At 38.3% G+C, this 144179-nt stretch overlaps 1 protein-coding gene across 1 annotated transcript; it reads left to right on the top strand.

Moving 5' to 3' along the window:
* The first annotated feature begins 73108 nt into the window (after positions 1 to 73108).
* Positions 73109 to 139992, top strand: RSPO3 (R-spondin 3). Its single transcript, XM_070952741.1, has 5 exons — positions 73109 to 73379; positions 107107 to 107298; positions 109505 to 109651; positions 110649 to 110846; positions 138545 to 139992. The coding sequence occupies exons 1-5, from the start codon at positions 73280 to 73282 to the stop codon at positions 138727 to 138729; spliced, it is 822 nt and encodes a 273-aa protein (XP_070808842.1). The 5' UTR covers positions 73109 to 73279; the 3' UTR covers positions 138730 to 139992.
* Positions 139993 to 144179: the final 4187 nt, after the last annotated feature.

Raw genomic sequence — 144179 nt, 5'->3', positions numbered from 1 at the left:
CTTGGTTTTATCAGAATTTAAACAGATGAGGAAGAAGGGTTTTCTTAGTGGGGGACACCCTTGCAATCAGAATTTCTTCCCATCTGTGGCTTAAAAAAAAAAAAAAAGTACTGCCCCTCTCATCTTTTATATCTGCAACAAGAGGGATATAATTTTAGTTATGACAGCTTATCATAATATTCTGCTGCAGTGGTCTTCGGCGCTGTTTAGAGGTTAAGACTTGGATCCAAAGAATTCCTCATTCATAAGAAAAAAGATTCTTTTCTGAGATGTCCTCTTTATTTGTAGTTGCTGTATGACACACAATACGTTTCTCAAGGGAATCCTCTTTGTAGGATTGGTTTCTATTCTTTTCAAGCAGATTTTGGAAGCTAACTCTAAATGTGAAAGGTTTTGGTTCTGTTATAGTGGTGTGTTTTTGTTTTTGTTTTTTAAATTGCCAGTAGGCTTCATGGAAGATATTATTGTTTCTAGAGTTTGTCTCACTTGTGGGGGTTGCTTGTGGAGTTTGTTGTAGTTCTTATCTTGAAGTTATCAGTGCATGATACAGTAAGTTTTATTTTTCAGCCAGCTTGTTGCAAAGCCTGACACTGATTAGGGCTGAGAGGAAACAACTTGCTCAAGGTTGCCCAGCTGGCTTCTATTGCATAAGGGAGGATGAGAATTTGGCCTTGCCTCCTCCTAGTCCAGCACCATAAGCATTACACCATACTGATTCTTGACACATCGAACAGACATCAAAAATAACAAAACTTGAAGTGGGAAAAGGAACAAGAACACTTCCAGCCACACGTTCCGTTCATATTATAGTTTTTCCTTTCGCTGCTGTAAAGAAATGTCAATTTGTGACCTCGTCCTGTAAAAAATGCTCTTTCCTCCCTTTTTAATAGGAAGCCCCTATCCCTGCAAATTGCCTTCATTATTGGCCATAGGCCATGCAAGGGATGGGAGAGTATGATTCACAAGGTCACATAGCCAAATGTGCTGCTGAATCTGGCAGACAGCACAATCCACCACAGGTGACCAGAGGAGAAAGGACCACCTCTGCACCAGTGGTGGGTTTCACTTACCTTTGCTACTGGCTCGTGCACATGCACAGAGTGTATTTGATGACGTCCGGGCAGATGGGCAGAGTTTCCCACCACTTCTACTACCAGTTTTCCCGAACCAGGGTGAACCGGTAGCAACCCACCACTGATCTGCCTTGTCATCAGCTCTGTTGCCATCAAAGTACTGTACTACAAAGTCATGCATATAGGAAGGATTGTCAGGGAAAAAGATGGAAAACACAAAATCCATAGAAGATCTGAAAAACTCATATCAACTGACCTCAGCAATGGTCTGGGAATGAGAGAAAGATGTCAACATTTAGAGGTGATCTTCAAGAAAGATTAGTCCATCATGTTATCATGTTAGAGGGATATATTGATATGATTTATTTCTAGATAGCAATAGCACTTAGACTTACATGCTGCTCCATGGTGCTTTATAGCTCTCTCTAAGCAGTTTACAGAGTCAGCATACTGCCCCCAACAATCTGGGTCCCCATTTTACCGAACTCAGAAGGATGGAAAGCTGAGTCAACCTTGAGCCAGTGAGACTTGAACTGCCAAACTGCAACCAACTGGCAGTCAGCAGAAGTAGCCTGCAGTACTGCATTCCAACCACTGCGTCACCATGGCTCTTAGATGCTGTTGCAACATGACTGCTGATTAATGATGCTGATATTTGAAGAGGGGGAAATATATTTATTAGAATGTTAATTATAACCAGATGAGATTTATTTATGTAATCTTGAGAGACATAAATTGCTAGTTTTATTTTCAGATGGGCAAAATCTCTTGTTTCCTAGTCATGAGAGGATATGAACTGGAGCAAAACAGAAAATCAAATGTTGAACGCTGCTTTTTAAGATATCCATCTTCATCACCAGAAAGAGTTAAATGTTATTTACAGAGGTCTTTCTACCAAGGCTGGTGATAAATTGAAAGAAAAGATTAAAAGATTTTTCGATGATAGCTCATAACTTCCTATAGCAGATTGTAAACTGGGATGCCTATATTATTTGTCATGGCATTTCATAATGAGCTAACTGCATCGTCCAGTGCATAAAAATAAAACAAAAGACCCATCCAGTACTAATAAGGAGACAAAAATCCAATATAAAAATGGAATGTAAGCTTTCTGAGGAGTGTGCTAGCATAAATATCTTTGAAGTGTTTTCTTAATGTGCTCAAAATAGACACTTGATTTCTGCACAGCAATTTTGCATTCACAATGTCTAACTAACCTGCAACAGCTAGCTAAACAGGGTGTAAAGACCATGTTGGATGGGATCCAGTGGTGGGTTGCTCCTGGTTCAGACTGGTTCTATAGAACTGGTAGTAAAACCAGTGGGAGGCTCCAACCACCGACCCTGACATCATCAGGAAGCTTCTGTTCATGCTTGCTTCTCTTGCGTGCACGCGCAACCCCATTGCAAACTGGTAGTAAAGGTAAGTAGAACCCACCCCTGATGAGATCCTACTCTTCTAGTGTGGTTGCATCTTCATGGGCATTATCAGATGTTCCAGACGAACAGCTCCCTGGTTTCCAGCACCAGTCCTCAACAGATCACTTTTGCTTTTTAGGAAAACTTGGATGTAAAATACAGAACTGACAAACACAAGACTCTGAATATATAATAGGGATTGGAAAAAATAAATTAGAATATCAGCTATGGTTTTTAAGGTAATCACCAAAACAGTAAGGTACAAGCAAAGAAATCCTTAGTTTGCATATCATCTCTTCAGTTTATTGGATAATATGGACAAGATTTTTTTTCTCTAATCCTTAATTCCGTAACAGTAATACGGAATCTATCTATCTATCTATCTATCTATCTATCTATCTATCTATCTATCTATCTATCCATCCATCCATCCATCCATCCATCCATCCATCCATCCATCCATCCATCCATCCATCCATCCATCTATCTATCTATCTATCTATCTATCTATCTATCTATCTATCTATCTATCTATCTATCTGATTTCTACTGTTCCAAAGTGGTCAGAACAGTTTACAAATAATTCCATTTAACATAAAACCATCAATAATAAAACCAACAATCCTAAACGATGATAAAAATACATACGTTAAAGCAAGCCTCATTTAAAACCAAACATACTAATGTGGTCTGATCTTAGGAAAAATTTCTCTTTCACATTTTCTGTATCTCTTTGCTGCCATTTAGTGGTTCTCCAGATTTTTTGCAACCAAAAGATCATAGCCCAGAAAAGAAGCTTGTTTCTGTCCATGGACTACAAGTAGTCTTTGATGTGCAATGACAATTGAGCCCAAAATTTCTGTTGCTAGAAATTTGCAAGTAAGACAGTTGTTAAGTTGAGTTTTGCCCTATTTTATGACTTTTCTTGTCAACGTTGTTAAGCGAATCACTGCAGTTGTTAAGTTAGTAACGTGGTTGTTAAGTAAATCTGATTTTGCTTGTCAGAAGGTTACAAAAGGTGATCACATGACCCGCGGACGCTGCAAATGTCATAAATACATGCTAGTTGCCAAGCATCCAAATTTTGATTACAGGGATGCTGCAAATGTTGTAAGTGTTTAAAAACGGTCATGTCACTTTTTTCAGTACCATTGTAACTTCAAATGGTCATTAAACTAATGGTTGTAAGTCAAGGATTACCTGCAATTCTCATGTCCCCCAAATCATGAATACCATTTGGTAACTATTATTGTCATATTTTCATGATGTTGCATTTGTCTCATACAACTGAGAGCTGATTGAGTTTTAATATAGTATCTTCTTTCCCAACACTGCTTTGGCTGTGGTTAAGATTTAGGATGCTTCACCAACAACATGGCTCCTGGCACAGTCAACAGTGGGATCTGTCACCCAAGTTCTACTGCCCACTTTACACTCATCTGTTCATGACCTCTTCATGGTTCCCCCAATTGGGAAGTAGCTTCCATGGCTATTTTAGCCTGCCTTCCACAGAGATATCTGTCTGCCAAATGCATTTACTGACACTGTTCAAAGCACCTTACATATACTCTTTATAAATACGGATTTAACACACTCGTTTGAAAGAGTTCTAGACTGTACTTTAAGAAGCTGGATTGGGGGTTTCTTGGGAAAAGAAAGTTGGTCTATTTTTATTTATTTTATTTATTTTATTTATTTTATTTTGAATTTGTATACTGCCCTTCTCCCTGAGGAGTCAGGGCGGTGAACAGCCAAGTAAAAACATCAAGTACAAATATTAAAATACAATTAAAAAGATATATATAAATTTGGCCCCATTAATTAAAAACGATAAACAAAACAATTAAAAACACTTAAAAAATTAGGCTAAATTAGTCTAAACCAGGAAATAAAATTAGTTCTGCCAATTCTGTCATCACTGGGTGCATCATTGCATTTTCTGTTGCTTCAGCCAATGAGGTGTTTGCATGGCGGTACTTTTAACCATTGTACCATAACCATAATAATTATAATAATATAACCATAATAATGACAACATGGACTGAAAATCACTCCATCCCATGTCAGGAAGAGTAACAGACAAAGTTTAAAAGGGTGATGGTGGAGGAAAACGAGGCTGAGAAAAATCAACCGTTCCTTTCCTTAATTTGTGTCACATTAAAACAATCCCTCTCATTAACATAGGCCACAGTGAGTAAGTGAAGATAGAATGTACAGCAGCTTCATTACTTTGGCAGTACAGGGCTCTGCAATTAGAGCAGTATGCTTTATGCCAGCATACTTTTTTGGCTGATTTAGGGACTGTGCCCACTCAGCAGGTCTTTTTGGTGATCTAACTTTTTTCCTTCCTTCAGTCTCCTCCCTAGGCAACCGATCCTCTTGTTCATTGTTTCCATGACTTCGACAGGAGGATATAGGAGAAAAATTACATTCTCAGCAGACTTTCCAATATACTCCTGAATGAGTTGTTGCCTTTTCCAATCAAGATGCTCCCCAAGATTTGCAGCTAATGGAAGCTTAAAGGCGCTGAGCATTTTCTTCAAGAAGATAATCCTCTTTTATGTATTCTAATCTAAAGATGAAATCTCAGGGTCTTAGACTGAAACATGCCTCTTTTAAAATTTTTTTTTTTTAAAAAAGTGTGTCTTGACCCTCAGACGTGTTGAAAGCATTCGCCTAAATAACTGCCACTGACTATTATTAACTGTATTCAGCAGGGTTGTCTGCAGGGTGTGACCAAAAAGATGGTGGTCACGCACATAAAAAACAGAGCTTTGATTGTAGCATTCTGGTCACCATTTTGTTTTTCGTTTACCATACCTTGTGGACACTTACAATTAATTCATTGAATTAATTTTTGGAAGTAAGTATCACATTCCCAGTCACATTAGAACTATTCTTGTTAACCTTCTTTCTGTTATTGGAAGTTGGGGGGGAAAAAAACCCTATATAGATGAAGATCTAGATACTATGTCTATAGATGAAAAGGTCCAGAAGTAACCCATCAACATTCGGCATAGGGAGTAAGGCAAATCATACTGTACCTGTGCAAACCATAGTTCTTATGCATTGTTTCTAAATTTGTACTATTCCTAGCAATTTTATAAAATACATGTCTATATGGCTTTTGTCTTTTTTTTAAGTGGGATTAAATACTTATAGATGTCAGCGTCTCAGCGCTGACATAGAAAAGGGAGATAAAGCCTGAAATTTTGCCTGCTAAATCCCTTTGAAGCTCGGTCTCCTTGGAAATGAAGAGGGGGGAAACATTCCTGTGAACTGACAAGAAAAGGAGTCAGGAGAGTGACTTGGAAGATAGCCAATGAGAAGCAGAGAATTGGGGATCGGAAAGGGAGGGATTGGGGGGTAAAGGTCAGTCCTGACCGCACGAGCCATGATCCGGTTGCTGTACTCGAATAAAGAGAAAATTTCCTTAAATATTGGCAGTTTGGAAATTCATTTATTTTGAGATAGCATCGAAGTCTGACAATAATATCATCTTAACTATTGCACCACGCTACAGTAGATTTTTAAAGCTTTTTTTACTGGGCAGTGCAGGTGAAGGCTGCGACCAGCTCTGCCTTTGTTCGTGGCCCATCTGAAGCGGACATGCCAAATGCCTCTTCTTATCAGTGCCATACTGCGCTATTATGATAAATACCTTAATTACACCTAATCTAATTATCCCAGGGTTGTGTTTGAGGCTACATTTGAAATACTTTGAGAAATTTCAATAGGTCCAGATCAAGGTAGTAAGAAGGTTGGCAATGGATTCTTGCACTGGCAAAACTAGTTATCTGTTGGTTTCTACGTAGGTTCAATTTTACAGAGTTGGTGATGATCTTTAAGGCAATGTCCAGGATATCATAGGGATTTCTCACATTTTACCTCCTCATTTTTAAAGATCTAAAGTTGAAGCTGAATTTCAAACCAGGTGGGGCTTTCTTCATCTACAGTGATTACTAATTATATATAGCCACCATTTCCATCTCAAAACCAATTGTGGCAGCAAGGAGAAACCTGAGTATTGCAAAGCATCCCTCTTCACAGTTACCTGTGAAGACCTGGGGGGGGGAGAGGAGAAGGAGGAACCAAAGTACAAGGTAAGAGTGTCTACCAATGGGAAATTTTACTTTGTGGACTACTGTATTTTTATGAGCACCCAAGTAGTTGCCGGCTGCCTGCAATTACTGCAAGTTCAAATCTCACCAGGCTCAAGGTTGACTCAGCCTTCCATCCTTCCGAGGTAGGTAAAATGAGGACCCGGATTGTGTGGGCAATAAGCTGACTTTGTATAAAAAAAGAACACCGCTTGGGGGGGGGTGAAAGCCCACTAAGCAGGTATATACAAAAGTATGAAGGCTATTGCTTAATGCATTGTAAGCCTCCCTGAGTCTCTGGAGAAGGGCGGCATATAAATTGAACTAATAAATAAATTAATAATTATGCAATTGCTAGGAATAGATGGGAAGATGACCTGCTTGTTTCCTCTAGGACATTGATTACTGTGATTATCAGATCTAAAGTAGCATCCAAGAAAATAAAACCATGCCAAACAATTGATAAATGCATTTTTATTCATCATCTGGAAAGGTCCTTGGAAAGAAAAACTTTGAAAGAAGATAAAGAAGTCTTCTGAATTTTTAAGACGTAGTAATAAGAAAGAAAGAAAGAAAGAAAGAAAGAAAGAAAGAGAAAGAAAGACAGAGAAGAAAGGAAGAAAGACAGACAGAAAGAAAGAAAATGAGAGAGGGAGAGGGAGAGGGAGAAAGAGAAAGAGAGGGGTAAAAGACAAAGGAGAAAGAAAGAATGAATGAAAAAGAAAGAGACAAAGAAAAAAGAAAAAGAAAAGAAAGAAAGAAAGAAAGAAAGAAAGGGAAAGAAAGACAGAGAAGAAAGAAAGAAAGAAAGACAGACAGACAGAAAGAAAGAAAATGAGAGAGGGAGAGGGAGAAAGAGAAAGAGAGGAGGAAAAGACAAAGAAAGGAGAAAAAAGAAAGAATGAAAAAGAAAGAAAGAAAGAAAGAAAGAAAGAAAGAAAGAAAGAAAGAAAGAAAGAAAGAAAGAAAGAAGGAAGGAAGGAAGGAAGGAAGGAAAGAAAGAGAAATCCTGTCTGATGAAACTTTAATGTCTTGGGAATAAATTGAACTTTGCAACCAAATGCCAAAGTGGTGTGCAAAGAATTTTCCCCAAGGTTCCCTGTCCCTTTCCTCCCAACTCTTATTCATTTTACTGTGCATAGCTGAGTGCAAGCAATCTGTGCTTGGCAAGCATAAGATTCTGGCAGCATGTAAATCACCTCTTCAGCCTAAACCTTCCCCTGCACACATACACACACCCCTTCCACTCCAGTTCCACATTATATAGAGGTTAGTTAATCCAACCTTTCCACTTTAGGAATACAAAGTAAGTGAAACCAAACAGCATGAATGCAAGGTCAGCTAGTTTTGAGCCTTTACTTTGAAAAAGGGGCAGGAGGAGGGGGATTAAATATACAGTGACTGCTCTAACTCTAAAGCCTTTCTTCCTTTTCTTTTCTGGACTATATAGAAATGATTGAAATTGTCTCCGCAGAATGCAAACCTGTATCCACTGAACCTTTGCCAAATTTTAGCTCGAGTGAAATGAATCACGCCCAGTGGCGGAAATATAGCACCTGAAATGCATCCCAGCCTCTTTGTTTGTAGGCAGAGTTGGGCAATGACAGGTCAGATCACTCGTGCACAGTACATAGAAGATCAGCATATACTTCAAAAATTTGGCAGAAGTGCTTTGGCTCTGTTGTGAGCCTGAGCACAACCTTTTTTTCATTTGTGCTTATTTCTTTCCCAGTAAAGGTAAAGGTTCCCCTTGCACATGCATGCTAGTCGTTCCCGACTCTAGGGGGCGATGCTCATCTCTGTTTCAAAGCCAAAGAGCCAGCACTGTCCGAAGACGTCTCCATGATCATGTGGCCGGCATGACTAAATGCCAAAGGTGCATGGAACGCTGTTACCTTCCCACCAAAGGTGGTCCTTATTTTTCTACTTGCATTTTTTATGTGCTTTCAAACTGCTAGGTTGGCAGAAGTCTTTCCCAGTAGAATTCCATAAATCCTTTGAAACTAGAAGAGAGGAAGCACGCAACTAGCAGATGTACAAGGGCACTTGGAAACAAATTTTCCTTAACCATAGTTTGTTGAATAAGCCATAATTGGCCAAGTTTGCGCAACAAACCCTAAATTATAAGCAGTGTGAATTGTAAACCACAACAGTTGGGTCACACAATAGCTTAAACCAAAACCAAACTTGATCACGTTATAACTTATATAGCCTAGTACATAAACTGGGCCATATAATAGGATAAGCCCTTCCTTGTGAAAAAGGCTCATTTGGTGTAATATCTGCATCATTAAGGTAATATGAGCATAGGTAGTTTCCTTTCAATGTGGATAAGAAAAAACAGCATTTTGTAAAAGGTGAGAAAAGCTAGGGCTTTATCCTCTTGCATCTTTCTGAAAAGTGGATCTCCCAAAACTTGTTTCATCTCTCTTCTAGTGTGAAATACACCCTCTTCAATGGTGGAATTCAAATTTTTTTACTACCGGTTCTGTGGGCATGGTTTGGTGGACATGGTGTGGCGTGGTGGGTGTGGTGTGGCTTGGTGGGCATGGCAGGGGAAGGATACTGAATTTTCATCAGGTTCGCCTGATTCGCCAGTTGCGTCACTTTCTGGATTGGGACTCCTTACGCACAGTCACTCATGCCCTCGTCACTTCCCGCCTGGACTACTGTAACGCTCTCTACATGGGGCTCCCCTTGAGGAGCACCCGGAAGCTCCAACTGGCGCAGAGTGTAGCCATGCGGGTGGTTATGGGAGCGACATGGCGTTCCCATGTAACACCTCTCATGCGCGAGATGCACTGGCTCCGGGTGGTCTTCCGTGTGCGCTTCAAGGTTTTGGTTACCACCTTTAGAGCGCTCCATGGCTTAGGACCTGGTTATCTATGGGACCACCTGCTGTCACCAGTAGCCTCCCACCGGCCGGTACGCTCTCATAGAGAGGGGCTCCTCTGGGTGCCGTCGGCCAAACAATGTCGACTGGCATCCCCCAGGGGGAGAGCCTTCTCTGTGGGGGCACCTACTATCTGGAATGAGCTCCCCCCGGAGATACAGAGGATCCCAGATCTGCACACCTTCCGCCGCGCTCTCAAGACCTTTTTATTACATCAGGCTGGCCTGGCCTAACTTTCCCTTTTTCCCTTTTAAAATGTAAATTTTAAATCTGTTCTTAATTATTGGGGTGTTTTAAATCTGTCTTGGGCCAAATTGTTTAATTCAGTTTTATTTTGCTTTTAAATTTTGTATTTATGTATTTTATCTTGTGGCTGTTCACTGCCCTGAGTCCTTCGGGAGTAGGGTGGTATATAAATCAAATAAAACCTTAAAAAAAAAAAAAACTACTGCAAAATCTCCATTCCCACCCCACTCTGGGGCCAGCCAGAGGTGGTATTTGCCGGTTCTCCGAACTACTCAAAATTTCCGCTGCCGGTTCTCCAGAACCTGTCAGAACCTACTGCATAACACCCCTGACCCTCTTGATTTTATCTCATAGAATGGCAATGAAAAGGTCACCATTCTGTTTGCTAAAGGACAACCTTTGTATGCATGCTACCTTTCCAAGTCTGGCTTTCAACACAATGGAAATAGTGTCCAACCAATCAAGAAAGTGTAGTTGGGCTTACGAGGAGACAATAAGCATGTCTACACTAGTCGTTGACACCCTCATCTAGCCATCGTTAATAAGAACAGATTTATTTCACTTTGACAAGAACTGAGTGATGCTATAAATCACTGACCGTGGAAATCTTCCTAGTCCCCTATAAAACGGCTAAGGCTAGCAGCAGGCAGTTTTAAAGTGCTTCATCCCCATGGTTGAATACATCAGTCACTGGGGCAATTTCCCCCAATGTGGGTAGACATAAATCAGCCCAGTACTGTTACCTAATGTGTAGATTCTGCCTCAAGTCCCCACTGCCATACTTTTGCTCCAGGAGCAAGCGGCCCACCCATCTAGTTCTGTGGTTCACCATTTGGGGATTTGCTTCCTGTCCCAGCAGTGGCATGAATCTCTGCTCTTCAAGACATTTTCTTTCTGACCTTATGCCTATAAACATTTGTGGCTAAAGTAGGCCACAGAGGATGCATCTTTACTTTTTTTTAAAAAAAAGCTGAAGTCCACTGGATTCTCTGAAGTTGTCTCTTTGGAATACACACAGTTCCCATAGAACACTTTGAAATCCTACACTAACTAAAAATGGCAGAGCGGTTTGAATGTATTCTTGGCCTAACCTTGGCATGTGCTTCCTCTCATTTGGTACAAGGCTTGTGAAAGTTCTCCATGCCAAAAACTAAACAAATCAGGTAGTTCTCTGTCACTCAGACATTTGACTCTGGTTTTGGCTTAGAAAGTGCTGGTGCTGCACCCTACAACCATGTGGCTTGCATTCTTCTGTAATATTTCAGGGAGTGGGCAAGTTGTTAATTATAATGTCATGAAGTCTCAGTGAAGCAAGGATTAGGCTGGAATTGTGAAGAACTACAGAGAAAAGGCCCAATCCTGGGTTATGATAGATTAAATACATATAATGCTATCGGAGAAATAACATATATTACAGATGATCTTTTGCTCCTGGGAAGAGCTTTTTCATTATGAAGAATGCTGTTCGAGCTTTCTCTATCCTTGTCTTTACTTCAGTGGTCATGTCCCTGGTACCTGCCTGCTACCAATTCTGGAATGTGAAGAATTAACATGCTTGCTAAGATCTTGGCTTGGGCAGGGAGGACATTCATAGAGAGACCATCCTGAAATTCCCATGGCATTCTTCTACCAATAAGATGACAAGTGAATAATGATTTAACATCAATAATGTTTTGTAAATGTTATTTATACATTACTCTTTCCATTCAATTTATTTCTGTCAGGCATAGCCATGTGTTTGGAAGTTCAAGCAGCTTTGTGGGCCACCTATATTTTATTTATTTATTCAATTTATATAGCCACCCATTTCACATAAGTGACTGAACAGTTTGCAAAATATGATAAAACCACAAAATATGAGAAACATGATATACATAAATAAACCATAAAACCGGATTATAACCACTCCCACCCCAAAAAACATAGTTAACAGCATTTACAATCCTTACATCATAATCAGTACAACTACCTAGTACACAACCAGATTCCCAAGCATATAGCAAAATTACTATATGGCAAAATTACTATGACAAAATTACTATAAATGTAACTGGGAAGAGGCATAGCCTCCACTAGCCCAGCTATTCTATCTATGCTGTAGTAATATCTTCTTGGGCTTCCTACAATGTATGGTATGAATTCAGAAACTGTGATGCTGTGTTATTAATTGGAAGCTTTCTGTATGCTTCAAAATTTATTTGGAAGAAGTTCTTTGGAACAGGTTAGAATGGGAGCAAGTTACTACTTTAAGTAACTGTATGTTTTCAGGTTTTCACTCTCTTTTCAAGGTCACACCAAAGACTGGAAAAAACAAACAAAGGTATTCTAGAGAGCTATTGAGCAAATGCTCCCATATATTCCAAATTATGCCTTCTGAATACCTTTTGACACATCTACAGCCATATTACCTGAGGCTGGATAGTAAAGACTTCATATCATGCTAATTTCAAAACAGTAAACATGGATCTTTATTTGTTACTAAGCCTACTACAGAGTATTGGTGTTGAATCTAACAAGGCTGAAGCACAATGCTCCTTATATTATTCAACTAGCAAATAAAACCATTCCTAGTTTTTTTATGAGGCTCCCTGAATTAAAAAATAAAGAAGGTGCTAATCAGGATCAACTTTCTAGTACTTGTTAGAAATTGTGAATACAATTTTGTGTTTGGTTTTTCTGAAATAAGTAAAAAGCAGCTAGGGATTAGGACCAGAGAGGAAGTGGATACTTAAACATCTTGGTTCAATTTATATGCACCTATACCTGCATCTCTCCATCTCTATTTCTATGTTCATCTCCATTTCTGTGTCTATCTCCATCTCTCCTTCTGTTTTGGATGATCTTCTAAAAACATCCCATACAGGATAGTTTTCTTAACACTAATAGAATGCATTTTTTGCCTTTTTATTCTGTTTGATGAGACTTATGTTTTGTTTTGTGGTGATTATATTTCCATTTGTTAGCTTCTCTGAGAGATTTTACCCCGAGAGCAAAATTTTTAAAAATATACTAGGTGAAATAACACTTTACTACCAGAACAAGCATTGGAAGCAAAGTGCTGCCATTTCTATTTTATAACTGTAAGACTGAGGTTGGAAAATGCTCATCTGTTATGAAATGCAAAACTCTTTGGGAAATTTTCAAAGGAAACATATTATTTAGTCAATGTATATCTTGCCTTTCTGCCCAGTTACATATTAATGCCAATTTTCCCCCCTGAAAATGAGTAGTCTAGTCACTTCTTCCAGGTAGTATTCAAATATTATAGGTATAATTATATTTTTAAATGCACTAAAGAAAGGAAGTCAGTATACATTCCTTCACATTCTAACAAGATGACAATTTTTTTTAAAAAAAAATAAAACTAGAGAAGGACCCAGCCCAGATGTATGTAACCAAAAGCAAGACAGACTTCTTTTATTCTTGCCTTGTAAAGAAATGGAACACATGGTAGATGGGTTTTTCTCTTACATGTCTTGTTTTGTTTTAGCCAGAAGGTTGCCTTTCTGTTTGGTTAGCCCTTCCCTTATTTTGAAAGACAAAACTCAGATGGCTTTTGCTGTGCAAATACAATTAGAATTCCAGCAAGCCCAGTCTACATTCTTCTAGCTACCCTCAAAATTCCTACAGAGGTCTTGGTTTTGCCAATAGGGAAAATAATAATTAAAAAAAAGAATTCTAATCATTTTTAAGTTAGATGGGTCAGAATGAATGCTGGTAAATCAAAAAGAGGAAATTTTCATCTATGATGAAAAAGAAACCCAAAGGAGGATCCACTCAACTCAACTTCATAAAGGAAAATTTTTAAAAAATCAGTTGCATACTATTAAGAAAAAATTGGCAACTAAAATGCCAGTGATGTAACGCCTATGCCACTACTGTATAAGCTAAATTTGGAATACTGCTGATAGTCCCATAATAAAGCTATAAGATGAGTGCATGGAAGAGAACCCAACACTATGAGAAATTTGGCACACCTCTGCCATTTTTTCTTTTGGTCTAGGAAAAAGATGGTCAAGAAGAAATATCAAAGACGTTGGTATGGAGAAATATCCTTCCCTCAGTCATAATATTGAGTCTAAGGATCATTCACTCTAAAAAAGGTGAAGTTGTTCCCGACTAGCTCATCTCCGTTTCAAAGCTAAAAAGCCAGTGCTGTCCAAAGACGTCTCTATGGTCATGTGGCCGGTATGACTAAACACCAAAGGCGCACGGAAGGTAACGGAAAGCTGAAACCTTCCAACCAAAGGTGATCCCTATTTTTCTATTTGCATTTTTTACGTGGTTTCGAACTGCTAGGTTGGCAGAAGCTGGGACAAGTAACGGGCGCTCACCCTGTTACACAGCACTAGGGATTCGAACTGCTGAACTGCCGATCTTTTGATCGACAAGTTCAGAGTCTTAGCCACTGAGCCACCGCATCATCAAATATTCACTATACTTGATGGATAACACAAAGAAGTCAGATGAACATTGCTGGGAGCATTGTTAGCTTTGTATTCTCAGAAGGGAAGAACTTATCATAGACACCCATGGCAAAAAAAAATCCTCTTTGTGAGCAGGAAGAATTTACCCACTTTTTAATTTCACCATAACATTCTCCCTTGCAAGCTGCTAACCATATTTCCTTTGCAAGCTGCTAACCACTCACTGGCTTATAGCACCTTCTCTGTAGCCAAGGGTGTCTGGCAACAGCTTCATCCTTCCTATGTTCAAGTTTATTACCACTAAGCAATGTTTTATACAAATCTAAAATTATAATGTACCAAGGAAATTAAATACCAAAGGAAAAGGTAAAATATATGTGTGTAAAAAGAGCTTAAGTGCAGTCCTTAACTTACTAAAAAAAAATAAAAATAACATTAAAAAAATAAGATGTTAACATTAGCTTATTAATAAAATGTAATTATTTGAGTACTAAGAACCAAATTCTCCATCTATTAGCATGTTAAGAAAGCTTTATAAGCTATAACATCCAGAAAATTAGAGGCGATAGGGAGCTTCCATAAAATCAAAAGAAATCAGTCAAGGTTGATCAAGGGTAATAGGGAACCATATAATCACATACTGTAGTGTGATAGTTTCTATAGCTTTTTTTTTTACTGTATGGACAGGTTCTCATACAAAGGGAGACTCCACTAAAAGCAGGGATGCAGCATGCAATAAGCAAAAAAATCATGCTTTTCCAGACCTCCTTCTGCACAGAGCCTTAGGCACTCCCAGAGACATTATTGTACTGTAAGAGCCACAATGTCTTTATAGGTGGCATATATGTTGTTCACCCTGATGGAAGTTCTTGACTACAGCTTATGAAATCATCCTTGAAAATCCCTATATTAATAACTGCCTGCAAATAGAAAAGAGCCTTGATAGTACAGAGGTTTAGTGCACCCTGTTATTAACACAGCTGCCTGCAATTTCTGCTGGTTCGAATCTCTCCAAGGCTCAAGGTTGACTCAGCCTTCCATCCTTTCTAAGGTAGGTGAAATGAGGACCCAGTTTGTGGGGGCAATAAGCTGACTTTGTATAAAATATACAAAAGAATGAAGGCTATTGCTTAAAGCATTGTAAGCCGCCCTGAGTCTCCGGAGAAGGGCGGCATATAAATCAAATTAAAAAAAATAAAATAAAATTAAAAAAAAAAAAAGTGCAACAGCTTGTACAAAATGGTTGGAATTCCCTGCCGCCACCACCGTCTAGTTTTTAAGTTTTTATGTTTGCAGGTATTACTTAAAAATTGCTTTAAAATAGAATTTCTCACCAATGTATTCAGTGATACAATCATTGCTACTATCAAATTCATCTGCCAAATAGATCAGGCTTCTAAAAGACAGGAAACTAGAATAAGAGTCAGCCTCACAGCAAGCAATAGATTTTGGAGGTTGATTCCAGTGATCAGGGTCCAAAATATTTCCCATTTTTCCTGTTATCCCTTGTAGACTCCTATGCAGCTCTGTGAACTCATTGATCAAAGACTTTTCCATTTCCTTACTTTTCATTTGTTTCCATAAAAAGATTCTCAATACTGCCCTCAAAATATGATCTGCAAATTAAAAACATATCTCCACATATTTATGTTCATCATTTGAAAGCCAGATAGGGAAAGCTTAGTTTGGAACCAATTTTGCCTGCTTTGTTTTGTTTCTCTCTTATTCATCTTGTCTTTAAGTCCTGAACATTTGTTGAGGCTTCTGTACTTCACAATATACAGTATGCCAGTCACCGGTCCAGATTCCTCAGCTGGGACTCTGCTCAACTTATTTTGAAATCTTACTTTCTTGACTATTGTCACACTGCTTTCTAGCGCCTGATGGCATTTATATGCATGCAGGAGCACCAGTTCTTAAACTCTCTTTTTTAAATCCACAACTCTAGAGGTATATGTACATAGCAACCAAAACATTGTAAGCATTCTGGAGCGGACAAAAATCTTCCCCATATTTATGGGTCTGCAAGTGGCTAATTGAGTTGTTGAGTTTTGTGGATTATGGAAGGCAGGCTCTTTGCTAGTTCATTAATTTTGGGACATATTGGGTCTGATGTAGGTCCCTTTTGAAGACAATAGGCATCTTTCATGGACTTTCAGTGGGGTTTGGATCATTCAGGGCACTGAAGAAATCTGCTTAGGAAGCAGCTGTGGTCAAATTAACCAAAAGTGTGTGCAATACATTTGGAAATGACTGAAAAGCCTCAAGGACACCCACATAATGTTAGCTAATTGCATGGTTGAGCAGCATACAAGAATTGGAAGAGTCCAATGGAAGAACAGCATTCTGTGTTTTTTGTCCAGGAGTTTTCAGACTTGCGTAGAGGTTCCATGTTTGCCTGGCACCTTTCTCTTTCATTTCAGGAAACATATGGAAGATCTAGGGACAAAACCCTCCCTAAACTTTAGGTGGTTCCATTTACTAGGCCTGTTTATCAGGTAAAACACTGAGCTGCTTGTTGGATAGAATGGTTTGCCCCAAGTTGGTGTGACAGTAAGGTTAAATATTTATTTCCTCCCCAAGTGATAAGAAGTCCAAAGGCTAGACCAGAAGATTTAGGTTCTTTGGTATGCATAATACTTGAGATGGATAATATATCCATAATATTTAGTGTCTTATGAAAAGCATGGTGTGAAAATTAAATACCTAAGACACCTGTTAATCTTACATCAAGCATCATCAACAACTTCAACTTTTCCTTTTTAACAGCAGGAGAACAATAGAGGTTCATGTTCAAATGCATAACAAGAAATGAAAATAATTGCCCTGGCCTAAATTCCTATACCTCATATGTTCCATAAAAAATGGGGTGGGTGGTGGGTGGGATGTACTAAAGCCTAGGAAGCCTGGTACTTTCCACAGACTTACTCCCTGTTGTAGAAAAAGAGGGAGTTGACAGAAGCTTGTCAATTTCATCTTTATTTGCTTTTTTGGATCCTATTACTTCAATTTAACTTAAAGTTGGACCCTCCTTTTGGAAGACTAATGTTTTCCTGTATTTGTTTCCATAGTCACTCTTTACATACATTTTTATAATAGTGCTTACTTATTTCTTATTTCTTCTGAGAACTTTCTGATTTTTTTAGTAAGTTCCTTACTGAGATGTTGCCTTTTTTTTTTCTTGGCAATTTCAACAATCTGTTCTGACACCCAGTTTGTTTGTCTGCTCATTATTTGTTAGTTTTTGGTCCTTGGCAGTCTTTTTTCACATTCATCCTTATCAATTGTATGAATAAATCTACAAACAGTTAAGACCATCTACACATGATCATGTTTATCTATTGGTGACTATAGACATGGAGAAAATTGCCAGCCAATTACAACTTCCCCTTTTTGACCAAGAAATGAAAAAGACAACTGGTTGCAAATAAACCAATAAGTGAGTATTTGATTCCATCTGATCTGTGCCAAGAAAAAAAACATAAACTTGCAAAAAAAAAAAAGCCAGCTTCTCCCCTCTTCTATACTTCATATCAATGATGGGTTGCTCCCGGTTTGGACCGGTTCGCAAAAACCGGTAGTAAAACTGGTGGGAGGCTCCGCCCACCGCCCCGGATGTCATCATAGGCGATCTGCGCATGCGCAGAAGCTTGGCGCGATCCTGTTGCAAACCGGTAGTAAAGGTAAGTAGAATCCAACCCTGCTTCATATGCTTCTGCACTTTAGTTGTGAACACTGACCACTGTTTGGGGATAAAAGTCAAAGACAGTGAGACACAAACCAAAATGAAGAATGACCATTGGTTATCAAAATAGAGCCAAATAAAACAAGGATCTGCAAAAGCTTTTTATTTACCATGGTGGTAAAGTCTCCTTGCCTTTCCTATAATACTGGCACAAAGGTAGTTCTGCTTTCTGATTACAGGTAGTTCTTTTTTTTTTTTTTAATTTGATTTATATGCCGCCCTTTTCCGGAGACTCAGGGCGGCTTACAATGCGTTAAGCAATAGCCTTCATACTTTTGTATATTTATACAAAGTCAGCTTATTGCCCCCACAAACTGGGTCCTCATTTCACCTACCTTAGAAAGGATGGAAGGCTGAGTCAACCTTGAGCCTTGGAGAGATTCGAACCAGCAGTAAATTGCAGGCAGCTGTGTTAATAACAGGGTGCGTAGACCACTGTACTATCAAGGCTCCTTCTTGAGTTACAAACTGTAATTAAGCCCGGAATTACAGTTGTAAGTTGTAATAATCATTAAGCAGGTCATCACATGACACAAAATTATATGACTCTTTGTGGTGGGTATTAAATGAATCCATTATCAGTTGTGGAAGCTGTGGTCATTAATTAAGCGAATCTATAGTTCCCAATGGGTAGTTTTTGCTGAAACCTGGAAGTAAATGCTAGTTTCTCGCAAAAACCTTCAGGATGCTGCAAACAATTGTAAATGTGGGTCAGTTACCAAGTGCCCAAAATGCAATCTCGTGATCTCAGGGGTGATGGCACCCATCAGAACTTTGAATCCGGGTCTACTTGGGGGGGGGGTGTCCATTGCAACTTTGAATGTTCTTTAAGCAACCCGTTTTAAGCCAAGAACTATCTGTTCTATTTATTTACATCATCTGGTAATTACAATGGAAGCCCAGAAACCTGGAAGGTGAGAAAGTGGGAACACATTGCAACTTCCGAAACAGCATCCTTCTGTGAGCTCTGGTGAAAGAATCAGGAGCAGAAGACATTAGTTATAACACTGGGTAATTGCAGAGCTGGTCATGTAACCCCTGTGTCAGGAATATTCCCTCATGTGGAAGGGTGCAAAAGTTGCTGGCTGCTGCAAAAAGAAACAGAGGATGAAACAGAAAGATGCACCTCATCCTCCAAAAGAACCCTAATCAATAAGTCTTTACCAAGCTGTTCATATAACAAATGGGTGTCCTGGCACTCCAGGGAAGTTGGCTGTAGAAGTTATGAATGCCCCCCCTCCCTCAGCCCTTCCCCTTGCTTCTGCCCATAAATAATGTGGGAATGTCATGTGAGACCAAATGGCACGCTCTGGGCTTACAAATGCAAAGAAATGAGAGATACCATTGGATCTCACTGACAGCACCACAGGCAGCTATTAAGGCCTAATCCAGGGTCAGTTTTCAACCTCCCCCTGGCAGGCCACCAGCCCAATTTGCTTAACTTCTTCCTCGCTGTGCTGCTCTTTTGTTTCAAGCTATGCCGAGGCTTATCTGAATTACGGGTTAAGTCCCAGTCAGATGTCTTCCATTCGAGGCCACCATGGGAGAATGGCAGGATATTCTCTTTCCAACAGAAAGCGAACGGCAAGCAGAGGCAAGGCGGTATCCATTTCACCCAAATGCTGGTTTATGTTACAGCTCTTTCGCAAACTTCTAATTGCTCTGTAGGACTGACATTTATAGACATCCCCCTGTTTTAAATGAAAACACAATACTGAGGTCAGGAGGAGGTTTGGGGACAGCACAGATCCCAGGTGAGGGCAAAGGAGGAAATTGCTTTAAGACTCCTAAATGCCAAGTATGTTTTCAAGGGGGAGATGGGGGAGAGAGAGAAAATCACAGGGAGTGTGGAAAGACATTAATCATAGCCCCAAAGGCATGGAGGAATATTAATGACCTTCTCTATCCTGAATATTCATCGCTTAGAGCAAAAAAAAAAAAATGTCTTTCATGATTTTCATATTATTTATTCATCTGGTCCTGGAAAGAGACAGGCCGAGCTCCAGAGGGGATACATAACATCCATTGGTGTGCTATATTTTTCCAATTGTTTTTCTTCTCGGGACCTGCTGCCAAAGAACCCTCAAATTGCATCTCAAAGTCATCTGAGTTGAAAAGGCAATTTAGGGATTTGGCACTGTGGCCGATTTTTGAAGGGAAATATGAAGTTTTCTTTTTTAAAAAAAAACACTCCCATAAATCTCTGTTTGGGTAGTTTTCCTTTGAATGTCTTGGGTGCTAAATTCCCCAAACTGGTGTTTTCTGATGTTGTTTTGAAACTTTGAAAGCAGCTCAGAAGTTGTACCTGGTTGAAGAGGCTAATCCACTGAATTGCATATATTGCAATCGCATGGTAACCAAATGTCTTGCTGAAATTCCCTCTTTCTTATAACTAAAAAATGAACAGGAACTCAGACAGGTTGTTGATGCTTTCTGAGTTGGGTGTTTTCTTGCAGACATGTAATTATCCATACTAGGTAACATCATCAGTGCTAGTAAGGAGTGAAGTTTGCTCTCAGTTTATATTCTAGTGGCTTGCCCTGCAAGTGCTGGTGGGAGTAGTTCTTTGGTTGAACTACTTACTGTTAGCTTGTTCGACAGTTCCTTGATTGGAGTCTTGTTTACTATTTAATTTATTAGTTACCATGTGGTAAATTAGGTGGCAAATAAGAGTAAAAAAACAAAACAAAACAAAACAAAACAAAACCTGTGGAACAGTTCATGGGCCTAAATTATTCTAATCATAATATTCATTATAGAAGTTTACTACCAGTGGCCTCATATAATTGGTGGAAGTTTATCTTTTCCTCAAGTTTAGAATTCTTTTTCATGAATGAAATGTCTACCTCTTCTTCTATAATAGATTGCAGACTGTACTTCTGTTGAGAATTTTATACTGAAGCATCCATTCTGGAAGGAAGTCGGGGAAGAAATAGAAACTGCAAAGATGGGGGTAGGAATGGTGTTTTGTATTGTTGGCACCTCACCTCTGGATGTTTGAAACTCACCCAAATACGACCTGTCCAGTTGAATCTCTCTTTCCAATTCTGTACTGTGACCAAAAAAATTAACAAAGTGGACAGTTCTTCAGTTATGTTCTGATAAAGATTATTTTATATATGCCTTGTTAGCATGAAAAATCTGATATAATGTTGATTATCTAATCATGTTAATCAGCTGGTGAATCAACTTTTGGAAGGTAGAACCATCTTCCCTGTATAAATGTTGAAGACAGCTATTCTCCTCCCAAACCAAGGTTAATATAAATACATATCCAGAAAAGCATTACCTATACCTCTCCATTAAATTTAGAAGTTAATCAGCTCAGTTCTGTTTTTTGGCCTCTCTGAATGCCATTTTTCCCATGCCATACACATTACTCTTTTTATCACCACAGAAAGCAACTTTAATAAAAGAAAAGCAAGGAAGATTGTGCTGTGCCATTTTAGTGCTTCCCAACTGGCCAGCTGGAAGAAGTATGAAGAAGTAGCTCAGGGTGAAAAAGTGAGAATGCCACAAAAGGTTGCACATTAGTACAAATCCATCAACTTTCTAACTATTCCCTTCTCTGCTTTGTCCAGGGTAGATATGGAAGCAGATATAGTGACCATATTCACAAGTTTCCACCACCTCTCCCAAAAAAAATCTGATTTTTTTTTCTTACTTGGTTCCTTCCCCAAAAGTGATTAAACAAGCCATCCGTGTATTGTTCAAATCAGAATTCATAGTTTGCATATAGTACTAAACACATTACAAGAATTTTGGACAACATTTATATTTTCACATGACTCTACAAGCAGTACATTCTGTTCACAAAGAGCAGTATCTTTTGAAACATTTCTAGCTTATATTTTCAGTATTTTCAGATTCCATGTTTACAATAGAAAAACCTGAGAGGCAGCAAGGATTTTCTGCTTATATTTTATTGCCTTTTCAGCACCAGTTTCCTTGTGTATAATTGCTTGAATTATATGTGTGTTGTATATTTGTATATGTTAAATAATTTTGACAAAGATTTTCTTGGGTGGTATTTTAGTTTTAATTTTATTCCTTCTGAAATTGCCTTCAATTAGTGTTCTTTTTAATGGCAGGGTTACAAAATAAATACTTCCAATAAAAGCAAAGCTAGACAACAGCTAATTCCAGATGAAATATGTCTTTGAGTCTTTTTGAGGAAAAGCATCTTTGGAAAAATTTAATACAGTAATAGCTCCAATGTTCTGTTTATGGGACACGTGTGCCTCTAAGAGTTTATGACCTGCTGAATTACAAACTGGTGGGAGAACCACAAAGTCAAAAGAGCCCAATCAGCTATACCACATATTATAAACAGAAGAGAAATTAAATACCTATAGTATTTGTGCAATCAATTTGGAATGATTAGATTTGGTTTCAAAATAAGACTTCCAGAATGCAAGAACCACAAATCTGAACACAACCTCAATTCCCTTTGTGTACCAATCATTTTTTATCAATTTAGGAAAAATGCAATGAAAGGAATCTGAAATGCCACTATACATTTGTGTCTTCTTCTCATAAACATGCAATAGAAGTCTGCACAATTCTAAAAAAGCTTTTATATCCCTCAGAATATAATAAGGGCAATAGGCCAATGCTGTTGAAAATACATTTCCATAATAGTATTTGGCTCATTTCTACAACATTAAAAGTTTCAGAGGTGATCAAAAATTGAGATATCAGGATTTGTAATCTGATATATCTGATGAAAAACATATTTATTAACAAGAGAGATACATCAAATCTAGGGAATATTTTTTTCTTGCTATCTTGGGGAAACAATTTTTTTTACGTCAAGATATTATTGTCATCAAGCTAGCTAGTGTATTTCAAGCGCCATATTATTACCATTCCTCATCTCTCTTATGTGCTGCTGATGCATTTTTTTCATTGGTTCATTTTCCCATTGCTACTATCCCTGGCTTAGGTTGTAATCATTCCTTTCTCAGTATTTGCAGTATGGAAGTATCATGTTCACTGTTTAAACTTTCTATGAGCAAATAGAAAGTGTTCTATCATGATAGTTTTTACTATACACTTGTAAATCTTTTAAAGGTTCTGGTTGCTTTAATTTTTGAGGGTGATGGGTGGTCCAGAAATACAAAATATAAATAAAAATAAATATTTTGAAGATGAGGCTTTGTGCTTTACAAAAATCCTAGTGTACAGGAATGACAGACACATGGATACATAATCTACATACTGTATTTTTTGGTGTATAAGACACACCAGAGTATAAGACGCACCTTAATTTTGGGGGAGGAAAACAAGGAAAAAAGTATTTTATCTCTGCCTACCAGCATTTAAGGTGGCGCTGCCCTCCTCTTCCTCCTGCAAGCGAGAGGTGCAGGGACTACTCGCTTTCCCCCAAAGAGACCCCTAGCATGCTCTGGGGGGAGGGACAGAGCACAGCCTGAGGAACAACCCTCCCTCTTTGGGACAGTGTGTGTGTGGGGGGGGGGAATCTGCCCAGCAGCTTTGGGGAACAAGGCGGGTGCCACAATTTGCGGCTGGTCACCCCTCTGGCCGCGCTGACTTCACTCCCCAGCAATGTGAGGAGCTGCCGCCGCCGCTGCCTAACCCTCTCTGTGCCCAGGAGCCAAGCCGAGCTGAATGGGAGCCCCTAAAGGGAAACATTCCTCCTTTCCAGCCATCGCTGCCCGGATTCCAAAATGCAAACCTCAAGAGTTGCGCTTCAGCTGGCAGCCAGTTCCCCTGCAATGTGCAGCGGGGAACTGGGAAGTGCTTTGGATTCGGGGAGGAGATTGTAGCGCTGCCCCCTGAAAGTGTTTTTCTGCAAATTGCAGAGCCACGCCCCCCTGTCCTCCTTCTCAGCAGACTCTTCTCTTTCCTCCTGGCCAGATCCGCCGCCTGAAACATGGTACACTTTTTTTTTGTCTCTGCACACACCCCATGTTTGGAATCGGGAAGGGAATCACGGGTCTGTCGCCCGAACCCGCAATCCCCTTCCTGATTCCAAACATGCCACACGTTTTGAATTTCGTCTGGAAGGGCTGGCCGGAAGTGAATGTGGACATGGAATTTCAACCATTTAAATCCAGACAAACCGAATTGTCAGGACTCAAAGGGTGCATTTTGTGGGGGGACAGAGTCATAATTCCCAGGGTGCTGAGGCAGGACATTCTAAACTTATTACATGAGGGGCACCCGGGAATAGTGAAGATGAAGGCATTGGCAAGAAGCTATGTATGGTGGCTGGAATGGATAAAGAGATAGAGGTCTGGGTAGCAACATGCACACCCTGCCAAGAATCATGACCGGCATCACACACTGCACCCACACACAATTGGGAGAACCCGGGGACACTCTGGGTGAGGATACACATAGACTTTGCGGGGCCATACCAGGGCAACATGTTCCTAATCGTAGTGGACACATTTTCAAAATGGTTAGAAGTATTCCTGAAGTATTCAATCCTGAGGGACTTCAGGATTGGTTATACTAACTAGAGGGGAGGGGTGTTGAGTATTGAATGGCAGATTTGAATGGACCAATCAGGGACAAGAGCGGGAAATTCATAGGACCGTCAGTGGCTGAAGCTGCGGTCAGCTCCTAGCTATAATGGCTAAGATTGCCATTGCGATTTACGGAGCTAATAAAAGTGTTAGATTCTACTGCGTGTCCTGTCCTTTCTTGAGCCACGACTTAACAAATAGATTATCTTGGAGAACATCTATGTGGTCACTAGGAGATAAAAACTACTTGATGGCACATAATCAATCAGTATACTTTTATCAAGATTTGCCCTTTTAAATTTTTATCCTTCTCTGGGTTTCTGTACCATAACTATATACAGAAGAGAGACTATATACACACACATACACACACACACACACACACACACACAGCCCACTGAGCTCTTGCCATCATCTCTGTTCAGCAACTTCTACTATAGCACAACAGCTCTGAAGCCAGTTTTTTTGTCTGAAAATACTGGAGCTCTCAAGAGCTCAAAAGTAGCTGCTTCCCCTCAGGAGGGTATGCTTGCCTCAGCCTTCCTCCTGATTTCTGAATTTCAACTGCAGTGCAAGGTCTTGTAAGGAGTATGCTGGTTTGACACATTTGAATTTCCCTTTCAACAGCTCAGGTGAGGTAAACAGAGATAAAATTGACAGAACTCCATCAAGTTCCCCCTTCTCTTTGGCAGATGAGGAAGAGGAAGCAAGGCAAGCCTGGATCAATTATTTCTTTTCTTTCTTTCCCTTTTGAAGGGTTGTTGTTTGGTGAAATTCTCAGTCAACCAAGTCATAGTAGTCTCAAAGTTGCTTTTTCAAGAGGCAACTGGACTGGTTTTTTTTCCTTGAGGAAGAAGAAGAAGACATTTTGCTTCTCATCCAAGAAGCTTCATCAGTTCTGGCAGGCTTTATTTATTTTTTATTTATTTATTTATTTATTTATTTCATCAAGCATGTATTAGATAACAGATATAAGTATAAACATGATTATGAATACATGAAATGGATATGAACAAAAGGAAACATTAGGACAGGGATGGTAGGCACCTTAAAGATCTCTTAGGAATGGGGTGAGGTCGATAGCAGACAGTCTAAGGTTAAAGTTTTGGGGGTTTGGGGAAGAAACCACAGAGTCAGGTAGTGCATTCCAGGCATTAACAACTCTGTTACTGAAGTCATATTTTCTGCTATCGAGTTTGGCGCAGTTTACCATAAGTTTGTATCTATTATGTGCTCATGTATTGTTGTGGTTGAAGCTGAAGTATTCATTGACAGGTAGGACATTGTAGCAGATAATGTTATGTACTTAGGTTGGACCGAAGATGGCAAATTTCTAAGTTGTCTAAGCCCAAAATTTCAAGTCTGTTGGCATAAGGTACTCTCTTGCGAGCAGAGGAGTGGAGGACTCTTCTCGTGAAATATCTCTGGACTAGTTCGATTGTATTAATGTCCAATATGCAGTGCAGGTTCCCCACAGATGAGCTGTATTCAAGAATTGGTCTAGCAAAAGTTTTGTATGCCCTAGTTTGCTGTTCAATATTACCAGAGAAGAAGCTACGCAAGATTAGGTTAACAACTCTTAATGCCTTTTTGGCAATGTTGTTACAGTGGGCTTGGGGACTTAGATCATTTGAGATTGATGGGTTGTGTTGTCAGGAGGCATATTGCAGCCTGTGGTAGATGGTAATTTTCACAGTTGACTTCACATTGTTTTGAGGGAATGAAGAGTAGAAATGGTAATGGTATGGAGGCACCCTTATAGTTGGCCAGATGATGTTAGACAAGGCCTGTTAAATATTATCACCTAGTGCCAGCATTTTCCTATAGAGAAAGAATTCTTTTGAAAGAATGCACTACTGCATAAATTGGGCATCTTATTCACTTCAGTACAGTTTAGGCACAAATGGTTGTAAGCAGTGCTATGCATAAAATCCTTCTGCATTTTTTCCCCTATTAGTAGTTCAATTCAATGGAAAGGAATGCATTTTAAAAAATACTTTGAAGAGGAAATGATTGGCAGTGAAATATTCATGGAAGGAATGTCTGTTTGCCCTTACTTAGAAATGAGGGGGCCAGCGAGTACGTGTGGATGCTTGGCCTTCATTATATAAGTGTCTTTCTTTCTGCACATCAGTTTGTTCCCAAGTAGAAATATCATGAAGGAATTCCTCCTATTGAGATTTCCACTATTTTTTACAGTGATGGAAAAGTATGTGGCAGAAAGCAATAATCGACTGTCATATCCTTCATCACTTCTAAATTCAGCCTAAAACCACCATGAAGAAGTAAGACGAAATCTAATGTGTGTTAAGAATAAGGGAGAAAAACAGCTTTATCTTGTAAATGTTCAAGAAACTGCAATGCAGAGTTTGGCACAGTACTGGATACAAATAAATACAAGTGATTGGAGGAACCTCTCACATAAGGAGTTTAGAACAGATATGGGACTCAGATACCAAGCACTGTGTTATTGGTAGTCATATATAACCCAGTGAATAGTTTTATCTTAGTGTGAAATATGAACCCACCCACTCTGACTTAATTAAGGCCCCTGTGCCTCGTTTAACTATCTATTGTTAACAAAAGTTTTAGCTTAGCACTCTGGATAATGTACTTACTGTGTACTTGCAAATGTGCACTATCAAAGCTGACACCAGCCAGAGCATAAAAAAACTCGAGATTGAAAGATATGGAGAGACCTGACCCATAGAATTGCCAAGAGTCCTACTTTACTGAATGAATATCATCATCATCATTGCAAGCAAACACATTTATTCCTTTAATTGTACCTTAAAGATAATAGCAACCAAATTCATTTGAACGTCTTATTAATTCAATTCAAACGCTAAAGCTGCATCATTCCAACCAATTGAAAAATCACAACTTTGTTAAAATAATTTCTGCTCCAAATTAAAGTTCCCAATAAACAAGAAGATGATATCAACTTGCAAAGAAAAATTCTGGATGTTAAAAACATTTTGACATTGTACAGAAAAATGGACAAGCATACAACAAACAAAAAAATCCTAAACTTCAATTTTCATAATTCTCCAGCCATTCTCTAGCCACCTTGATGATAGCCATGAACTATTAAATAAATAAATAAATAAATAAATAACTTTATTGCCATTGTACGTGTATACACAGTATACCCATACAACGAAATTCACTTAACACTCAAAGACCAGGTCCAATACCCATAACAATCCCCAAACACACTCCCACCCACCACAATTCTCCACCCCTAAACCACCCCAACATCCACACAATAGACCAAGTAATACTGTCCAACAGCTCACTGATGGTGGCCCTTTAGTTCATTGTTGAGTACAATTATAGCTCTGGGATAAAAACTATTCAGAAAACGTGTGGTAAGAGGAAAAATGAGCAGGAATAGTAACTTCATGTCTTTAAATGCCATGGCTGGCTGACTGCTAGCAACTTGCTTCTTACATTCCAGCAGTGAAGTATATTCCCAAAATAAATTACTTGTGACATTTAGTTAACTGAATTAAAATGCTACAATTGTAGTCTCTAACAGTAAGTGGTTTCCTTGCTTCCTACAGCATGTTAAATGCTGCTATGTGTCATTATTTTTCATAGCAAATATTTGGAATAGAAACAATAGCAATAACTATAGCAATAGCACTTAGGCTTAAATACCACTTCATAGTGCTCTACAGCCCTCTCTAAGCGGTTTACAGAGTTAGCACATTGCCCCCAATAATCTGGGTCCTCATTTTACCAACCTCAGAAGGATGGAAGCCTGAGTCAACCTTGAGCCTGGTGAGACCCGAACTGCCAAACTGCAGGCAACCGGTGATCAGCAGGAATAGCCTGCAATACTGCATTCTAGCCACTGTGCCACCACGGCTCAATAGGTGCATGTTATTAAAGTTCCTCTCCACTGTTCTTCAAAAATATTTTTTCCCATTGTGAATCAGGAAGGAGCCCTTTCAATGATCTGGAGTTCTGAATGGAATAAATATATTGGATCAGTTATATTAACTATTGGTGTTTCATCCTGAATTGAGTTTCATCTATATAGTAATGCAATCCTATGAGATACATTAGAACAGGGGTGTCAAATGCACATCATCACATTGTCGTCACATGACATATTGTGACTTTTGTCCACTTCGCTAAAACAGGGGTGGGCGTGGCCAGCACGTGATGCATTCGACCCACAGTTTGTGACCATGTAAGAATTTGAATTTAGATGTACAGATTAACTCATGTTTATCTACTCTATAAAACTAGGCTGCTAGAGTTTTCTGTCCTCCTGGGAATATGTGAAATATATGTAGGGAATAGGGCATATACTGGCACTTAGGAAACACATTTCTCTCCTTTATATGTTTCATAGTTAGTTCATATACTGAATGCTACTGGGAACAATCTATTTTTGCAATGCATGAAATACTTGCTGGCATCGTTGCATTAGACAGAGGAACATGACTCAAATGAAACATGATGTTACTGAACTCCTAGACTGGAGTGCAGCTAAGCACACAGCTGGCTTTCCTGAATAGTGACATGTTCAGGGATTAGAGCAGACCATGTTCAAGTTAGAGCAGAGCAGAAACATGGGGGAACAGAGTTCTCCATTGCACTTTTCCACTGTTGAAACTGCTATTAATAGTTGAGGACTACAGAACCCAAAATGTTGACTGGGGAAATACAGGATGGGAGAGGTTAAATCAAAGGCAGCTGCCTTGTTTTAAAAACTTTAGAAAAACCAGTCATAGATCTCCTACATCCTGTGTGTAACTTGGCTCAGAGACTACAACAACTGGCAACAGTATAATTATGTAGAGAAAACAGGTTAATATTAGAGGATTAAGAAATGCTGCCTTTGAAATATGCAGGAAATCTGCTCAATTCAACTGACCAAAAATTAGGACCAACTTCATTCTCCCATGACTTCCTAATATCTACCTCAGCCTTTTCACAATCATCTGGCCAATTATTGCATATTCCCCTATCCCCAACTATATTTCTATATTCATTCCCTAAATATACCCACAAGGGAAAAATTAGGGTGGTAGCTGAAAATTCATTTGGGAGGGCACCTTGCATGCAAGTTTCATTTTTGTATTTGTATATGTATATATACATTAATACCTATTGTTGTGTACCTTCCAAAGTCATCTTCTGTGACATAGATGGATATATAAATTTAATAAAGAAACAAATAAATAAATGGTTAAGGATGTTTACAGATAAGGACACTTATTTATCATTTATTGGTCACCAAATCTGCTTCCTCTTTTTGCTCCTTCTGTTTTTTCCCTTAAATTCTTGGAAGAGTCTTATTGTTTTTGGAAGCGTTGTAATTTGCAGTTAGACCTTAAATCAAATGAGAGGCGTATGAATCATCCAAGGCACCTCAGGATGTTCTCCAGGTCTTGTTATGCATAACCCTAATATATTTCCCTTGTGGCTACACTTATCCCAACAGAATTTGTGCATTTGCTTGTACAATATCATGGAATGTAATAAATTTATTCTAAGTACCTCTTTTTTGAAACTGAAATCTTTCTTGATAAAAAATATATTGGAGGTACACTTTAATTACATGTCACTTAAGTATTTCTCTGTGCATACATTTTTTTTCTGTTATGCTGAGCACCCTTGCAAAATAGATACCAGAAATTAAGTTATCAAATTTCTCAAGTTAAACCAATCTTTGTTTTGTCTTTTAATACTTTACATTGAACAGTTACTGTCCAATAAGGTGAAAATATAGAAATATTCCTCTTTGGGTGAAATAAACTTTATTATTTTATTTCTTTATTTATATCCCGCCTTTATTATTTTTATAGCTAGCTCAAGGCAGCAAACATACCTAATACTCCTTCCTCTTCCCGTTTTCCCCACAACAACCCTGAGAAGTGGGTTGAGTTGAGAGAAAGTGACTGGCCCCGAGTCTCCAAACTGACTTTCATGGCTAAGGTGGTTGTCTCACAGTCCCCTGCTTTCTAGCCTGTTGAAAGTTATATTGTACTAAAACCACAGCCCACTTTTAGTAGATGTTCCTCAATATTCCATACTTGCTTTGGCATATATTGAGCTTAACACAGAATGAAAACTGACAACCAAAGTAAAACATGCTTAGTTTATAGGTGTGCAATATTTATCTCTAATTTTACGTTTAAGAGTGTGAGTGAGGGGACAGTCAGTGCAGTGACATGTAGAATTAAATTCTATTACACTGAAATGTAATATATTGTTTTGAGTCCTGATATGAGAATTAGTCCTACTATTTTTCTGGCTCTGAAATAGACAGTCATTCTGCCAACTACTGATACAGTTAAGGTAATTGAATGTCAAGATTCCCACAGCATCCTTTTGTTCTGTGTACATAAAACCGGCACTTCCTTTGCAACATTTTTCAAGACTCTTCAAAGATATTCCAGGAAATGACTAGTTCCCTGTTAGGGACTTTATCACTTGCTCATCCTTAAGGCCATGTTGCTCATGCTTAAGGCCATGTAAAGCCTGACCTCATTACTATTAGATAGACACAACAATGGTTGGATGGCTACAGAAGATGCTATAAATCACTATGGAGCAAAGGAGCTTGTACTCTCCAGAGGTGCAAGGATGACAGTTCCTGGAATTCTTCAAGAACAAAGCAATAATACATTTAGGATTATGATTTATGATTGGGGTGCTTTTTTTGTTTTTGTAAAATTGATTGTCAGTTGGCCTGATTTATATATTTAAGATGGACAGTTGTATACATTTTATGAATAAAGCAAAGAATTTACAGTATTACTAGTGCATATGGTACAATATTACTAGTGTATATCAGTGATGGGTTGCCCTCAGTTCTATAGAACCGGTAGCAAAACTGGCGGGAGACTCCACCCACTGACCCTGACATCATTAGAAGTTTCTGTGTATGAGCAGAAGCAAGGTGCGAGTGAAGCAAGCGTGTGCGCGCAATCCTGTTGGGAATTGGTAGTAAAGGTAAGTAGAACCCCTGGTGTATATGGTACATAATTTTCCACTGTTCACCTATAATGCATATGGTATATAATGGCTCTTGAGTCCCTCTGACAGACAAGCTAAGGTCAGGCATCAGTTGGCCTGTTCAATCATCAAAAGCAACTTAGAAGCCACCAACAGACTATTACGACCACATGGAATCAGCATAGCACACAACCAACAAAAATCTTTCCAAACATCCTTATTAAACCAAAAGCCCCAGAAGAAAAAACAGGAGCCATCCACAACATACAGTGTAAAGACTGCAACAGCAGCCACTACATAGGTGAAAAGTGAGAAGACTAGCAAACCGCATCCATGAACATCAACCATCAGTCAGAAGACACGATGAAAAAAATTTAATTTCATAATATGGACTGACATAACAATAATTTCAACTGGAAAACTATGACCGTCCTAGACCAAGCGAAGTTCAAAACCACTAGAGAATTTCTGGAACTCTGGCACTCTGACGAATCAGTCATCAATAGACACATCGATAAAATGAAATATACTTATTGTGCAAAAGAGACAATCAACAAGTCAAAAGGGAACAAAAAGACCAAGACACCTCCCCACCAGCAATCAGCAATCAGATGATCATAGGTTAATACCAACATTAACATCAGACCAACAAAGAGCCTCAGTGGTGCAGCGGACTAAGTGCTGTTAAGCTGCCTGCAATTAGTGCAAGTTTAAATCTCACCAGGCTCAAGGTTGACTCAGCCTTCCATCCTTTTGAGGTAAATGAGGATTGTGGGGGCAATAAGCCAACTTTGTATAGAACAGCACCGCTTAGGGGGGGCCGAAAGCCCTAATAAGCAGGTATATACATAAAAGTATGCAGGCTATGGCTATAATGCATTGTAAGCCGCCCTGAATCTACGGAGAAGGGTGGCATATAAATTGGACTAATAAATAAATAATAAATCAAGAAGTAAACAATATCCCAGTCAAGAAACTGCCAAAGAAGCTAATGGTAAACAGGTGAACCAAAGAACCTCCAAGAACACTGACAGGCATGCCACACTAGAATGTAAATTGATAACAAACTCCATTCCTTACTAGCACTGATGATGTTACCTAGTTTGGGTAATGAAACTCTGCAAGAAAACAACCAAGCTCAGAGAGCACCGGAGACTCACTTTAACTTGAGCTGCAAATATTCTCCTTTATCGGTATCAATTGGCTTGTGCTAAAGCAGGGCTGTCAAACTGGATTTCTTTGAGGACCGGATCAGCATTGTAGTTCTCAGCGAGCCAGCCAAGGGAGGGGGGGGAGAGAGACAGGGCAGACATCTCCTGCAGTACTTTGCCGGCCAAAATGGGGCACGGGGGGCACGCCCCATTTTGGCTGTCAGAGCAGTGGTGAAATGTAAAATTTCTTATTACCAGTTCTGTGGGCGTGGCTTGGTGGGGGAGGGGGGTAATGTGTCTGGGTGGGTGTGTTCAACTTTTTTTTTTTACTTTTTAAAAGCATTTTTTACAACCTATTCAGGTGAATAGGTTGTAAAAAATGCTTTTAAAAGGTAAAGAAAAGGTTCTGATAATTGCAGCTGTGGCGTACAATCGTCAGAGCCTCTCTTTTTTACCTTTTTAAAGCAGAAAGTAATGACACCCAGGTGGGTGTCGTGCCGCCATCGCTACCAGTTCTCCGAACCACCTGCCACAATCGCTACCAGAGAGCCCTAACCGAGAGCATTTCACGGTCAGTCCTCTGTAGTTTTCAGGTCTGAGATTTCCTGGCATTTTCCCATTCAATATTAATCATGTCCAATCCTACTCATTGAATAAAAAGTCAACTGGTTGCTTATGCCAATTCCAAGGATACCAAAAGTACAGGTAAGAAATGCCTCATGCTTGTAAGTCAGTACATGTACCGTCTACAATAGGGAGCCAGATGATAACTTGTCAATCTTTTAAAAATAGCATATGCAATACATTGTGTTTGGGATGTTTCTGAGGCCATGTTAACATATCCTGAATTCTTGATGCCACAGCTATGATGAATTTTCCCAAACAACACAAATGGAATTCCTCCCGCACTTTAGTTTTAAGGGTCAAATCCCCTTTTTGTGCTACCCATGCTTTAGCCTCTCAGTAACGTTTTTCTTACTCATCACCAGAATATGCGTGGAGCCATTTGGTTTTCTCTTAACTTCTTGTTTTACCTAAAGCTCACATTCCTTGTCATCAGACTGAACATGGATATTTATTCTTTTTGAGCCTCGTGGAAGTGGATAACTGGTACTAATATAGTAACGTATAATAAAATGAATAGAGAGGAAGAGATGAAATAAAACAGAACTGCCTTTCAATATATGCCTTCAGAGAAAATGGGATTCTTGAGACCAAGTCTGCTTTCTGTTCTGAGTTGAACAGTATATAGTATTTGCTGAATTTCTGCCTCTCCTTGGGAGAATTGGACTGTAATTTACTGTTTGTGAAATCTCTATAAATTATCCAAAGTAGATGTTTATGCACAATAAATGTCATGATTCTTAGTTCTCTTTCCCATAGACATTACAGATTTAGGATTCAATTCAGCAGAACCAACTAAATATGTGTGGGTCTCTTTTTCTCTCTTGGTGGTATAAGCCTCTCTCTTCCTTCTCTCTCTCTCCTTCCTTTTTTTGGTTCTTGTCATAATGATCTGCTAAATACTGAACCTTTAAAACCTGCCACCAGAGCAGAACTAAATATCATTCATCTTTCCTGTCATGCCAATGGTATTTTGGGAAGTAAATGATGGTAAGAAATGAAATATATCTTTACACTGTTTATTTTCTTTTAAAGACACCATCTATTTGAGGCTGCTTACGGAGCTAGAATTATGAAGAGATGGAAGATGGATGAGTGGTGGGAATGCATGAGAGAAAGTCAGAGATCCATAGAAAAACCAGTCCATCACATTGTTTTCTAATTCATCACAACTCCATTGACATGTCTTATTAGATAAGGTACATTTGTTCTTCTCTTAAAGCTTTTCCTTGCAATTCATCAGTTTCAAAAGTTAAATGATATTCTACTTTTCTGCTTATTTAGAACCTTTAGAACCTTTATTGTTTGGTATTATTTTTGATAATTCGATATTAAAATATTCTATCTTCAGCTTCAGACTGAATCTCAATATTTTCATTACCTGCTCAAGGAACCTCCCAGACAAAGAGTCTAGAGGCAACATAGGAACGGACACCAGCAGGTAGAAATATACAGTGCAAACAACCACTGAAGATGAGAGGGAAGAGTTGACAGCCAAAAACAAGCTAAAACGATTGTGCAAAATGGCAAATAAAGTACAGAGTGCAAGGGCGGACAATTTTTAGTGGCTAGAAGCCACACTTTTCACGTTTATTCTTTTGGCCACTTAGGGCTGCAGCAAATAGGTTAGAGATATCAGGATACCTCTGGACTGGAGGAAATATAAGTACATTTTTAGTTCTTTTTTGAGACAGGTTTTTTGTTGTTGTTTAAATTGTATAGTTATGTTAAGGCTAACTGAGTCTATTTATATTTTTCCCTTCAAACTTCAGATGTATTATCAAAGTTAAGGTAGTCACAAAATCAGAGGCTTGGTGACTGCATACAGTCCATGGGTTGCTAATTATTTCTCATATGAAAAAAAAATGGAACAGAAAAGGAAAGAGGAAGACGTGTTTGTGAAAAAAGATGCAATCAGAGAGTAAATGCTGGAACTTGGGAAAGGTTGTTTATTTATTAAATTTATATGGTGGACAGAGTGTGGGGTTGAGAAAATCTGTCCGCCAGATGGTGTAAGACTTTAATCCCCAACATCTCAATAATGTGGCCAATAGTGAAAAATCCTGGGAATTGGAGCAACAACATCTGGGAAGGCTATCATTTCCCAGTTTAGGTTTTAAAAATGGCAGGCTTGGTACTGAAGTACTGAGAGGAAGGCCATATGCTCAGTTATGGATACTAGGAGCTGAGATAACTAGCAGAAACATCAAGACAAGAGACAACAAGTACAGGACACTGTGGACGGGTTCAGACCTGGCAAGACAGAAAGACAGAAAGTAAAGAACACTTAGGATCAATGGTGCCCACCTGGCTGAGTTCTTGGAGTCTCATCCTTACATAAACCACGCATTTATTGAACCCCATTCAATCTACTTACACAGTTTGGAGAGGAAACAGGTTGGAGGAGTGGAAGCCTTCAGTGCTGAGTTACTTAGATCCACTCACCATGATAATTCTTTATGAAGAATTACATTATGTTTTATGAAACAATGCATTAGTCAGATTTGCTCTTCTATCCACCATGGAACATAAACACATGCAAGTTCCTAACCCTAATTCTCAGATACATGCACGTGCAATAAATATATACTGGCTGATATTAAGATGTATGTACAATGAATACTAAAATGCATGTATAATTAACACTGGGAATGTATAATTAACAGTATACTTAAAAATCTGTCTACTTTGTTATATTGGATATGCCAGAAGAAATATGAAAGTAAGTTGGATGCAGTGGAAATGAGATACTTAGGTGATAAGTGAATTCAAAGTAAGTGACCAATTCAAAATAACTATGTTAAAAGGGTTTGATCTTATAGGGAAAGTGAAAAAGGACCAGATCACAACAAATATATGAAGAAAGAGTAAATGAGTAGAAGAAAGGGAAAAGATAGAAAGTCATGATTGGATGGAGTTGATGAGATTGTTCAAAAGAAGGAATTTAATGAATAAAAGGGAATGTGTGTAGTGATTATGGATAAGGTAGAAGCAAGGATACTTTCCAAGGATAGAAACACAGAGAGGTATAGTAAATGATATTGGTGTTCACAAAATTTAATTTTTCTTATCTCCCACCTGCTTCCCTTAAAACACTAAAATAATAAATATAAATCTTAAATTTAAAATCCAATTAAAATTAAATTGACCAAGATGGAGAGGAACAAAGTGCACATAGAGAAAAGGTAAGGTATTGTCTAATCCAGGAGTGTCAAACTCGCAGCCCTTGGGCCAGATACATCAGGCACTGGGCATGCCCACCCCTGTTTTAGCGAAGGGGGGAAGAGTCGTGATACATCACGTGATGACAATGTGATGATGTGAGTTTTGACACCCCGATCTAATCCATTAGCTATCTCCATAATGTCACAACCATTGGGGCCCCAGGCCAGTTGGCATAGCTATGTCTTCAAGCCAAAATGGTGGCTGTGGCTCTCATCTCAGAGGGCAGGAACCACAGCACAAAATACAACAACAAAACAGAAATTTGGATTTACGTGTATCAAGAGGGGTACATTTTACCTAAGGACAGAAACAATACTAGATGTTGCATTTTCAAAAATGAATAATCAGCTGGTTCTTCCTTTAAAAAAAAATCCCAGAAGTCCTGGGAAGAATTTTTGGTAAAATCCAAAACCAAAAAAGGCAAATTTAAATGCCACCTGTAATGTCTTCCCATCTTCGATTTTAAGTCTGTGCCTAAATACAGATCTTCAAGACCAGGTAGAGTTTGGTTTGTTTCTTTGTTTGTTCTAATCCTGACTCAGTCTTCACTTTTTAATAGTTAAAACTAATAGTTAAAACTAAGAATTCTAGAGAACTCTGAAAATTGAATACTGTTATGTGATATTTTATGTGAGCTAGGAAAAGTATTTGTCCTAATATGGATTCCAAAATTATACGGTACAGCTTTCTTATTGCAACATTTTTATCTTGGATTTCTTTTACTAGAAAAGCAAACAGGGCTTACTGCTACGGAGATCTGCCAATTTCCTATTGGCCATTGCTGTAGGCATGTCCTTCCCCTCCAATTCATGGCCCCTTTGACTTGGGTGCAAAAGAGAATAGGCACCTAACATCCACAGAGCCATCTACCCATATAATATCTAAATAAGGTTTTATTATGCACACACGTTTGGAACCTTTCTGACAGGAAATATGGATTAAATGTGCTTTTTAAAACATGAGTTTAGCATTCTTAAAAGGTTGGTTTAAACTGGGAAATGGAGTTTCTGTCACCAATGAGTGTATTACAGGCATTTTTCTACTCCATAGTTTACTTCTATCTGCTGTTGGCCATTGCTCTCTTGAAGCATTGGTTGGTGGTTGTTCATTATTGGCTGCTTTTTTGTGCTCCACTCTATACCATTCCTCCATGCTTATGACTTGTCAGTTACTTGTTACTTGGGGATATGCTATGACTTTAGCACTCCTTCAGAACACTCCATGCCTGCCACCTGTTGGGCAACGTGACAGGTGGCTGGACCAAAGGTTTTAAGCATTTGTCTGTGCTTACTCTTTCTATCCACCATAAGTTAAAGAAGGCAAATAATGAACCCTTCCACTTTTGCATGCATACATTGATATTATATGATATTTGAGGAGTTGAGGAAACAAAGCTGGGAAAAGCCACCATTTTATTTAACACGCCCTGCATTAAACCTGTAAGGGCAGCACTACTCACTAGCCTAATTATTGAAGCAGAAGAGGTATAAGGGCAGTGAAATTTGCTTTTCTGCCAGTTCGTGGACTGGAAGATAGCACTTTAATGCTGCCATCTTAGTCTGGCCTCAGAGAATGGCCTCAGTTTAAGCAGTCTTTTAGCTTTTGATAAAAGAATAAGACACACTGAGTTGGAGACTTAGAGCGAAGTTAATTGTAGCAATACATTGGGAGGAAGAAAAGAATGAAATTGATGGTGTATTTACCAGACTAAAGTTTTTAAACTCATTCCCAAAAGACATTTTCCTAAAGAAAGAGTGGAGCTTGTGGGTGAACAATACCATCCAATGGTGCTTGATCAATTTTTGGTTACAACTGCTATTGTATTGGTTTGATTTGATCTGATTTGGTTTTGGGCTTTTTTTAAAAAAAATGTTATTTACTGCTGTCACTTCTTGTTCTAACCCCTGTCCCAAGCACAAATGTTTGTTTGCGAATATTGGATGAAAACATTTATACCACTAAATATATTGTACATAAAATATTGATTTTAAGGTAATATAATGATTAAATTTGACTCATATAGTTGATGTCTAAGTGTAAGTTTTTTTTTTTCTGGAGAAAACATTTATTTAATTTCTATATTTATAGACTAGCTTTTATCTTGGAAGCACAAGATGGTATAGTTGGACATGGAACAAACAAAAGGAATATTGGACAGAAAAAATTGTCGAAGGATTATATCACACGAATTGCATTTTCTAGAGAGAAAAGACATACAACTTTCACAAACCTAGGAAAATATGAAATGCATCCAAATGTACTAATCAGAAAGCTTAATGAGGACTGATGGTCAGTAAGTCAGTCCATAAATAATTCTTTTTCCATTTTATTTGCCCAGAATAAAAATGAAAATGTGATTGGAGAAAATATGAAATGGCACCAGCTCTTTGAAAGAAATCTATCTGTAGTTCAATCTCTGGCCTGGATACTTCAGGCAACCTATCTGATCACTGACTGAAATAAACATGAACATATCATCTGAATCATATCACCTGAATATTAGATGAAAAGTAGCTGACCAGCAGCGTCTGGATATTTGCAACCTGGATATGGTAAATCTAGTTATAAGGCTTAAGATTGCTTGGGTTGTAAAACAGCATTTTAGAACTAAAGCTAAAAACCAGGAGTTGTGGGTATATTTACAATGAGCTAGGAGTGCCATGTCATTTGTTCTACATTCTACATCAAGCCACGGTAAGACCCTTTTCTCTTTAAAGTGGAGTCTCCTACACACTTTAATAATTGGGCAGGTTTGGAAAATGATTCCTCAGATATTAGGTTCTAAACAATTTAGAACATGTAAAGGTAACTCCAACATCTTGAACCAAGCCCCAAAATCAACTGGTGAATCTTTTGTGAGCGCAAAACCTTTAAAATTAGAATAATGTGACCACAAAGACAATCTGCTGCCACGTATTGCCCTGTTTCAAGTTTTTATGTGCTCTTCAAGGATAACTTGGCCTAGAATATATTTCTTTAGTCTAGACAGCATGTCTAGCTTAGACATCTAGTGAATTAGGCGAAGTCAAAAAGGATTATAGATGCTTAATGCCATCAGCAAAAACCTCAGGAACAATATAAAATTAAGAGACACAGCCTAGACACACACCTGATCCTCAGTGGATGGCACAGTCACTTCTAAAATAGACTGAGACTCAATCTCCAAACTAGGCTTTCAAGACAAGATCAAAAGAAATCCTTACTGACTTAACACAGTTATTTAGGACTAGCCAGTTAAATAAAAGCATCCAAAGCTGGCAGTTATCGCAGTAATGGGAAGCCACCCTTTTAAGGCAGCCAGCATCTGTGAAGTTGCTGGGTTCTAAGAATTTGGAAGGAACATCTGGTAGTCATCTGTACAGTACTTGTAATCCCCTCCCATGACTACCTTTAATTCTTTGCCACAAATGGTTGGGAAGATATATAGCTGGGTATATACATCTATTCATGGAGAAGTGCTTCTTACTTAACTGGGCACACCTGAATGGTGACGTAAAGCCATAAGAAAGCTGTTTGCTTTGCTTACCAGCCTAAACATATACTGGCCACAGTAATATATGAATAAAAATGTCTATTGAGAGTGCGTGTTGTTTAAACAACAAAAATTGCCAACCATTCTTTCAGCTAATATTTGTAGGATTGTAAATAAAGTTCTTTCTGACTAGCAAATGAAGCACGTTGTTGACATAGGGCTCAGAAGAAATAGTAATAATTTTCCACAGGATATGGGAAAAATCCATAAATCAGAAAGTGTGGTCTGACAAGTCTCTTGCTCTCCATAGCATAAAGAAAGGGTGGGGTTCTTCAAAGGCAATAGGAAATAATATCTCGGAATACAAGATGACCCACATAGTTTTTCAAAGTTGGAAGAATCTTTGAATTTTGGCCCGGGGTCTTATTATACAACAATAGATGGCTAGATTATTTCTTATTATTATTATGTAATTACCAGTAGTACCATGTTTCCCCAAAAATAAGAGCTCCCCCAAAATAAGCCCTCCTCCTGAAAATAAGCCCTCCCTGAAAATATTTAAACGCATACGCAGCTGGTCCCCACCATTTCCTCTGGTTAGGGTTAGGGAGACAGAGCTGGAAATCAGGTAAGATGGCAAGAGGAGCTCTGTCTTGCTCCATGCCCCCCAAAATAATAAGACCTCCCCAAAAATAAGGCCAAGTGCTTATTTCAGGGTTCAAAAAAATATAAGACAGGGTCTTATTTTCGGGGAAATACAATATTATTAAAACTGATGAAGAGTGAAGATGCAAAATGCTGTCTTATATTTGTCTTTTATCCATTTTTACCATGCAGTGCAAGCTTTCAGATAAAGTGAGTTTAGAGGCCTATTGGCCTTCCAAAAAGCGGTGAAGACCTGGCTTTTCCAGCAGGCCTGGGGCCGTTGATCTTGCTCTTGTGATCTGGCGAGATCCGGCCATGAATGGCGTGAATGAGTTTTTAATGTTTTTAATGTTTTTAATTTTAAAATGTTTTTTATAATGATTTTTTAAAATGTATTGTGAGCCGCCCTGAGTCTTCGGAGAGGGGCGGCATATAAATTGAATTAATTAAATTAAATTAAATTAAATTTTACAGGCAGCATTACTCTATCTGTGAGTACAATCATATGAAAGGAGCATGTTAGAATGATTAGTTACTGCTTTATTTATGACAATGCAAATATATTAACATGTATAGAAATACTAAGATCCCACTCAAAATAGATTGTTATAATGTTCTAAAGTCATCCTAGAACCTTCAGTATTAAAACACATTTTGTCTGTGAGGAAAATATTCTAAAAAATAATCTGAAAACCAGACAGTGCATTTCATGTAGTGGTTAAGGTGCCAAGTTAGAAATTGGGAGACCATGAGTGCTAATCCAGCTTTAGGCTCAAAACTACCTAGATGACTCTGGGACAGCCGCAAGCAGGCAATGGCAAAGCTCTTCCAAAATCTTGCCAAGATAACTGCAGGAATTGGTCTAGGCAACAGCCAGGAATCAACATTGACTCGAAGGCACAAAACCAAAACAAATTCTGACAACACCTGTTTTGCCTTGTTATGCAAGATTTTGTTTTCTGAAGTGAAATGTTTAAACAGCAATGTTTTATGCTAGCCCTGGCAGGATTCTATTTATATAGAAATTATGGATGGGCGATGGTGGGGAAGTGATCTTCATACAGTGCAGGCTTTTAGCAATTTTCCAGGTTTCCTGGAAAAGTGGGTGGATACAGAACAGTTAAATGCAGGTAGAACTATGTATAGCTTCATCACTTTTCACATTAGGCCCAAGCCAAGTGTAGACACAGTGAGGGCTTATTCAAAGAAGCCAACAATAAAGCCAAAACCAGGGACTGCAATAAATAAAATAAATGCAAAAAGCAGAATGTTCAGAAGGAATTGCTCAAACCCATAACAGAACAATATAATAGTACTTCTTTTGCATCTGGATCCTACTGTTCCAGCTTCCAACAATAATTCATTGCACTGAAAAAGAAAACTGGGGAAAATTTAACACAAAACCCATGATTTCATACAGAGGAAAAAGAGAGGCAAGGTTTACTGATCAAGACTAGATGACTGCAAGATGCAGAGCAGATTGAGCAGAGCAGACTGCATGATGCAGAGCAGATTGAAAAAAAGGAAAAAGAGAAAAATCAGAGTTTCACAGTTTCTAGAACATTCCTACATACACAGGGGTGGGCTTCAAAAATTTTAGTAAGGGGGTCTCTGCCCGGTTGCTGGGTGGGCGTGGCCATGGTGGCTGTGGCCTAATCAGCCTCCTGCACCATGGTGTGTGTGGGGGTGTTTATGCCCTCCCCGGGCACCGGAGGTTTTCCTCGAGCCTCCAGGAGGACAAAAACAGCCTCCCCAGGCTCCGGAGGCCCTCTGGAGCTGGAAATGGGCCCATTTCCAGCCTTCTTGAATTTCCGGTAGGCCCATTTTTTGCCCTCCCCGAGCCTCTGCGCGCACCCTGCACTTACCTGCATCCAAAACGTGCCACGTGGGGACTCCTGGGAGGGGAGGGGTGGGGAGGGATGGGCAGGGCCAACCAGGAGTGGGATTTGGGGGTTCTCCAAACTGCACAGAATCTTAGCTAGAGATTCTCCTGAACCCCTGTGAACCCCCAGCAGCCCACTCCTGTACATACAGTATAGCCATGGTCATTAATATGATTAACAAAAATAGAAGAACCAGAAGGGAAAAAATGAAACATTAAAATAGAAAAAAATGAGGATAATATATGGCAAACTTATTAATATATTCCCAAGCTTCCCACTTAAATAAAAATAAAAAGTTAGTAAGGAATTTCCCAGCTGCCACCCCAACCCACCCCCTCTATCAAACATGCAGCTGCAACTCACAGACCAAGCAATAAATTTTATAGCAGTCGGATCCTTCTGGTTTCTTCTGATAATGTGGAAAGATCTTTTAATGCATCAATTTGGTCATGGTGCCTTGCATGAATGCCCTATTCAGAAGTAAACACCTAGAACCTGATTCCATGTCCAATTCATGGTCAATTCCAGTCATCAGAAAGAGCCAATCCTGGAGATTTGTTTTTGTCAGTTTTGCAGATTAGCACCTACGTTCACAAAGTAATAAAACATTTCTTCATTGGGGGGAAAAAGCTGAGAAGTCCTGTTCTGTCTAAGCCAAGGATGCACATGACTCCAGCACCTGCTGGTAAGCACAGTATCAATAATTTAAAAATAAACATTGATATGGGAATGATTTGACAAAGGTTTCATTTGTGCAGTATAACAAGGGAGCAAAGATTAAGAATATGCTAGCAGAATATGCAAAAGAAAAAAAAACCGAAAGAAATTGAAAAGACACCTTATTGATAATGAGCTCTTTGTAAAAGTGAATGGAAAAAGTCAGAAATGTATTCATAAGCATCATAATATGTATGTTCAATGTATGCAGATTTCAAATATCTTTAAATTAAAAAAGATATTTAATTTAAATATTTCTAAATATAATATTAAATTATATTTGAAAAGGAGGTATATTTTACTTAATATTTATATAATCCTTCCCCTCCCCCAATTTATAGGTAGTCCTTGATTATCTTACGACCAAAACTGACACTGGAACTTCTGTTGCTAAGAGATGTAGTCATTAAGTGAATTGTAGCTTATTGTCTGTCCTTTTTTTGTTGCAGCTGTTAAGCAAATTACCATGGTCATTGAGTGAATCTGGTTTTCCCCTTTGAATTTGCTTATTGGAAGCCCCCTGGAAAGGTGGCAAACGGTGATGACCTAGAAATGCTGCAACCATTGTAAATAGATGCCAATTGCCAAGTTCCCAATTTTGATCATGTGACCACAGGGGTATTGCGATGGCTGTACATGTGACAATAATCATAAGCAACTTTTTTCAGTACCTTTAGAACTCCGAATGGTCATTAAACTAATGATTGTAAATCAAGGACTACTTGTAGAATTGGTGCTATTCTAAAAACATACTTCTTTGGGCAGATTTTACAAAATCTATATGATATCAACCCATTTTTGAGTCATGTTGTAAGTATAGGTTGAAGAAATAATCAGTCTGAGGCAGGGGTGTCAAACACAAGGCCTGCGGGCAGAATCTGGCCCGTGATGTGGTCAGATCAGGCCCGCCATCCTGGAAAATGTAAGGGGCGTGGCTTGGCCCGGTCTACCCAATGCAAAGAGGACATATCGGACCAGCGTGGCTTCGACCCAGTCTACCGAATGTGAAGAGGAAACATCAGGCCAGTGTGGCTTCAGCCCGGTCTACGCAATGCAAAGAGGAAACATGCCAGCAGTTTGGAGAGTAGCATCAAGATGGCCCCACCCACCCAGTCAACCATGCCCATCCAGTTGACCATGCCCAGTGAATGACCACACCCACCCAGTTGGCCATGCCCACCCAGCCCCCCAAGGTCAACCACAGCCCTGATGTGGCCCTCAATGAAATTGAGTTTGACACCCTTAGCCTAAGGTCACACGGTATACATAAGTCTGATCCAGAAACGGTAACATTTGGACCACTGCAGACCTTAGAAAAAAAGGAAGAGTTATCATTTGGAATGGACCAAGAGGGCACAAAGTTATCTGCCCATCCAAGAACAGAAATCGAATTAAGCTTGTAGTGTTTGTGTTATACTATATAGTATTCCCTAATTTAATTCTGGAAGTACCGCTGCCTGAATTAGATTATACCTTACCTGCCGTTAAAAATCCCTTTACATTAACAACAGCGATATTAGTTTGGCAAAATGCTCTTTAGACCAATTTGGACAAGGCTGAACTTTTTCTGATCTGTTTATATCAACAGGAATGTTAAGTATGTACTTAACTTTCAATGTAATGCAATAGTACTAAATTACCAGCCTCATGTCTCATGAGTCTTACTATTTCTTTTGTGAGAGAGAATATGATGCACTGACAATACTTATTTCTGCTTTCTTAAGATTTGCTTCAATGGGGAAAAAGTAATAACATACAGACATGTTAAAAGAGGACAAGCAGCCAGCGAGCCTCATGATTCAGTCCCAAGGGTTTTTCTAAAAATATTCTTTATTTAACCCAGTAAATCAAGATTGATTGGTTTATCGGCTATTATTATTATGTGCTGACAAAGTAACTTGCTTATCTTACATAAAAACCATTGCTTCACAAAATCCTTACAACTACAGTTCATAACCATGGGTCTCCATCTTTTCACCTTCAACATTTATATGAGGGAGGAACCAATTCACATTCTTGTTTAAACTGCCTTTAAAAAAAAAAAGCCCCAAATCCACAAAACTCTGTTTCTTTATTGAAGTCTTTAAATACCCTGATTTGTGGCTGCAATATTGAGCAATGCAGTGTATAATATTTGAAATGCAAGTACAATTAATTCTTGAATTTAGACAAAAAAGTCATATGTCAATATGTGTGCATGTGTGCATGAATAAATGATTAACAATGCTTTTAATATAGTGATCTCATTTGCTTGGGGAGAAAAAAGTCATAGTAATACACATCTATTGATTTTATTTCTGAGTGATTTGTAAGGTACAAATTATATAGAGGGAGGAAAAGAGACTTGTTTTAAGCATTAGGATAGATGCTTTTGAACGTTGGCGTTGGAAAAAGACTCCTGAAAATGCTGTGGACAGTCAAGAAAACAAATGGATCTTTGAAAAAGTCAGTTTAGAGTACTCATTCAAGACACTAATGACCAGATTCAAATAATCATACTTTGGACATACAGTACTATGTGGAGAACTAGCTCTCTCTCTCCCTCCCTCCCTCCCTCCCTCCCTCCCTCCCTCTCTCTCTCTCGAAGAGTATAATACTTGAAAGGCGGTTAGATAATAAGTTGATTTGCAATAAGGTATATAGGCTCAATTATACTGGCAGGAGATGCACTGTTGGAAGACATGAAGGTTGAGATTAGGGAACATATCTTCCTGGCAAATATATATTTATATGGTCAGTGGGAGTCAAGACCACCTTGATGGCACATAATCATCAATCAATCAATCAATCAATCAATCAATCAATCAATCAATCTTTAACTTAGTTTTCTGTATTGGCTGCTCACATAGCCATATTGGTATGGATTATCTTTGGGAATGTGATTTCCCCTAGCCAAGCAATAGGTGAAAGTAACCAAATTCCAGGTGAAATGGATGTCTCACATCTTCTTTAACAAAAGGCCATTTCCTGTTTTTTTCAGTACTAGCTTCAGCCTCCCCTTTTCTATTTTCCTCCTTGTTTAATCATCAGTTCTAAGAATCTATGATAGTCAATCTTCAGAAACCCAAATGGAAACTCCAAAGTACAGTCTTCCTGACAAGCTGAGCTGAGAGAATCATAGGAAATTAGGAGCTTCTCACACTCTTCAAATTTGATAGATGCTACCTTAATATCCTCACTCAGAGAATCTTATATCTCTTTTCAGTTCTGATCATTAACCAAGACTACAGCATCGGAGGTAATCATGCTCTTGTTCATTCCTTTGGGACAGGAGTTATTAACCTGCCTTCTATCTTAATTTATTAGGACCATATATTCCTATTCTTCTTGGACTGTTGGCTTGTCTCATAGAGATTTTTTCTCTGGAGACCACAATGTAAATCTATCTTTACTGTCAGAAAATATGAACTAGAAGAGGGCTTTAAAGTTATAAGACTATTGCTGGGCACATCAATCTCATCCTAAGAATTGTACAGTGTTAGCTTCTTTTAGTTTGTTTCAGAGAAACAAACCCTCCAAAGCAGGGGTAAAATGCTACTGGTTCGGACCAATTCGGGAGAACCGGTAGTGGAGATTGGGGCTGGTTCGCCGTACCGGTAACAATTGCTAACAGTGGTTAGAATGCAGTACCGCAGGCTACTTCTGCTGCCTGCCGGCTGCCTGCAATTTGACTTAGAGAGGGCTATAAGGCTCTCTCTCTCTCTCTCTCTCTCTCTCCCTGCCTGCCTGCCTGCCTGCCTGCCTATCTATCTATCTATCTATCTATCTATCTATCTATCTATCTATCTATCTATCCATCCATCCATCCATCCATCCATCTCTATCTCTATATCCCAGTTCCCAATAATTTCTGAGTTAAATAAGAACTATAAGCTTCCCCCTTATTAACAAAGAACCTTTTGGGTTCTTCTCAATCATTAGTGGATGATTGTGGACAATCACTTAAATATGAGCCAGCAGTGTGCTGCAGCAGCCAAAAAAGCTACTGTAATGCTTGGTTGCATAAACAGAAGGATAGAGTTAAGGTCACGTGAAGTATTAGTATAGCTTTATAAAACCTTAGATGTAAGGCCACATCTGGAATACTCCATCCAGTTTTGGTCATTACATTATAAAAACGATATTAAGACTTTGGAAAGAGTGCAGAGAAGAGCAACAAAGATGATTAGGAGCCTGGAGACTAAAACATATGAAGAACAGTTACGGGAATTGGGTATAGCTAGTCTAGAGAAAAGAAGGACTGGGATGACATGATAGCAGTGCTTCAATATTTGAGAGGTTTCCACAAAGAAGAGGGGTCAACCTATTTTCCAAAGCACCAGAAGGCAAGACAAAAAACAAAAACAAAAAACCAATGGATGGAAGCTAACAAAGGAGAGTAGCAACCTAGAACTATGGATATTCCTGGAAAGCATGGTCAGTCATTAAGGAAATGGTGTGCTAAAGCACTGGTCAAGTGGTATGAGCATCAGGCTAGAAACTAGGAAACTGTGCCTTACAGTCCTGCCTTAGGTATGAAGGCTAGCTAGGTCACTCTCTATCCCAACTCACCTCATACAGTTGTTGTTGTGGGTAAAATAGGAGAAAGAAGAAGTATTATATATGTTCTCTGCCTTGAGTTATTTATAAAATCAGTAAAGGTAGGAGGAAAAGAATGAATGAATGAATGAATGAACAAATGAATGAATGAATGAATGAATGAATGAATGAATGAATGAATGAATGAATGAGCAAGCAAGCAAGCAAGCTATGATCCAGGAGGTAACATGCATCAATTGGGTAACATGCATGAATTGTATTAGCCACAGGTAGCCTGGCTTTCTATGAATCTGCTCAGTCCCTTTGAATGTCATTCAAACAGGCTGCCGTTATTATGACTCCTGGATGCAAATTCCAAGCAAATTCCTGTAGTTTTCAGTTGAACTATTTCATTTTAATTCATTGTCAGGCTGCCTCAGAACTTATTTAACAGTTCATTTGGTTATGTTTTTGTGCTTATTTGGTTTTGCAAAGTGTACAATGCTGATGCCGTATTTTTCTCCTTGTCCTATTGCTTCACCATCACTCTTTAGCTTCCCTGACTGTTGATGTTTTCCCTTGAGATGTATTGACACATGAGAAGAAACAGAAATTAAATTTGAATAAAAACTAGGAAATTCATCTGCGCTTAGAATTTTCACTTCACCCATGAACATTTTTCTCTCCTTGAAAATTGAAACACTTTCCCCACTATGTTGGCTGAGAATGATCAATATAGAAGGAAATCTCTGCATTGCAAAAAATATATTAAATGCTGAACTCTTGGAAGTTCATTTATCTAAGAGCAGGTTTATCTAAAAACTACTATGTATACAAGACAGGAAAATATTTGCTAAATAATATTATTATTTACTGCTAGCTGCACTTCAGCAGTTCAAATCTCACTGGCTCAAGGTTGACTCAGCCTTCCATCCTTCTGAGGTGGGTAAAATGAGAACCCAGATTGTTGGGGGCAATATGCTGATTCTGTAAACCGCTTAGAGAGGGCTGTAAAAGCACTATGAAGTGGTATATAAGTCTAAGTGCTATTGCTATTGCTGCTATTTATTTATCAAATTTATTTGCTGCCCAGCCTTCAGTTCAGGCGACTCTGAGCAGCTAACATCAGGACATAGCAATATGTATCGATAAATTTGAGTAGCAAAGGAATAATTATTGCAATATTTTTGTGTATGTATGTGTACACAGGCATTAAAAATAACCCAAAAACCTGTTTCTAAACACCTACTAGAGCTAAACATTTATTTTCATAATATCCTTAAATTATACACTGTACCCAAGGGAAGCGACCTAACTTGAAAATAATAGCCTCACGCCATTTATTTGGTTTATTCTTTTTAGCTGACAAAAGTTCTGTTTAGTTAAACTTGAAGTCAATCCTTGCTCTTTTTTTTTATCAAACTCTATTTAATCTTCTGAGAGAGACATGCAACTTTAAATAATGTCTTTTTGAATGCCATGAGTACTTGTCCAATCTGAACATGTAGAAATACGTACAAACAAAAGCTACTTATTAATAGGCAGGGATAATATAGATAAACAGGAAGCGCATAGAATGTGTTTAGAAAGGCGCAAGAGCTCAAATGCATGAAACATAAATAAACTTTCTTAGATTTGACTCCCTCTAGAGTATTTTTCAGGGAAAAGCTCATCAGAGAGGTTTCATTTTCATTACAGAAACATTCCAGCAGCAATCCCACAAGAATGTCCTGTTTTTGTCTTTCCTAAACATTATTTAAAAACTTCAAGTTTGGGATGTGTGTATATGTGCATTTGTTTTCACTCATATATGCACAAACACACATGCTAAAGTATAATTACAGTACAGAAGTATCATAAGAAATAAAACCTGCAAAGTCATCTTCTTCGTGGTATTGTTAAGCATCCATGCTTGTACAACAAGGAGTAAAGGATACAATCTGTTACTTTAGACACACCTAATGCTGTTGTACACTCACTTATGAATTAGTTCACTTTCTCCCTAGATAGCACTCCTCAAACTGTAGTTTGAATCTGTAGTTGCAAGAGATCTAAAGGGGCTCAAACTGAGGAAGATTGGAGAAGAGTAATGATATTAACAATCCAATGATTATTCCATAAAAACCAACAATATGAAACCCAGGTATCTGAAGCAGACTAAAGTATATTTAACTTGTGCATACAGGACATGCATCTATCAAAAGCTGCAGGGGAAGGAAGCTGTTTAGTAAAATCAATCCTTTTGTTACCACCTTTTTCAGTGAATTTCCCTCATTTTCCTTCTCCCCTAGTCCTGGAGCATCAGAGGGGAAAGATAGGAAGAACAGTTTTGTGGAAAAATTAACTCTTCTAACTTAATCACATCACTCATCTCACACTGATTACCTTGGTCATAAACTCCCTGAACTAATCATCCGACCTAATCATCACATTGGCATGTAATCAAATCTTAATTTATTTTAAAGGATTTCCCCCCACACACACACAAATTGCTTTTGAAACACTTTTATGGGTTATTAGAGAACATACTACTAGATAGATAGATAGATAGATAGATAGATAGATAGATAGATAGATAGATAGATAGATAGATAGATAGATAGATGAATTAACAAACATCTTAACTCTTGAACTGGGATAACTAAAATAAGGAAACATAATTTTTGTGTGCACAGTAGTATTACTGAAGTAATTTCAGTAAACTAGGAGCTAATAAGGAAGTCAGTCTGATATAGTGGTTAAAGCATCAGGCTAGAAACTGGGAAATTGTGAGTTCTAGTTTCCACCACCCCTTAGGCACAAAGCCAGCTTGATGACCTTGGGCCAGTCATTCTCTCTCAGCCCTGGGAAGGAGACAGTAGCAAACCACTTTTGAAATCTTGCCAAGAAAACTGCAGAGACCCATCCAGGCAGTCGCCAAGAGTCAAAAACGAAAAAAAATATTATTTATTTTTAATTAATGAAAGTTGTTATTAAAGTAGCTTCTTCCAGATCACATTTATCTTTTATTACCACTGCTGTTGCTGCAAAATGCAGTTGTGGCTCATTGCACCTTTAAGCTGCTTCTTCTCTGTGCTGATGCCAGCTGGGCTCTAAGCTAATTTAAAACAACTCTGACCAGATTGGGACACTTTGACAGTGACTTGGAGGTGTTCAGTCTTGACTGCTGGACAATTCTTCTGCAAATCAGGAAAGCAATTGCCAGTTGGTTTCGTCTCTGTGGCTGGCTTTTACTGTTGTATGCACACACCCACATACAGAGTTAAATTAAATTTATATATACAAAGTTAAAATATCAACATACACATATACAGTATGCATATGAAACAACCAGATTTCACATTAAAAGAATTCTTTCTTTCATTTGCTCTTCCCTGATTTGATAAAATTTGCTACAGCTTCTGTTACAGGAAAACTTTTAGTAGTATAGTGGTTTGCCTGCATGTAGAGTGCCACTGGTTTAAAATATGGCAGAATTTTTTCTATTTTAATTATTATTTTTCTTTTCGGTAGTTATCCATTCTGCTGCTTAAAATAATAATTTATTGTAATAGTAATACTGGTATCACCAGCCCACCACTTCAATTGTTCAGTCACTTGAATTAAAATAGTTTGACTCCACATTCCATACAATCTCAATCTATAGGCAGTCTTTGATTTATGACCACAATTGAGCCTAGAATGTGAAAGTCACTGTGGTCATTAATTGTGTCACCATGTAACCTGCCTTGTCTTTACAACTCTTTTTATAATGGCTATTAAGTGTGTCACCATGGTTGTTAAGTGAATGATTTGGTCAGGGGTGAAATCTAAAAATTTTTGCTACCAGTTCTGTGGGCATGGCTTGGTGGTAAGGTGACTGGGAGGGTGTGGCTTGGTGATAAGGTGGGCGTGGCCAAGTCAATGTCACTTTTTTGCCCTTTTTTAACCTACAAAACACAACACAACACAACTGGCTCACCCACAATGTAAAAGCAGCTGTGCTAGACCCAAAATGCCCCCTGCAACAAGCAGGAACCTCACACAGCCCCAAAAAGCCCCAAAAACCACCTTTAGTTAGTTAGTTAGTTAGTTTATTATATTTGTATACCGCCCTTCTCCTGAGGGACTCAGGGCGGTGAGCAGCCATGGTAAAAAATGTACAACAAAAATTAAAAGCTTATTAAAATAATTCAATCATTCAGCCAAATTTAAAATATCCAACTAAGATCATTTTAAAACCCCTATCAAAACCCAATTTAAAAAACCTTTATCCTGTCAGTCCAGCTTGCTGGAATAATAGGGTCTTCAGAGCGCGACGGAAGGCACGGAGGTCGGGGATCCTTCGTATGTCCGGGGGCAGTTCATTCCATAGGGCCGGGGCCCCCACAGAGAAGGCTCTCCCCCTGGGGGTCGCCAGCCTACACTGTTTGGCTGACGGCACCCTGAGGAGGCCCTCTCTGTGGGAGCATATTGGTTGGTGGGAGGCAATCGGTGGCAGAATGCGGTCCTGTAGATAACCAGGTCCTAAGTCATGGAGCGCTTTAAAGGTGGTAACCAACACCTTGAAGCGCACCTGGAAGACCACACTTTACACACACTTTACACATACAAAATCCACATACAGCTTTGTGAGATTTTGTGTGTTTGTGTAGTTAGAGTGAAATACTACAGAAACACACTAAATCTCAGAAAGCTGCACAAATATTCTTTTATTTTTATTTATTTTTATTTTTATATAAAAGCAGCTAAATTTAAAACTTCCTAAACTTTAAATGGCTAGGTCTAAAAAAGAACAACTAAAAAAAACCCCAATTAACTATTTTTTTAAAGCTCCCAAAGGGGAAAAAAACTTACCCAATAGAACAGGGGTCTCCAACCTTGGCAACTTTAAGACTTGTAGATTTCAACTCCCAGAATTCCTCAGCCAGCTTTGCTGACTGAGGAATTCTGGGCGTTGAAGTCCACAACTCCCTGCCTGCTTGATTGCAGGCAGGGAGATTCAGTTGCTTGCTGATACAATTGATTGCAGGGATTACAGCAAGGCATTACGACCAGCAGCTAAGGTAAGCAAGCTGAGGGGGGGGAGGGGGAGGGATCATTAGAGCCATTTAAAAGGAAAAAAGTTTTTTTCTTTTACATGGTTCTGGCGATCCAAGCTGAGTTGCCTGATTAGCAGGCAACTCAGCTGGGATTGTCAGAGCTTGGCTGGTCAGAGCCATTTAAAAGAAAAAAAAGCCTCTGATGATCGCGCAGCTCAGCTGGGCATGGGTGGGGGCAGGGATTTTTGCTACTGGTTCTCCGAACTGCCCGCCACCACCGCTACCTACTCGCCCGAGCCGGTCTGAACCGGGAGCATTTCACCCCTGGATTTGGTCTTTAAACAAATCCAGCATATCCAATTGACTTTTTTTTTTGTTACTGTTTTCTTTGCTGGAAAAATGCAAAAAATGTCACAAATTACAGTCACATGACCCTAGGATCCTGTAACCAGTTGTAAATGTGAGCCAGTTGCCTACCTTTTTTCGAAGTATGTTGTAACTTTGAATAATCATTAAGCAAGAGTTCATTAAGTGTTGACAACCTGTACTTATTTATTTGGGATATTTGGAATCTGGGATGAAATGCTTCTACTGTACTTCAGGTGACTAAAAAAAACCAACGAAATAGCATTACACAAGTAGGTAGAAGAGAACAGTAAGCCTACGTAGGTTGCTTATGAAAATGTCTGTCTGTCTGTCTGTCTGTCTGTCTGTCTGTCTGTCTGTCTATCTATCTATCTATCTATCTATCTATCTACCTATCGTCTATCTGTCTGTCTGTCTATCTATCTATCTATCTATCTATCTATCTATCTATCTATCTATCTAACTATCTATCTACCTATCGTCTATCTGTCTGTCTGTCTATCTATCTATCTATCTATCTATCTATCTATCTATCTATCTATCTTGATAGCTTGATATCTAAATATCTGTCATTTGTTGGGTTTTAAATGTGACTTTTTAATTTATCAGGCTAATATTATACTTGCAATATCATTGGTAATAATTTCTGCCTACTGATTAGAGAAACAAAGAGGGGCAACCATTGACCCAGGTGAACAGATGTTCCTGCCTCTGCACAGTAGTCGATCAAAGTGCAAAATTTATCTAGGAGAAAATAAAACACAACTGGAAAACTGCAGAACACTGCTTGAGTCAGTAAAACCAGCAAAGTCCACTTCAGTGCAGAGTGGAAAAACACAGATGGAGGCTACATTCACAGTGAAAGTGAAAGTGGGTTAAGTACTATAGAAGATAATGTTGTTTTGTTCCTGCCCTGTAGAAATGATTGGTGGAAGGTGGATGGGACAATATGACTGTCTGAACCTGCCCTAAAAGACTGGGTGGGGAAAAAACATCAGGAAATCCTTAGCTGAATGTTATCTCTATCATACTTTAGCAAATAGTAAATTACATTAATATTCCCATCTGTGCTTTGGCGTACCAATAACAGGTTTTCTGTAAAATATAACAATGTTATTCTCTGATGTAAGCTTTTTTAAAAAATGTAAGCTTTGGAAAAAATGTTCAGAAAATAATAATAATAATAATAATAATAATAATAATAATAATAATAATACCAATAGTCCAAGGGTGGGTTCTACTTACCCTTATTACCAGTTCACAACGGGGCCACGCACGCGTGTTTGCTTTGCTTGCATGCATGCTCTTCTGCGTAAGCACAGAAGCGTTTTGATGATGTCAGGGTCAATGGGTGGAGTCTTCTGCTGGTTTTACTACTAGTTCAATAGAACCGGTGTGAACTGGGGGCAACCCACCATGCAATAGCCCTTAGACTTATATACTGCCCCATAATGCTTTAATAGCACTCTCTGGGTGGTTTACAATGTCAGCATTTTGCTCTCAACAATCTGGGTCCTCATTTTATTGACCTAGGAAGAATGGAAGGCTGAGTCAACCTTGAGCCCATGAGGTTCAACCACTCAGGTTCCGGAGTTTGGCCAGACATAAAAAAGAGTGTGTATTTTTATGTATACTGAATTGGAATGTATTTTACCCCTTTCACAAATATTTTTTCTAGAGCAAACTTTATCTGATCCCCAATTTCTTGTTCAGAGTAAAAGAAAAATATTGCTAAACTTACTTCAAGCAATTTATATCGTTATGGGTAGGCAATATAGCCTTGCTCCACAGAGGAAATTGACAGCGAAAATTGTACTGATCAAAATGCTACCTACTTGGTTAGGCTTTGTTGGTTTACACATGTAAAAGCTTAGGTTTGCTGAGTAAAGTTTTGAACAATGCCCTAACTGTTCTGAGAGTTCAGATTAACCAACAGAGAAAGAAAAAAAATATAACAATGGGGAAAGTAGTAGCTTTGGACTGGATGACCTCCGAGGTCCCTTCCAACTCTGTTATTGTTTCCTTAGCTGAGCTAACTGAAATTACAGGCTAATTTTTCCAAGAACAAATTCCACACTCTGATTGTGGGTCCTTCCTCATTTATCCCTAGCCATGGCATAAACATGATCCAGGGACGCTTAAAAAAAAATACTATAGCATTGTCTTCATCTTACCCCCATGTGGCTGAAGCAGATTATATTTGTCCTTAGGTGTCCATTTACTAGTTTTAAAGAAGCATTCTCGTGTCTTTGATGTTGAATACATTCCGGCATGCTTTATTAAGCCTTTGGTTATGTGGTCAGGATTGGGATTGACGCATCCCCCACTGACTACTTGAAGCTGCCATGGGCCTATGCCTTCCCTCTAGACACTGCCCTTCATGGCTATTTTGATTTGGCTGTTGGAGAGACTAAAAACTGAGGTCTCACCAGCACTTTCCGAAAAACTGTCCCAAAGATGCTTTTTCAAGAGGCAACTGGACTTCCTGGTTTTTCTTTAAAGACATTCCGCTTCTTATCCAAGAAGCTTCTTCAGCTAAGAGCTGAAAAGAAAAAGAACTAAAACACGCCAAGGAAATCCTCATAATTTGTAGCTATTCGAACTGGGCCTTTGTCAAATCCAGAAAAAGTCTCAGCAATAGATCCTCCATTACAGACAAAGAAGAGAACAACAAACGAAACAATCTTGTCATTCCATACATTGTAGGAATATCTGAAAAGTTCAGGAGGATTTTCAACAACATATGTTTAGCAGGGGTGGTATTCACTTACCTTCGCTACCGGTTCGCAAATGTGAATGTGCGCGCCTCCCCCTCACATGCGCAGAGCAGAGGAGGTATTCAGCAGGTTCTGACCAGTTCTGGAGAATCGGTAGCAGAAATTTTAAGTAGTTCAGAGAACCGGTAAATACCACTTCTGACTGGCCCCACCCCCATCTATTCTCTGCCTCCTGAGTTCCAGCTGATCAGGAGGAAACGGGGATTTTGCAGTAACCTTCCCCTGGAGTGGAGAGGGAATGGAGATTTTACAGTATCCTTCCCCTGCCACGCCCACCAAGCCATGCCCACCAATTCATGCCACACCCACGGAGCCACGCCCACAGAACCGGTAGTAAAAAAATTTGAATCCCACCACTGGCGCAGAGCCTTCTCTGCAGAGGGTCAAAAATGGGACATGATGACATCCGGGTGGGTGGGCAGAGCCCCCCGCCACCAGTGCTATCAGATCACGCGATCTGGATAGAACCGGTTGAATTTCACCACTGATGTGCACACTTTAAACCCAAGAATACACTAAGACATGTTCACTCCAAGGACAAAACACTCAGGCACAAACTGAGCAATGTGATGTATGCAATGAAATGCAGTGAGACATGCGCATATCTGCACATTGGTGAAGCAAAACAATCACTTCACAAACACAGGGCACGACATAGCACAAACCTATCAGGACAAGATATAGCAGTCCATCTGCATTTGAAAGACAAAGATTACTCTTTTGAAGACACCAGATTCTGGATAGAGAGAACCCATTGGTTTGAAAGAGGGGTAAAAGAGTCCATCTATGTTAAAACTGAGCAACCTTCTGTCAACAGAAGGAGAGGGATAAGACACAATCTATATCCTGTCTATGATGCAATCCTTTCAGCAGTTCCAGGAAGATTCCACACCCATTTGCATTCTGATTCAGGTGACCTTGAGGGCACAGATAATCCCTCAAGTGGGCTCTCAGAGAGAGTGCCAATAACCAGATGACTGCAAAGAAATATGATCCTTCACCCCACCCACCCCCATCCTGTCAGAACTGATGAAGCTTATTGGATGAGAAGTGAGACATCTTCAAAGAAAAAATGTAGTCCTTTTGGGGGGAAAAGCACCTTTGAGATGAGCTCCATCTTTTGCAGATGGAGCTCCCATTCAAAGGATGTCCCTCCACCTACTTTCGTCCTAAGACCCCTATACCACAATATATTCAGATATTAATTGGGTGTCTCTAATCTTAAAAAGAAAATTTGGGAAAGGATTCAGAGGGCTTCTGAGGGAAGCCTGGAGCAGGAACTCAGACCCAGCGATCTTCATTCTGTTGGCTAGACATGGCTACAACTCATTATAATGGATCTAAGCATTCTTGGCTCCTGGATTGGAAGATTTTCAGAAGTTGGCCACAAATGAAATGTTATGAAATGTTTATTGGAGAGTTTCTTTCCCCCTGCCACATATTACATATTTCTAAAATTGTTGACTTCATTTAAAGATTAAAGCAGACTCCACTTTCTTTATTCGCCATAGGAAGGATTGTTCTGTGTCTCGAAAGCTAAATGTGCTAAACACTGCTAATGCTATGATACATACCAGTAAGTTTAGGAATTGTGTGGGGACTGTTAATGCTAATAGAGACTCCCCACCCACACCAGGCTACAATTGCTTGTCTTTTCTGTTTATTTAAATGACACCGTTGTTTGAAATGATGGGGTGAGGGCTTCTTCGGATCCTGAGTCATGCATCCCCTCTCTAGGATGCTTTGCTTAGCCACTCTTAGCACCTCATTAATTACCACTGAAGCAAAGTCAAACTGTTTTGCAATTCTGGTGCCTTTGTTAAGAGATCCCAATCCTGTAGTGGAATGTTAAAAAGGTTGATTATTTGCCCTATGTCCTACTTGATTCCATGCAACACAACTGGCGTTTTAACCCCTATAAATATAAATATAATTCTTTCTAGTTCTTTTGCACCCATCTCAGTTCAATTCAAGGCTCCAAAGATGTTTTACTTTTTATGCAATATCTCCTTTTCCATGCAATTCTATATATTCTATCCTAGTTTACTAACAAATGGGTGCATAATGGAGGCACAGATCTGGAGAGGTTAGATAAGTTGCACATTTCTTTTTAAAGAAAACAAAATATAATTTAGCTAAATCTATTATTAATCTTGTAATAATACAAGAATGTCAGAAGAGAAATAAGTTGTGAAAAATTGCATTTATTTAATATATTTTAAAATAAAATAACATAAAACACACTTTGAAAGAAAAAAAAATAAAGGCCATAAAGAATCTTCTTTTCTAAAAAAATGTTCACAAAAACAGGCACGAAATGAGGCAGAATTCTATTGATGTATTTAATAACTGGCGATACACATTTCACATTTTATTTATGGTAGCAATTAATTGTTCAATTTTTCACTAATTTCCCATTGAGTTTGTGAGATGATTTAAAAAAAAAAATTTATTATTAAATCTCATGGTTCAAGGCAACTCTGAGCAGTTTCCCTAGATTCCATTTTGGAAGCTGTGAACTGTGGATGAACGAGATACGTCTAATATAAATGTGCTGATTTGTTTGTTTATTTATGACTTTTGCCTGAAACTGAAGTTTACTATCAGAGGAATTATCTTAATATTCTTAGAAGTGGAATTCCATTTATTTTTTATAACCACCCAGGTGCATAAAGAACATTATTACTTATGATCATAAGAAATAGATTATTTTGCAATGTTATCACTCTATCCCTCAGTGAAAATTGACTACAGTGCCCTGGCTTTTCCCCTTTTGGAGCCATCCATAAGTGCAGGATTAGAATTTCTGCAATTTCTAGAGTGCCAGTTAAATCTTTTCTAGAAGATTCTACAACATCTGGAACAGATTTTGGAGAATAAAGGAGGCAGAAGGGGAATCTGTGGAAATTGCTCTTCTCTCTGTACTGGACAAATTGGGTACAGGTTGTGTTCTTATTACTATGATTACTATTACTATGATTCCTGTGTTTCTCACAAGTAAAAAATTAAACCTTCCTTCAAATTGAATTTCGCTAATTCAGTCTTATTGAATGTACAAAAAACTAATATTACCATCTACAGTCTTAGTTCTTTGAATACCCATCCACATATTCTATCTCTAAATGAAGAGGATAAAAATATAGAATTTTCTTTGCTTCTTAAATATACACTGCTCAAAAAAATAAAGGGAACAGAAGCAGAAGACATCCGAGATCTGAATGAATGAAATAGCCTTATTAACTACTTTGTTCTTTACATACAGTAGTTTATACACTGCTCAAACAACTAAGGGGAACACAAAACTACTGTATGTAATGAACAAAGTATTTAATAAGGCTATTTCATTCATTCAGATCTCGGATGTCTTCTGCTTCTGTTCCCTTTATTTTTTTGAGCAGTATACCAGCAATTTTGCTGATCTTAGGAGGGGAAAACTCCCAATAAATCAGACTTAGTAGCTAGTAATCTCAGAGTTGTAGACTAGATTAAAAAGTGAGAACAATAACCTAAAGCAAAAGTAAACCACTTTGTCTTGTTGCCAGTAAAACTAAATAGACTTGTCCATATAGATACCCGAGATGAGTCTGACTGAAGAGTATCTTTATTTTTTATGATTATGATTTTCTTCAGCTCTACCTATTCCAAAATAACACTTTTCTCTTTCTGTAATAGAGGTGTGGTCTAAATTTGCATTTTGGCTTCATAAATCAAATAACACTATATATCTACATTAGCTTTTATTCTTACCCGTTGATAAAAACATTGTCATAAACTTTCTCAACTCCTTGTTGCTTTTAAAAATTGCACAACTTTCTTATCCGAGAAGATTACACAAGGCTATAATACAATAGGAACTAACTATCACCTCTCCAACATGGAGAATCCAAGGTTGCTCGTGCAACTGCAGATAAATGATGGCTGATGATTGGAGGAATAATTTAAAGCACTTTCTCTATTACAGTTTTAAAGCATATGGAATTGCACATACTTATATTTTAAAGTACTTTCAATAACATTTGAGTAATAATCTCATACAGCGATAGTGAAAACACTGAGGAAATCTTTAACTGGAAATGTTGGCTTCGTTGACATTAAAGCTATTATATTTCTCTTTCTCTTTACTCTCTTCCTGTGAGTTCTACTCAAAGCAAGAGAACGTGCCATCATATTTTTTTTTCTTTCAGAAATGGAACAGGGAGCCAGCCTTTTCTTGGTCCATGATACAAAATGCAATTTGATACCTGTAAGACTTACTGAGCCTAAACTATAAGCTTCATGACCACAACATCAAGCCTAATTTGGGGATTTTGTGTATCCTTCTAATGAAGAGTTCTGGAAAACTCAGATGTCTTGAGTTCCTGTGGTTCTAATGCTAACTACATATTTAAAATAATATTTTTTTTAAAAAAAAAATCAAAGATCAAAACCAAATACCAAAACAATATTGTTTGTTGTTAAATTTTGATTAATATGTCTTTCTCAAAAAATTATGTTAAATTTTTATCTTCTAGAGCAGGGGTGTCAAACTCGCGACATCACGTTGTCATCACATGACGTATTGTAACTTTTTCCCCCTTCGCTAAACAAGGGTGGGTGTGGCCAGCGTGTGAGGCATCCGGCCTGCAGACCGCAAGTTTGACACCTCTGGTATAGATTAACTCTGATTATTCAGAAACAAATTAAATAGCAGATGTGTAAAATTTGCACCCAGAATATTTTAAATTTTACGCCTCGATTAACTTATCATTATTGTTTCATAATAACTTTTACTAGGTTTTCTTATTTTTAATAGATATAAAATGTATCCATCTTGTCTTTAAATAATGAAAGGATCCTTTTACAGTAATGATCTCAAAAGATCATTGGACCAAAGCTCATGATTTGCAGCTACTCAGTTACATTGACCAGGTTTTTAAAGCTCATTAGACAATGATATCATTTTAATCCTTTGATTATGGTGTTAAATTAATAGTACTGAGATTAATTCTATCATTATAAAATATTTTGTCCATGATCATACTGAAATGCAAGAAGATAGGGAAGAGAGGGAAAACTGGTAGGTTACATTAATTATATTATAGCTAGGTTTCTCACAGTTCAAAGAAAACTTTTAGTTATAATAGCAAAATAAGACAGAATGCCTGTGTTCTGAGATAAAATGCTTCTGAATATCACACTTGGGGACAATCAGCAGTAAAGAACCAGCTCCCTAAAAGTGTCTATTTATTGAATTTGGAGCCTTTCCTTCCTTCCTTCCTTCCTTCCTTCCTTCCTTCCTTCCTTCCTTCCTTCCATCCATCCATCCATCCATCCATCCATCCATCTAGAGGATTTGCACTGTTTTTGACAAGGACATACTAATGGCAAATAAGAGTGCTTCAGTCATGGATTGTTCCAAAACACTCTAAGGCTTTCAGACACAGGATGAAAACAACAGTGGTTATTTTGTGTTAATCTTTTTTACTGATCCTACTTACTGATCCTACAGTTCCTACTTGATCAAGATCACAGTGGAGTGTTGAGAAATCTTTAGATCAAATCAAAGTTGTTCTAGCCATACTTTTTCCCAGATTTACTGTGAACTTTGCTGTACCTCCTGGCATTAGATCTGAAATAGCCAACTAGGGAAGCTGACTGGAAGTTTGGAGGGGAAATTAAGTTTGCTTCTCCTTGAGCATTATGTGGTGAGTTTGTTTTAGGAATATAATCCACCTGACCATCCTCAGATTATGAGGTCATTACATATAGAATTAAATGGCAATTTCCCCAATGATTCAAGTCCATATTTTTTTTTCAGCCTTCTTCATGCTGGAAAAAGGCAACATAAAAAAAAAATAGGGCTGAACATTTACTCCACTTCAAATACTATATTTGTTTTCTCTTACCCCCATATCTGATGAGAAAGCTGTTGCAACTATGTTACTTATTTTTCATAATTGGATTTTAAATTTTTGGACTAGTTATATAAACAAAGCAGGTATATTTTTTATTATTTCCATGGAAAAACCTCATTAAAAAACAAAGCCAGTATTTATAATGACAGCAAAGATACCTGTAGCATTAAAGGATAAAATAATTTTAAATGGTACTTTGCTGGAAAATTTAAGAGAAAAACAAATTAGGGTCTTTGTTTAACTTTGTTTAGCACTGATACTAACTAGTTACTTTGTTCTGGGTTATACAATAAAGTCATTGTTATGTTTCTAGCAATTACAGTTACAAGCTATGAACTGAACTTGTATATTAAGCATATGACTGAATCCTACTTGAAAAAGGATGAAAATTATCAGCTAAGATAATTATATGCATATATAGTGTATTTTATTTTTTATTCAAATCAAAATATCATGTTGATTTCAATTATTTATTTAAAATCTAAACAACTAAAAGCCAATCATGCTTCAAGAGAATAATTAAAGAGTACTTAATTTTGGATAGATCATACCCAATATACTATATTAAAGCCCGACATTGCTTGGAACCTGGCTACCTGAGGAATTGTCTTTTTTCCAAGAGTTTCTATCCATTGTACTCAATCCAACAGATTGGGTATGCTACAGATACCATCAGCCAAAGAGTATTGACTGGCTGATGGAATCTGCAGCCAATTAGTGATGGCTTTCTCTGCTGTAGCCCCTGTCTTCTGGAATATTCTCCCCTCAAAGATTAGAATGGCCCCAACCCTGTTGGCCTTTTGCAAGGCTTTAAAAACTTTGTTAAGGGTGGTAAGGGTCCCATTACTTAATGTTACTTGATTAATAATCATGGCTATGGTTGTATTTATTTATTTTGTGGATGTTTTCACTGTTTAATGTTTTTGAATTGTTCATATTGTTTTACGATTTTAGTATTATAAGCTGCCTAGAGTCACTTAGTTGAGTTGGAAAGATATAGAAATTAAAGATAGATAGATAGATAGATAGATAGATAGATAGATAGATAGATAGATGAATACATAAATATGTATTAGAAAAAAATCATTGATACTAGAAATCATTATTTATTGGCGCATGCGCACACGCACATATATATATGCGAATACACACACACACACACATACACACAAACACTGTTTTCCCTAAAATAAGACATCCCCTTATAATAAACCCAATTGGGCTTTTGAGCACATGGCAATAAGGCCAAGCATTTATTTCAGGGTTCAAAAAAATGTAAGACAGAGTCTTATTTTCAAGGAAACACGATGTATATATATGGTACCATATGTACACTTATGTACCATAATTCTGGATGGTTTACAAATAATTTATTTATTGGTTCGATTTATATGCCGCCCTTCTCCGGAGACTCAGGGCGGCTTACAATGCGTTAAGCAATAGCCTTCATACTTTTGTATATACCTGCTTAGTAGGACTTTCGCCCCCCCCCCAAGCGATGTTCTTTTTATACAAAGTCAGTTTATTGCCTCCACAATCCAGGTCCTCATTTTACCTACCTCAAAAGGATGGAAGGCTGAATCAACCTTGAGCCTGGTGAGATTTGAACTTGCAGTAATTGCAGGCAGCTGGTACTACTTAACAGCACTTTAGTCTGCTGTGCCACCAAGGCTCTTCCTAATCATAATACATCTTAATATATTTATGATTTATCATAATAAATCATAATAAAACAATGAAAACAATAAAACTAATATAAAATTTCCCACCATCCCCAAAATCAACACATCCCTTTGATCTAAAACTCCTGAAATGGAAAAAAATGGATAGTACCACACTCATTTAAAACCTAATGTACTCAAGTTGTTCAAGGTTATGTAATAAGAGTGAACCAGATTATGGGGCTCCGATTCTGTGGATGACTTTAGCACTTGCTGAGTCAGAGATGAACAATGCTTTGGAAATGATAAGATCATTGAGAGTTTTCATCCAGCAATAGCAGTGTAGCTGCCCTGAAAAATAATCTAGTTTTATCACTGATGTTGCTGAAATTCAGTGGATGATATTATAAAGTTGCAATCCATTGTTTTGGAATATTGCAATTTTTAGAGAAATGTAGTGGGGTTAAGGTCTAAAATTGATGGAGGTAGCAACATAGGTGATAGAGCTAGATATTTCCTGACTATAAGAAGAGAATTATATGGGTGGATTGTTGCTGGTGTAACACTACTATATTGTGCAACAAAGAGCCTGGGTGATTTCCTGAACTATATCTTTTGCACCACATATTATGATATGTAAATTAATTCCCATTTATTCGGCAATAATTTGTTTTTCTGAAGGAATACCAGACTCTGAATATTTCTTCTTTAATTTCATATTCCATGGACACATGGAGGCTTCCAAGGTGTATATGTGATGAATAGTTTCAGGAAAATAGGCATTGCTGTAGTGAATGTGCTTATTTGATTTTATTTTACAAAACACAGATGTTAGAAGCTCTCAATGAATGCCTCATCTTAATGTCTAAAGTCTTCACATTTCCAACAGACATCAGGTGCAGCTGAAAGCCTCTCCCCCATTAAGATGTGTATGACATATTTTTATAACTTTACTGGCTTCAACTTCTGATGTCATTCTGAACTTCGCCACTGCTACTTTAGCACGATGGCTAACATTTTAAAAAAAATATCAACTGCTCCATGTCTGATTACTGCAGAAATAACTCCTTCACATGCCAGAACCTGGCTTTAATAAGAGTTCTCGCTTTACAGTCACATAATTACAGTAATGAATAACAGTGGTCCAGACATGCTCCAATATGGAGAAATTGGTTTTGTTCCATTTTCCATGAACTTATAGTCGGCAGTGAAATAGTGAAGGTGGTCGATAATTCTTGAAGTTCAGAATAAAGATGGACAGCATTATGGAGAAATGAAGACGAAATTAATTTCAAGGAAGAAGGCAAAGACAAATTTAACAAGAATATAGAATGTGTTATATAAGAATATTTCAGTGACAACAAAGACCAGAATAGCTGAAAAAGGTCTTTCTTGAGGTAATATTCAGCTGTAAAAGCTGGTCTTACAGAGAAGATGGATAGCTTAAGTTACCCACTGGAGACAATTACTAACTATTAAAGTCTGCAAGAAAGATCAATCAATCAGATTGACCTGGACCAAATAAAGGCTGATTTATTCCTTGAAACAATGGTCCAAAGGTACATCACATATTTTAGGCATATAATATAAATTGATGACGGAGCAGGAGAAATCATTATGTTTACAAGGTTAAGGGAAGTAGTGAGAGAAAAACAATGGATAATATGAATGGCTAGGACAAGGATTCTTGGAACAGGTATGGGTTATTTTAATACAGACAGACCAAGACAGTAAGCATTTGTCCATGCAATTTTGAGGAGTTGAATCTGAATAAAGCACATGACTTCTATACTTTCTATTCAGGGTGAAACATTCTCTTTAATCAACTAAACTTAAGATTCAGCTTCACTTCTTGATTTTTCCATAAAATCATGTTTATATCCATGCCTCCTCCTTTCCCTTTCCTCTAAATTCTGAGGTATAGAAAGAAAACACAAAATGAACATTTTGATTCTATCTATGTATGTATTTTGAGATGCGTTTCACTTACTTTGGCAATGTCATGTGAGGAAATTCACTGGAGAAATCAATTACGTTTGGAAGAGTTAGCAGTAAAAGAAACCGGGCTGTTGAAGAACATGGTGGCTGGACACCAACAAAGCTGACACCAGCCAGAGCATAGAAAAGCTCAAAGAAATAGTGCAAGAGCAGATGTGGAGAGAGCTGGTCTATAGAATCTTCAAGACTCAGACTTTACTGAATGGATATCATCATCATTATCATCATCAATGTATTTTAGCTTTCACTTCCTACTTCTATTGGAATCATCCTTCTGTCTTGGCTAAAGAATCGTATTTGTAATTACCTGATCGTAATTAAAAGTTCAGTATCTGGATCCCTTACATTTTTTGTTTCAGAAAAGGTAATGGAGCCATAAATTGAACTTGTTAATTACAAGATGGGTGATCTGGATGGTTGAAGAAGGATAAAAATCTAATACATTTCCTCCTTTGATAAGAGAGATCCTTTAGCACTATAGACATCTGCAAAAAATCAGGCTGGGCAATGGGGACAAATGATGAAACGTATGTCACATCATCATGACACAAGCATCTTTCCTTACTACAGGGCTGTCAAACTCACAGCCCACGGGCTGGATGTGTCACATGCTGGCCATGTCCACTCCCAGTTTAGCGAAGGGGGGGAAAAGTCACAATATGTCACGTGACAATGCCGTGACGATGTGAGTTGTCTTGTGATGTCACAATGTATGCAGTTATTTCAGTATCATCATGGTTAGGAGCAGATGTGAATGCATCACAGGTACAAGCAAATTGCATGATTGCCAAATAACTGCCCAACAGTTTTATTTATAAGATCACTGATAAATCCAGAAATAATCAGTTCAAAGATAGATCAGCTGGTTAGAACCTGATGTTGGCACAATGCTTTTTTTTTTTAATACCTTTATCTGGTTGTTTTTCATTCCATAGCGTTGCAGTGCTCAAGTTAATTAGTTTTAATCCAATCAAGTAGATTCTCTCAAACATTGTCTTTCAATCTAGAGGCCAGCTATTGATTTCTTTGTTTTATTATCTCAAGCCTTGGAGATATTAAATTCTTTGTGCAATCTTCCTTCCATGGTCAATAGCTGCTTTTCAATCTGGGCATTAGGTGTATTCCCCCATGCTTCATTTCCATGCATGAATCTATCTAGGGCTTACTTGACTGCCATGATCCTGTTTTCATAATTTATAGTGCTCTTTTCACTTTATCACAACACCTCTGACTGTAGTTCAAAAATCAAACCAACCATCTTTATACTCAATGGGCTATATTAAAATTAATTATTTTACAACAAAATATTAGTAATTTTGAAGTCATCTAATCACACAAGATTGTTTTGGGAATAGGGGAGGGAGGACTCCCTATTTATACCATAAGTGCCAAAGTTTATCCTGGACTGATTGGCATGTTTTACTTATTAGCTGTTCTTGTCCAGTTTTGTACTTAAAAGAATATCTACATCACTTGAAATAGTCATCCTGTTTGAAAAGGCTGAGTACTGAAAGGGAAGCACATGTCTGCTGAGAGTTTCCAAATAGCTGCTTAGTTAGTATTCATGACTAACCAAGCAGATTTCTATTTTAGAACAATTAAAAATAGTGCATTCTTCCATGTGGTAGATTTATATACTAACCAAAGTATTAGTTATTCTTTGGTAATACATTTACTCTGGGAAGCAATATTCTTTCCCAATAATATTAGAGTAATATTGTTTCTATTTTTGAAGGAAAGTGCATAAGTCTGCTAGGAGGCTGCCTATAAAAATATTATTAATATATATGTCTTCACATGTGTATAGTTGTGAACTTATATGTGTAGAAATGTGTACCAACTAGCATTGTCCCGAATGCAAAGATTGTAGATCATGGAAAGCCAGCATTATTTTATTCAGATGGACATCATAATGAATATTATGTTAGTTTTCTTAAACAGTACTGCTTTTAACAGTAATATCAAAGGGTAAAATATTTTCAACTTTTCTCTTACGGAAATAGAAACATAGATAATTACTAATTTTAAATGATATTTAGAGGGTGGATTTTTTTTTTCATTTTGATTATTTAAATATTTCCTATATCTTGACCAATATTCAATAAATAATTCTCCAAGAGACAGCCAGTGATTTAAATGGAATTTAACGTTTTTTTGAATCCTGCCTTTTGTGAATCCAGAATACACTTCGTAAGCCTTTTCTGTCATCTGAGTTATTAAATGTTATGGGTAAACAGTGATACAATAAAGCAATACAATATATCTGTCTGCCACGTCCTTGGGTGAAGGTTTATCTAGAATACCTTGTCAATAATGAAAATGTACTCTCTCTCTCTGTTTTCCTTATGCTTCTTCAAGATCCATCTTTCCTTTAAAATTTATGCAGATGAACTACCCAGGTTTGCTGTGGGTTGATTGGTTTGTACATTCTTTTTGCCTCTTATTTTGCTTCTTTATTAACACCATCCCTATAGTCAAAACTAAAAATTCATAGGCTGAATTGCTATTTACTTATATCTACCTCGTGCTCCCTTCCCATCTGTTTTAGTAAACTGGATTAGGAGGATTTTCCCTGAAGTCCCGTTCAAATAAAATCTCCTACAGAAATTTAAATCCATTATATTTTATGATAGAGATATTTGTCAATACAACGAAAAGGAGAAAGCAGAATTCTCAAGATGCATATTTTAACTTAATGACTTCTGATTTAACTGAAAGACTTCTGTATTATTTAAACGTGGGCAGTAACAGTCTTATTTTTTTAACAGAAGCATATTGATTATAGGTAAAAGAGAAGTACCGTAACTGTTTATTTGCAAAAATACTAATATTTTCTTGAATAAATATTCATATGTAAAAGCTAGCCCAGTCTTCTAAATAAGGAAAGGGGTTAAAATCAGTGTGACTTCTGAATCAATTAATTAGGGATTTGAAACAGAAATGCCACTGATTTATAAAGCAATCTTCTACTTTTGGTGACTGTTCTGACTCTGTTGCATTAACTAAATTAAATCTGAATATTTAATGAGGCAAGCAGAGATTCTTTTTCCTATAGAATGTACATTTCTAGTGAAGGATGAAACCACCTATAAATATGATTTTAATTCATTTCTTTAAAATGCATAAATTACACTATCCATGAAAATGGAATTAGTTAGATGAAATATCCTCATTAAGAAAGATGGGGACAATTAAAATCCTCATTTTGTCCAATTTCTGGACAATCTGGACTGAAAATAAAATGCAGCCTACCCTAGGGGGGAAAAACAGTTGTGACTAAATTATATTGAAATAAACCAAGCTTAAGTTAATCATTAGCTTTTTCTTTCAAAAGATTCAACATAAAACAATTTCTACCTCAGTAAGTTTTACTTCCAAATAAATGCACTTAGGATCAGAAAGTGTTTTTGGACCAGCTTTTGCTAAAGTGCACCTTTACACTACAAGCATTTCCTCCAATATTTCCCACACAATTTCAATAGAGTTGCTAAAATGTATAGTAGTTATTCCATCCTCTATTGTAGAAGTTTTGAATAATGTGCAGGATATAATGAAAACGTTACTCTTTGGCTTAAGAATTCCGAAATTAAAATGTAATTTCATGACCAAGTTATTATTTTTCAGCCCTGTTGTAAGGACAAGTAACCTAACTACGTATCACATGAAAATATTTTATATTTGCTTTCTTTTTAAAATCTGTTGTCCCAAACTTCCTATAAGCAAAATTTTTCAGCTGAAAAGAATGACAGTATTTTAGCTAGTTATCCTTTGGCATTCAAGGTGCTTTATGTTTGATTCCCAAGCACAAATTCTGTTCCTACATTTTTTTTAACATGGAGATGTTGTGATGGAAAAAGGAAAAACTTAACCTATTCAGTAGTCTATCAGAAGTCTGTTGATAGTGATTTATGACTAGGAACTTCTATGCAGATGACATTTAAAATTTTCAATCTAAAAATTAAAGATATAACAATTACACAAGTCCTTTTGAATGTGATTTTTTTGTTCCAAAGGTGGCAAGATTCAGAGAAATTTGATCTAAAGACAAGAGTCTATGTGAACCAATATATTCTATTGATAGAATAGCCTATTTGAATCTTAGACTAAGATGGAAAAAGAGTCAAAATATATGTCATTCCCCCCCTCCCCATGGGATGGGATAAAAGTGGTAGATGGCATTAACCCTGAAAAATTTTGTCCAGAAAGAGTGGCACTGAAACAATGTTTAAAACAATACTCCTTTAAGGCAGAGATAGCAAGAATTAGGAAAGAGGATAATTCAATAAAGTCCCCATAAATAGTTTTGCACCATTGCAGAAAATATCCTACCCCAATTTAAAAATAATGAAAACATTATAGTAGTTTTTTTTTTTTTTTAATTTCTCACTTGGCTCTCCAAACGTGCCATGGTATTGAAGAATGCCTAAGGACTTGCTGATGCCTCAAATAATGGCTTAATGCTTCATTATTGGCTTTGGTTGAATGTAAAGTTAAATATGTTTACAAAGCTTGACAACTGAGTTAGGATTGTGGCTTGCTCGCAATGTTGTGCACGTATTAGCAAAAAAAAAAAAAGATACCATCATACAATACAATGCTGTGGAGAAAGTGACATTCATAGACACACTCTTCATAGTTTCACAAACAGTTAACTATTTGAGCCAGAGCCTGTAATCAGGCTGGCTTCCATATCAGATTCAGAACATTTATGTCTGTCCTATCTATGACAGAGTGGAGATGACAATATTGGACCAAAACTAGTAAACCTCATGGTGAAAGATGGCTGAAAGTCTATTGTAGCCTTAGAAGTTCAGTGAGTGATTTTGGACTGGTCTCTCTCATGTGGGCCACCCTACCTTACAGAGTTGCTGTTATAGATAGAAAATAAAGTAAAATAAAAAGAAATGTTTACATAAGTCATCTTGTGCTCCAGAAGAAAGGCAGGTCATAAATCTAATGAACCGACCAGATATTAGACTGGTCGGCCTTGTCCCATTTTCAGGGCTGAACTTCTGGTTGTGTTTGCAGGACAAGCATAAAAGTGTAACCTTCTATCAGCACAAAGAAAGTCAAGATAATGCTTGTGTTTGGTTATTTTAAGAAACTAAGAAGAAAGTAAATGAAGCCCCAAGCAATATTTACTACCTTAACAAAATTCTGATAGGTAGATAATTTCACTCAGGGGCCAACTATTTAGGACACCACAGAGAGCAAATATACCATATGAAATTAAACGTGTGACTTCACTTTCTACACATTCTTTGTAACAAACTGAGAAAAGCAGGAAAGTTGTATATAAAGTATTTTGCAAATATCACAAAAATGCTTCAACTAAATGATTAAAAAAGGTAATTAAAAACGGCATTTTTAACTTTGGGGAGGGAAGGGTGTAATAATAGAAAAAACTGAAAGCTGAAGAACTGTAAGTAGAGTGGAACTATATTATGTCAGACCAACTTAAAGTTAAGGATGATAAGGTTAACAGGTTGTGAATGGGGGTAGAATTAGAGAATCACAACAGAAGCAGTAAAACAGATCACAAAAAAGAGCAGAATAAATCTGACTCTGGCTTCTCCCTGCTCAAGCAAACCTGCCTAACAAATTCTATCAGAACAGTGAGACACAAAAATATTTGAAAAAGATGGAAAGGCAGGATTTATGGAAGTAATAAGACTTACTGACCACAAACTTAGTTCAGTATCAGGCAGCCCAGCACACAACTCAGAATCCTTGCTAACTTTGTTCATACAGGGAAGGAAAATTGCAATGATGTTTGAGGCTCTATAAACCCTAAAAGTCTATTGAATCATTTTCAATTCTAGTTCCTGGTTTGATTCAGCACCTCTAAGATTTGATTTCAACATCCATTGAAAGGAGAGTTTGGACTGAATCATCTTCAGACCAAACGATCCTTTTGAAGATTCACAAAGCCCTATTAAAATCACAGCGTAAAGTCTAGTTTTTGAGTTTTACAGAGTTGTTTTTCAAACATATTATAAAAATTAAGATGGCGGCACAGAATAAAAACTGCTGGAATAAAACAGGAGCCACATGTCTTAGCAGTTATCAAGACTCTATAATTTAAACTGCTTTTGCAAAATCATTTTTTCTATATTAGGAGGGAGTGTGACTTTCAGTAATGTCACAAAGTCATTAGAACAAATTAATGGCGCTTACTTTTATATTTGCAGAGAAAAGTACCAATTACCCCTATGATACTCTACCTTACTATCTGCTCTGCTGCCACGTGAAATACTTTGCAATGGGTTCAGTTTATTCTCCCTAATCTAGGGGAAAAAAACCAACTGTTATAAGTTATCCTCACATTAGCTGAGGCAGCTTCTATCAGGCCGTACCCGCTTCCACATTTTCAATCTCCAGATACGGTTGGCAACGATCTATTTCTCTCTTAGATATTCTGGAAAGATCCCTGTCATATAGCAAAGGAGATAATTTGGAATAAAACAGAACAGGAGCCTGACTTGCTATATCAGACCTATTGTTTCTGTTTCCTCACTCTTTTTAATTCCTTTTAATGTTGTACAGGACAAAGGCGTCTCTAAAACACGAAAGGTCACTCGCTCCAGCTTCCCTGTTTGCTGGCCTCAGTAAAAAAAAAAAACCCAAAACGTCGAGATTACACTTCCCTCAATGAATATTGCATTGGAAAAGGGAGAAAAGGGTGGCTCGGGGCGCTCTGCGGAGCCACCACTTTGGAGTCTCCCTCCCGCCAAAGGCCAATTTGCCAGGCAGAAGGAGTCGCAAGGGCGAGCGCGCGGCTCCCGGTCACGCTCGCTCGCGCCTCTCCCCTCTTTCCCCCCCCCCCCCCGCCCAGCGCCCCTCCCTTCTCCGGCGGGAAGCACAGCCGCCCGCCCGCCGGCCGCCGATTGGAAGTTCCTCGCCCAAGCTGCCGCGCGTCCTATTGGAGTCGGCTTTCCACATTTCATGCGGGCTTCAAAAATGGCCCTGGGCAGCCGGGGAGGGAAGAGAGGAAGGGAAGCGCTGGCTGGCCGTGACCAGCAGAGCGGCGGAGACAGCTATCCCTCCTAGCGGAGCCTCACACAACCGGCCTTTGCGTAGTGGGAGAGGCGGGGGGAGGCGCTGTCACCCACTTTTGGTCTGACTTCGGTGTCGCTGGAATGGAGCCGTTTTTCTAACGGGGCCGCCTCCGTCCAAGGGGCAAAGCGCGCCTCCTCGGGGCTAAGTCTGCTATTCAGCGCGGCTGCCTTTCCCTGCCGGAGATGCTGTGAGGAGTCGGGATGTCCGAAGCAACAACCCTCGGGACAGCCCGAAGACGCGCTCGGTGCTGAAGGAGCTTCGGGCTGCTCTTTTGAGGCGCTCGCCTCACCTGCCCCAAAGGCTTTCTTCCTCCCCTTTCCCCCCCACCCCACCGTATGTGGGATTCTCTCCGGGAGTCCTTCGACGGGCGTGAGCGCCAGAGCGCGAGGCGAGGAGCACACCTGCCCATGGAGTTCCCGAGTGGGACGGCCGTCCCGTAGCCGGAGCAGAGCGTGAACCCCGACCAAGCCTGGCTCTCCCCCTCCCATCTTTTTATTAGGAACCCCCCCCCCGCTTCCCGCCCCCCCCCCCCCCCCCGTCCCCTTCCTTCGACAGAATGGTCTCTGTCCTGAGGTCGATCGGGTCTATCGCTCCCCTATCAGGGCTGCTGCCATTCCTCGCCATCCTTTCGACGAGACTGTCAGGAGGAGATCATCGTCGGGGCAATCGGAAAGTGCACTGATCGATCGTCCACGACCAGAGTTTGCGCCCCCTACCCTTTCCCTTCCCTCCCTCCCCACACACTTTTTTTTCCCCTTTTCTTTTAAAGAAGAAGATCGGGAGCCGTTTCTCAGAGACAGGTATTTCTGCTGCTCTTCCGCACCCTTTTCCCCCCTCCCCACGTCTCCTCCTCCTCCCCGAAGGACACTAGACGAGAACTTTTACAGGGTTACTATGCAATTGCGACTGGTTTCTTGGTTCTTTATCACTTGGAACTTAATGGAATACGTTGGCGGCCAGGAGCACCCTTCCAGAGTACGACGACAGGGAAGAAGTAAGTGCGCCTTTCTCCAAGCGCCTCTCTCGAAGCGGGGCTGAGCGCCTCGCTATCCTGGCGGAATAGCTGTGGTCTTAAAATGAAGGTTTAGGCTTCTTGTAGTGAAGGGTCACCCGTTAATGATATTTATTTAGGCTTCTGCAGAGAAGGATCCTCCGTTACGTTCGGTGCGGTTTCTGTGCCAGGTAAAACACACCTAGGATTGCAGCGTCTCTTTGCCCGCGCGCAGCGATCCTATAAATGCACTGAAGCAAGTGTAGCGGTGGGGTTTGATGTGGAGGAAGTGTAGGAACACAGACGGGTTTTCAGGAGACTGGCCTCCAAGTAAGTACGTTTATGATTGTTCTGCGTGAGTCTTGTTAAATTAGTGGAAGAAAGCCTACGAACTGCAAGTCATTTGAAAAATGGATTTCGCTGTATGGTCTGCGAAGGAAAAGCCTTTCTCGGCCTTTCTTTGTTCGTCAAAAGCTTAGAAACGATCCAGGCGAAATTTGATTAACCAAAGCTTAACCTCTTCCTTATGTATTAGTCTACCCCTTTCCTCTAACTGGTGTGTCATTCGGGATCCGGGAAGCCTAACTGTGCCCCACAATCAATTATAGGATGTGTGGCTGATTAGCTTCTCCTGCTCCCGATGCAATGGAGCTCTGGTGAGGCCCAGCTGGGTTCCAGCAAGTGCCTGCTGATCCTTTTGCAGAGCTATTGAAATGAGGTCTGTCTTCCTTCTAAGCTCCTAGTGGTACTGATGTCCCTTTGGTGAATGGGTTACACGCTGTAGCCAGTAAAAAGAAAAAGAGAGAAAAAGAAAGATAGACGGACAGACACGTAGGAGATGTATTGTGGGGGGAGAGTGGGTAGGCTTTTCTTGAACTACAATATTGGAATGTCAAAATAAATGAGAATGAAAATTCTTGTCAAAAGTTTACCTTGAGGCTGGAGGAAGGCAAGGATCATCCAACCTATCTCACATCTCTAAGGAGGGAGGATAACTGGTCAATCTAAAGGTCACAAAAAGATCCCAAATTAATATTATACAACAAACAAGCCCAAAAGCCACAACACACATAGCAGAGTACTGCTGAGCAGTGCAACCTCAGCATTTTCGCTGAGAAATAAGTTCAACTTTGTCACATGGAAGTATTTATAGATTTGTGCCTGTCACTGATTTCAATAGTATATTTTCATTTATGCATCATAAATCTCGGTGGCTTAATTTTGGCTGGATTGTGTTTTGCTCTTACTCAGAAATATGCAGAGGCCTAGGGAACTTTGTAGTGACAATGATGGATGCTAGTTTTTCCAAACATAAGCTACATCTAACTTTGGTGTTCCAGTCTAGGATATCATTTGATAATCTTGCCTCATGGCTTCATTTTCAAGGCAGTGGCTCGGGCAGTCTCACAGCTAAATAAAATATATAACTTAAATATGAGTCTTAATTCATTTGTAGTGTTAGGTGGAAGAAGGGGATTTTTTTAAAAAAAGGTACGTAAGTTCAGAAGAGTGGGAGTCAGTTTGTTCTTGCTTTTCACTTCTGGTACTATCTTGAGAGATGCTCTTTCTCTCATTATCATACTCCATTCTGGTATATTCCAACTGGTTTGGATTAAAAGTTATGCACCAGAGGGGACCAGGTTGAAGGAGGCAGAATTATCTTTTCCTATCTTTCTTGTGAATAACAGCAACACTTTATAGAAAATAAAACAGAAAACAAAAATGTCCATCTGGCCTAGTCCTCCCTCAAGATTTATATTTCTAAGGCCTTTCTGAAAGTGTCAGCAAGCCCTCTGGGACCGCTTCATCTTCACGAGTATTTCTCCCTCTGCCTTCTGACACTGTTTGTACTTCTGAAAAGGGCTACTTATTTCCCTCTTGCTTAATGGCTCTATTCTGATAGGGAGAAGGGAATGTCAGAACACACAGCAGTCTGTATTCATTTTTTAAAAAGTACACTGGGTTATTTCCTAGGTTTTGCCCAACCTTCCCTTTCCCCACTATGGCATGCATATCTCTTGAAAGGCTTCCTTTGTAGCATTGGACTCTGAAAAAGAAGATCTGTCTGATTTCACTGAAGGTTCCCTGGAAACATCACTTTTTGCAAGGGATCTTCAGACATTCTACAATCCAGTGAACTGAAAGAAGAAAAGGTAATCAGGGTTTGACAAACGAATCAGGTGATTACCTTGGGCAATGGACTTCTATGTTTTATGCTTTTCTGCAGTCTAGCTAGAAAGACTGGTCTCTAGATAGGTTTGGTTTCAGAGTTGTTGAAAGGTCACCAAATAGATGTGGGGACTCTTCCCCACACTGCCCCCTCTCTCAAGCAAAAATAAAACAAATCATATCCTATAGGATTAAATGTATCCAATGAAAATATTTAAGTGTGTATATGTGTTATCTCATTGAATGCTAATAAATTCAGTCATCTGTCCTGGCTGAAATAAACCAATTTCTTCTAATTTCTCTTTTGTTCTTGCACTTACAGTGGAATGGGGAAGTTATTTTGTACTTGCTTGTTGATTAATTCTGACGGATGTCCAAATTGGCAGTCAGAAATCAAACCCCCGAGTCTACATTTGCACGGCAAAGTTTTTATCTACTGTTGTCTTATATACACGGACTTGTATTGGTACCTTACTAGCATCCTCTAAAATTACTGCACTGATTGATTACAGTGATATTTAGGTAACAGTCTCTATCACTAATGAGAAATGACCTTGGGGAATCATATCCCCATCGATGAAGTTGGCATAGGATTACCTTTTCAGATTATGCTTGGTTGCAATCAAAGATCCAGACTTAATATTTTCATACAGAAGTAGCGTAGACACTGCAAGAATACCTATATATGTTTTATTTATATCTCCATGAGATTGAAAAAAGAATATGAACCAAGAAAACAGGTTCTTCAGGATCCATGAGTAAAAAAGTTACAAACTGAAAATAGTTTCATTTTTCCACTTGCCCAAATGAACAGATAATTATTTAAGAAAGAGAAAGGACTTCTCTGGGCATTACCTACTCAATTCAATTTTCTCCAAGTTTTCCATCTCTCCCTGAATTTTCAGTTGTTTGCACAGAACTCTAAAACTGTGGGAGGTGCGACCTCTGGTGACTGCTGCAGAAATCCATTCAGAACTCATATACACACTTAAGTCACTCTCCCCTTTGCAGATGTGGGCTTGCTTCTTGCAAGTGTGCTCAAAGACCACAAAAGTGAAATGCTACCTGGAACTTTGTGCAATTATTTAAAAGGCCTATACTTTGCTTCTATCAACAATTTGCCTTCAAAAGCAACAATTACAGGCCCTAAACTTGTATTTGGAGGCAATGAACATTTGGGTAGAAGAGAATGATTGGATGAGATGATGCTGATAAGATCAGCAGATTTTTAATCAGCATGTTAGATAATAGTTTATCATCATTACAAATTAATCAGGTAATGTAAAATTCTCCACTGTTGGACAAAGATTTACTATAAAGGTAGCTACTCCTGTTACTTGGGGTCAGAGCAAGGGAAGAAAAGCATACAAGGAGAGTCACGGGTGCAATTTTGAAAAGTAACTAGAAGAGATTCCATTTAAATGAATGGTGGTAGACATCCAACATTAATATTTATCACTCATCAGCTGCTGGTATTTTCTAAATTCAGCAGCATTGCTAGTGAAACACAACAGTTTCAGCATATGAAAATTCTCGAGTTGTGTGTCTTCTATTTTTTTTATTCTTCCACATAGTATCTTTATCTGCAAGAATATTTGTACAAACCATATTGGTGAGGAAAATGGAACATGAGAATGTTTCAAAATTGGCTTTGAATTTAGGACGGGATTTATCTTTTTATCCAACTGTAAACCATCAGTTTTCCTGGATATACAGTAGGTGAGTGCAGGAAGACAGGAAGAAAAAGGAAAATGCATTCACTTGTCTACAAGAGTGAGGTGGAAATTGGGGGGGAGGGGGGTAGCTGCACTGTCCTTTCACTGGACCTCTCCTAGTTTTTGCAAAACTTCACAATAGAACACAATAATTGGATTTAATATTTCCTCCTTTTTAAATTAGGACAATTAAAAAACAACTTTTGAGTTTCAGACTATGAGGCTTTGGCTTATGGGTGAAGAAACCAGAAAAACAACAAGGGAAAAACAAGTTGTGGTGAACAGACTACTGGTATGTGGTCACATTTTCTTCTAGTGGGCAGACTTCATGAGAACCTTAAATTTCCTGTGTAAACCAAAAATGATATTTGGTAATGTTCTTTCCAGAAAACAATGTTCATGTATTCAAGTAGTTTATTCATCATGAATAAATTAATGGAATACATTTAAAATGAAAAATGGTTTCTTCTTTTTCTGAAAGAACAAAGGTTTCTTTTGTGGTCAACCTAATAGTCCTGCTTTGCCGTGCATGAAAGTGAAGTGAAGTAATCACCTTACAGTATTATATTTAACTAATAAAGTATTTTCCTGTCAGAAAGAAGACACTTATTTTATCATTTCTGGAAAGATTGTTGTATTAGGTTCATCTGAGAATCAGTTTGAGAAACTTTGAGAAAAATCAGTAGTATAACTGCTTTACAGCAGATAAAGCCAATATTTCAGCTGCAATTTATTCAGATAACATATAGCATGCAATAGAAAGATTTAAAGACATTAGCAGTGGAGTATTTGTGTTTTATTCGAGTAAGATTTCTTAAAATTAACACAGTTTGAGAATTTAAAAGGACAATAGTGTAACAATGAAAGAGCCAAAACACATCTTTTCTGAAATATATTCCATTTAATTCAATAAGTCTTATTTTCTGTCATTTTACATGGAGAAATAATAGTATATGTTAAATAATTTGAAGAGATCCCCTGTGATAAAAATCAGTCAATAAACAGCTTCTTCTATTTTCTAAGGAATTAGGTGAGAAATAAAGAATCAAGAGACATATAACAGACGTTTCCCTCAAATTTTCAACAAACCAACCAACAAACCAATATGGAAAATAAAAACATTGTAGTCTTGAAATAGAATAATTAATGCAGCTCCTTTTTGTTTGTTGGTTTGCTGCTTTTGTGTGTCTAGTCCATGCATGTGTTAATTTACCTGCGACCCAGTAAGTAATCCTTATCCTGGTCTTGAGACTGATTTTCACATGCATTGTAGTAGAAGCATTAAGTAGGATCATTATATGTGATGCAGAATCAGACTTTGTTTTAGGCTATTATGTCTTTTGATGTTTCACCTTTTCATTCATCATCTCATGACATCCCCTAGTTAAATAAATGGTTACTTTGGATAGAGGGGGGGAAATAACCACTCCTCCCAACCTCTTATATATTACATTTACATGAAACAAATGTATCAAACCCATCATTTTTGCTGTCATCCCTTCTTCTATACCTTATTTTGTTTTGTTTATTTAGTATTATTTACATTGTATATATCTATTCGTAAGCTTCCTCATGTACATATTTTTAAAGATTGGTTAGCTATTTTGGAAAGTTGAAAACAGACATCCAGTATGAATATATGAATATCTTTCCATATTTTTTTCTTCCTTCTCTATAAATGTAAGAGAAGCCTGGACAATTGGCCTGGACATTACTTGGTTCCTGCTATACATAGCATAGAAACAAACCCACCCACCCCCAAAAAAAGAGGGGGAAGGGGTTTTCTCTCCATGCTGGCAGCTATTTTGACAGCATGAATAAGAGGAAGAAACAAGATATTTATTCTGAAAAGTGTCCCAAATAAATGTTCTTAGATTTGGGTGAGCAAAACAAACTCCATGTTATTCCTCCAATCATAAGGAATCCTTCTTTAACATACCAGAGCTGCAGTTCTACACTATCAAAGTTCCTTTGTGTTTGTGATCCTCAATCTATAACAGGTGTGAGAAAACATGGCCCTTTTATGACTTGTGGACTTCAACTCCCATGGTTCCCCACACCTCATCTATATGATTATACATAGATCTTCCTACCAGTATAGGCTATGATATAAAACCACAATGTTTTATATATTATTCATTATTTATTTATTAGATTTATGTGCCACCCATAAAGGCAACTCTGAGTGGCTTACAAACATTAAAACTGATAGACATTAAAATAACAAAACAATAAATAACAACAGCAGTAATAAGTAAAGTTAAGTGGTGAGGAGGAGTGGAGTATAAAGCACACAGGGAGAGATGGGGTTTTTCTTAACCCAATAGCCACCTCCCTTTGGGGCCCCAGAGCCAGGTTTTCAGGCTTTATGGAAGATCAGGAGGCTAGGTGTGGGTCCCACCTCAGGGGATACAAAAGGGTCCTCCAAAGGGTAGGAGCCGGGACTGGATCAATTGGCTCTGGAGCCTCAGTCATTGAGCAAAGCAGTTGTTAAGCATTACACCTGTGTGACTATTTTGCTCAATGACTGCAATCCTGATGCTCCTGTTTTTGGTTGTGGTCATTAAGCAGATGGAGCAAGAAACCTGTCTGCAGAATTCAGCTCCCCTCTGTGAAGAAGGAAACTGCACTGGGTCTTCAGGATCTGAGCTCCCCACTCTGCCAAAGGAGCTTACCTTCCCTCAGTGCATTGTTATTATTGAGTAGTTTCTAGTGGAGGGAGGGAGGGAGGGAGGGAGGGAGGGAGGGAGGGAGGAAGGAAGGAAGGAAGGAAGGAAGGAAGGAAGGAAGGAAGGAAGGAGTGGTTACAATATTTTCAGAAAATCATTTGCTTGGGTAGGGTTTTTTTTGACTTTATAAAACAAAACAAAACAACCAACAATCATAAGTCTTAGGCTTCTCCTATTAGGAAAGGTTATTGGTAGGCAACAGAAAATTATCTAGTTATCATTTCTCCTAACTTCCTATTGATGCTACATTACTAACAACATTAGTCAGATATGACCTTCTATCAGGAGAAATCTACTGACATTGTCTCTGAGAGGATAACAATCTCTCCAGCTTTCAAAAGATTGAAATTTCCAAGGCCACACACAGACACAGACACAGACACAGACACAGACACAGACACACACACACACACACACACACACACACACACAATAAAATACCCAACCCATCTCCATCACATACTCAGGAAAGTGACTGATGGTCAGTTTTCCTGCCATAAATAGGCAGAGGAGAGAGGAGAAAAGATGGCAGGAGATTTACCAATCTCTGCCCTGAAACTGTCCTTCAGTAAAAACTATAAAGACCGTGTGGAAAAGTAGGCTGCAAAGAATATTGCAGGTATCTGTGCTGCCTTTCCTCCCTTCTATCTGAGTCTTCTGTCCAGTGGCAGCATGGCAGAATTGCTTACAAAAGTTACAATCTTTGCTGGCTTCTTTTGAAAATAAGGATACTAAGGACAATATCCTTAATATAACATAACATTAATATAAAAAAAAAAAACAATATGATACCAAAATATATAAAACAAATCCAAAATAATTTGTATTATAGTTAGCATGTTTAAAAAATGGAATAGATTCAAATCTAACTTTGAATCATGGTCACATATATCTGCCACGTTTTCTTAGCAACAACATGGAACTAGTTTTCCATTGCCGCCTTCTGGCATTTTTTTTTTTTTTTACTTCTCAGTTCGGCCTATAGGTTGGTAATTCCCTAGAGGTCTATATTCCATAATTAATTAGGCCTGAACCTGTTGGATCTTCTAAACCCATATAAATTCCTAGTAATTTTTGAAAGGTCAATAGAAAATAAGAACTTTTTAAGTATGTCTTAAACAGGGGTGGGTTCTACTTATCTTTACTACCGGTTCGTAATGGGACTGTGTGCATTTCTGCGCATGCGCAGAAACTTCTGCACATGTGCAGATCACCTATGATAACGTCCGGGTCGGTGGGCGGAGCCTCCCACTGGTTTTACTACCGGTTCTTGTGAACCGGTCTGAACCGGGGGCAACCCACCACTGGTCTTAACACATTTCTGTTCTGTTCCTCATTTATTTATTTTCTTCCTATTTTAATTAATTTTCATATGAAATGTTAGTGTACCAGCTGGAAACTAATTGTGGATTGGTTTTCATTTGCCACTATGAATTCAGGGGCACCTAACTATGAAGTTAAGACTAGGCTGGAAGAATCCCAAGGACCACTAGATGACAGCAAAGAGATACAATAACAGGATATCTGGGTACTTAAGTAGAGAATGATTGTCATAGTTTCTTTCTTTTTTCTGTTCTGGTCATTTCCTTTCCTTTTTTTTTTTTTTTCCTTCACTTGGTACCACTAGCTCTTAATATTTGCTTCTCTCCAAGATTACTTCCTTTTCTTGTACCTTCCATTTAAGGAAGTAAGCAATATTAGTAGAATATAATTCATTTATGATTTCATCACAAGACCTTAGAACTTGGCAGAATTCATACCTGGCAGGGAGAGGACACACGGGGAAACAAAACAGAACAAAACAAAACAACAACAACAACAACAAAAAAGAAAAAAATCTGATTCTTAAATGTTGACAGATTTCTATATTTTATCTATCTTTCACACCTACTGCCAGGAGCATTCTATAGTGAAGTCTGCAGTAAGGGCTACCATATCTCAACTGTAAAATCTTGATTCCCAAGAAATGGCAGCCAAGAAATATCGAAAACTCCAACTCTTTGCTGCCATCTCATGGTGATCCAGACTTTTGCAACTAGATCTGATAGTCCTTACTTTAAGTAGCAATAGCAATAGTACTTAGTCTTATACACTGCTTCACAGTGCTTTACAGCCCTCTCTAAGCGGTTTACAGAGTCAGCATCTTACCCCCAACAATCTGGGTCATCATTTTACCAACCTCAAAGAATGGAAGGCTGAGTTAACCTTGAGCCGGCGGGAATCAAACTGCTAGCAGTCAGCAGAATTAGTCTGTAATACTGCATTCTAACCACTGAACCACCACACTCAAATACTTAGTCTTGATCTAGTTACTATCAAAATAAAATCAGATACCCATTTTTAGTGTGACCAGCAACTGAACAAATATTTCTACCTTGGTTACAGAACACTTGAAAAACAACTGATCACAGTTGATGATAAAATTGTAGTCAGAAGAATGTTTCAGAGCTGGGAAGGGTTAATATTTTCTTTTAAACAATGACACATCTCCTCAAATGTATTCCTGCTTTAAAACATTAACATTAATAATGTTTATAATAACTAAAATGTGTAGGCCAATTAAATGGGTTTTACCTGGTGCCAAAAACATAAGACAGATACCAGTCGAGCCTCTTTGGAGAATGAATTCCAAAAACAGCACCACCACTAAAATAACCTTATGATTCACCATCTACTTCTGAAAATAGGTTTCCCCTCCACAATGTGCCATAAAAGTTAATGTCTTAGCAGTTGTGTGTATAATCAAAGCTATCTGAATCTATATAGCAAAGCGGTGCAAACATTTTACAGCCTTGCTTACCATAAAGATTTAATGTGATTCAAAACAAACAAAAATAAAGATAAAAAATGTTGATAAAATCTGGGGAGATGTCATATAGTAAGTGACCACTAACTTCTTGTGAAAATTCTCCTTACTTTTAAAAAATAATATAAAGCCTGTTGTTTTGTGCTACAACAGACTAGCATAATTATCTATCCAGTGAATTTAATGAGTTCAACAATTATCCATACAATTGCTAATAACCACTTAACAGTCCTGATATGTGAGTTCTCACATTCATCTTCAGGTTAAAGTCCACCTCAGCTATGGAAGCTCATTGTCTGATTTTGGGCTTGTCACTAGGGCTGTGTTGTGTGGACAGTATGTAACATAGCATTGACCTGCTACTTCTTAAACAAAGCACTAATTCTCCAGTTGGAAAAATGAAACCTCCTAAGGTTTGTGTGCTTGTGTATGTGTAGCAGCTGCTTTAAGGAATTCAGGACATTGCTGATCTCCATTTTGCTCTCAAATCACAAGTACTGATAGCTCTATCAGCCACCTTCTTTCAGACCAAAATACCCCCAGAGAGTGATTGTTGTGAGAGTAAAATGATATAGGCCACCTTGAGCTCTTGGAAAAAAAGTAGAATGTAAAATTAAGCATGAATAAATAAACCTTACCCAATATATACAGAAAGGGAGAAAGACAGACTGATTCACTCATAAAACAGACTGTTTCTCAAAAAGATTGCCTTTTCCTTCCTCATGACTACAATAACATCACTTCTGTCATGACAGGCCTATAATTTATGGAGAATTAAAAACTAGCTATATTAAGAATTTGTAGTTTAGGCACTATCCATATAGGTAAACATATTTGACGTTACCTGGCAACACCACATTTTGTTATACTTTGGAGAGTATTTGAACTGAATCCAAATATAAATCACAAATGTAGCAATAACTAGCTAATGTAAAAACACCTGCATTGCATCTCTGAATCCCCGTGCACAAATTTAAGCTGGAAAACCATGACACTTTAATGTAGTTTATGAAATTTATGTGTGTTATCAGCATATTCACTGAACCAACACAATTTGATTCCTATCAGCTCTATTAGAGGAAAGAAAATTTAACTATATTCCATGAAGCAAGTCTCCCACATAGCAACAGTAAACATTAGTCTATTGCTTCTTTATCAAAGGTACAAATGTCAGAATCTGGAAATATTTTACGACTTGCATTACTCTACCTTGACCTTGTCATAATTCATCCACAACATTTTCTCTCATTCCTAAGTAAATTCTTGAAAAAGTTGAACCCTAAAATTACTTAAAAATAGACAATATAGTTCATGGAGATTATTGATACAATGTTAATAGTGTATAATACCATAGTTGTCCGCTTAAAGTAAAACAACTGAATCAAGAAAATGTTCAAGAAAACTTGTAGAGGACTGCAGTATTATGTTGCCGATCTATGCCTGTTTTTTTTTTTCATTAGCTTTATATGCTGCTTCAATCACCAAGTAATGCTGAACAGTTCACAAACCTTATTCAATAACACAACTTTTAAAATGGTAAAACCATAATAACAATGACAAAGCAGAAAGAAGATCTAACATGCATTCTCCTGTCAGAAGGAACCAATCTGTCCCTCATATACTAAAAGGTTCTTGAAATAGATTTTTCATGGTTTTACAGAATTGCAGAGTAACAGAGTTGGAACTGACCTTAGAAGTCTTCTAGTCCAATCCCCTGCTTAAGCAGGAGACCCTATACCATTATGGATAAATGGCTGTCCAATCTCTTCTTAAAAACCTCCATGATGGAGTACCTACAGCTTTTGGAGGTGAGCCGTTCCACTTATTAATTGTTCTCACCGACAGAAAAGAGGTTGGATCTCTCTTTTTTTTAAGTTTCCATCTGTTATTTCTTGTCTTGCTACCAGGCACTTTGGAGAATAGGTTAATCTCCTTTTCTTGTGATAGCCCTCCAAATATTGGAAGATTACTATTACCATATGTCAACCCTAGTTGCCTGAACTGTGAGATGGGCAGCAAATAAATTTGATAAATAAATCACTTCATTAAACTAGACATTCCCAATTCCTGTAACCATTCATCGTCTAGTTAAGCCTCCAATCCCCTAATCATTTTTGTTGCTCTTATTTGACAGTCTCTAAGAGTAGAGACACAGATTTATCAAATAGGCAAAGGCTACTGTGAGAAGATAGTCCCAAAGAAACCAGCTTCTGAGCAAAAAGCTGACAACCAACACTTTGAAAACAGGAATAAACTGTAACTACTGCAGCTCTCAGACTAATTGTTTTCCATAGTAAACTGACCAGTGTACATAAGTAGATAAACCATTCTCTATTCACTGCAGATTGTAACACCGTTTAAAGGCAGTGCCATGTAGGAGTACTACCATAGCATGAATGACTAAGAGTAGGGCCTTCTAATTCAGAAAAGGTTGTTAATTGGTGTATAAGATGAAACTCTGTAGAGACACTTTTAGGCACAACTGTCCTTGAACAGGAACTAAGAGCCAGGAAGAGCACCAGATTATGGAGCAGTTCTATCTGACGCTATCTATGACAAAGATGGGATATCACTAGAATCAGAGAGTTTCCAAATTCAGCCCTCTCAACTGAATGTGAGCCTGTTTGTCCCATGTGGATTGTAACAGCTTCCAGGCACAGGACAGAATCTCATTTGCATCTTCTGTTGTGCCTGGGGTCAAGATGTAGATGACAGAGATGTTACCAAGTATGAGGGGATTCTACCAAAAGAACACTCCTTTACCCCTATGCTCTTTGCTACGTATAGGCTATTTTGCTGTAACTCTGCTTCTCTCTTTTGGGGAGGGGGCATTGCCTTTGATTGCCAAGCATGAGTTGGCCTGCTCTGTAAAAATGCTATACTGTTCAAAGCTGTAGTAGCTATGTAACATTTTTATGAAAAGAATTTAAGGTATGAGTAATAGAGAGGGGAATTACTCAAATATTGTTTTTAGGAACATGGGGCAAATGAGGACTCTTGTGATAGTGAGGATATTTATTTGTATTTTGTGGCTTTTGTAGGCTAAATATTGAAAAGCTAGTTTATAATTAATTCAATCATTGACATTTAGACAAATTGCATGCAGTTGATACAAATGTGACAAGGTGACAGTTATAGTATATCCTGTTGGTTCCTGCCTCAAAGATTGAAAATACTCCAAGATTGCAGAGCTCCTCGATTATGTCCTAAAGTTTACCCATGATTATTTGAAGAGAAATCTGTTTATGTTTAACCGGGCTTACTCTAAGAATACTCCAAAGTAAACTTGTCTAGAACTATAGTGTTCATTTCACAAGAACTCTAGAATTGAAGTATTGTGTTTTTTGGTTTTTAAAATATCAGATTAAAAGAGTAAGAAATATAATTGACCTGTTGAATGGAAATCTGCACTTTTAGTGGAAAAAGGATTAAAAATCTCTCATATTTATTTTTTACTATAGCAATGCTTCTAAGCTGCTTCTGAAAGCAGGACATTCTTATATTAGATGACTATATAAGGATACGTATTAAGAAGTATTGCTTGAACTGAAGCCGTAAAATTAAAATAGGTTGCAAAAGCCAAACATTGTGTTGGTTCCTATTATTCAAGCCTTTTTTTCAACAGAGCATTTGCTCAGGAACTCACCCATAAAATGGGAGTGATTGTGGTTATATATTAACATTGACAAAAAACATGTTGTAATCAAGGTTTGAAGAAATGTGGACCCTCTAATAACCCATTAATTTATGAAACTCTCAGAATCCTGAACGTTCAATTTTTAACCACTTTTTATACCTCAAATGCTAATACAGCAAATTTGCTCTTATTTCAATAAAGTGCTGTCATTAAGTGAATATAATCAAAACGATGGTTTTCCCAGTAATAAGATATGGCTGTGAGAGTTGGACAGGGGAGTCTGACATGCTGTGGCCCATAGGGTCATGTAGAGTTGGACATGACTTAACAACTGAGCAACAAATCCTGAATAGACTACATTTACACTGAAAATCAACACAAGAGCAGTGACAGAGGAAGGAGAAATAGAAATGGTATTAATAGGGAAACTATTTGCCATTTTTCAGTTGCACAGATGTAGGGAATATCTGTGCTGCCATGTTTTCCCCATTGGGAGGGGGACACCTACAATTTCTACTTACCCCAAGCCATTCAGAGTGGTGTTTCCAGTTTCGACTAGTTCAAGTGTTGCTTTCTAGCTGGCCTACTGTGAGGTTTTTTTATTATTTATTTATAGGGTCACCTATCTAATGATTCTAGGCAGCTCACAACATCTATCAAAACGTCGCTAAAAACAAAAATATTCTTCCCCACAGACACCAGACCAAACAGCCACTCAGCTCAACCTTCATCTTAGCCCAATGCTTGGAGGAAGAGCTGGGTCTTCACAACCTTCCAGAATACTAAAAGCATAGAGATCCCTCAGATCTCAGGTGGAAGCCTGTCCTAAAGGCTGGGGTGGCCACCTAGAAGGCATATCCCAAGGTTCAGGAATTTTTTTTTTACTTTGGATTAGGCTAATCCCTGCACTTTGATTGGCTATTGGGCTGAGGCAGAAGTGCTCATCATAATTTTCCAAACTTTTCTTAGGTAAGATCTGCTGCAGCTTCTGTTAGAGGTCTTCTCATTAGTGTAAGGATTATAATGCTTATCATGCACATAAAATACATTTGCGACAAAGAGGCCCTTTGCAAATTTTTCTCTTATTTATTTGTTTGTTTTGTCAAGCATGTATTAGATAACAGATATAGATATAGACATAATTATGAATACATGAGATGGATACCAATAAAAGGGAACATTAGGACAGGAATGGTAGGCACGCTGGTGTGCTTATTCACGCCCTTTAAAGACCTCTTAGGAATGGGGTGAGGTTGACAGTAGACAGTCTAAGGTTAAAGTTTTGGGGGTTTGGGGAAGAAACCACAGAGTCAGGTAGTATATTCCAGGCATTGACCACTCTGTTGCTGAATTCATATTTTCTGTGATCGAGTTTGGAGCAGTTTACCTTAAGTTTGTATCTATTGTTTGCTCCTGTATTGTTGTGGTTGAAGCTGAAGTAGTCATTGACAGATAGGACATTGTAGCAGATAATTGTATGTACTACGCTTAGGTCAGACAGAAGGCGGCATAGTTCCTAGTTGTCTAAGCCCAAAATTTCAAGTCTGGTGGCATATGGTATTCTATTGCGGGTAGAGGAATGGAGGACTCTTCTCGTGAAATATCTCTGGACTCTCTCAATTGTATTAATGTCCGATATGCAGTGCGGGTTCCAGACAGATGAACTGTATTCGAGAATTGGTCTAGCAAATGTTTTGTATGCTCTAGTTAGTAGTACAATATTACCAAAGAAGACGCTCCGCAAGATTAGGTTAACAACTTTTAATGCCTTTTTGGCAATGCTGTTATAGTGAGCTCTGGCACTTAGATTGTTTGAGATGAGTACTCCAAGGTCCTTGACAGAGTGAGGGTCGTCTACGAGATCGTATCCACCCAGCTTGTTTTTTGTTTTGTTTTGTTTTGTTTTGTTTTGTTTTGTTTTGCCACTGTGTAAGACAGACCATTTGTTGGTTGAGATTTGGAGATGTGAATTGTTTGACCATTCTGACAGATAGTCAAGGTCTTTTTGTAGGGTAGCAGTATTGTCAGTGGTGTTGAATAGTTTTACATCATCAGCAAAGAGAATGCTGTTGCTTATAATATGATTACAAAGGTCATTTGTGTGGGTCTTAAAATGCTTCCTTGGGGGACACCGCTGTTAACAAGTGCAGGGTTTGATAGGGCATTCCTATTTTGACTACTTGTTGCCTGTTTGATAGGAATGCAGTTATCCACTTATGCAGGGTTCCGGAAATGTCATAAGATTTTAGTTTTAGAAGTAGTTTGTCATGTACCATTGAATCAAAGGCTTTACAGAAGTCTATATAAATTGCGTCTATTGCTTTACCCTGGTCGAGTTGTGAAGTCCATATGTTTTTGCAGTGTAAGAGTGTAAGAATCTTGTGCATTAATTGTCACCTTTCCCAGAAGAAGAGCTATATTCACTTCCACTTTCACCTTCATCACCCTTAATTGAAAGTGGGAGTGTCCTTGAATATTTAGAAGTTATAGCAACACATAGAATGTGTTGGCTCAGGTAGTTATGAGTGCCTTTCAGATGGCCACATAAAAAACTCTACTTCAAGAACCCTTTTTTGTTGCCAGTTGGCATTAAGGTGCTGGTAATCATCTTTAAAATTCTTCATGGTTCAGGGTCTGGATATTTGCTAGACTATCTTCTCCCAGTGATATCTGTCCATCCAGCATTAGCAACTCAACACTAAATCTATCTAAAGTTAAGTTCTGCTAAATTACCTAATTTTAATATAGATAATAAAAAATAAATAATAAATTTCATTGAAGTTCATCATTATTGTTCTCCATGCTGAGGATTGATTACCACTGGAATTTAACAAGTGGTCTATTTTGTTTTTCACTTCAGTAGATTTCACTAAACTGAGATTTTGGAACAGTCTAAAATTAATATGCCCAAACCAACATGAAAATTTATAATATTAACACTATAATATTAACACAAACAACAAAAGGAAATACCCAAAGCCCCAGAAGAAACCAGCTGCAGGGGCATCTGTTACTTTCGCGAATCTGAGGGACTTTCCCTACAATATTTTTACTGTTGTCTAAAGTATAATTGCTTTTTCTTAAGCCATAAATATATTCCCAATGCTGTAAATAAGTTGTTTAAAAGCATCATAAAATTAATATATAAGAATAAATCTTAACAACCTAATGTCAGGTCAGAAGTATAAATCTTACCTAATTTGCTAGGTCAGAAGGGAAACAGACCAGTACTTTTTAGTGAAAAAAATAGCAAGCATCTTCCAGTAACAATGATACACACACATACACACACACACACACACACACACACACAATATGCTGTTGCCAATAAGATTATTTAAACGGCCTCCGTGTAGAATTTCCAAAAGAAAAATAAACATGTGGAATAGAATTAATTTATAAAACTCTCTAAGGTTTATCTTGGCAGAATTCTTTTCAGCAGTGAGATTTTTCTTTCCCTTCCTTTCTTCCAGCCATACACATTTATTTTCATCTGCTCTTCTCATAAAACGGACATGTTATTTAGCTATAATAAAGCAAGAGTAAATTCTTTTAGACCTAATAGGAGAAGCCTTAGTGTTTCAATGCAGAAAGCTCTCGTTTCATTTGAAATGGAATTTGCTACCACAGGGAGTCCCACCCAGACCAATCTTCATTGATTTCAGTAAGCTTTGAAATTGGATTCATGCTTTCATCTTTCCAAGAAATCATTTCTAATTACAAGGCTTCCTTTGAATAACATTAAGCCCATATTTAAGAATTTTGTGGGATCTGCAAATGGGTCAGTTGCACTGCTGCACCTTCATGTCTTCCCACCTATGAAATTCTTGCCACATGGAATATGTCCAGAGTTTATTTCTTATATTGCAATTGGCATTCCAATGTAAACCTAAAATACGATATAGGAAGAACTGTCTACATTTCTCCTCACATTTAAAACTCTACTGCAAAGTCAATCAATCTACATGTCCATGTCTATAAGATTATTCCGATACTTCAAATGGTAAATCTTAAACCACTATTTTGAAGTTTCTGTTCTGGTCTGATGTAGCACAGTATAAACATACCCATTATGCTATTTTCTTTTAAAGTAATGTTATACGAAGTACAGAAAAGGCCTATGAAATAGTAAGCAAACAAATTAAGTCACACACAATAGGAGAAAGAAAAAGAAGTAGAGATGAAACTAAAACAAATTCTTTGTATTTTCCTTTATTTCTTATGTTTGTAAGCCATTCTTTCTACTAGGCTGACACACTTCATATACTTTCATTTACATTTATGTTTTTAGAGGATCTTATTAATTCCATTCAGCTATGACTTTCTCAGTATTCCCCTTAACTTATTGGCTTGTCTTTCATATACTTGTTTTACAGTTCAGTTTTCATTTATGATCAAATCACCTTAATATATTTCTTTTATGTATGTCATTATTTTCATTCCAATGCTCATTGGAATTTTTCAATATATTCATTATATTATATTATATTATATTATATTATATTATATTATATTATAACATTATATTATATTCATTGGAATATAGGGGCCCCATATTCATCTGTGTATGTTACCTGGCTAGGTGGCTCAGTGGCTAAGATGCTGAGCTTGTTGATCAGAAAGGTCGGTGGTTTGAATCCCTAGTATAAGTCTCCTGCATGAGCAGGGGGTTGGACTAGATGACCTCCAAGGTCCCTTCCAACTCTGTTACTGTTACCTTCATAATTTCATCTACCTGTTGTAGACTCTCCTCATCTCAGAATAACTTCTATAAATTCACCCCATTTTTCCTATTGCACAACTAATTTGATCTCATACATTAATTTTCAGATTCATACTTCTTGTTGTATCATAGAATCTATTTGAGATTTTTTGCAAAATTATTTGGATTTTCAGTTAAAAACATTGAACTGTTTCCATAAATCAATAACCAACGTACCTTTAAAGTCATTACAAACACTAATTAGACATTTATATATAAATATTTTAAATATCCAAGAGTATGTTAAACACCTTTGTTTTAATCTCTGCTCAGTATTGAACCATTTGTTCAGTACAAATAGTCCTTGAGTTACAACCATAATTGAGCCCAAAATGTATGTTGCTAAGTGAAATATTTGCTGAGTTTGCCCGATTTTACAATTTTTCTTGCCACAGTTGTTGTGAATTATTGCATTTGTTAAGTTAGTAACATGGTTGTTAAGTAAATCTGGATTCCTCATTGACTTTGCTCATCAGGTCACAAAAGGAGCTCACATGACCCCAGGCCACAGCAACCGTCATAAGTATGAACACAGATGCCAAGCATCTGTGACCATGGGGATGCTGCAATGGTCATAAGTGTGAAAAACAGTCATAAATCCCTTTTTTTCAGTGCCGTTGTAACTTTGAACGGTCACTAAATGATCTGTTGTAAGATGAGGAATACCTGTATTCCATTTATTCTCATGCATGGTTTACAGCCATCATGAATTGTTCTTATCATATTCAACCAACCTTCTATTACACACAAAATATTTCAAAACATGAACTTCTTCCATTTATTATGTGCTTTCTCTAAATCAACAGACCTACAATATTTCTCAATGACCTACTTAAGAGCAAAACTCTGCACATCCATTACTGATATAAACCTTCACTGTACTTCCCAATTTTTTCTTATTGTCATCTCTTGTATCTTTTCAACTAGAATTCATCCAAACATTTTTCTGCTATACTTAACAAAATAATCACTCTGTAGGTTTTGCCCTGAAACTTGCTTCCTTCCTTACAGTAATAGCATTCTTCCAATAGTCAGACACAGATACTATCTTCACACACATGTTAAACAAGTCACACAGCACTTAAGAAAACCACAATCATAACACTTCTCCAGTTACACACTCTACACCTGCAGCCTAGTCATTTTTTAAACATTCACTGCATTTACTATTTGTTTTTTGTCCTTTTCTCTTTGACAGTAAAATTTCTTTCAATTTCATTCTTAACATATCACTATCATTCCTGTACTCTTCTGTAAAACATATTTCCAGCATTCTCTCACTTCAGTTTTATTCCAAATGATTTCATCCCTTTTATTTTTAATCCCTTTTACTTTTGCGGAGGCTTCTTGGCTAGTCCTCTTCACCCAATTTCAAAACTACTTTTATTTCCATTAAAACTTCTTGCATTTTTTCTACCTCCTTTCGTCCTTGTCTTCTTTTCCTTTGAATACATTCTTTGAAGTTATCATTCATCCTCATGTTCATGGTAATCATTCTCTTATATTCATATTTTTCCTATTCACAGCTTTTTTCATTTCCTTATTTCATCCAGCACTTTTTTTTTAAATTCTTCCCAATCTATGCCTTTCTGTGAACTGCGGTGGTCAAACCAGGCTCACCTAAAGCAAGCAGATCACTTTGAAGATTCAATTTAAGATTTCTTTCCCTCTCACTAGTAAAGGTAAGGGTTCCCCTCACACATATGTGCTAATCGTTCCTGACTCTAGGGGGCAGTGTTCATCTCCATTTCAAAGCCGAAGAGCCAGCACTGTCCGAAGACATCTCATGTGGCCGGCATTGACTAAATGTCAAAGGCGCACGGAACGCTGTTACCTTCCCACCAAAGGTGGTCCCTATTTTTCTACTTGCATTATTTACGTGCTTTCGAACTGCTAGGTTGGCAGAAGCTGGGACAAGTAATGGGAGCTCACCCCGTTACGCGGCACTAGGGATTTGAACTGCCAACCTTTTGATCAACCAGCTCAGTGTCTTAGCCACTGAGCCACTGCATCCCTTATTCCTCTCACTACTCAGTACTAACTCACTACTATCCCTCTCACTACTCAGGGCCAATTCAGCTTGCAGTAAATGTTTTCTGACAGAGGCACTAAGCAGTTTCTATGTATGCGGAGAGGGGCATCTCCTAGGTTTGATGCTAAATGTAGTTCATATGTGTATGGAAGGGGATAAGACCTTTTCCTCTGATTCTTCATTCTTGGTTGTTGTTGTTGTTTTACTTCTTTTTTTCTTCCATGTTAACTCTTTTTTAAGTATTAATCTTGACACTACCAAACAATGTTCTGTTACACATTCAGGACCTCTCATTACCCTTGCATTCTTCATTAATTTTCCTCAATCTTTCATTATGAACAAAACCAAGCTTTTAAATTTATATTCATTGACACAGACTTATACTCACACCATATTTTCAAACCACCAATTTTCTAAGCAGATGCTCACCATTTATACTTGAATCTCTTAATGGCCCAGGCACTTTTTCTATATCTCTGATCTTATTACCATACATCATTTCATGTCATCTAACAGTATTTTCCCACTCCTGGATCACATTAATCCAGAATATTTAACATTTTTCCATCAAAACTCATTTCTGATCATTTCATTATGGTCATTCATGAAATATAATGTACAACTATCATTAAGCCTATGGATTTCTATTTTCAAGCACCCACAACTACTTAAGATGGCCAAATCCCAATTCAAAATTAAACTTCCACTGTCACAGACTTGCATGTATCAACTTCATTCTCAATAATCAGTACACTTTCATTGTTTGATGACACTATTCCCTGTCTCTTAATTAATCGTGTCCCTCCTGGTTGGTACTGGCTTCCCGGGAGGTTACACGAGGCTGGCTCCAAGGTGTTATCAACGCTTCGTTGAGTGAGGGTTACTTCCCCACCGCCTTGAAAGAGGCGGTGGTGAGGCCTCTCCTCAAGAAGCCGTCCCTGGATCCGGCAATATTGGCCAACTATCGTCCTGTCTCCAACCTTCGCTTTATGGCGAAGGTTGTTGAGAGTGTGGTCGCACGACAGTTTCCGCAATTCCTGGAGGAAACATCTTATCTAGATCCGTTCCAGTCGGGTTTCAGGTCTGGGCACAGCACAGAAACGGCATTGGTCGCGTTGGTTGATGATCTCTGGAGGGCTCGGGACAGGGGTTGTTCCTCTGTTCTGGTCCTGTTAGACCTCTCAGCGGCTTTTGATACCATCGACCATGGTATCATGCTGCACCGGCTGGAAGAGTTGGGGGTGGGAGGCACCGTGTTGCGGTGGTTCTCCTCCTTTCTCTCCGACCGGTCGCAGTTTGTGTTGGCAGGGGGGCAGAGGTCGACCTCGAGGCCTCTCATTTGTGGAGTGCCGCAGGGATCGGTCCTCTCGCCTCTCCTGTTCAACATTTATGTGAAGCCGCTGGGTGAGATCATCCGTGGCTTTGGGGTGAGATACCACCAGTACGCTGATGACACCCAGCTGTACATCTCCACCCCAGGCCACCCCAACGATGCCCTTGAAGTGATGTCCCAGTGCCTGGAGGCTGTACGGATCTGGATGGGGAGGAACAGGCTCAAGCTCAACCCTTCCAAGACTGAGTGGCTGTGGCTCCCGGCATCCCGATATAGTCAGTTGACTCCATCACTGACTATTGGGGGCGAGTCATTGGCCCACACAGAGAGGGCTCGCAATCTGGGAGTCCTCCTGGATATGCAGCTGTCCTTGGAGGAACATCTGACGGCTGTAACCAGGGGGACCTTTTGTCAGGTTCGCCTGATTCGCCAGTTGCGGCCCTTTCTTGATCGGGATTCCCTGTGCACAGTCACTCACGCCCTCGTCACCTCTCGCCTTGACTATTGCAACGCTCTCTACATGGGGCTCCCCTTGAGGAGCACCCGGAGGCTCCAGCTGGTCCAGAACGCAGCAGCGCGGGTAGTGACGGGAGCAGCATGGCGCTCCCATGTAACACCGCTCCTGCGCGAGCTGCACTGGCTCCCAGTTGTCTTCCGGGTGTGCTTCAAGGTGTTGGTTATCACCTTTAAAGCGCTCCATGGCATAGGGCCTAGCTATCTTCGAGACCGCCTGCTGCTACCAACGACCTCCCTTCGACCCGTGCGCTCCCACAGAGAGGGCCTCCTCGGGGTGCCATCAGCCAGACAGTGTAGGCTGGTGACCCCCAGGGGGAGAGCCTTCTCTGTGGGGGCACCTACCCTCTGGAATCAGCTCCCCCCAGAGATAAGGAGAATCCAAGACCTCAGTGCCTTCCGTCGTGCCCTTAAAACCCATTTATTTAAACAAGCCGGGCTGGCTTAAGATGAAATTTTTAACTGTTTTTTAAATGTTTTAAACGTTTTTAATTGGTAAATGAGTTTTAATTGGGCCAAATTTATATATCTTTTAATTGTTTTTAATATTTGTTCTGCATGTTTTTTAATCTGGCTGTACACCGCCCTGAGTCCTCAGGGAGAAGGGCGGTATAGAAATCCAATATAAAATAAATAAATAAATAAATTACAGTCATCCAACATAACTATCTTTATTTATTTCATTTTTGTTAATTAATTTCTCTTTATCATGTACTCCTCATGTCCAAGTCACAATCTTCCATATGCTGTGGTTGCCACCTGATGAGCTCTGCTGTCTATCATGATTGCAATCAATTGAAGCATTCAACTTTTTTTTAGAAAAACAGAGATTTGAATGAAAAGAGAATTCAATAAACTGATTTCACTTAAGCTTATTTCTCAATAAACAAATATGACGTGCCTTCTGGAGATGTTGAAATCACTGCCAAAGTTTATTGAGCAAAAGTCAAGACAATTAGATATGTGTCTACTTGAACCCATCAAACTAAACAAAGCCATATATGGTGGATCCCATGGACATGCTAAAGGCCTTTGCTTAGGTTTTCTGTCTGGGCTTGAAAAATAAATGAGAGCATCAACATGTATCTAAAAGACCATAATACATAGTGGACTGTTTTCAGTTCAGTGGGTCAGACTGTTTGTTCAGTTTCTGTAATAAAGCTGAATGATTGCATTAAGTCTTATTTCTTTAACAATAAGCAACATAAAACATCCTAAAATGAAATTACAGGATTTTGTGGTATAGTATGTGCAGGAATAAGAAAAGAAGTTTTAAACTAAAAAAATGTTCCTGCTATTATTTCTGTGGCTTCTATAAAAAAAAACGCTGTATAACAAAAACTTAGAAGGCTGTAAGAGATCCTTGCTACTGGTGTTTCGTAATGCTAATAGTATGAATGATTCCCATATAGTTTGAGAGCTGATGAGGAAATATGTAACATTTAACAATGGAAGTTGTTAAATTTCTAGCCAAGTATTCCAGCTCAGCTTTTGGTTTCCTAATATTACATTTTAAAAAATGGTGCAAATAACGAATGACATCTGTAAAGTCAACTCAGACAACAGCTAATAACAATTGATATAGACCTTGATATATATTTTTAGAAATGATCAATGCAAGTAATACAGAAATGCATATTTAATTCAGATTGCATATATATAGATCCATATATATGGATCTATAACCTATGTCTTGTTTTAAACATGGTTTATGAACAATCATCTGTTCAGATTCAATATTTAAGATATAAAGCATGCTTTACAAGGCCATAGTAGCTCAATTCATATATAATGTAAAGCCAAAACTAGTCAATTCATACTATGGCTTGGCATAGACAGGGGGAAATGGTTTGTATCACCTGATCTTTTGATAGATAGATAGATAGATAGATAGATAGATAGATAGATAGATAGATAGATAGATAGAAGCTGCCATGCTGCAAAACAACTGTATTTACTTGCAGAAATACCTTTGGGCCCATGAAGGTCTGACTGGGAGTGTCTGAAGAAGCTAATTCATTTGGTAGTAGATGGGTGTTTGTAATTAACCATAACCACTAGGACAACACTTTTGCTAGTGTGCAGATCTGCCTCAAAATTATTGCACATACTTGGTGTAACATGAGGTATGGATGCAGTCATATGCTAACATCTGAGAGGCTTTAACATGTGACAGGAAATTGTGGTTTGCCACTATATAATTCTGCCTCTTGAAGACCAACATCCTTTTCCTTATTCCATTCTTTTTCCATGCCTTGGAAGATGACTGCATCTGCTTCTGGTTTGAAACCAGGAGTAAGCAAATTTTTCTGACAAGTGTGCACAGATTGCAGTGCTGGTGATGTGAGAGCACCAGAGTGAATGTTTTCTTCTTTGGGGCTTTCAGTTTTTGAGTTTTTTTTTCCAAAAATGCCTTTAAGGTCTCCAACGCTGAAGGAGAAAATTGGATTTATTTTGGATTTTCAAGGACTTAAATTCAAAATTCTAAATTGGGTTAGATAATCTGAGGGGTCATTGGAAGTATAGACTTCTGTTTCATGACAATCAATTTCTCTTTCCATCTATCAAACTGTTTGTTAAATTGGAATTTTCAAAAGTAATTCATAATATAATTGCTACAGAAAAAGAATGTTGTGAATTCCAGAATATTCAAGTATTTGGGAATATTCAACTGGTAGTATACACAGAATAGAAGTAATAGATTAACTAGGCATCTCATGTGGTAGCAGCATTATTATTTCTTGGAGAGAGCTGAAGGAGTTATAGAAAAGAAACAAAGAAACCAGGTGGATAAACTTTAGCAGTATCCTAAAATCAGACCCAAACTATTCTTTCTGCAGTGCCATAACTGGTGGATGTTTTTTCTCATTGGTTAATGTCATGCTGACAGGACAGTAGTACGGCCAGTAGTACAGCCTAGCATAAGTGGTATACTCATGAATCATGAGAATGCCATTCAGCATTGACCTGGGATGGATACAAATTAAGAATTAGCAAATAGGAAAAAGGTTTTTTTTTATGCCAGCATTGTTTGATGCTGCTCAAGAGTGGCTAGATAGCACCTTAACTCAATAGTCAATTTAAACAGTCTTCCCAGTAACATGAGGACAGAGAACAAAACCACTCATTAGGAACATTGGTTCTTAATTAACCAGGTATAGAGATACTGTATGTGTATCATGTCTGAATAGAAACTACCTATTAAAACAAAAGCAGGAGAGGTTGGTACAATCTAACCAATTTCACAATGTGCAGCTGCCAAACGTGACTGAATTAGGCCTTACTAATTAAAATCCCATTGTTGAGTTTATAATCCTTTCTGTTTCTGCATAGAAGATTGCAATCTCATTGAATTTAGGGGACAAATAGCTGTTAAAAGTATACCCAGGGGTACTATTTATTTATTTAAATTTATATAGCGGCCCCTCTTGCCAAAGTGAACACAGCTCTATTTTGTGAGTTTTTCATTCAAATAAGCCCCAAGATACGTTGATAAATAAAATACCTTTATCCTAGCCTTGTGCATATGTGTATGTGTGCATGCACATAACTTTGCCAAAATGAGTTCCTATAAATTTTAGAAGAACAAGGAGGAATGTATGGAGTGGGGAAAAAGAACTGTTCATTCATTCTTTAGACAGAAAATTCTTCTCAGTTTATTTATATGAAATATTCTTGGATGGAAAGCAAACCACTGGCGGCTCATGTGGCTGATCTGGAGGTTATTTCTGTTGTGCCAAAGAAATTAATAGACTGAATAAATTCTGCATCCTTCCATGGTGGGTTTCTCTTAATCTTGAAACAGTTTCTCAACAAATTCAGGGTGCATGGGGAGGGGGTATAATTTTCATACTCAATGAATCTACTATTTTCTATTTAATATTAAACGGCATGTGGAATATTCATGTATATTGAATATTATTCTCATAATATTGGATATTTTCAGTTAAGGGTCTAATTTTTATGGACCCATACAATACTAAATTCCTAGAACATAGAAACATAGGGGTGGAAGGGGCCTCAGAGGTCTTCTAGTCCAACCCTCTGCTCAAGGAGCCTTGGTAGTACAGTGGTCTAAGGCACCCTGTTATTAAGCTGGTTATTAAGACCAGCTGCCTGCAATTACTGCAGGTTCGAATCTCGCCAAGGCTCAAGGTTGACTCAGCCTTCCATCCTTTCTAAGGTAGGTAAATTGAGGACCCAGTTGTGGGGGCAATAAGCTGACTTTGTATAAATATACAAAACAATGAAGGCTATTGCTTAGCGCATTGTAAGCCACCCTGAGTCTCCGGAGAAGGGCGGCATATAAATCAAATTAAATAAAAAATAAATAAATAAAAAAAGGCAGGTGATCTTATATCACCCAGACAAATGGTTGTCCAATCTATTTTTGAAAACCTCCAGTGATGTAGCACCCACAACTCCAAGAGGCAAGCAATTTCATTGATTGATTATTCTCACTGTCAGAAAATTTATCCTTACTTCTAGATTGGATCTCTCTTTAACAAGCTTCCACCTGTTGCTTGTTGTCCTTCCCTCTGTTGTTTTGGAGAATAATCAAATCCCTCTTTTCTGTTTAGCCTCCAGACCTTTCATTATATTTGTTGCTCTTCTCTGCATACTTTCTATGGTCTCAGAATCTTTTTTGCATTGTGATATCCAGAACTGTATGCAGTATTCCAAATGTGGCCTCAATAGTGCAATGTAAAGTGGCATTATTACTTCTCATGATCTTGATGTTATTTCTCCGTTGATGCAGCCCTGGGCAACATTGGTTTTTCTGACAGCTGCGACACACTTCTGGCTCATACTTAAGTGGTGATCCATTAGGACACTTAGACCTCTCTATCACAGTTACTTAGACCTCTCTATCACAGGTACTTGAGTCAAGTACCACCTATTTTGTACCTATGCATTTGGCTTTTCATGTCTAAGTGCAGGACCTTACCTTACTCACCAGTGAACAGCATCTTGTTCGACAGGGCCCAATGCTCAGACCTGTCAAGAACTTTCTGAATCTTCAGTCTATGTTCCAAAATGTTAACAATCCCCCCCACACACACTCACACACTTGGTTTCATTTGCAAATTTGATGAGTTCCCCTTCTATCTCCTTATTTAGATCAAGGGTGTCAAACTCACATCATCATGGTGGCATCACATGACATATCGGGACTTTTTCCCCCTTCACTAAACTGGGTGTGGGGGTGGCCAGCATGTGACGCATCTGGCCCATGGGCCAGGAGTTTGATAGCCCTGATCTAGATCATTTATGAGGCTCTGTCTTTGACTACTGAGTTGGTTTACCCCACTGCATGCTTCCTTCCATGTAGATGTAGTTCCATTAAGGTCTACACACTGGGTGTGGTTGCTCAGCCAACTGTGGATCCATCTGGTAGTGGTTCTGTCTACTTCTCATTTTTCTACCTTATTAAGAAGTAGACTGTGGTCTACTTTGTCAAATGCCTTAATAAAGTTAAGTATACTATATCTGTAGCTTTTCGTTGATCCACTAATTTAATCACTTTATCAAAGAAGAATATAAGTTTTGCCTGGCATGATGTGTTTTTATCAATGCTGACCTCTAGTAAATCACCTTGTTTATTTCAAGATGTTCACAAATCCTCCCTTGATTTCCTTGTCCAGGATTTTTCCAGGTATTGATGTCAAGCTACTTGGCCTATAATTTTCTGAGTCCAGTTTTTCCTCTTTTTGTAGATTGGTATCACATCAGCTCTTTTCCTGGTAGTTCCCCTGTGCTACAGGAGCTTTGAAAAATTACATTCAGTGCCTCCAAGATTATGTCTGCCAGCTCTTTCAGTATTCTAGGATGCAAGTATCTGGCCCAGGTGATTTGTATTCATACAGGGTAGATAGGTATTCTCTTATTATTTCCTTATCTATTTTGGCGTGTACCTGTTCTTTCTCCCTCAGTGCTGCTTTTGATAGGTTAGGCTATATCTTTCTTTTTGTGTAAAAAGAGATACAAAGAAGGAATTAAGCAGTTCTGCTTTCTCTCTGCTGTCTATCACCTTCTTTTCACCTGTCCTCATTGGAGGATCTGTCAGTTCATTGACTTTCTTCTTGGAAAGAAGGATTTTCTTGGAATTTTCTTCTTCTTTCTTCTTGTTTGAGTACAAGATTGAAACTGTAGCAATATAATGGGATCCTTTAGATTGGTAGTATCTCACAATAGCTATAGAGTACCCTGTGTGATACTTATCTGATAAAAAAAAAATAGAGCATTCCTGGAGAGAGAAGTATGGACTTACAGTTTAAGATATTTACAAGTGCGCACCTACTCAACGTGCATTCCATTTGTGAATTTTATGATGGACTAAATTTTACATTTGATTAAAACTTTGGTTTTCTGATAGCTTGCTGATAGCTTTCGTTCTGTGCAGATTAAAGCTAGTGCCCTAAGTGCTTTTCTCAATCCCACCTGTGAAGTAGACATAATAACTACATCATTGGCATACTGTAATGCTGGAATTGCACAATCAGCTAGAATAGTTAGGTGATGATCTAAAACAGCAAGTGCTTGGTTTATTTAACTTAAATATAGATTTAAAAGTTATGAAGCTAATATGTAACCTTTTCTTACCCCTCTATAAATTGGAATGGCTTTGAATAAATATTCCCAAGAAGTACATCAGATTCTCAGGAAAGTAGTTGAGCAAAGTGTTTGAATATGTCGGAGCAGCCTTTTATCAATATTAGACTGTCTCCGCTTGCTCCACAGACTGTCCCTTGGTATTAGGTCAAAAGCAGACTTAAAATTAACAGAAGTTACAAAAAAGGAATCTCTCTCTATCATCTCTGCTAAATGATGGAGAACCACATATTGATCTAATGCTGATCATTCTTCCAGCCTGTTCTTCAATAATGATATTTTTATTTTGTACTCAGTCTACTAATTCTAGCTATAAAAATCTGGCATTAAGATTACTTACTGTGTTTAATTAACTAATACGCCTGCATTTGTAGAGTCATGCCTATTTGTTTTATTTTTGTGCAATGGTACAACAATAGTCTGATTCCAATCAGATGGAAATTGGATGTGTTGTTAATGTGTGTAAATATATTAACAACTCCGTAGACCAATTGTTAACTAGGCCCCACTAATCTTTGCTTTTCTTTATGAATCGAGGGAATGTAATCACCTCCAGATGATTTACCTGGTTTTAATTGGGCAATAAGATCTTTAACCTCAGCTATAGATACTGGTGACCAATCCAGGAGGTCACTACAAAAGGGAATCACATCTGAGATTATAGCAAATTCTTTTTTAAAGTGTAATTGAAGTGATCCTCTCATTTTTGTGAAAGGGCAAAAACCTTTATCTATAAGGGATTGATTAAGTGTCAAAACCAAATGGCATTAAGTTTTGCTGCTGAAATTAAATTCCTCCAATTCTTTCATATAATCTGCTTATAAAGTCCTAAATTGAAAATCAAACAATCAGAAAAGCTCTGATTTATATTCTTCCTCTCAGTCGATACTTTTAGAAATCATTTAATTTATCTTTGCATTCACACTACTAATGGAAAATAAAATATGAGGACAAACTAAGGAATGTGTAGCCTTCACCACTGGATATCTTGGCTGGTGCTAAATGAAAGTAGTTCAGCAACTTCTGGAACACTGCATGTTTCTGTCACATGTATTCAGCAAATTTAAGTTTCAAGGCATATGATGAGAAGACCAGTTTACCTTGGAATGTATATTTTACCTGATACTAAATTTCCTTGCAAATTTAACATTGTGCTTGTAATGTATAGTTGGTTACTAATTTAGATTGGAGGATAAAAAAATTATCTCTTGTTTACAAATTAATAACTACATAAAACAATTGTATATTATATATCATAAGAAAATATTTTTAAGTGGATACGTTCTTACTAAGGGTAGTTCATAAAAGATACACACATGTCCCATTAATGTTCTTGAGGGATATTTCTGCAAGAGGGCTTCCTGTCATCTCCTGCCCAGAGTTGGAGTCAATTATCTTCATACTTTTTGGAACAGAAGCTTAAGTGATTTTTTCATCTTATTTCCACCTATGTCTTGTCGTTTGCATGATGCTGTACTTTTGCAGCAGTAAAATAGATAATACAATGGTGGGTACTGCCCACCATTTATTGGCCACTTTTAGCTACTGCCTTCTCTCCAATTCATTTTGGTGGGCAAGTAGGGGTGTGACTCATTAAATAACCCATTCGGTTATTTAATAATAACTGTGCACTACTATCCCCAAACCATGAATGTTTAATTCATGATACTCAAGTTTAAATTAAAACCCTTTTGCTGCATGTAGCTGAAGGCATATAAACTAGAAAAGATTTTACATGGAGAATTCTTGTTGGCTTCTTGGGAAAAAAAGGCTGTTGTCCCTTAGTCTTCATTTTTCAGTTTTAACAGAAAATTCTGTGCTTATGCCCACATAAGCTTTTGGGCAATCTTGTGAAAAAGTAATATTATGGAATAATTTATCAGCTGAAGTTACCAGTAAATTAGCTACTATCTCAATACTATGATGTTAATTCATATTTGCAGGATTTAGAGAGCTCTACTAAAGTTTTGAAAAGACTATTCTACAGTGGACGGAACTGTATGACACCAAATTCCACATGGTAATTTATACAGGCGGAACCAGAGATAAATTTCAACTACAAAAAACAAATTTTATTCCATCTCCTAGAATGACATTAATACTTTGATTTCATTAGTTGTGAAGACCTTTTTTTAAAAAATAATTGTTTTATACTTGGTAGCCTGAATCATTTTTGAGTCCTTGCTAATGGCAATAAATAAGTCCATATATTCTAAAGCCAATGCTATAGTCCAGTGATGACAAATCTGTCATACAGAAATGTCACGTGCACACACTCTTGTCAGGGCTGCGCTTCTGAAAAGCCGAAATTCCGGGTTCTAGCGCGCATGCGTGCCTGACAATCAGCTGGCTGGTGTGCATCCGCTGGCCGGTTTTTGGCACTGCTGTGCACGCAAAGGGATCGCGCTCCGGAAAAGCCAAACTTTCGGGTTCTGGCGTGCATGCACACCCGACAATCAGGTGGCCGGCGTACATGCACACTGGTTTTCAGCACCAGTGCAGCTGATCATCATGCTTGCATGCGCGCCAGAAACCTGGAAGACAAACAGGTAAGGCCGCGCATGCCAGGTGACATGGCTTCATGTGCCTCTTTGGGCACATGTGCCATAGGTTCGCCATCATGGCTATAATCCAATGCTAAACTTACTGGACTGAAACCAAGATACAATTGTGGATCAGGTACCATGCGGTATAAGATCAGGATTGGGAAGCACCTGAAATCTGTGATATGTAGTAAGTCAGTGTCATCTTTAGGAAGTATGACTAAATTATCTCTGCATTGACATATTGACTCTTGCACTCTTCTTTAATACTGAAGTATTATTATTATTTTTGTTTCGTTCAATTACATCTAATTCTTGGCGACTGCCTGGACAAGTCCCTGCAGTTTTCTTGGCAAGGTTTTTCAGAGGTTTTGCCTCCTTCCCAGGGCTGAGAGAGAATAACTGGCCCAAGGTCACCCAGCTGGATTCATACTGAAGGTGGGACTAGAACTCACAATTTCCTTGATTCTAGCCTGATGCCTTCACCACTACACCAAACTGGCTGTCAAAGTATTCATGTCAAATCTCAAAAACATGCTCTTAAATGCATTCAGAAACCACTTCAAGTCTAAAGTCTAAGTAAAATTAAGTTAAACTTTTAAAAAACATTGTATATTTTCTTCTTCTTAAGTGCACTATATGTACGAAAAATGTTATGGAGGAATAAGCATATAATAGTTTCAGACAGATATAATTGTGCCCTTCATGAAACATACATTTCACTGATTACATTGAAATTGGAATAGACAACTCTTGGTGATTACCTTTAATGAGTATTATGGAACAAGGAAGATAATGGCTTCTTTGGTAGGACAATGATAAAAAGAGGATGTGGCTGCAGGGTGAATTTTTATTTTTTTAGGGTATTTTTTCCTAGTATGAGAGCGTGTGTGTAATGTCTGGCAGTTTTATTTGGTTTGTAAAAGTTGTGTCATCTCTATTTTATTCTAAAACAACATTTTCCAGGTATTTTCTATTTAGAAGCAGCAAAAAACTGAAAACTATCAATGTGTGTGGTTAAAAATGAAATTCATTCTATTTTATCTGCTATTAAGATCCTGAAGAAACATAAATCTAGGAAGTATAAATTCACAGTTACAATATTAGATATCAGAGTCCTTCCATATTTTTGCCCTGCTACTTCAACTAAAGATATTGTATTATTTATTTATTTATTTATTAGTCCAATTTATATTCCGCCCTTCTCTGTAGACTCAGGGCGGCTTACAATGCATTATAGCAATAGCCTGCATACTTTTATGTATATACCTGTTTATTAGGGCTTTCAGGCCCCCCTAAGTGGTGTTGTTCTATACAAAGTTGGCTTATTGCCCCCACAATCTGGGTCCTCAATTTACGTACCTCGAAAGGGTGGAAGGCTGAGTCAACCTTGAGCCTGGTGAGATTTGAACTTGCACTAATTGCAGGCAGCTGGCAGCTAAGTGCTAGCACATAACAGCACTTTAGTCTGCTGCACCACCAAGGCTCTGTATTAACTAAAGATAACAGAAAAATCTTATGAATATTTTTATTTTTAGATTTGATTGGTACTGATTGAGTGTTCATGAAGAATTCAGGAAGTCCTTCCTGATTTTTCTTCATTTTCTTCATTTCATTTTCTTCATTTACCTTCCATGACTTGTGATGATTTACCGAACAAGAATTGTTTTAAAGCAGAATGCATGATATGAAAATAGCAATCACAATCAAGTTTATATTAAAGCTGAACATGCTTTAGATTTTCAAGGATTTCATTCTATTGTAATAATCTGAATACAGAGGCAAAATGCAATAAATAAATACATAATAGATACATAAGACAATGAAATGGGAGCCAGTTTGTTGTAGTGATTAAAACATCAGGCTAGACAGTGAGAGAGTTTGCGAGTTCCAGTCCTACCTCAGGCACTGACCTTGAGTCAGCCACTTTCTCTCATCCCAAAAAAGAAAGAAAGGGCAAACCATTTTTGAAAATCTTTGCTGAGAAAACTGCAGGGACTAGTCTATTCTAGAATTAGTAGACATAAACATAAGCTATGATGACTATGATTTAGAAACAACTAAATATTAATATTTATATAATACAGATGAATTTCTATAACATGTTTTTCCCTCTTTCCATACAGTTATTGGACCTTGCTATTCATATAAATTACAGCTGCAATCTAAATCCTTCTTGTCTAGGTTATTTTGTATCATCTGATATCAGTCTGATAGCAAAGTTGAGCAAACTTGTCTTTCAGAGATATTAATTGCTGTTTAATATTTCAAACAGCTTAAGTACACTGCTCAAAAAAATAAAGGGAACACAAGCAGAAGACATCCGAGATCTGAATGAATGAAATAGCCTTATTAAATACTTTGTTCGTTACATACAATAGTTTTGTGTTCCCTTTAGTTGTTTGAGCAGCGTATAAACTACTGTATGTAAAGAACAAAGTATTTAATAAGGCTATTTCATTCATTCAGATCTCGGATGTCTTCTGCTTGTGTTCCCTTTATTTTTTTTGAGCAGTATATTTCCTGGAACCAAGTTAAACATAAAGAGAGGAAAATTAAGTCTATACTCTGACAATGCAATAGAAGTCATTTCTACTTATGAATAATATGCATATTTTCTGAATACCATTGGAGCTGCAATCTACATATTGTACACAAATTGAAACTAAAGTAAACCTCATTATACCTAATATACAATTTATTTTAAAAACACTGACTTAGGACCAAAATATCTGCATTTTTGCTGTTTTTCTTCTTTTTGTAAAGACATTAAAATTCATTGTATTAAACTTACTAATAACAGTAAACAAATTTTGAAATATGAGTAAAAAGCTATAATATTGATAACTAATGATAACACTTGTGATTTTTCTTCTTAGTGCATCGCAATATGAGCCAAGCTTGTCAAGGAGGATGTGCAACATGTTCTGAATACAATGGATGCATGTCATGTAAACCTAGACTCTTCTTTTTCCTGAAGAGGATTCGCATGAAACAGATTGGGGTGTGTCTTCCATCCTGTCCTCCTGGGTATTTTGGACAACGATCCCCAGAACGAAATGAGTGTATGAGTAAGTTGATAGAATGTTGCAACCATTGCTTTCTAAATTTTGTTTAATATTTGGAAAGTTTTGAACTTTGAAAGCACAAAAAAACCCATGAGTTGCTGGTAAATTGATCAGATAGGATATCAGATAGATAATAGCAGATATGACTGCTCATTTGAGCCCACTTCAATAAGCTTCGTGCTATATATTTGTTGTGATTTAAGTATCACCTGATTTATTCAGTATCCTCATATTAAATACCGTGTCTCTTCCAGGGTCAGCTTGATGACAACAATAAATCAAGGTTTATTTAGAATTTGAATCTAAAATACAATGTTTCAAAGATATTATTAGTGGAAACTTAATAATTCAAGTACTAATCAAGGACCTAAGCATTATTAAGTTACTATCTAAGATTTACTATTAAAGTATGTCTAAGTGTTAATATTAAATAATATTATTGTTATTTACATTATGGATCCCATCTCTAGTAGAGTCTAATGTGTATTCAGGGGCTCATCTTCAGTCATCCCTGAAGTTGATACTGTTGCTAGCTCAGGGCTTTTTTCTTTTCTGGTAGCCAGCAAGTTCTTCCTGGCTCCCTAGGTGGGAGACTTATATAGATCTATTTCTAGCTCGTTTGCTTTCATCAGTAAGCCACACCCACATCTTATGTATCCTCCCTGTAAAGGTATAGTATCTATTTTCTTACTTCTTCTACTGAGCTAGGGCTGCAGAAAAACCTTGGTTACGTAGGGAAAACCTGGCTAGAGGAAAAACACACATAAACCCTACGAAGAAGTAAGAATATATATATATATATATATATTGTATATATTGTACATATATTGAAATGGGATAAAATATTAAAATATTTAACCATAAAGCCTATGGTGGTTTATAAATATGTACAATTTATAAAATATTACCTTTACAAAACAACACAAATGTGGAAACCCTTCTTAAATTTGTCATTCATGCATAGGATTTTCTTTCCAAAGAATGAAATTCACCCATTTTATCTTCCCTGTATTTATTCACATCAGTTTTCTTTTCTTTTCTTTTTCTTTTTCTTTTTCTTTTTCTTTTTCTTTTTCTTTTTCTTTTTCTTTTTCTTTTTCTTTTTCTTTTTCTTTTTCCTTTTCTTTTCTTTTTCTTTTTCTCTTTCTCTTTCTCTTTCTCTTTCTCTTTCTTTCTTTCTTTCTTTCTTTCTTTCTTTCATTCATTCATCACATTTCTATGCCACTCATCTCCCCTAAGTGCCTCTGGGAGGTTTACAGTAAGAACATGTCTGTTCTTCCTCAAATTAAAATAATGCATGGAACATCATCACTATAATTTTATAGGAAAGTTCATTTTAAAAATATCAAAAATTAATATACATAATCTAACACAAAATGCAAACCCTGATTTTCTCAGATATATTAGGATAATGTAAACTTCCAGAGATGTTTGATCACTCAATTAGGTCTTCATGCACCCAGTTTTAGAAAAAAGCCAGTTGATAAGGTTTCATAAAATTTTATTAAAAGGCATAATTTGATGTTTCTTAGGATTTATTATAAGTAACAGTATCAACTGCAGGGGTGACTGAAGATGAGCCCCTGAATACACATTAGACTCTACTAGAGATCCATAATGTAAATAATAATAGCATTATTTAATATTAACTCTTAGACATACTTTAATACAGTGGTGAAATGTAAAATTTGTTACTACTGGTTCTGTGGGCATGGCTTGGTGGTGGTGGGGTTAATATGACTGAGTGGGTATCGGCCGAAGAGGTTGTAGAAAAAATGCTTTTAAAAGCCTCTGATGATCCCAGCTGAACCGCACGATCATCAGAGGCTTTTTTTTTTTTTTTTACTTTTAAAAGCATTTTTTCGGCCAAAGAGGTTGTAGAAAAAATACTTTTAAAAATAAAAAAAAGCCTCTGATGATTGTGCGGCTCAGCTGGGCAATTGGGGGGGGGGCGGCAGTGATTTTTGCTACTGGTTCTCCGAACCACCTGCCTCCCTTGCTACTGGATCGGTCGATCCAATCCGAACCGGGAGCATTTCACCCCTGCTTTAATAGTAATATATCTTAATAATAGACTATCACCATTTTCCTCCTATAATGATCCATGTAGCAGAAACCATGTCTCATAGTCATTTTCTATGTAAATCAGATGTATTATGTAAGGAATGGAATATGACCCGGAAGTGATTGATTATTTCTTGTACTTCAGAATGTAAAGCTGATTGTGAAGCCTGCTTTAATCAAAATTTCTGTACGAAATGTAAAAATGGATTTTACTTACACCTTGGAAAGTGCCTTGAAAACTGCCCTGACTGGCTGGAACCGAACAATCACACTATGGAGTGCAATGATATTGGTAAATAAATTGTTTATGCTAATAATTTTATCCAGTAAACAATTCTAGGCGAATACTGTTTTGCTACTGTTGGCTCTCTGTAAAGGCATGCAGCTTAAAGTTAGCAGAAAAGAGCCTCAGTATAAAACACAGTATGTTTTATAAAATAAAAGATGTTCCTCTTTATATTTTATAATTTTGAACTTTAGAGGGATTAAACTAGAGGGACTAAAGTGAAAGAACCACTGAAAACCACAGGAAGTATTATTTGCCCAAAATATTCTGCTCCTTACCCATGCTAGGAGTGGTTTTGAATATAATATTTTATTATTATTTTCAGCCCAGAATTTCATGGTACATTTTTAGCTGAATTAAGAGGCCTCTTTGCTGGTGCAATGCAATGATATAGTCATCATCACATTATTTTGCTTTTCATCCTACTTATTGTACTGCTTTTTCACTGCCCAGTATATACAAAAGTTCCGAAAATCACAATGCAATTTCTTACAAGACAATGAAATTGTCTTTAGATCATTTCCCCACTAGTAACTCATAGTCAGCAGAGTTCAAACTTCTTCAGGCCACATATTAGTTAAAAAGAAGTCCTGAAATTCCTGATTAAGAGACAAAGCTCTATTGATAGAACACTGGTTGTGTTCAAGATTTTTGTTTGTTTCAAAATCTCTGACTTATAGCCTCTTCTATGGTCCATAAAATCCTTTACTGTGATAAGGACAGACTTTATATTACTTCAGTGATTGCTGGGTGATGCTATAAAAAGGTTACATGTCACCAGTGGTAAAATGAGCTTTGAACAAATAAGAACTGCAGCCATATTTGAGCAAATGAAAAATGCTCTTGGCTCTTGAGAAGGAGTAATTTAAGATGATACAAATTTATATAGAGAGATTTTTCCTGTCTATATTTAATTTACAGATTAAATATCTGATGTACATTGAGAGGGGGGTATCTCATTGGTTATTCACCAATATTTATTGATATCATGTTTTTGTTACAGTGCATTGTAAAATTAATGAATGGAGCCAGTGGAGTCCTTGCACAAAGAATGGAAAAGCATGTGGTTTCAAAAGGGGAAATGAAACAAGGGTCAGAGAAATCCTACAACTTCCTTCAACAAAGGGCAAATTATGCCCACATACAAGCGAAACAAGAACATGTGTTGTACAAAAAAAGAATTGCCAGAAAGGAGAAAAAGGTACTTAAGATTATTATTGCCAAATAGTTTTAGCTAATAAAAATCAATTCCATATAAAGTTTATTTCACCAACACTTTTGTTGGGCTTTGATAAAGATAGCTAGCTAGCTAGCTAGATGATAGATAGATAGATATAGATATAGATATAGATATAGATATAGATATAGATATAGATATAGATATAGATATAGATGATATAGATATAGATATAGATATAGATATAGATGATATAGATATAGATATAGATATAGATATAGATATAGATATAGATATAGATATAGATAGATATAGATATTGACATGATGTGTTGGTATTGTTGATTTATACAATTGCCTCTTCTAGCAAGCAAAAATAGTTTCTGTGTTTGCCAAAATATCTTAGAATTGTATTTTCTCTTTATACGACTATACAAACATGGTGCCACTAATTTAAATAAATAGCTTAGCATGCAGACTGTAAAAGAGTTTCCAACAGCTAATTGATGTGCCTTTCAGATATCTGTTGGCTACACTGGGAAGCAGCAGCATTTGCTATTGAAAAGTGTATGCTTTAATTTTTTTTCAACCTTTTAAAATATGTGCATTTTAGCAATGTTCATGTTTCTTTAATAAAATAAATAATTTTTCAGATTATAAGAAACACTGGACCATAAGACGCACCTAGGTTTAGAGGAGGAAAACAAGAAAAAAATAGTTTTTTTCCTCTGCGCGTCCCGTTTTTGCTCTCCCCGGCATCCAAAAGCACTCTGCAGGCTAAAAATGGGACTGTTTTTGGCCTCCCGAGCTCTTCACGCTTCCCGTTTTCGGTCTCCCCGATGCCTGCAGAGTGCTTCTGGATGCTGGGGAAAGCAAAAACAGGACACGCGGAGGGTTCAGGAAGCCAAAAACAGGCCCATAGACACAGACATTTCCACCCACTTTTTTTTTGGGTGGGGGAATGCATCTTATAGTCTGAAAAATATGGTACATACTGCAAAGTGCCTTACATTTACTGGCTAAAATTCAAATTTCAAAGTAGGTTGCACTGAATGATTGCAGTAAATTAATATTGACTGTTTTATGATGTATTTCAATTTTATTTCATTACTTACAGTAATTCAGCTATATGAAGTTATCTTATTTGATATGCCTATGTATCTGCTTACAATTAATACATTTTTGTTAAATACTATTGGAAAACATGATGCGATCAAGTTATAAAATACCATTTCTCACTTGACAATTGGTATAAGAGGAAGCAGATGTTCAGGATAAATCCAGGTTTAATCTTAAAGCATTCAGTGCCTTCCAGGAGACAGACTTTACGCATGGAAGGGCCTTTGTATACATGTAGCAACTCCTTCTGATGTACAATGCCACATTGGATTTCACTGTGTATAGAAGGTCTGTCAAACTGCTGGCTGCACAGGCCATGCCCACAAAGGCAAAAAACATTGCAATATGTCATGATATGGCCTGCGATGCGAGCAGGTTTGATACCCTGGTGTATAGCATAGGACAAAGAATTTTTTACTATTGACTAGTATTGACAATTACAGGTAGTCCTCGACTTATGATCACAATTGAGAAGAGAATTTCCGTTGCTAATGAAGGTAGTTAAGTGAGTCACACCAAATTTTTTTATTATTATTTTTTGCTGTTAAGCAAATTTCTGCAGTTGTTAAGTAAATCTAGCTTCCCCCATTGACTTTACTTGTCATAAATTGGCTGGGAAGGTCACAAATGATTATCATGTATCCCTGTTGTAAACAGATGCAGGATGCCATTTACATAAATTTTGACAACATGAATGTAGAGATGCTGTTATTAATGTGAGGATGAGTTGTAAGTCAACTTTTCAATGTCATTATAACTTCAAACAGTCACTAAATGAATGTTTATAAGTCGAGGATTACCTGTATACCTGTTAGGTCATCATCTCTGAGAAATAGATGTTAATAGGTAGTCATATCCTCAAAAGTTGTATTTGGAATGTTGGGATCTTGTGGGTTGTAATTTGAATCCAAATACTTTTCCCTGAAAGAATATAATTGCTTGCTGAATACTTTTGCAGTCAACCAAAAAATAAACAAGTGCATATCAGAAAGTGGATCACTACTGTCTTCTGCCATTCACCACAAATTCTTATGCATAGCAGAAAGTTTGAGTGCGCCTATCATAAATTAAATATACTTCTCAATTTGAATAATCTCTGAACTAAGGCCCTAGGTTGAAGAAGATACTTCTTTGCTAAAGGTTGAAAAGGGAGAAAATTTTAATCTTAGACTCACTCTGCCATTTCAGCGAATCTAACAAGATTTCTTTAAACACAATATTTAATATTTAATATTCACCGCATGAGGCTTCACCATAATGCTCAAAAACCCAGTGTGAAATGGCACTGTAGAATGTACCAAGTGCTATCTTAAAGGTGTAATAGAAGGATAGTAATAAAGAAAAAGCTATCTTTCAAAAAGCTATTCTTTTTGATTTTATTGCTCAGAAACTATAATACTCCGGGAACATATGAAAACCATTAATTCATTTATTATGGTACAGCAAAATGATATTCTTAAATGACAGTGCAAACATAAATAGAATAGAAAATGTCCAATTAACCTTCTGCCATTTGTAAAGCCAGGACAGAGAGTGGAAAGATAAGTACAGTATTCTTCTGAAATTCTGTCTGCATTTTTCCATTTCTATGGGTATTTCTCAGACTATGATGGGCAAGTATTTTAGTTTGGAAGGGCACTGAAGCAGCTTTTAATTCTGCAGACCCAAATCCAGCAGGTTCTGACAGGTTCCGGAGAACCGGTAGCGAAAATTTTGAGTAGTTTGGAGAACCGGCAAATACCATCTCTGGCTGACTCCAGAGTGGGGAGGGAATGGGGATTTTGCAATATCCTTCCCCTGGAGTAGGGTGGGAATGGAGATTTTGCAGTATCATTCCCCTACCACGCCCACCAAGCCACGCCCACCAACCCATGCCCACAGAACCAGTAGTAAAAAAAATGGATTTCACCACTGCCTTAGTGGTATTACTGTGTCTACAGAATTTTCTACTTCATTGGAGGAGGACATCTTCATCAAGACAGAGAGACACTTCCACCCTTCCACCCCTAACAGAAGGAAATTAGGATAACTTCCTGTAATGTTTAAACCATGTCTTTGAAATCATAGGAACATTTATATAATTAATATACGGCAAAATACAGTAATACAATAAAGACACTTTATTTTGTATATAGAATCCAGTAAAAGGGGCATTGGTCCTACCTGATACGCCCCTTCTCGTTGAGTGGAGACAGCAGCCAGACGTGGGTTGTGCTCATTGGTCAGAGGATGGACTGAGCCTGGAATTCTTTTAAAATCCGCCCCCTGTTGCCAGGGCTCCCAGCTTTTGTCGAAGGAAATCCAGACTCGGTGTGTGGAAAGAAAAAACAGTATCAACAAATCAATAATACAAAAAAAGGCATGGATGTCCAGACTGAATTCAGGGTGGGCTGGCTGCTGTCTCCACTCAACGAGAAGGGGCGTATCAGGTAGGACCAACGCCCCCTCTCCCTTGAGGGTGGAGACAGCAGCCAGACGTGGGACATACCAAAGATCACTGTCCCATATCACGGGCGGGAACAGTCTGGACAGAACACCCCTCCCAGGCCTCAACACGGTGTAACACCCTTCTCCCAAAATCAGCCTCCGCAGAGGCGAACTTATCTAGTTTATAGTGTCTGATAAACGGGGAAGGAGATGTCCAAGTCGCCACCCTGCAGATCTCGTCCAAAGAGGCGTTCGAAGACCAAGCCGCTGTGGTCGTCGCACTCCTGGTAGAATGGGCTGTGACCTTGGAAGGAAGAGGCAAGGACTGAAGTTCGTATGCAGTTGCAATCGTTGTTCTGATCCAACGCCCCACCGTGGAAGAAGTAACCCGTTGACCTAAGGAAGACGGTAGAAATGAAACAAACAGTGATTCTGTTCGTCGAATAGCCGCAGTCCTCTGGATGTAGAGTTCGAGTGCCCGGCGGACATCCAGGGTGTGTAACCGGCTCTCCAGTGGGTTGGAAGGGCATGGATAGAAATCTGGAAGAACCAGTTCCTGCAAACGATGAAAGGGAGAGTTAATCTTAGTCACAAATGTAGGATCTAACCTGAGGACCACGCGATCCCCATGGAAAACACATAAATCCTCCCTAGTGGAGAGCGCTGCTAGTTCGGAAATCCTGCGCGCTGAAGTGACAGCCACTAAAAAGGCTACTTTGCCGGATAACAGACGTAAGCTGACAGAAGCAAGAGGTTCGTATGGAGATTCCATAAGGGAATCCAGCACCAGGACGAGATCCCAGGAAGGATATCGATGTAGTATGGGAGGACAGAGGTTGGTTGCCCCACGGAGAAATCGTCGGATCAGAGGCTGCTGGGACAACGAATGAACCGAATTATATGTCAAAATAGAAGAAATAGCAGCCACATGTCTCCGGAGAGTGTTTGGAGACAGCCCTTTGTCCAAACCCGACTGTAGAAAACGAAGGACCTGTAAGATGGAAGCCTGGATAGGGGAAAACCCCTGAGTCTTACACCAAGAAGCAAAGGCACGCCAAGTAGCGGAATAAATCCGTTGGGTAGATGACCTCCGAGATGCCTGGATGGTATGAATTATGTCAGAGGGGATGAGGTCCTGCTGTAGAGTTTCCCACTCAACCGCCAGACGGTCATCTGAAGCCACTGAGGGTCCGGATGTAGAATCGCCCCTTGGCTGAGGCAATCTGGAGTACAAGGAATCCTCCAAGGAGGGGACACAGAGAGATGCATGAGGTCTGCAAACCACGACCTCCTTGGCCAGTGTGGAGCCACCAGGATGATCTCTGCCTGTTCCAGCAGTAGTTTCCGAATTACCCTCGGGATGAGGGGAAAAGGCGGAAAGGCGTAAAGTAGGTCCTGTGGGCAAGGATAGCGCAGGGCATCCACCACTTCCGCTTGATTGGAGGGAAAATGGGAAAAGAAGCGAGGTAACTTGTTGTTCTGGTGGGATGCAAACAGATCTATCTGTGGACTCCCGAAGCGAGCAGTTATTCCCTGGAAAAGGAGAGGATGCAGGCTCCATTCTCCATGATCTATCTGTTGGCGGCTCAACCAGTCTGCTGTCACGTTCGAGACCCCCGAGATATGGTCTGCCTTCAAGGAGGCCAGATGCTTCTCCGCCCAAAGGCCTAGTCTTTTTGCTTCCCGCATCAGTGTAGGGGACCTGGTGCCCCCTTGGCGATTGACGTGCGCCTTGGCAGAGGTGTTGTCGGTGAGGATCAACACGTGCTCGCCGGAAACCAGAAGATGGAATGCTCGAAGCGCCAGGTAAATTGCTCGCAGCTCCAGCCAATTGATGCTGCGGGTAGTTTCCACGTTGGACCACGTACCTTGCGCAATCTGACTTCCACAGTGGGCTCCCCATCCGAATGTGCTGGCATCGGTGGTCACTGTTACCCACTGAGGGTCCAGGAACAGACAGCCCTTGGAGAGCGTTGGAGAGAGCCACCAGCGAAGGGAGGAGAGCACCTCCCTTGGAACTGCCACCTTGGTGAGAGAGGATCCCCTGCCCGTTCTCTGAAAAGGCAAGAGAAACCATTGGAGGTCTCTAAGGTGTAACCTGGCCCAGGGAACAATCGAGATGGCCGAGACCATCTTGCCTAGGAGTTTGGAAAGAAATAAAGGGGAAGCCCTCTTATCCTTCAGGACCTTAGCTACCATGGATCTCAACGCGGCCTGCCGATCCGGGGAGAGAAAAACTCTCCCTTGCTCCGAATCAATAATAGCCCCCAAATGAAGGATTCTGGTCGAGGGATTTAGGTGGCTTTTCTCCACGTTAACAGAGAAGCCGTGCGACGCTAGTGTCTGAATTGTAAGGTGGAGATCAGACATGGCCTGCTGATAGGAAGATGACATAAGGAGGATGTCATCCAGGTAACACTGGAGACGAACGGCTTGAAGCCTGAGGTGAGCCGCCAAGGCCGCCAAAATTTTAGTGAAGCTACGGGGAGCAGAGGAAAAGCCAAAGGGTAAGGCCGTGTATTGGTAGTGAACCCCAGCATAACAAAAACGGAGGAACTTCCTGTGGGAAGGGCGAATAGGGATATGGAGGTAAGCCTCCGTGAGATCAATTGAGCAGAGGAGATCGCCCCTCCGAACACCGTCTAGGATTGAACGTAAGGATTGCATTTTGAACCTTCTATAGATTACGAACCGGTTCAAACGTTTAAGGTCCAGAATGGGTCTCCACCCACCCGATGACTTAGGCACTAAGAAGACCCGGGAATAAAACCCCTGTCCCGCCTGATCACAAGGCACACGTTGGATGGCATTGATGGCCAGCAGATGGCTGATAGCCGCCTCCATGAGGGATCTACGCTCGGCTATCTGGGACAGAGGACAGTGAATAAAGGACAAAGGGGGGGTGGAAACAAATTTGATGGCCAATCCCGATGAAATTGAGGCCAGGACCCAGCAATCCGAAGTAGTACTCTCCCAAGCTTTGGCGAAGAGGCCCAATCTTCCACCAATGGGAGGACCGCAGGTACTACTAATGACGGCAACGGATGGAGCGACCCCCTCCCCCTCGAAAGGGCTGCCAGGAACCGAAACCCCTCCCCCTGGGAGGTCTGTCTTGGAAATTCCTCTGTCTAGGGCCCAAATACCCCGTATGGAAGTTACCCATGGAACGGGAGGAGCCCAAACCGCCCTCCGAAGACCTCATCGGGGGGCGAGGACCATAAGGAGAGAAACGGGGTTCCCCTCTTCAAAAAACAGCAGGTAAGATCTTTCGTTTGTCCTTGGTTTCGATAAGAAACTTGTCCAAGGCATCACCGAACAACTTCGTGCCCGAAAAGGGGACAGAGGCTAGTCGCCACTTGTGTCTGGCATCCGCCTGCCAGTGACGAAGCCAGACCAAGCGACGAGCCACAACAGCGGAGGCCATGGATTTTGCCGCAAACCGCGTAGCGTTTAAGGTGGCATCCGCAGAAAATTGCACCGCAGCAACAATCTTGTTGAGGTCTTGTTTCCACCTTGAGTCCTCTGAGGCCATCTTGTCTTGCAGCTGGCGAAGCCAGAGAAGCGTGGTTCGATTGAAGAAAGAGGCCGTGGCCACCAATTTAATGGCCCATGCTGCCCCTAGATGGGCCCTCTGCAGGACCTGTTCAGCCCTGTGTTCTTCTGGCCTTAGACCTTCCTCCGGATCCCCTGGCAGAGATGATGCTGAAAGTAAAGCTGCCACAGGGGCGTCAACAGTAGGTATCTGCAGCAGGGAATCAAGGTCTGGGGACACAACGAAATTCTTTTTGTCCGTAGAGGACGGTACCGGTACCGAAGATGGTGCAGACCATTGCTTGTGTATGACCTCTAAAAAGAGAGGGGGCGTTGGGATTGCTGTTATCGATTTAGGTTGTTCCGCAAACAACGGGTTTAAGGAGCCTGCTGTAGTTGCAGGTTCTGGAGTGGGAGATGGACCCAGCTGGGCTGCATTTACCGCCTTAAATAATAGCGACTTAAAAAGGGCCTGGGGAAACAGGCCAGTAAAGGCGGGTTGCTCAGCGGGCAACCCCTCATCCTCAGATAACTCCGGTTCCGGAGCTTCAGCGTCAGTCTGGATGAAATGATCGCTGACACAGGAAATTGCTGGGGAATCTGAACCCACCAGAGAAATTGCATCTTCCATATTAAAATCTTCCATAGGCTCCTCAGATACAGAAGGAGCAGGCTGGAGGGGAGTTGGTGTCTTGGCAGGAAAACCACGCTCTGCCAAGGATTGCTGCACCGCCACAGCGATCATGCACTGAATATCGTCAGGTCGCCAACTAACCTGAGTTTGGTCAGGAGCCGGACCGACCTCAGTAGAGGTTCGGGCCGGAACAGAAAGGGGGGAAGGTTGGAGTCCCGAAGGGACGGGAGCGTTAGACTCCACAGTAGAAACCTTACCCATGGCAGAAGAGGAACCCCATACATCAGCTGATTCAGCTGACAACTGATAATCATGAAGAGACACCTGATCAGAAGACACAGAAGCTGCGTGTCTAGGGACATTAGAGTTAGCCCTGAGTCTCTTGGGATGAGCCAGGTCAAGGTTAGGAGCTGCCCTACCTTGGTTCCTGCCAGACTTATCGTGACCTATCTCTGAGGTGGGGGTCTTGGCAGAACGCTTTGCGCCTGCGCGTGAAGAGCTCAGTAGAGGGTCCTCATTATGCTCCTGGGCCTGCTCCTCCCTGCTTGAGGCCACTGACTGTGCTTGAACTGTGGCCTTTCGGCCATGTTTTGATTTAGTTATTGATTTAGGCATGATAAGCCTTGATGACCAGTATAATATGGTGACAGGGAGGAAATCTGAATAGCCACAAATTTCGTACAATTAATGAAATTAAGAAGGACCCAGCAGCCTAAGAACCCCCAATTAGCCTCAGATTAGTACTGCTGTTAGAAAGAGTGAGGCACAGTCAGAAGGACCGGAGATTCACAGCAGAGAGGCTAGGGCTTTTAGGGCGCCACAAAATGGCGCGGGCGTGAAGTCAGGCAGAAGCGCCAAGAGCTGTCTTATGTTGGGGGCTGCAGCGCTGCATAGCTGAGCCTAATTAGCCCGAAACCTCAGATATCTGCCTAGAAAGGCGAGCGCTCACAGGCAGCACGCTCCTCCGAAGCGCCGGCGAAAGCGCTAGTCAGCTGAAAGCAATTAACGCCGGGCGCTGAATAAAGGGGTAGGCAAAGCAGGCAGAAGGTGGGGAGCACGATGCTCCACTTGCTCAAGGCAATCACGCCTCTCTGGATGGCTTACTAAGAAGCGAGGAGCCTGATTAGAGGCAGAGGCTATCAAAGCCGTTAACAAGGCCTCCGGCACTATCGAGGTGAGTGAGAGCCGGGGAGAATTATGCAGCCGACAAGCGGCTAAGCTCAGAGAGCGCAAGGCCCAAATTAAAGGCAGCAAACAACAGCTAAGCAAACGAGGGACAAAATGGCTGCCAGCCCGCCGAAAAAGGGAGTGTAGACTCCACTGAACGGCCTGAGGCGAATGGCTACACCAGAAGGTGATAGCCTGTCGGACCACCCTCCCCACGGAAGCGCTAAACTCCACCGACCAGGTTAAACCACTGACCTTCTAATAATGATGACAAAGAGGAGGAATGGAGGTAAGAAGAATAAACTACAGGGATTCAAAGAATCCCCTGCTAGGTAAGGTTCCAAATCAGATTAGAATAGAATTGTCAAACAGTCCAATGTCAACCAAATAATCCAGCAGAAAGAAATTAGCTCTAATACACAAAACTACTAGAGCTCCAATCCACACAACTGTCCAGTCTGATGACTGAGCAAAAAGCTGTGAGCCCTAGCAACAGGGGGCAGATTTTAAAAGAATTCCAGGCTCAGTCCATCCTCTGACCAATGAGCACAACCCACGTCTGGCTGCTGTCTCCACCCTCAAGGGAGAATGTCCTTTGAGGCCTTTCTAGCAGGGGTGAAATGCTCCCGGTTCAGACCAGATTGCCCAATCCGGTAGCAATGGAGGCAGGTGGTTCGGAGAACCGGTAGCAAAAATCCTTCCCCCCCCCATGCCCAGCTGAGCTGCCCAATCATCAGAAGCTTTTTTTTACATTTAAAAGCATTTTTTCTACAATCTCTTTGGCCGAAGAGGTTGTAGAAAAAATGCTTCTAAACGTAAAAAAAAAAAAGCCTCTGATGATCAGGCAACTCAGCTGGGATCATCAGAGCCTTTTAAAAGCATTTTAACAACCTTTTTACAACCTTTTAAAATGCTTTTAAAAGGCACTGATGATCCCAGCTGAGTTGCCTGATCATCAGAGGCTTTTTTTTTTTTTTTACTTTTAAAAGCCTTTTTTCTACAACCTCTTTGGCCGAAAAAAGGCTTTTAAAAGTAAAAAAAAAAAAAAAGTTGGCCACGCCCACCCAGTCACATTACCCACACCACCACCAAGCCACACCCACAGAACTGGTAGTAACAAATTTTACATTTCACCACTGCTTTCTAAAACACTCTTGAATTAAATTCCAATAGCCCAACCATTCATTAATGATACTATAACTGTGTTTCTACATAATGACAATGTGATATAATATAAACAGACTTAAATTATTAATATATGAGATGATTTTATTTACATCTACTCAAGACACCACCCAGATGTAGACATCATTAAAATGTAACACGAAGAAAAATAAGCTACTCATTTAGCGTTTCTTCAGAAACAACAAATGGGTAAATCTGTTCATTTTCCTCTATTTATAATCATAAAGTTTTCTAGTAGTAATTAAGATCTGAAGATACATTGTGAGGTCCATTAAAAGAAGAAAAAGCTGGAAGTCTTAAAAAGTAGTTTGCTCACTGTACTTAACTTTTATTGTTTCACGCTTATTTGTTAATAAGCTATTAGTTGCATTGTCACCTTTGTGTTAAATCATGATCATAGTACCGGATTTTGGCTTGAAATAATCTGCTGCGGTTAGCCAGTTCTTGTTGTATTATAGTGATTGCAGCAGCAAGTTAGTGTGATGTACAAATAAGGTTGCATAGCTTCTTTGCAGATTCTTGGCTTGTTTCTGGTTGGATTTATGCCATGTCCACTTAATCAGAAGAGCAAGAGAAAAAAAAAACACATGAAAAAAATATTAAAAATGAAATAGGAATTAGCCAAACAAGTCCCAAAACAGGCTCATCCTTTAATTCTGGATTCCTCAAATAGGGTTCCTCAAATAGTGACTAAATAAAAGTTAACTAGAGGAACATATGAACTCATCCCAGTCGTTTCTGCAGTCTTTGCAATTTTTGTCCCTTCCAAATCTCACTGTAAGCTCCACCCTTTAGGGAGCAGGTTACATCATGATGCGTGTAGACTCTGACCCTATCACTCTGATCCCATGTTCACTGCTGATTCAGCCTATAAACAAAGACCTATATGCCATGCATCTGACATGGCATATAGTGCTACAGTGGGAATACTACAAGTGGGAAAGTAAAGAGTTTATTTTGCCCTGAACTCTAATGCATCTTTCATAGCTTTGGGATAATGCCAATATTGTACTTTGCAATCGAGAATAAGGCTGTTAACCCTTTCAGATATATTTATATTTATAAACAGGAAGATAAAATATTTCACTCCCAGAAAATAAATATATTTGTGTCAAAAAGCTTTGACACACTGAAATAAGTAAGTAAGTAAGTAAGTAAGTAAGTAAGTAAGTAAGTAAGTAAGTAAGTAAGTAAAATATCTTAAGGATTCTGCAGCTGAAGCATATCATTCCTGCACGATTTTCTAGCAACAGCCTGTGAATCAGTGGTGGGTTCTGTCCGGTTCTATAGAACCGGTAGTAAAAGTGGCGGGAGGCTCCGCCCACCCATCCGGACATCATAATTGATGATGTGCTCCCGTTACAAACCCAGTAGTAAAGGTAAGTAGAACCCATCCCTGCTGTGAATGACAGCAGTATGGTTACAGTTAATCCTCTTTCTTTATAGTTATTCCTCAGGCTGTAGAGAGGATTCAGAATTAAAATGAAAGTAATTATTGTATCTCAGTGTTGACATTTTTACCTACACTGCTGGGTCATCATAACTTGGATCTGCAACTGTAATTCTACTACTATAAATGATTCATTAAGTATTGGGGTTTTAATTGGGTTTTTTTTTCTGCCAACAAAAAAAAACTTACAGCATGTTTTTTCCTTTCTCTTGCAAGGAAGGTAGCATATTTCTGCGTCATATGAACCACTTTGAAGTAGTGAGGTTGTGAGTTCCCAACATAAAGGCATTTAGCTGAATTGGCATTACCAGCATGACTAAAATGCAACCAGAAGGGGAACAAAAAGAAAGGAAAATTATGCTATTGTTCTGGACATCCGTACACATTACATATTATTAACTGTAATTTTAATCTCCTCAATAACCTAGGTTTCTGGGAATAATTACATCAGTGTTTAAAATACATTTTTAAACTCATAAAAAGCAAATGAATGAATAAATAGCACAGGAAATGTAATAGATAAAATAAAATCCATTATTCCAGTGGTCACTTAGGATCAAATTAAATATCCATTTATAGAAATGCCTCAGGATGAGGCAACCTGCCTTATGTGATATTACTTGCATGGATGCAATGAATTTTAAGTTTATAAAACATAAATAGCAACCCTGAAGAAACTCCAGCATTTATGGAATTGCATAGATCAGGGGTGTCAACTCAAGGCCTGAGAGCTGGATCCGGCCCACGGGGTGCATAGATCTGGCCCGCTGGCCTGCCCTGGAAACAGCGAAGGACCGGTCCGAGTGCCTGTACCTGCCCGGGTTCCGTTTTCTGCCGCAACGGCCTCCTGCAGTCCTCTGCCAAAACAGAGCCTGGGTGGGCCATGCACAGTCTCCCCGAAATCCATTTTTGCTGGCAAAGGGCTGCAGGAGCCTGTCACGGCCAAAAATGAAGCCTTGATGAGTGATGTTGAGCTGGCCATGTCCCCCTACCCCCACGGCCACGCCCCACGGTCTCCCAACATCTAACACAACTCTGATGCGGCCCTCAATGAAATCGAGTTTGATACTCCTGGCATAGATGGAAGAGTTGATTAGACAAAAACTGTTTCTCCCCAACTGCTTTTTGCATTAACTGTGTCAGGCTGCTAATCTGTCTTAATACAACTGAGTCAGAATATTCATCCTTCTTGTCTAATGCAACTTTCTTACCCAGTAATCATCCATGATTGTAATAATAAATTTACACTATTTCTATAACAAAACTGATCCTTCAGTTTTCTTCTCCTTTGAAAATGCTTCCTGTTTCATTCCCTTTTTCTCAGCTTGAGAATTTCTTTCACATTTCTTTGATATTATTGATTTTTTTTGTTATTGCCACAAAGTAGATATTTGTCCATTACTCTGTAGGCACTCTGCTCTGGAGAGGAGTTCGAAACAGAGAGTTCTGCTTAATGTCTTTCTTCTTGGGCTTCTTTGAAGTGTGCCAGAGTATATTGGCTATTGGAGAGATGATTGTACACTGACAGAAACTCAGGTCTATCTTTTAACTACTTAATCTATCACAATTCCACTAACATTTCTCTTGAAGTTTTTAATATTGTTGGAAGAAATGTCCATCTGGGTTCAGTACCAAGTGGGAAGAAAGACACTGGAAACATGGAGGTTGATTGGAAAGATGGTTTAATGGTGGACAGGACCACATGGTTTGAGATCCTGGGCAATTGAGCACATGGGTGAAAGAGAGAGATTTATACCCTCTCTTGGGCTTTGCTTCCTTTTCCTTTGAAAGAAATGTATTCTGATTGGTTGTCAGACTCTGATCATGAGAATGCTTAATACAAATAGCTTTTTCGTGATGATTCTCAATGTCATTGAGAAAATTGAACTTTGCAAACTTAGAATTTCCTCATGCATACTGGTGTGAAAAGATGTCAGTGAAAAACAGGAACAAGAAAAGGGGTTAATTTGATGTCTTACACTAGTGTAACAGGGTAGCATCAGTATTTAATCTTTCATTACATTTTGTAAAGTAGGATTTTACCCACCTTCCTTTTTAGAAGTTCATGAGTGATATGGTTTAATAAAGTTATTTTAGCAACTTTTAATAATGAAGAACTGGTTGAATGTTTTAGGACAGTCTAACTATTCACAGTCTACATGTGAAATGTAAATTAGACACAAAATAATGTCATTAAGTATCTTCCTCTCTGACTTTGGTTGAATTCAAAAAAGAGCTAAGTATCCTAAGGACTTTATTAGCATTTGAATGGGAAATTGCTAGGACATCCCAGGGCTGTAGGATAGATGGAGATATGAAAAAACATCCTTGAAAACATTTGTACATTGCTACCAAGAAAATGGATATTTTTATGTAATTGCCAGAGTTAAGCTCAACTTGGGGAGGTCTTTACATCTGGGGCACATAATTTTTGGTTTTGTATCTGATCTGCTTCAGCAGAAGTAAAAGATCCTCTTGGTAAATTGATGGTGCCCCTATGATGCAGGAGTAGTGGAATCTACAATTCATACTTTGTTACATTGCCAGGTCCATAGGGACATTTGTTTGAAGTTGATCTTCCCTCTCTCTAAATTCCTCTGCTTTCTAAATTCCCATTATCTACTAAATAGAAAATACAGACAATTCTGTGTCTTTAAATATTGTGTCCTTAAATATTGCTTAGTTTTTGTGATACAGAGTGTCAATTCTATCCTCCTACTGTGTTTCCCCGAAAATAAGACCTTGTCTTATATTTTTTTGAACCCTGAAATAAGTGCTTGGCCTTATTGCCATGCGCTCAAAACCTCGATTGGGCTTATTATCAGGGGATGTCTTATTCTTCAATGTACTGCCTTGAGACTCCAAAGTGTGGGTATTGCTCCGCCTTTGTGGGGGTCCTCTCTTAGTTTGGTTGTTTGCTTGCAGACATTTCATTACCAAACCTAGGTAACACCATCAATACCAGAAAGGAGTGGGGATTGCTTTCATTTTATAGACTAGTAGCTTGCCCTTTCAGTCTCGGTGAGAGTGATCTTGGTGGTTCCTTGATTAGGCTGTTGTTTACTGTGTTTGTTATAGCTTTATAGTTTGCAAAATTGTATTTGGAACTTTTTGAAGGTTCCTCTTCTTGTACCTTCATTATATGTGATAGAGTGCCTGTCAGAGCCATCATCAAGATTCACTTTTGGGAAAGATGTGGATGATACGCTTGGTACCCAATGCTGTTCCACATCCTTCCACTGATCCCTCTTCTATCTATTCCAAGAAAAGGGAAATTGCATATATCCTTCTCAGAGTAAGTAAAAAGGCAGTTCCTGTACTACCTTATTGCATTCATTGGTTCTTTAAGGAAATAAGTAAGTAAGTAAGCAACAGAATGGCTAGGAAGTGTGGCAGCACAATAGAAGAGCTTTCTAGGAAGAGTTCTGGAAAAGACAAACCAAAGTCTAACAACTATAGAATAATAATTTCTATTAGGAACACTCTTTTTTTTGTAGTACTGTAAACAATATTGTAAAACACAATCATATAATACAGATAATATACAAAATGTTTAAAGCAAAATCATAAAAATTACAACATTGTATCAACTTTGAATTATTCTAAAAAAGTTGGAGAAAGAAATCAGTTAAATATCTGCTATATGATTATAACAACAGTATGTTAATGATGCCAAAAATATCCTGGGTTTAGAGTTACATTGACCAGGTTGTATGGATTTTAATCAAATGAGTCAAAATAAAGCATCCAAAAGTTACATATTCCCTACTAGTAGAAAATGTATATTTATACATCACATTTCTTCCAATAATCTACCAGCTCTATCAGACATTATCTTCACCTGGCATCTTTTCTAAGAAGATAGTGCACCAAGCTACAGAAACAGATGCAAACAACTTAGCTTTCTTCGTATGTTCCCATAATGCATTAGAGCAGTGGTCACCAACTGGTGGTCTGTGGACCACTGATGGTCCCCGAGAAAATTTTGGTGGTCCACAGAAAAATTATTTGCATTTTTTTATATTGCACTAAAATCTAATCACATGACCACCTAGCCACCCTGCCCAGCCGGTCATTAGGCAGATCATATTAGTGGTCCATGGGATTTAAAATTATGAATTTAGTGGTCCTTGAGGTCCGAAAGGTTGGGGACCCCTGTATTAGAGTATGCTGCCACATAGTGCTGAGGAAGGGAACATGATTAGATGAATGGAAATATCTTTGGTGAGCATTTTAGTATTGGAGTATTGGAAATGCTGTAAGTGGAAGAGAAAGGAAGGGCAGGGAGGAAAAGAAAAACAAATAATATATAAGCACCTCTATTAAGCTCAGCCAAAGTATAGACTTTTTAAATATAATGACGGCACAATTTAATATGGCTTAATTATGTTTCCATGAAATACTTCCATGCATAGAAACACAGTTAAGACATTGTTAATCACCAAGCTCAGGAAAGTTTATTTATTACTCTATTATTAGCCAGGACTTCATGGGACTCTTTCAAAGTGGTATTGAGTTATTAGCATCTTTCTTCCTACAGCTTATTTCAAGTATCACCTTCAGTACAGTTTTTATAGAGGAAGACTGGCAAAATACAGTCAGTTCTATTTATTAGGAAGTGGCTTAGAAAATGTCCAAGTCAGTGAAGGCATAGGAAAAACTATTCACATCAGATCCAAAAGTCTGTTATATCATCTAGCCTATACTCCTACCTTATATAAACCATATTTATCAAATTGTCATGACATTACTAACAGTTAACTCAAACAGAGTTAAACTACTAGGATACAATAAATTATAATTTAGTCTTTCCTTTGTATGATCTCTAAGGCTGAATTAATAGAGAACAAATCTTCATCTTGTATTATATAGTGGTAAAGTTGTTATAGATTCCTTGTTAAAAAAAAAGATTTCATAGGTCTCATATATTTACAGCATTAATATACAACCTCTATTCCTGTATATTGGACACAAAATATTAAAGGCAAATATACGTGTTCCAGGATAATGTTGCAGGATCCAATCTAGAGGTTTTGTCTTTGAACGTCTCTCTGGTAGAGTGTGTGCTTTGGGCTATTCTGTGTATATGGTGCCTTGGAGGTGGGAGATACTTCCAATGTAATCTACCGGATCCCTTGCATGGATTGCTCTTGTGACTATGTAGGACAGATGGGGAGGAAGCTAACTATCAGATTGCAAGAACACAAGTGAATGGTCAGATGAGGAGACCCAAACTCATTGGTAGCCTCACACTGCAATAAACAAGGACATACATTCAAATTTGCAGTTAAGATTGTTGGACAAGCAGGCACAAAAATATCCAGGGACGTGATTGAAGCCGGAGAAACAGAGCCCTTGTCAATTAATAGAGGTCCTGATTTACCCTCGGCATATAAAGTACTTAGGAGGTGAGGACTTGGCAGCACAAGGAAACAACTGTCAATGACTTAATAACCGACAATCAGCACCCCAATCTATATTTAAAAAGCGACACACTACAGGCACCATATAAATACTACATACAGAATAGGCCAAAGCACACACACTGCCAGAGAGAGGTTTGCTGAGAATAGGCTGTAGCACAAGTCCAAAAGCTCAGAAGTCAAAACCTCTGGTCTTTGATTGGTTCCTACAACAAAATATTAAAATTAAACGTAAAACGATGGGACAATGGTGCAATGGTGAAAAAACCAGCAAATGCTGAATTTGGCATTAAAACTGGAAAGTAACAAAGGATTAAAGTATTTACATCGAGGTGAAATCTAAAATTTTCTACTACAGATTCTGTGGGCGTGGCTTGGTGGGGGGTAATGTGACTGGGTGGGCGTTGCCAACTTTTTTTTTTTTTAAGCATTTTTTAAAAGCATTTTTCCTACAACCTCTTCTACCGAAGAGGTTGCAGGAAAAAAAATGCTTTTAGAAGCCTCTGATGATCAGGCAACTCAGCTGGGATCGCCAGAGGCTTTTAAAGGCATTTTTTTTCTACAACCTCTTCGGCCGAAGAGGTTGTAGAAAAAAATGCTTTTAAAAGCCTCTAATGATCCCAGCTGAGCCGTGCGATCATCAGAGGCTTTTTTTTTTACTTTTAAAAGCATTTTTTCAGCTGAAGAAGTTGTAGAAAAAATGCTTTTAAAAGTAAAAAAAACAGCCTCTGATGATTGTGCGGCTCAGCTGGGCATGGGGAGGGGGGCACAGGGATTTTTGCTACCGGTTCTCTGAACCACCCACCGCCATCACTACCAGATCGGGCGATCCGGTCCAAACCGGAAGCATTTTCACCCCTGATTTACATACAACCCAATTTTACAAAACAGCAAATTTAAATCAGAAGAAAAATCAGCCAGTCTTATCTATACTTGAATTCCAACTTTGCAGCTCACAGAGAGGGATTCAGCTTTAAGTGGTGCATGAAAATACATTTCAAAATATATAGAAAGAACAGTGTTTTAGTAGATATTAACTGACATGTGTTTCAGACATGTTTGAAATTGAAAAAATATGTTTCTCCATAACCCATGCTATTTGGACTATTTGTGTGTATCCCTATAGCAACTAACAATAGCACATTCAGTTGCATCCAATAAAACATTTATTCAAGGCAAATTGAGACTGGAGACTGATTGAGAAATAGTTACACCACAGCAGTTGTTAAGGTAATATATTATTACAATACTAGTAACCAAACTGCACTTATAAATGTAGAAGAATCGTATCATATATTAGTGTTTTAAGTACAAGTATTTATTGTATCTGGCCCTATTCCCATAAAATACTTAACCCACTCAGTCATTAAACCAGTCAAATTGCATCACTGGTGATTCTGGCAGTGCACAGTAACTAGTGTAAACCAACAAAGTACTTTTTTTTGAGAATATTGAGATCCCATCCCCTTTCTTCAGATGGCATCAGAAATCTGAACACAGCTGCCAAAGAAGCATTGGTCAACTCTTGAAAATTAGCTCCATCAAATGGAACAATCCCACTACTTACACTGGAATTAGATAATCTAATTAGGCATGTTACTATAGGTTAAATGGGGTTAAATTCAATCTCTTGGAAACTTAACTGATAGACTTTCTTGTTTCTTTTTTTGGTGTTCTCATATAATACATACAGTTGCTGCTCTCCACTCATCCAATTACAAGTTAATTAATAAAATGAATAGTTGATTAGAAATGTGCATAAATTAATAAATACTAGTGAGTGGTCCAAATCCTAGAACATTGAAATATTGATAATGGCTCACCTACAATTTATTATAATTTCATCATATACCGGTAATTAGGGTTACCAGATCTGGGCTGCAAAAATCCAAGATGCTAGATAGAAACAAAGATTTAGCGTATTGTGTATCTGCTGCCATCCAGAGGTTGTCTAGATCCAAATATTGGGCAGAACATTTATGAATTTTCATAAATATTGTTATTGATTTATTATGTTATCTGTTTTAAAAATTCAGTTTCTCACACATGTTTTGCACAAATTCTGTGAGATAGATTAGGCTAAAAGATCATGAAATGAGATGAGTTGAGATGAAGAGTTGAAGCTGCGCCTTCTCATTGGAGACAGTTTGAATCTAGAATAACTATGAAACACTGCTCCATTCTATCATGCTTAACTTGGCTCTCCTTTAAATTAAATTAAATTATCTCCCCTTTACAAATTTTAGATGGACAGTTCTAATCTGTTCTATCAAACATTTAATGGTATACGATCCTGTTTTATTTTCTAACTGCAACTTTGATTCTTGGACTTTATTGATGTGAATGGTTCTGTTTCTGTTTATTGTTATGATATTAAACATATGGTACTTTTATTGTATATATTAGCAGTGCCAAATAGACCAAGGAAGTGATTCTTGATAATTAAATGGAGAAATCAGAAATTTGGGTGGGGCGGGGTGGGGTAATGTTTTAAATATAAATTAGACTAGATCACCTTTGATCTTAAAAAGCCTATATATTTTATTTCAAGATCAGTACTCTAATACAAAATGGAAAAGAAAGTGATCACACCAAAAAATTCTAAAAAGGATTGGTATATCCAAAGCACATTGCATTCATTAGTGAGGTATCACAGAGACACAAATATTGTAGGCTATGTGAAGAAATACATTTGTGTTTTGAATCTCTGGACAAATCATTAGTATGCCAATCCATAATAGGCTTTGAGGACAGAATTATTTGGAACCCAATACACTATGAAATGTGTAATGTAGCTGTTTATGGTTTCCTGCATGCCTAATAGCACTCACAGTTTTAGGAAGAAAGAAAAGCAAGATATAGGACAGTAGAATTTTATTTGTGGTATATATTGTAAGACAAAGTTGAATAGCTAAATCCAAGCAGGATGTATTACTATAGATTCCCATGAAATGGCTACAGTGGCTTTTCTTTGCATGATTTCTACCCATCATTTTCTTGTAATGATTATGCTGACTTTATTTCTAGCAATTTTGCTTTTTAGGCTAGAACAGGACATGTTATCCTAAAGTTTAAACTCTCTACCATCACTTCAGTGCACAGGGTATCACTGGAATTAACATTATATCATAGTATCGCAGTGATGGCTAACCTTTTTGCCATCCCGTGCCAGGAGCGGGGAGGGGTGCCCTGCTCCCGTTCATGCGTGCGCGACCCCCCACGCTCCCACCATTCCTGGCACATGATGGCAAGGTAGGCCCATTTTTTGTTCTCCCCAGCCACCAGAGCCTTTCTAGGAGTCTAGGGAGGGCAAAAATGGCCTTTCCCACCCCCTCGGAGGCCCTCCGGAGGCCGGAAATGGCCCGTTTGCCAACTTCTGGTCCCACCTGAGCTCGCGTGCCCACCGATATGGCTACGCGTGCCATAGGTTCACCATCATGCGTATATCATAATAACACTGTAACTGGAATAAGTAATATTCAACTAATCATAGCAAAAGCTTAATATCCATATATTTTTAACAATAAGTGGTGCCATTCCATTTTCTCAGTGCTTGTAATTGAGCACTGTACTGCCAGACTGATTAGCTGGCTTTTCATCCATTATAACCAATGTGATTTTCCTTTTTCATGGTAGCATTTGTCCTCAGCAAAACTCCTTTAGCATTTGTGGCAAAGCGGCAGTAACAAAAAATTTTGAAATGCCTGTTCAAAGCTGTTCACAGTATAAAACCTACAGGCTTCCACAGCACAACCGGGGGAAGGCCCCGAACAGGGACATTGTAAACACTGCTGTCAAAGTGCTCCTCTTTACAACATAAAAATTGTGGAGTTTGCCCCAGCTGCAAGTCAGCCCCATAAGAGTGCCAGGTACGTGGCTCATTATACCACATCTTTTTGTTGCCTTTCTTCTTTTTTGTTTTGTTTATAATCAAAATGTGGCTGCTTCTTTAAAAGTGGGTGTTGTTTTTTTTTTACAATGTAATGGTGTTATTCATTTTTCATTATTGTGTCATACTGAAGTTATTTTGGTGATGCTCATGCATGAAAAAGGAGAGGGGTCAGCATTGCATATTTGTATGTGTCAGTGTATATGGCCTGGTGCAAATGTAGACATTATTACACATTAAATATCAGTACAGTACATTTTACCATGATGCAAAGAATTGTGACTGGATGTCCATGCATCTGTTTTATCTGACCAGCCAGTGTTAATTTTCAAAGAAAAACGTCTCTGAACCCTGTTATCTCTGAAGAGTAAGTCAGTTGAACCCAAGGAAGTGGACAGAGTCCTCATGGCTGTGAGCTTGGCCATCTGTGTTCTGCACTTCTGCTTGGACAAGGCCTCTCAGGAGACGGCATGCAATTGAGACCAACCGCTGGTGAATGCCTTGGTGTGGGAGGCATTGGTATCACCTGCCGAGAAAGAAGCAGTGGGCCATTCAATTCTCAAGAGGCCATCCTTGAACCCAACAGTGTTCGATACCATTTGTCCGGTCTCTCCAGCCTTCCTTTTTTAGGAAAAGTTGTTAAGAGGGTGGCTGGTTCTCAGCTACAGTACATGGTCTCTTGTGCCTTGGTTATTTCCTAGTTGGATTACTGTAATGCAGTCTATGTTGGGTTGCCCATGAAGACCAACTGAAAGTTCTAATTAGTACAGAATCATCAGTACACAAAGTGAAGGGTATCTCTAGGCTCACCCACATGGCTCCGAGTTTCTTTCCGGGTGAAATTCAAGGGACTGATTATTATCTTTCTTTAAAGCCCTATATGGCATGGGATCAGGTTATTTGCATGCCTGTCCCTAAGGACATCTGCCTGACTACCAGATCAGATAGAATCAGCATGCTCCTAATCCTTTCCCTTAAATGTTGCCATGTTATGGAATCCAGAAAGCGTGCTTTTCTGTGGTAGCCCCTACCCTATGTAATATCTCCTCCCACCCCCCAAAAAGTTGGCTGGCTCCCACTCTTTTAATCTTCCAAGAAGCAATCAAGACCTGGCTTTTTCCCCAAGCGCTGGGAAAGATGGAATTAAGTTTAGTTACGGCAATAGATTTTTTTGGTTTTATTGTGTTTTGGTTTTAATATTTTCATTTTATTTTATTTTTATTGTATATAGATTGGCTTTATCTTTTACCATGATTTTAGAAGCTACATTTTGCTTTCTAGTTCTGTATGCCTATGCTAGATATTAGAAAATAGTCTTCTCTCGATAAAGAGGAAATAGCTTTTCTATCTTTTTTCCCACATAAAGTTTGACTTAATTTTCCCAACTCAGATGGAGTCAGGGACTTTGAAAATGCTATAGTCGCAGTAGCTTGCATATTTCTAATGTTAGTTTGCTAGACAATGCACACATTATTCATGTAGCCAAAAAAAATTATCGTCAGACTTTGGGGGGATGGTAATAGACTTTATATCTTCTATTCCTTAAGATCCTACAATTATGGAAACAAAGTGTTATTGGCATAAGAGAAAACTGTATTACATTACAAATTATTTGAAATATGTGTATTTTATTGGGAAGGGATAAAGCTACTTTGATTTTTTTTTAAGCAAATTTAAAAAAAAACAATTTAGAAGTGTCTGAATTAAAAGTCATTTAATCGTGAAATAAAAAAAAATCATCTGGCTGCTCTCTTACTATAATATTGTACTTGAAATAATTTAGATATCTGTGGGATAGGAGCATCTGTACCTTATCATATATAACTTTTCCTGATTATTTCTTGAAATGCAGACTAAACATGCGATTCTGACATAAGGCAGCATCACATTTGTATTCCTAGTTTACTCAAATGCCTTCGGCAGCCGAACTAATGTCTCATAAAGAACAACTATGACCTCAAGGGAATCTTGTAGGAGGCACTAAGCTGTTGAAGGCCAAAAAGAAGTTACAACTATTTATACCAAAATTCCTGATCCTAAGTCATACTATATACATGTATCATCCCTATCTTATTATTATATACAAGTCATATATATGCAAAGATTGTTTAAGCAGCAAATCCCACTATCATATTTTAGAACTTTTCAAAATTCCATCATGTTTAATATAAGTTTCAAGAGTATGGCCCATATAAGTACTATTATTCCGCATAGAAACAATAGCTTGGTTATAAGATCATGTTTTATAAATGGGTGGCTAAATATGCAAAGACAATCTTGCTTGCAGGGACATTATGTTAAAGATTAGGATGATGGGAATTCTAACAAGCATTTTGGAGATGACTGGACACAAAACTGGGAAATCTGATTTCCAAACTCCACTTGAACATGAAAGTTACTGGCTGATATTGACTTAATCCTATGTACCCCCTCACCTTGATCTCCCTTGTATCATTACTGTGATAATCGCATGTAATTAATACTCAGAATTGCAAAATCCAACCCTCCCCCCATCATTTGGAAAATATAGATTCTACTTCCTGTACCCATGGGACTGTTCTAATAAAAATGTTCCCATCATGATAACATTTCTTAAAAGCAGGGAATCTGACATTTGCTCTTCAGTAAAAGCACAAATCTCTGTACACTTAAAACATAAGAAGCTGGAGCTGTTTGTTGACAAATGAAATTAAAAGGTCTGGACAGGTACCTTGTAGTGGGAGGGATGGAATCCTTACATTTTTGTTTTGGCCAGGATCTGTCAAGTTCAGCCTCAGAGTATTTGAAAGCTGACCTGTCTCCAAAAAAATTGGTCATGCTTCTTGGCAATGAGAAAAATGCTAGAAATATGCATAATTCTGCATTAATGTAATGTAAGTGGTTTGAAGTGACCTGGGGGTAATCAAGAATTGTATCAGTACTTTCTTTGAAAAGCTGGTTCTTCAGCTGCATGTCTTCTTGAATTGTTACCTGTTTTCTTTCTTGTTTGTGCCACAGTAGATGGCCTGGTAAGATGGACAACATAAGTCTTACCAGGTATGTAACCTAAGTTAGCAGTTTCACCTGAATTACTACCATGTCCAGACTAAATTACAAACCATTTTTTTCAGGATAAAAGCAGGAAAAGCCAAGCAGAAGCAAAAATAAATAAATAAAAATCAGAGAGCTTCAAGTAACATTTTATGCTTCTTAATCCTGTAATTAAAAAGTCAGAAAATTTAGTTTGTCAAGTAAGATTAGCTTATTTTTAAGCATAATGCTTTCCTTCCAACACATTAGTCTGTTAAGAAGATGTAAAGAACTGTTATAAAAAACCTCTATCTGTGAAGGCCCATAATATTGGATCAATATTAAATCGTAGTGTCCAGTGCATAATTCTGTCCATCTTCTCATTTTTGTATTCAAGAATCATAACATATAATGGCACTCCACCATTCTCACTCATTCTTCGCTATATAGCATAACCTATAGGACAACATTACATTGTGTGTCTTATGTTGTCTGTCCCTTTATGATTATATTGTATGATAAATAAGATGAACTCAGAGAGTACGAACACCATAAAAATGAAACTGAACATAGAATTCATGCACTCAGAATCAGAACAGACTATGTCGCAAAAAAAAAATGAAATTTACAATGTTCATTTAAAAAAATATATCTTTATTTAAAGGCATTTCAAAAGATGGATTTAAAAAGCACAAGGGTGCCCCTTAGTGGAATTTTAGCTCACATAACTAAGTGCAATGCATTACAGAGCTGTTCAGAATTATAGCAGTTGTTCATTTTATTTTATTTTGAGCACTTGAAGAAATCTGCATTCACATTTTCTCCAACTGCATTAATCACATTGTAAATTATTCTTCTAATTTTGAAGTCAGTTTAGTTTATTCGTTCTTCCGTGTCCACAGTCCATTGGAATAGTTAGGGAACTAAAAAGAGAATATGTTTAACTTTAGTATCAGATTATAATTGTGTTAGTTGTATTTACCATTTTCATTAAGAGCAAGTATAGAGTGGTTAATGGTTTAAACTTAATGGTTTTAAGTCCTGCCCTTGGGTTTGTCAAGTCTTAACCTCATTTCATTTATTTTAATTAGATAATTTCCTTAATAGGTTGTAAGAATATACCTTGGCCTAAGCAAAGCATATGTAAAGGAAGGTAGAGATGTTCTTTGGAAGAGAGGTTTTCAAGATTCTGTTTCTATACCCTAGAACTGTGCTGGCAAACCTATGGCATGCGTGCCCGAAGTGGCATACGGCACCCGTTCCTCTTTCGGGTTTCTAGGATGCATGCACACGCAGCGATCAGCTAACCTTTGTGTTTATATCAGTGCCGGAAACTGGAAGAACTGGACTTTCATTTTCCAGCATTTTCATGTGCATGCGCGAACTGCTCCCTTTTCGGCACTTGGTGCTGTGTGCGCTCCCTTTTTGGCACTTGGTGCTGAAAAGGTTCGCCATCACTGCCCTATAACAACAAAGTAGAATTCCAGAAATCCTTATGTCAGTGGTTCTCAACCTTTTTTTCACCATGGTCCCCTTTAAATACCTTTTGTGGTGACCACGGACCTCCCAAACTTAACTCAAGATTTAAATCATAACATTTCTTAAGCCTTTGCAGACTTCCTGTGATGGCATTACTTCCCTCCCAGGGTCTATGGACCACAGGCTGAACCACTGCCTTATGGTATTTGTTTTTTCACCTGACCTACTTGAAAGACTGGCATCAACTTTGAAAGCCAGCAATCCAAGGTGATCTCTTTAACATTCCTTTCCAGGATTTGACAATACATTCCATAGTATTCTGTTTAGCCACCAAGAGTAATCTAAGCTGGATGGCATTAACAATTATGTGGATATACAGTTGTCCCAAAGTTGTACTAAAAGACATCCTCAACATCCTCAACAATTCCTAATCAAACTGGAGCCACTGTTTGCGGCTGAGTTCCAACAAGCTTCAGCCATAGATTGTCTATTTTTTAATATTTTCTTAATCACTTCTTCTTTATCTTCTTTATCGATGTTTATTTGCAGATGATACAAAACTAGATGGGATTTTGAGAAAGAAATTTCAGGGATGCTTGTTAGGTTAGACAGGTTGAAAAACAATAGAATGAAATAGGCAACAGAAACTTATGCACTTGGAAGACAAAAATTGCATGCACGTATTATGGACAGAGATACCTGGCTTGGTAATATTATTTATAAAAAAAGATTTTAGAATAGTTGATTGCAAATTGAATATTATTCAGCAGTGTATTATGGCAGCAAAAAATACAAATTTAATTCTATTATATAAAGTATAAAAGTGTAATTTCCAAATAATTGGAATTAAGAGTTACAGTATTTTGCATTGGTCAGGCTCCATTTAAATGCTGGGTCAATTTCTACCCACCAGATTTTAATAAGTTTCCGCTACATAGTTTTTCTGAAATGCAAATAAGGATGATTTACAGCTAGTAACTAATATGATGAAGAAGACTGCAAGAACCTTGAGAAGACTGAAGGGAACAGAATCCTTCAAGTATCTGAAACTTAAGATTTATTCTGAATTATTCCAGAGACCCTTTGAAAGTTTCTTGACAAAGTTCAAAGCCTTTATTGTCATTGTATGTCATGTAAACAATGAAATTGGTTTAGCCTCTACTGGTGCATAGACAATAGACAAGACATAGACAATAGTCAAAATTTGTTCTGATTTATTCCAGACAGGACAATGAATAGTAATTTAATATTAAAGGGCAGATTCTGGTTGAAAGGTAACAAAAACTTTGTAAGAGCAGTTTGATGGTGGAATCCATTACCCAAAGGAATAATGGCTTCTCCCTGAATGTCTTCAAGTGTGAGTTCCAGAGTAATCTGGATTTCTGCACTGAGCAAGGGATTAGATACGATGGCCTTTCCAACTCTATGATTGTACAACTAACTGGCAAGATATAAATTCAAATCCCTATTCAGACATGGAGCTCTCCATATCTTTGGCTCAGTTATTCTTTCTCAGTGCTGTGTGGACAAATCAGGGAAGATTCCAAGGGTGAAATTCAAATTTTTTCCCTACTGGTTCTGTGGGCATGGCTTGGTGGGCGTGGTAGGAGAAGGATATTGCAAAATCTCAATTCCCACCCTACTCTGGGGGAAGGATATTGCAAAATCTCCATTCCCTACCCACTCCTGGGGGAAGGATATTGCAAAATATTCATTCCCACCCCACTCTGGGGCCAGCCAGAGGTGGTATTTGCCAGTTCTCCGAACTACTAAAAATTTCCGCTACTGGTTCTCCAGAACCTGTTAGAACCTGCTGAATTTCACCCCTGGAAGATTCCTTGTCATTTATGTAGATCGGTATTCCAGAGAAGCAAGATATGACATAAATGCAATAAATAAAAACGTTTTATTACTGTTTGATTTTAAATTCTGGCTTGCTCCCCATAGGAAAGACACTTACAAACCTTATCATAATTGTAAGGTATTGCTAATTATTAAAATATATGGAACAAAGCTAAGGCTGCAGTTTTACTCATCTGATTATAATATATGGTATAATGAACAATCTTGACCTCTAACTATAGTAATATAAAGGCTTTTTATACAAAAAAATAATATATGATGACATTGTGCATAATGCCTCTTAAAGCACTGTTTATAATAAAAAGACAGAGGCTATAATTCATATTTTGAATTAGTTTGTCAAAATGATGACAATAATTTTCTATATATATAAATATAGAGTTCTCTATATTTCCAGGTCTTCTTAATGGTGCTCTTTGAAGAGGCCAATGTCAGAGGTTTTCCTTTATTTAAGAGTTCAGGATTTGAGAATGCCAGGATAAGAGAAACTGATCATCTCTAAGTAAATGATTTATATCTTGTAACGTACTGTAATTTTTTATTGCAGAGAGAAAAAGGGACAGACGAAAAAAACCAAAGAGAGAAGAAAGCAAAGAAACCAGTCAGGAAAACAGAGGCCAAGAATCCAGAAGGCAGGGCAGAGATCCAGAGAAAAAAAACAAAATGCAACCGAAGAAGAGAAGAAACCAGAATAAACAGCAGAAACTAGTTGCCATCAGCACTGCACACTAACCGCCTTACACCACTGTTTAAGACTATTGCTGCTGCTATCACCACCAGACCCCCAGGGTCCGTGTTTCCCAATTATCACCAATAGACAATATTACAAGTTATACTTAAAAACATTCCAATACTTACTATATTCTTCATGCAGTCACAGTTTAATTGGAAGACTGACATGAAGCAAGATTTTGTTTAGTTTTTTTTTTCTTTAAATGGGATACGTTCAACCTTATATTACATTCTTCCATGCATCTCTTAAAGAGTGTCTCAGCAGGTGGCACTGCCTGGTTGATCTTGTCAGGCTTGGAAACTGAGCAGGGTGTGGCCTGGCTAAGTTCTACAAGATTGGCAAAGTGGTAAGCAAAACTGGGAAGTCATAAAAAAAAAATCCCAGAAGAAAGGAATGGTAAACCAATTCCGTACTCTCGCTGAGGAATCTACGTGGATGGGTCCCTGAAGTCACCAGGAATCAAGTGGATTCAAAGAGACTTTAGCTTTTATCTCTAAGGGTCAATTTAGAAGCTTGTATATAATTATCAATATGGTATAAGGTATAACAATATATTGGATGACTACTTTTTCTTCTGTAAAATATTTTTTCAACCCATTCTTTATGAAGCAAAAAATGCCTAAGGTAAAAGATACAGTATCCCTAGATGCATCATTACAGTATATATGTTGCATAAGGAGAAGGAAGAAGAAAATGTTTTAAGAACTGAACATTCAATACTGCAGTCTTATCAGAATTACGTTCACTGGATTTTGCCACAGATTCATATTTGAAATTCCAGACTGAAGAACTCCAAGGCTCTGAAGCAAAGGCACAAAAGAAATGGAAGCCTCAGTAAACATATTGCAAAGACAAACATTAGATAGTACTATTATTTGCAAGATAGCAGAATATTTTCTGTCAAAACCTTGGTAATACAGCTGTTCTATGCTTTATATCATTCTTGTAACTGAAATCTTCCAGTGACTGACAAATCGTATGGGGGGAAAAAAGCAAAACACTGAGATAATAAAGAATGGAGACGGGAGATCACACAAATCGGACATTTGCACTGATGACTTTTTCATCCCTCTTGTAATTGAACGTTGTCACACAGTCTGCTTTGTAAATGGAGAAAAGTATGCTGTTCTTTAGAAATGTTTTATCTAATAAACTAAGGCCACTTTACCAAATATAAAAGGGGAATATCCAATTAACTCCTCTAGCTGATGGAGTGATGGAATGGCAGAACAGGCACAATGGTGGTTATCATGCTATCAGCAGAGTGGGAAAGAATTCTTTAGGGTTGGACAAGAAGAATAAATATTTGTACACTATATCTGAATTTACAGAGTTTCCACAAGCAGAAAAACAATATCACTCATTTTTTCTTCTCTCACATTCAATGAGTGCCAAGGTTGAGTTTATTCACTATGAACACAAACATGCTCTAACATTTTTCTGGTCTGTTTTCATAACATGGCCTTTCTCGGTTCCCCAACCCATTCCCGAGGCAGCCTTGAATCATTGTTAATGGTACTCAGTAGAGTGTGGTTATCATATCTCTCTTATCTTGACAGAGCTTTGCAGGGGACACAACTTGGCTGACTATTTTGTCAGCAAGGTGACCCATGTCTATTAGTTGACCTTAGGCTAATATTAGCATGCGTTCTTCCCCCCGATTCCCAGGAACTGTCTTCAAGGGCTGTTGTGCTTTGGGCAGCAGAACAGTCTGGTTCTTTAAAATTGAGTTCCCCGCATTCCCATTTCTGCCAGATCTCTGAGTCAATCCGTCATTCTGCTTCTTGGAGCACCCTTAAACAGCAGCTAGCCTACGGTAGTGGCAGGAGGGGAGCCACTGCAGGATAGCTATCTGTGCTGCTTCATGGTCTTCACAGCTTCACAGTCCCCCTCATATCTGTGAATTGCCATTCAGGCAGGCTGCTTTAGAACACTTTTTTTCTGAAATAACTCAATCTGCCGATGATCGCTGACCTACTGAACATGACTTTAGCACTCTTCTAGAATAGCACTAAATCTGTCTCCAGTTTCATTCAGATACGGGGTTAGCAGACAACAGCACTAAACTCATCTCTAAAAAGGAGCAATCTGTCACTTCCTTTTCAAAAGCACAGAGACAAAACACTTACTAGTCTGACCACTATCGAATTTGCCTCCTTCCCAGTCTTAGCCCACACTGACTTTCACAGGGGACTCGAACAATGTGCCTTGTACATTGTGAATAAGTGTCAGCCATCTGAGGTAGATCAAGTCAGGAAACAAACCCCCACAAGAACACTAGAACTCTATTTTATTTAGACCATAATAATAGAATCTTGAAAGCCTGATATAATTTATCTTTCCTTCCCTCTTTTACCCAAGAGTGTCCAGGTAGGCCAGTCCCAAGTTTCTCCCTCAGACGCTACTGTCTATCTGGGCTTTGTTCCTGTACAATAAGGATAGTTTCATTTGTTGGCATCATGCCTGCTTCAAAATAGAAATTGCTACCATGGATGGCAGATTGTATGCCAGTACAAAGACAGATGGGTTACACTTCAACCATGAGAAAAAACCCTAAACAAGCTATGAACAGAACAATTCTCAGAATGGAGTTATCACAGATTAGGAAAATTAATTTCAATTAATTAGTGTTAATACTATTTTATTTTGTGAAAGGCCATTTATTTATTTTTCCTCACAAGCTACAGGGCAGCAGATAGGAAATTATTTTTGAATACAGCAAATCAATTTTGTTCTGACAACTAAAAACTGACCAGGATTTCTCTTGAGCTGGTCAGATTTTGCGGTGTTGTTTAATGAAATGTCAACAGTTCCTTAAAAAGGAACCATATTTTCAACTATATAACAAAACTAGCACCTACTCATGCTCTAGCCTAGAGCATTCACTTTAAGTTGAAGTATCTTGTTTCAAAAACTATATTACTAACTATAATAATGATACAGTTGATTTGGATACTCACATTCCTTTTTCTTCCTAGTTCAGTTTAAGTACGAAGGTCAAGTGATTTGGGAATTACCTGATTTTTGGCTTCCATACTATTACACTCAAGTAATTTCCTAGTTAAATTAACTTAGTCTTGAAATTGAATGAGTTCACTATGATGATTAGGACTTGGCTTTTTCTTATCCTTGCCCTAAAATGGTAAGCACGAATGAGATTTTATAGCCTGGCTGAATCCCAACATTTATCCACCTGACTCAGAAAATCCTCCCCACCCTTCATTTTCAGTATGTGATTTATGCTTCTCATATAGGAGAAGAGATAGTTGCCTTGGCGTGAAACTAATGATGATTATGATTAACAATTTCTAAAAAGAAGTGCAAAGAGATTTCTTACAAGTGATGTCAACTATCACGCTGCCATTGCCCATGGCTGCATTTGTTAATTAATAGCAAGGTATCACAGGAGACAGAACATTGCTGATTAATGCATGACTTGGGTGCAAAAAAAAAAAAAATCATGGCATCTTAAATGTCTCAAAGGTGCTTTTTCAAAAAGCAACTGGACTGTGTTCCTTTGTTGAGGAAGACATTTTGCCTCTCATCCAAGAAGCTCCTTCAATTCTGATTGTCAGAATTGAAGAAGCTCTTGGATGAGAGATGAAACATCCTCCTCAAGAAAAAAATAAAGAACCCTAGTCCAGTTGCCTTTTGAAAAAAAAAAAAACACCTTTTGAGATGACCATGACCTGGATGACTGAGAATCTCCATAAAAATGTTATCATATAGCACTACCAAAGAGTCTGCATCTTGAGAGAAATCCCAGCTGCAAAATCTGTAATTGGAAAATGGGCATAAAAGTAATATTATTAACATTAATATTAAAAACATGTATTAAAAACTTAATTTTAATAACTCAATGTTGCTTTTTCATGGGATTTTGCATTTTCTAGTAACTAACCATTGTTTCTTCCACCTCACTTACAGCAATTGTGAATTCCCTAGAGTGGAGGCATGTAATGTACAAACTTGGAAACTACTGATTTAAAAATAATAAGGAACTATGTAACTATGTATATGTATATGTAACTATGTATAGTTACATATGTAACTATGTTACAGTCCTTTTGTAATTATTTCCTCCACTCAAGGCCACACAGGTAGGACAGCGATGCTATTACTGGCAAGAGAGGAATTCCAGCATTTTAAATCCATTTCCTCCATTTTAGTGGGATTTTTTAAAACCTGTATTCGTGTGCTAAAACTGTCAAAGCTGTGCAACCCCTTAACTACTAATTTGTGATGGCACTATTTGGTTTGTTGTACAGACTGGGGAAGAGGACGGAGTGTTAGAAAGTCCACAAAGTCTACGGTTTCCCCAATCCATGCTAAAACGGGGGAAAGATTTTAAAAACAGCATTAACATCTGTTCCTATACATTTAAAGTGCCAGCTCCACTTCTACAGTATTGTATGGGTAATTAGAAATGGAAATAATTATATGCATCAACATATTCTTCAAATTCTTAATATACTAGGACAATTTGATTTGAAAAACAAAATTATGAATTTAATTTTCCAAGAAATATTTTATCATTGCTGTTGTTCACCATACTTCCTAGGGAAGCTGGATATTGCAATTCAGCAATATGTTGAGACCAGTGGTGGGATTTAAGTAATTTAACAACCGGTTCTCTGCCCTAATGATTTCTTCTAACAACCAGTTTGCCAAACTGCTCAGAAAGTTAACAACTGGTTCTCCCGAAGTGCTGCGAACTGGTTGAACCTCACCACTGGTTGAGACCCCTGAAAAGTGTGGAGAATGACAGCAAATTTGTTGTGCTGTTTTGTTTTTCAGAATTGATTATTCTACAATGTTGAGAATTACGACTGACAGAGGAAGTTTATATGTCTCCAAAGTAATACATGAATCAGTGTGTGTGACATTGTAGACATAAGGGATAATATATTATGTTGATAATTATTTCCATTTTTATCCATCCATGCAACCCTGTGGAATTGAAGCTGCTACTTAAAATATATAGGAACAGATATTAAAGCTCTTTATCTTCATTGTTCCACTGTTGTTGAAACTATGTTATGCATCAGATTGTTTTTTCTTTTTGCTTGTTATATTCTGCAAAGGGCCTTATACTTTGATACATGAGGACTTATGCTGCTATGTAAACCTCCATTAAATAATGCCTAATTTGTGTGCCCTAATCTACTGATTAAAAATTCTTCTGATGCCATATCATTTGTCCTTCCAACAACAGTGAAACAGAAGAGATAAAGAAGATTACAACCAAGATGATGTGATTAAAAATAAGCTGATTCAAATGTTAATTTTGCCATATTATTTGTATGAACTAATTGCCATCAAAAAGGCTTAATGTAGCTTTCTACATATTTTTACCTCCATACTCCATACACAGGAGAGACAATGTCTTGATCATCAGACCAGTTCTGCCTCAAACATCAGCAGATCAACTAGCTATCTTCGTTATTAG

Source organism: Pituophis catenifer, unplaced genomic scaffold (genome assembly GCF_029215685.1).
Source record: "Pituophis catenifer annectens isolate HBS135680 unplaced genomic scaffold, rPitCat1.0.hap2 SCAF_1, whole genome shotgun sequence".
Lineage (NCBI taxonomy): Eukaryota > Metazoa > Chordata > Lepidosauria > Squamata > Colubridae > Pituophis > Pituophis catenifer.
Note: the sequence above shows the minus strand (reverse complement) of the source record. Positions and strands in the feature narration are given on the sequence as shown.

Coding starts and splice junctions, on each gene's coding strand:
- RSPO3 (XM_070952741.1), top strand. CDS start 73,280: ATGCAATTGCGACTGGTTTCTTGGTTCTTTATCACTTGGAACTTAATG. Junction 73,380..107,106: donor AGTACGACGACAGGGAAGAA/GTAAGTGCGCCT, acceptor TTTTCTTCTTAG/TGCATCGCAATATGAGCCAA. Junction 109,652..110,648: donor TATGGAGTGCAATGATATTG/GTAAATAAATTG, acceptor TTTTTGTTACAG/TGCATTGTAAAATTAATGAA.